At 50.2% G+C, this 121,896-nt stretch overlaps 1 protein-coding gene and 1 long non-coding RNA gene across 5 annotated transcripts; one reads left to right on the top strand and one right to left on the bottom strand.

The window, feature by feature from the left end:
- Positions 1-924: 924 nt before the first annotated feature.
- LOC118993072 (uncharacterized) lies at positions 925-5,374 on the bottom strand. The gene is made up of 2 exons (XR_005067769.1): positions 5,125-5,374; positions 925-4,299 (listed from the first exon to the last, which is right to left on the bottom strand). It is a non-coding gene; the product is annotated as an uncharacterized LOC118993072 (long non-coding RNA).
- Positions 5,375-5,397: 23 nt separating this feature from the next.
- Positions 5,398-78,642, top strand: IRF2 (interferon regulatory factor 2). Of its 4 annotated transcripts, XM_037055156.1 has the most exons (10): positions 5,398-5,554; positions 33,196-33,285; positions 43,645-43,740; positions 48,963-49,062; positions 50,285-50,461; positions 50,756-50,802; positions 59,240-59,357; positions 70,085-70,249; positions 76,282-76,328; positions 77,586-78,642. In XM_037055156.1, exons 3-10 carry the CDS (start codon positions 43,654-43,656, stop codon positions 77,895-77,897), a joined length of 1,053 nt encoding a protein of 350 aa, XP_036911051.1. In that variant the 5' UTR covers positions 5,398-5,554; positions 33,196-33,285; positions 43,645-43,653; the 3' UTR covers positions 77,898-78,642. The 4 variants fall into 4 exon arrangements, with proteins under 4 accessions (XP_036911051.1, XP_036911047.1, XP_036911048.1 ...); XM_037055152.1 differs by lacking the exon at positions 33,196-33,285 and having other exon boundaries at positions 5,399-5,554; XM_037055153.1 differs by lacking the exons at positions 5,398-5,554; positions 33,196-33,285 and adding an exon at positions 5,869-5,949.
- The last annotated feature ends 43,254 nt before the right edge of the window (positions 78,643-121,896 follow it).

The following is a 121,896-nucleotide window of genomic DNA, read 5'->3' as shown; positions in this document are numbered from 1 at the left end:
TGTGACCCCAGGTCTTTGCAGATGTACTTAGGATGCGATCACTCTGGAGTGTGGTGGGCCCCTAACCCAACGTGACGAGTGTCCTAGGAAAAGGGCAAGTTGGGACGCAGACCCACACCCAAGCTGAACACCACGTGAAGATGAAGGCAGCGTTTGGGGGGATGCTTCTGCAGGCCAGCGATGGCCGGCACACACCCAGCAGCTTGGAGGCGTGGAACAGAGCCCTCCCTCCTGGCCGTCAGGATGAACCGACCCCGTGGACACCGTGAGTTTGCGTTTCCAGCCTCTGCAACCATCAGACAGTAAATTGTGGGACTTTGTCATGGCCGCCCTGGGAAACTAATCCAGTGTTCTGTCATTCGTCAAATCTTAGCTTACAAGTCATTTGGTCAGTGGTTCCTTGACCATCTAGATCTGCAGGTGTTTTCTACCAAAGTTCAACCCAAATGGAAATCTGTGGCTCTTTCATTGGTTGGCTTGCTTGTCCGTCTGCGGAGGTCACCTCCCTCCGGGAGCACTGGGCCTGTCCTGGCCTGATTGCCTTCAGGGCCGCTCTAGGTGTGTGCTCAGTGAACAAGGGTGGGAATGCCCCGGAGTTGGAGCCAGACCCTGCAGGCGGCGCCAATAGTGCACATCGACTGTTGGGCACATTTGGGATTTAGAGGAGATAGAGTTTTTTCCAGGAAGTGAGGGAATTTAAAAATACTCTCAGTTTTTTGTTTTTTGTTTTATGACACTCTTCTGTCTTTCTGGTTGGCAAACTTCCAAACATCAGGCTGTCTAGGGAAGAGGACACGCTGAATGTCAGCGACGACCTTCACATGCTGAGTGAGGAGCTTGCAGAAAAATTGTGAAAACTGTAACAAAACAATTCCTCAAATACGCAGATGCAGCGAATCACGTGGTTTGCTGAATTGATGCTGCACATTTGAAATTTATTCCTTGTTTAAAATATTTTGATACTTGAAATTATTACAGTAATTCTTTTTAAAGAAAGAATTTCAAGGCAAAACTATAGGTGATTTTTCCTTCTGACTATAAAGGAATAAAAGCACTACTTTATATTTTATCACCTTAGAGAACTAATGAATATTTCAAAGCCATTAGGGATGCAACAAAGAAATCACAGCAAAACACATTTCAAAGAGTATTTTTCCCTTACTTCATCAGAAGACTAGGACAAAACTTGTATTTCTTACTGAGGATTGGGCAATCTCTTATATCATTCAATTTAAATTCATGATTTTCAGGGAATAATTGTAACAAAATGAACTTCATTTCAGAGTTTCAATGAAATGGGAGCAACTCTCATATGAAGTAATTGTCCGGAAATTCTCCAACTCGATGCCTGTCACCTTTAACCTTTGACAGCTTCTTCAACGTCTTCACAGTTCTGTGGTCACAACTGAGGTCTTGCTTGGCTGTGTGGTTACTCAACGTGCACTTCACAAGAACAGTCCTCGCAATGCGGTGCTGTAACCTATGGCTTTTCACCGGCCAGCTGCTCTGGCCAGTGCGGCACACTGGTTCCCTGGCTGTATGGCCCTGAATCCCAGCACAAGGGAGGAGAACCTCCGTGGCTGGGGGAGAGGTGGCATCAGCTGGCCGAGGGGTTTAATCATAGCTGTAGGTCCTGGACACTTCAGCAGTGCACCATCGCAGTCCACATCCTTAAGGTACAGCTGTGATTACAGGAGGAGGTGACCTTGGTGCCATGGCTTAGATGATCTGACAACAGCCAGGGGGTGAGTTTACTAGACTGCCAGAAAGCTTCTGGAAGGCCAAGGGCTTCATTTGCTTTGTTCGCTGCTATATTCCCACAGCTGGGAAAAGTTCCTTGGCAGGAATCAAGTTTGGTACCTGAATGATTATTTGATGAAGCTATTCTCATTTATTAGAAAAAAATGAATTAAAAACCCACTTGAAAGGGGTTCACCTTGAATGCATCTCTCAATTTTGTGCTTGAGGTGCATTCATGGAGACAGCCATCACTGCGGCCAAGTGACCCCGGCCCTGACTCTGCTCCCTTGAAACCCATCCAGGCAGGTCTCCTTTTAGGATGTTCCGTTTCACGGCTGGTGCGCACTCAGAAAGTGACTCTGGTTTCGTCAGACGGCTCGAACAATGGTTTTCGTGAGACCACGGTGTCTGGCCAGATTTCCTCCGTACAGCACAGGTTACTTTTCCCAGAGACTTCCAAATGGTTATATTTTGCTCTATCGATCCACTTTCCCTACAGAGATTTATGACCATATGCATCTCATCAAAGGGCTGAGAAATACTTCTCGACGGTGTACATCAATACCACGTGGATTTGGGGGTCGAATTTACATTTTCTGTCTGCAGTGACATGTCATCAAGGGCCTGAGGCCAGAGTGAAGTTCATTCTCTGCTTTCTGAGCCCAGGGGCCTGGAAAATTAGAAACAACAGCCTTACCTCAGGGGGCTCCCAGGCCTCTGGAAAGGCCGAAGCTGGCGATGCCTCCCAGCTCCCTGGTTGGTCAATGAAGTGACAAAGACAGGGTCGTAGGGGAAGGTGTTTCGAGTTTAGTTGTAGATGTGTTTACTCTGAAGAACATCTAGGAGGGAATGCACCCAGGGCTCAGAAGTCACCCATTTTGGAGCTAACTAACTAAAACTCTGGGCATAGGGGAGGGCATGCAAGGGGAAAGAACGCTGAATGAGAAAATAGGAGGGTTGAGGACAGGGAGTCTGGGAACACCATAATTTAGGGGCTGGCACAGAAGAGGAGCCGGCCAAGACGCAGGACAGGACGGAGGGATCTGACACTGCGGAAAATGGGCGGCGTGACGAGCACTTTCAAATGTCACACAGAAGATGGAGAGGATGAGGAGTGGAAACAGCATTTCGAAAAATCACTAGAAGGAAAACCTGAAAATAGCAACGGGTCTATTCCTGATTGGGGAAATTGCAGGTGGTGGACTGTCTTCATTCAACTTTTCAGGATTTTCTGCGTTCTGTTCAATACACATGGGTTGCATTTATATATAAAAAAATTAAGCCCTGACCGGTGTGGCTCACTTGGTTGAGGTGTCATCGTCCTATACACCCAAAGGGCTTGGGTTCAATTCCTGGTCAGAGCACATCCCTGGGTGCTGGTCTCCAGTTGGGCATAAGGGAAGCAACTGACTGATGTTTCTCTCCCTCCCCCTCTCCCTCCCCCGCCCCCTTACTCTAAAAATCAACAAGCATGTCCTTGGGTGAGGATTAAGAATAATGAAGTCTAAAATAATGGATGGGAACCAAGTAATTATTAATTCACAAATAATCTGAGTGCCTATGCGCTGGGCTCCACGTGAAGACTCAAACGATGAACACGAGGATGGCTCTGTTCTTCAGGAAAAAGCATGACAGCTGCTTTGACAAGGGAAGGGGTTCAGACTCGTGGGGCACAGGAGCAGAGGTGCCACTCGAAGAGTAGTTTGGTGGCAGATTATGACAGACTTTATACGTCTTGTCAAACGATGTGGACTTCACTGAGAAGTGAGGGTTGGCAGTGCGCCTTACCTGAAGTTAATTTTCTCCTTAACTTGGACAGCAGCGTGACTGCTTGCCTGGAGGTGTCCCAGTCAGGAGACAGGGAGCAAGCCCACTGCGATAAGTGAATGAAGCCATGCGGTGGGGAAGGAGCGAGGCCCAGGCCCAGGGAGACCTGGGAGCGGCATCGACTGGTCTGCAGGACACTGTGGGTGGGAAGGGCAGCAGGTCCTTGAACAACACTGTTCGGTTCCATGTTCTTCCATTGTAATGTTGATGAGATGCCGAACTTACCATTTGTTTCCATCAATTAGCTCACGGTAAAACTGGTTTCTTTGTGCACAGTTCCACTTAAACTCTCAGAGCCTGTCCACGACCATGTTAGTTGAGGGAAAGAAAGCATCACTAATAGGTTGTATGGGCCCACGAGGTGGGTGGAGTACTGTCCTACAGAGTTTGTACAGTGTGGCTCTGATGGCCGGCAGTGGCCTTGCTGTGCGAGATGAACGAGGGAGTGGCTGTGTCAGACAGGATTCTGGGAGAGGGGTGGGACATGTCTGCCTGTGAGGTCTGTCTCTCAGATGCCACCAGACAGAGTCCTGAACCGTCCTCTGTCTCATCCCCACCTCTGCACACTTGGGCACTTTTCTTTGTCCAGTCTGTAGAATTCAATACTTCTGCGACAAAGAGGGGTGCTAGACTTACGCTTCTATCATAGAAAAGTGTTTCCCTCTAGATGGCTGTGGCCTCTCGGGAAAGGACCTTCTCTGGGGAGAGAAGTTTGGGAGAAGCCTGATGAGACTTCACCGTGGGGAAAGAAACAGGTATTCGCGGTTGAGGATCAGTGCTTTCAAAGCAAGGACCCAAACCCAGCAGGTCCCAAGTGAATGGTATACCTTAAGGTGACAGGTATTCCTTACAGCTGCACCTATATTCCTGCATTCTCTCTTTCTCCCCCATTTTACAGCCTTGCAAACTGAGCCCTTATCCTGACCAAAGATGCCCCGCTAGTAGTAAGTTAAGGAGGCCAAAACGGTATCTGCTCCAGCCAGCCTCGACCGACATTTTTAGGAAACATTAACTCTCATCCTTGCTCATGTCCTTGGGCTGTTAACTCGCATCCTTGACCATGTCCTTGGGTTGTAAAGGCAACTGCAGTGGCACAGGCCGAGGACACCGTGCGGGGCGCTACTCCCGACTTCCCAGGGGAAGGCCGTCCTTATCGCCGAGCGAGCGGCAGGTGGTGCCCGAGATAGCGGCAGCCCCTCAAGTGGTTACGCCCTCAGCCCCTGATAAGGGCTCAAAGGGTTCAGGACGCCAGCCCTAAGTACTGTTGTTTTGCCAGTTAATTGTTCCTTTGAGTGGACTGGGTTACAAAGTCTCTAAACACCACTTACACCTGCCCCTCCGACCGAGTGGACGCCCCGGTGCTTCCCGGGACGCCCCCCTCCTTCCCACCCTCCAGTAAGTATCCCTTAGGGTGCAGGGCCAGGTACCCGCCCTCCCTCCGACAGCCACCGCCCCCGGGCGGCCCCCGCGGCCCCCGCGGCCCCCGACCCCGACCCCACCGCGCTCGCGTGTTCGCGCGGCGCGTGGGAGCGCCCCACGTGCCTCCCACAGACTCACGAGCCGCCGCTTGTTGCTCCCGCTGCCGCGACGTGGGGAAGTGAAAATGAAATAGACTTTTCGAGAAATGATGAAAGCCGCCGGGCCTGCCAATGAGCGGCGGCGGCGAACTTCCGCACCTCGCGGCCGCGGCGCGCCCGCCCTCCGCCCCCCCGCCCGGTTGCACAAGCCCGAAACAAACACTGGGGAGGAAGGGCGGAGGGAGGCGGGCGCAGCGGGGCGGGGGGCGGGGGGATTTCCAGCCTCGGCTCCTCGGTTTCCTCTCCTTGTTTTGCTTTCGATCTGGACTGTTCTCAGGCAAGCCGGGGAGTAACTTTTAGTTTTGCTCCTGCGATTATTCAACTGACGGGCTTTCATTTCCATTTCACACACCCTAGCAACTTAAATCTTGCGGAATTGCATTGGTAGCGTGAAAAAGCACACTCGAGAGGTAACATTTTTTTCCAATAATAGTTGTGACTGTGCGAGTGTGTTTTTCGCGAGGGCATGTTTATGAGGACCGGAGGGGCTGTGTGTGTGTGTGTGTGTGTCCAGATGGTCTGACATGATGTTTTGCAGACGGAGAATGCTGGGGCTCATAAATATTAATACCGATTTTTGGAGGAACAGCCCGCGCGGTTCAGGATCATCTGATTTTAGGGGAAGCAGGTTCTGCTGGTGTAGCTGCTGCTGCTGGGGCTGCTGAGGCTGCAAGGAGGAGGAGGAGGTAAAGAGGGAGGAGGAGGAGGAGGAGGTCGGTGGAGGTTTAATTTCACTTTTGGATTTGCAGACACGGAGAGGTGGCTCCGTGGACACTGACCTGCTCAGTGTGACTGCGCGCCCCAGGTGTGGTGTGTGGGGGTGCAGGTCCGCTGGAGTCGGGCCTCCTTTTACAACGGATTGATCGTGTGCGAGTGTGTGCGTGTGCACAGACGCCGGCGCCCCCAGATCCGAAAGCGGGGAGCGGGTCCTGCTCCGTGCCCGGCGGTTGCGCCTGTGCAGGCAGCCTCCGGCGTAAATAAGCAGGCACCCACCGTCCGCCCGGCTGCCCGCGCTGGGCTGGGAGAGGCGCCGCCCGCCGGGGCGGGAGGAAACTTGATGGGGCGCCCGCCCGCCGGGATCGGGGAAGGATCCCGGGCGCGCGAGCTCGGAGCCGGGCAGGGCGCCGGGCCTGGCCGGCGCGCCCGGCTTCCGCGGGGCTGGGCCGCTGCCGCCGCCGCCGCCGCTCGGGAGGTACGACGCGTCCTCCTTCCCGTCGGCCAGCGCCCGGCCTGGCTGGGGGCTTTGTCACTGCACTTGTCCGGGCGCGCGGGGGGCTCTGGAGGCGCGTCCCGGGGGTGCGCCGCGCCTAAGGGTCATCTGCCCTGGCCGCGGCCTAGCGCCAGGCGCCTCTGGGTCCCCACGGGCGCCCGGAGCCGGCCTCGCGCGCTGGGCCTGACCCGCCTCGACTACGGAGCGGGCGAGGTGGGGGCGGGGAGCCTCCGGGGACCGAGCGGTGCCCTGCTGGCACGCTTGGGGGCCCGCGTCTCCTGGGGGACCTGGGGCCGCGGCGGGCTGGGGACCTGACTGCCCGCCCCACGCCCCCTGACCCCGCTCTGGGCGCCGTGGGGCACTCGCCCGCCGGCCGAACGGGGTTGGTGCAGAGCCGCGGCCGCCACTTCCTTTCCGCCTGGTCCGCCGGGCTCGTCCCCGAGCGCTGCCCGCCGCGGCCAGTCGTGGCGCTCGGCCGCTCCCGGTGCCACGGCCTGGGGGGGTCGGTTCCGGAAGCCTTTGCAAGTTTCCAGGGCTGCAGGATGTAACTCGGTCTCCTTCCCGGGACTCGCCGGCATCCCTCTTTGGCCCTTGGTCTTGGGGCATTGCACGCCCTCACCCCCTTGCCCCTTTACAGGAGAAAAGGGAAGGAGGCTGGCAGCCTGAGCCAGGCGCAAAGGCGCTATTCCGTTCTCCAGTTAGGGGCCCGGGTGGGGCGGCCTAGGCACGACCCTTGCTCGTCACCTGTAAGTGCGACTTTTGAGACAGGCAGTGGAGGTCGCCCCCTATTAGCGGCTTGGCTCCGGTTTCACTCGTTTTTTGACCTCCCAGGATAGAGTTTCGAACTTGGGGACATTTTACGCGCTGCCCGCCTCCTCAGTCTCCTCCCTCCAGCGTGGGCTGCGCTCCTGGTCCTCGGTTCCTTGGTTCGGGAATGAGAAAATGCAGAATCTTCCTATATCTGAGTGGCCTTCTGCCACTGGCCGCCCTGTCGCTGTGACTCGGCCTGCTTTTGATGAATGGCTCGGGAGGGTAGAGGAGAGTGACATTTCCTCTGGTGGATTTTTCAGGAATCACCAAGGTCGCTGTCAAGCCTGCAGTCATTTATTAGTTTTCAGACCGATGGCGAATAAAGGCTGGAACTTCGCGGCGGGCAGTTTCTGATGCTCCAGGGCAGGTGCAGACGGGTCTGGAGACTGGGGAGGCCCGGCGCAGAGCGCCTTGATGTTAGGCAGATGCTTGCTCCAGCCTCGAGGGCAGGCCGTCCCTGTTTAATGTCATCAGGCCCGCACACTCTGGCTTCTCTAGTTTTCTCAACCCCCTATCATCCCCCTCCCCCCTTTTTTAATGGAGTAAGGGGCGGGGGGAGAAACCTAAAACATCCATTTTTAAGGAAACTTCAGGAGGAGGAATATTTAGAATGTAAAATGACGTTTCTAAGGGGCAGCCTTGGACCATCTATTGATTGACGTGGCCAAGTCTGTCATTCGACTGTAATTAGTGAATGATTATAATTTATAACTTAGCCTGTTGTGTAAGAAGGTAGATTTTGGCCTCTGAGATCAAAGAGTCCTTATCTGTCATGATTTGTAACTGCTTCTTAATATTAAACATTTATATAGTTCATTCTCAGAGAGTTGTCCTTTTTTTCCTGCTAACCTCGAAAAAGTAGAGACAATTCCACGTGTCTCCGATGGAATTACCTGTGAAATGTCATCCTAATCAAAAATAAGGATTTATACTTAAATTGGAAGCAAATTCAGGCAAACAAATGGTTGTGTGAAAGTTCTGACAGATCTGTGAACTATGGCCTCACTTTTAGCTTTTTGAAACACTACCTTGGGCAAATACTCAATGTACCAGAGCTAGTTAAAGATGTTTAAACTTCACAGGGGACAGTTTGGAATTTTGGGTGTTGGCATTTGACGTGCGTTGAAATTCTCACGTTTCCAAGGATATGGGACTTCTGAGTACCATCGAGTGTAAGCTCTGTTATAGTTTTGAGAGAATTTCCATACAGTTCCCTTTTGATAGGGCACAGACCCCTGAGCGCTAAGCAGGGCATGCGGGACACAGTTCCATTATGTGCTGCGTACCAGAAAGGGCTTCAAGCAGACAAAGGCCTTTATTCATTTAATGCATTTCCCTAGAACGTCCAGTCTGCGGAGGACACAGGGTTAGGCACTGTGGGTTCAACCGGAACCTCTCCCCCCTACCCCCACCCCCGCCCCAGGGATACTGCGTTCTAGTTGGGGAGCTGTCAGTACACAACTAAAAAACAGAGACAGTCATCACCTGGGGTTAGTTCTGCGGAAGGTAATAATAATACGAAACCGTCTATCTGATCGGGTTGCTCTGGGAGACAGATAAGATACTGTGTATGAAAGGAAGATTCCGGAAGTTACAGCAGTCTACCAATGTGTAAGGCATGAGTTTACGGAATTCTATCAGATTATTGTTTTTTTTTAAGTATGCTTTTTAAATTTTTAAAAAGATTTTATTTATGTATTTTTAGAGAGAGAGGAAGGGAGGGAGAAAGAGAGGGAGAGAAACATCAAGCCGTGGTTGCCTCTTACGTGCCCCGACCCCACCCGCCTCCACTGGAGACCTGGCCCGCAACCCAGGCATGTGCCCTGACTGGGAATTGAACCAGCGACCCTTTGGTTCACAGGCCGGCGCTCAATCCCCTGAGCCACACCATCCAGGATATTATTATTAATTTTAAAAAGCCAGGAAATCCTGACTATGGATGAAACAAACACTCGATTTATCTTACAGAATTTTCAGCCAGAAGGGGCTACTTATTCTGAGACTATATAAATAATGGTGAGGAATTTAACGGGAATAATGTTCCTGTAAAGCAGCAAAGTGTTTAACAATGAATTACGATGTTGTCGGTGAATTTTTTTTTTTGGCGAAAAGAAAAGTTACATGGTGCTCATGGAGACCAAGTGAAGTAACGATGGTTGGACTAGCGTATTTTCCTGCCTTAGATCAGAAAAAGACCTTCCCAAACTCCCTGTGCTTTAGTCTGAATCTTCTGCATCAAAGTTTCAGTCCCAACTCATTATCTGTTATTACAGGTATGCCCTTAGCTGATTCTAGGATTTTGCTCTTACATCTTTAAAGGGACTCAGCGAGCTTGTATTTATTGAATGCTTACTATGTGTCCACTGCTATAGATGTGGAAATAATGTGACAACATATGTAAAAATAAATAGAATACATAGTGTATGTTTACAGTGTCTAACATAAGAATACATAAAGTAGTATATGAAAATAATATGAATTGCTATGAAATGTCAGTCATCATTAGTAAAGTTGGTTCTTTCATCTGAGTGGGATGGGAGGTCAGGGCTTTCTGACCCAGTGGTACCTTACGTCGGGCCTGAGTGTGTGTGGCCAGTATTCGCCCTGGGCAGGGTTGTGAGTGGTCCTCATGGTGGGAATGGGAGCGAGGAGGTTTGATTAAATCTTGATTTTTCAGCAAAGAACAGTAAGTTATCCGTAGAGTCTAGATTTAAGCCCAAAGCCAATGTTTTTTGTAAAATATCAAGATGAACACATAGGCAGGACATGAAGCCCACAGATCACAGCTCCTGTGGCTGAGTTGTGAGGTCAGCCCCAGGACCCCGCCCAGCCTTGAGGGCACGAGCCTGTAGGAGGCCCTACCAGCAAGCCTTTTACCTTCAGCAGTCCCTTTGAAATGATTCCCGATCACCAGCTCCACCTTCCAACAAACTGTCTCTGAGATGAGCTGCGTTTCGGTAGGAAGCCGGCTCGCACCCCTAGTTGTCAACTCAGAAACACGCATGCCTTCCCATCGGAGCTCCTGGTACACTGGGAGAACTAGAGATATCCAATCTGGTTGATCTAATTCCAGCCCGAAAGTGGGGTTTTGGACATCCCAGGTAGTTGTTTTCTACGTGAAGGCATGGTCCTTTTAGGCTTTCTGAGGTTTTGGAACTAGCCCAGGGCCCTCCCCGGCCCTCAGTAACTTTTGAGTTCTGCCTTGGATCCAGTGACCCCTGGATTAGAACTACTGTGGTGACCCAGGAATTATATTATTAAGTGAACGCAAACAGGGAGCCTTTATTTTATTTAATTACATATTTGTGATAGCCAGCCACGTCCAAAGCTCTGTGTCGTGGGAGGTGCCTGAAGTCAAGAGCCCAGAGGCCTGGAGTTGATTTTCAGCTCTTTTATTAACTGGCCAACCATGTCCCCTTTCTGGACCTCAGTTTTCACATCTGTAAAATGGGTCTGCACAGTTCTGTGGTCTTTGGGTGGGACTCGTGTGTGCATCAAAATCACCTAGGGGGAGGGGGAGGGGCTTTTAGAAACCACAGAGGGACCTTCCGATTTGAGGCTTACCGACAGCCCTTCCTCTCCTTGCCTCTCCGGCCCTAAGGAATACCCCCTCCCCTCCAGTGAGCCTCTGATCCTCACTGGTGTGTCCTGGGCCCCTGTCCCTCCCGGGATCCCTGTCCCTCAGGTGTGTGGGCCAGAGCAAAGGTGGAGAAGCGCTGAATCCAGGTTCCCCTCCCAGAGCCAAATCTTTCTGTTTTTCCATTGGCTCAGAGGCTGTGTCCGGTTGGAAGTTAAGCAGATGGAGCCTAACACCCACATTTTCGGCAGAGCTTTGAACAGGGAGTCTGTGGTCGTCCCTGTGGGCCCTCCCCGTGTTGACCCCACTTGTCATAGGAAAGTGGCAGAATGGTTAGGACTGAGAAACTTTGAGTTGTCCATTGTGAAGAGGCCAGAAGTTCTTCGCGTTACCGGTCTGTCTCTTTGTCCGGGAAGGACGTACAGAGTTGGGGATTGGTTCTGTGTGTCTCGGTTTTGGCTTGTGGTCCCCTTTTCCGTGTAGTATTTAGCTTTGATAAGCAAGAAAGAGTTAGAGTTGGACAAAAATGTCTCTGCGTGCCTCAGGCCTGATGGGCCTGTCTGATGCCCCACCTGTATGAGAGACAAGATGATGTGGTTTTTTCTGAGGGTGGATCCGAGGCATTGTTATCTCAAGGGCAAGGCCCACTTAGTTCAATACAGTATCTTACTTTAGGACTTTGTGCGGTAAAGGCCTGTCCAGGTTTCATTCAACAAACACTTCTGAGAGTTAATTACTTGCTGTGTAATTCTCACCAATAATTTCAGGTGTGTGTGGAAGTCTGTTGCTGTGTAACAGCATGTACTGCTTACACACCTACTGTGATCAAGGGCAGGATGAGCTTCCAGTTTAACTTGTTCTTTACTGAGCTTATGACTGTCAGGTTTTTGGAGGATCCAAAGAAAACCCTTTGAGATGGAGTACGCCGTCCCAGCCCCATCAGCTTGGGATCTGAATGACTTTCCTGCGTCGGGAGGTTGGCATTTAGAGTGAGAAGGAACTGTGTGCAAACTGCTTTATTTCAACTAGTGTCTCACGTGTTAGTTTTGAAGATAGCTGGTTTCTTTGTTGTTGTTGTTGTTGTTCTCCTCACCCCAGAATGATCGAAGCGACGAGAAAAATGACTGTGGTAGGAAGAGTGTCCCCGACCCAGGAAGGGCGCTAGTGGGTGTGTGCAGTGGCGGGCAACAGTGCGGGGGGGGGGGGCGGGGGTGTCATCGAACGGTGGCCGTTGGTGGATGAGTTGAGGAAAACAGAGAACCAGGTGGAGAGTAGACTGGTGCCTCCTGAACTCTCGGGGGGAAAGGAGGAGCTCAGGGGGGCGGACGTTGTCTTGCCAGGAGAGTGTGGACAGCATTTGGGAGGCGGGGGAGGGCTGCTTGGTGGTCAACTGACAGGAACTCACGGGCCAGTTGAAATGCTAGAGGACCCTCCACTTCTGACTTTGGAAGTTGGCTTTTTTGTGGGTGGGATGCTCATATCTGGTGGGGAAACTGCTAGGCCTCGGCCAACTTCTCACAAGTGAACAGCCGGCTCTGAGTGGCTTGTCACCCAGGCATGGCCCAAACTACCTGAGAGGTAGCATGGAAGCCGAGAGGATGGAGGAATGGTTCTCCCAACCCGAGGCCTCAGACTGAATCCAAAATTGCCCGGGAGGCAAGCCTGGCCCCGGAGAGGAAGGCACGTGTTGCTAACATAGGTCAGAGTGCTGCGCGCGCTCTCCTGCGCCCCCCTCTCTTCCCCTGTCCGTCTTCCTGCTGCTGTTTTATTTTTGTCAGGTTGTGGGCGGGGGCTAGGGAATCAGGTGTCCCCCCCGAGGAGCAGGTAGCACAGGCCAACAGTGAGCTGCTGATGCCGTGACTGGATCCTGCGGGCCCCTGACTTTAACATAAGTGCTCCGGGTCACAGTTGGACTTGCGCGTTGACATTAACTTTCTGGAATTTTTAGTGCTATGAACTTAAGGTCTAAAAAGGTTCAACTCTGTTCCAGTAATTCCTCTTCTAGGAACTTACTCACGTGGGGTAACCAGAGATGGGACGAAGATTTGTGTACAAGGATGTTTCTTGAACTAGCTTTTGTTATAGTGAAAACTTGGAAACAACCTAGATGCCCAGCGGTAGGAACCCATTCAAGTGAAATACGGCACACCCAGACCGTGAGTGTACGTGGCTTACGAAAGTCAGGGGCTGGCCTTTAATGACGGGAGAAGGCCTGTGTCACAGGTTGAGGGGAGAAAAAGAGGCTACTGGATTGTGACCTGAATTTTATTTTTAAAATGTGTGTGTGTTTGTGTGTACATCATTTAAAAAAAAAGCCCGGAAGAAAACATTTGGATGGTGGGATTGTGGGTTTTTCAAAACCTTGAAACACTTGTACTTTTTACAGTTCATAAAACAGCACAGTTACTTTTATAAGCAGAAGAACATTCTGGAGTCGACTCTGCTGTGTCTCACACAACCTCACCCCCGGCAAGTGCAAGGCCAGGCTGAGCACCCTGGCCGTGGCCCACGAGGATGTTGTGTGTGGACCAGGCCCCTCCGGCGTTCTCTCTGCTTTGATGCATGAAGCCAGGCTGGAGGGTCCGGGCTGGCCCAGCCCGTGACAAGAGAAGGCCCCACCCCAGGTCTTGCTAGTTTCCGATCCTTGGATGGCTCCTTGATTGGGTTGGGACCCACTGTTTGGTCAAGGCCTGGGAAAGGCCTAGGCGTTGTTAGCCCACTTCACGTACGCCCAGGACCCTGGGGTAGGAGAAAAGAGCTCTCCACCCAGGTTGGCAGCCAGGGTGCTGCGGCCGCGCTGGTCCCCAGACCCAGGTGGCGTGTGAAAACCGATGGACCTGTGTGTGGGCCGCACTCTGTACAACCAGGGGTGTCCCTAAGGTCTGAGCTGCATTTCTTTTCAAGTAGTCGCACTTAGAGACACGGGGCTTCCTGGCACCTTGGGAACCGATAGGTAGGACCTATCTGTAACCACGCAGCCCTCCTGAGGAGGTAGAGACGTTCAAGGGTGTCTTTGGACAAGGGTGTCTTTGGACAACGGCAGTCAGTTTAGGCAAATGGCTACAGATCCAATTGCTGGAGCGTGGGAGGGGAAAATAACGGTTTCTAACGGCAGTGAAGGTAGGCCTTCCCTGTCTCACACCTGCGCATTCCTGGGTCTCAGGTGCTGAAATGCAGCGGAAGAGCTGGGAGGACCCGGGAGTCGGGGTCCCGCCCCCTCCCAACCTTTACCGGGGTCCTGTTGGAGGATGAATCACGTGACTCGTGTGGCTCAGAGTCTGACTTCTGACTTTTCATAACCGAGGAAGCCTCTACATTCATAATGTGTGTCTGAAAAAAACTGTAGAATAGTTTTGATCCTTTTATAGATATTGGAGCCATTTTTGGATTGTTTTGAGAAGAGGGTTGGGTGGAGCCGCTGGGAGTACAGAGGCGGACGCCAGAGCACAGCCAAAAAGAAACAAAAAGTATCGACTGGCCGGGTGCTATCCAACACAAATAAAATGTGAGCCTCACCTATGGCTTTTAGTTTTCTAGTAGCAATGTTAGAAAAGCAAAGTGGGTGAAATGAATTTAATAATATTTTGTGCTACCTAGTGTATCCAAAATAGTAGTATCCTTTCAACATGTAATTAATATAAAAACATGTTGTTTTTTCATTCTGAGTCTTCAAAATCAAATGTGTTTTATGCCCACNGTCGCGCTTAGAGACACGGGGCTTCCTGGCACCTTGGGAACCGATAGGTAGGACCTATCTATAACCACGCAGCCCTCCTGAGGAGGTAGAGACGTTCAAGGGTGTCTTTGGACAAGGGTGTCTTTGGACAACGGCAGTCAGTTTAGGCAAATGGCTACAGATCCAATTGCTGGAGCGTGGGAGGGGAAAATAACGGTTTCTAACGGCAGTGAAGGCAGGCCTTCCCTGTCTCACACCTGCGCATTCCTGGGTCTCAGGTGCTGAAATGCAGCGGAAGAGCTGGGAGGACCCGGGAGTCGGGGTCCCGCCCCCTCCCAACCTTTACCGGGGTCCTGTTGGAGGATGAATCACGTGACTCGTGTGGCTCAGAGTCTGACTTCTGACTTTTCATAACCGAGGAAGCCTCTACATTCATAATGTGTGTCTGAAAAAAACTGTAGAATAGTTTTGATCCTTTTATAGATATTGGAGCCATTTTTGGATTGTTTTGAGAAGAGGGTTGGGTGGAGCCGCTGGGAGTACAGAGGCGGACGCCAGAGCACAGCCAAAAAGAAACAAAAAGTATCGACTGGCCGGGTGCTATCCAACACAAATAAAATGTGAGCCTCACGTATGGCTTTTAGTTTTCTAGTAGCAATGTTAGAAAAGCAAAGTGGGTGAAATGAATTTAATAATATTTTGTGCTACCTAGTGTATCCAAAATAGTAGTATCCTTTCAACATGTAATTAATATAAAAACATGTTGTTTTTTCATTCTGAGTCTTCAAAATCAAATGTGTTTTATGCCCACCGCACATCCCCGAGTTCAGCCCGGTCACATTCCAAGGGCACAGTGGCCTCGTGGCTGCCGTGGGAGGTGGGGCGGGACTGGGAGACCATGCAAGGTGCAGTGAAGAGCTCCGTGGGGAGAAGCTGTCCCGCGGGGACTAAACCTGGAAGCCCTGAAGGGAAGCTGAGTCCAAGCGGTTGGTTTGGTTACAACTGCCCGCGTGTCCCTGGGCCTCCCCATGAACTTCACCTAGTCTCGTCAGCCTACAGCGGGAAAACGCTTCGAATGGCCTTAGAAGCAACCCGAAAGTGCCGCATGGGCAGTGTGCCACGAACATCCAGCTCTTTCCTGGCCTCTTGAGCTGTCGGAGAAATTGTCAGTCCCTCGGATTTTTCTGTTTAGAACACCTACGTGGCAAGTGATTTGAGAACTAGGATTGTGTTGGGTTTCTTTGCATTCCCACCAGTGCTTGATACGCAGTGAGCCCTAGATAAATATTTGTTGATTTGATTTTTTTTGCTGTAAAGCAAAGTTTAGCTGGGGAGGCTGAATTCCAGCTTGGAATGGATGGCACAGATCTACTTCGGGGTAGAAACCAGATAGGATATGTGTTGAGCACATAAATACCAGAATGTGTCACTTTGCCTTAGAGGTTCAACATGCACAGGATGAAAAATTGTTTGGTTTTTCTCTTTTGCACCTAGGCCTTTAAAAAATCTTTTATCATTCCATTCCTTTGACATTCATGTTTCAGTGATACTAATAACCTCCTTGTGCATGTAAATAAGCTGTGTTTGTTGATAAACTGGAGATAAACATTTAGGAGCCGCTGCTTTCTTGGTGGGTTAGTTATTAACAATAACTGTTATTAACAAACTCTCAGCCCATAGCATATGCTCGGTAAAATTCTTTCGAAATCAAATGTGGTGTTTTACAGTTGCCTTCATTCGTTCTCTTTGGCTGTAATTATTGGGCTGAAGCAACAAACTTATCCACTGCACCAAGGCAATTTATTTTTACTGAAGCCTACCTAAGAATGCTTAGGTAGCATTTCTCTGCAAGATTAAATACGACCTTCACTGAGTCGTGTTAGCAAGGTCAGAAAGCAGCTAGAAAAATAAAGACTAAACCGAACCTTCAGCAAAAAAAAAAAAAAAAAAAAAAAGTCCCCAGCTGCTCAGTGGCTCGCATCTCGCCCGATTGCTTCTTCCAGCGAAAACACTCGAGTTTGGTTTTAAGTGAATCCTGGTAGGTTTGGGGATTTGAAACTGACAGAAGAGCAGGCGAGGATAATCTCCCTTTGAATTAACAATCTGGAAGGTGAGATTCTGTTTGTGTGGAAGAACCTCGCTCTTGCGCACTGTTTTCCTGACCTTCAAGGTCGACGTCCTCAGGGCGGCAGGGTGGGCGAACTAGACCGGAGACAGAACGCCTGGGCCCGAGGGGTGTTCCGGGTCCTCTGAAGGACCCACACTCGTGGGCCTGCTCCCCTCTCTTCTCTCCCGGCACTAAAATCACGGTGGAAGCTTGGGGAACTTGGAAGGGAGGCCCCTGTCGGGAATGTAGGTGAACTGCTATTTCCACTTTGGGAGGCCATCATGCTGGTGATTCGAGAAGTCGGGATGAAGTTAAAATATTATAGGAGGGGATTTGCATCTCTTACAGGTGCTTTTAATGCGTTAGGCTTTTTTCTTTCTTTATTTCTTTCTTCAAAGGCCAGTTGCAATTTGGCACATGGGATAGAGGCGGTCCTTCAACTGGACTTTGGATCATTCATTCAGTCAATTATTTAACAGGTATTTACTCAGGGCCAACTGTGTGTAGAGGGAGACATTAAAAGGTAAAAAAAAACAACCAGCTTGGATTTGAGTAGGCGCCCTGCATTGCTTATAGTTAGGTAAGGGCCGGATTGAGAAGCAAGATGAAACGGAGCCAAGCAGTTGGTAACTGGCTGTGGTTCAGTTACCAGGGTGATTTTAGGTGTTCTGGAGTTCTTCTAGGTCCTCTCGAAGGCCACATGGGGTGTCTCAGGTTGTAGGGGAAACAACAGCACTAATATAACAAAGTTTTGGCCAGCTGCATACATTTCATTTTCTAAAAGTCAGATTCTTAATACATCACATCCTAGGCATAAAACAGCATATTGCGGTGTCGTTGCTGTTGCCGTGTTCCTACAATTCTCCCACGTGTGGTTGGGCAGGTCGAGTTCAGCTGCGGCCCGGTGCCCTTCGACCCGCAGGGGAACCGTGGGGGTGAGTCCTGATAGTCGGCTCCTCCCCTTCCCCCCAGGGCCGACACTGGGAGTAGCAGTGCGACATTGAACCCCGTCCTGCTGCTCCAGATCCCTCCCTGGAGGTCGGAGGTTGGCCTTGGGAGGCTGTCTCCTCCTGTGCTCTGAGACGACCTCACCGTGAAGGGGAAGCTGGCCCTTACTTAATTTTGAAAACCCGTCAAGTATTCACAGCCTCTGTGTGTGTGTGTGCGCCTGTGTGCGTGCGTGTGGCCAGTGAATGCTTCAGGTTGCCTAGAATTAAATAGTGATTATTATCCATAACAGGATTGGAGGAAACAGTGGTGGCAAGTGGAGAATTCACACAGGCCTGCCTGGTGCCTTGTTTCTTGTTGTGGTAAAGTCACCGAGCACACGGTTCACCATTGTGATCAGCTTTGTCCGGTCCATCCCGTGGCGTGCAGTGCACGGGCAGCGTCGTGCGACCGTTGTCCCCACCCACCTCCAGAGCTTTGCCACCACCTCAGACAGAAACTCTGGGTGCATGGACAGTGGCCCCACTTCCCTCCCAGGACCATCTTCCTGGGTTCTGTCTCTGTGAGAAGTGCAGTCACCCGGTATCTGTCCTTTTGTGACTGGCTCATGTCACTTACCAGAATGTTTTCCAGGTTAATCCATGTTGTAGCATGAGTCAGAACCTCACTCCTTTTTAAGACTGAATGACATCCCACCGCTTTCTTTACCCGAGCATCTGTTGATGGGCGCTCGGGTTGTCGTTACCGTTTGTGAATCCTGCTGTAACGAACATTCGAGTGAACGTGCCTGAAAGTTCTGATTAATCACACATTAATCCAGTGAATCATACTGCAATTGTGAGTTTAACATTTTTAGGAACCGCCAAACTGGTTTCCACAGTGGCTGTACTGTTTACATTCCCATCAGTAACACACAAGAGTTCCAATTTCTCCATATCCTCGCCAAAATGTGGTGTTACTTTCTGCTTTTTTTTTTTTGGATAGCCATCTTAATTGGTTGAAGTTAGGATCTCATTGTGGTTTTGATTTGCATTTACCTAATAGCTGGCGACATTGAACATCTTTTCATGTGCTTCTTGGCGATGTATATGTCTTCTTTGGAGAAGTGTTTATTCCAGTTCTTTGCCCCTTTTTGAGCTGATTATTTGGGGTTTTTTTGTTGTTGTTGTCATCGGCCCGAGTCATTCTTCTTGTGGGTTTCCAAAAATGGCATACGAGTATGGTCTGAAAAACGAGTGAAAATTCTCCCTCATCCCAGTGTACGTAGCACATGGCACAGAAACATTTAAAAAATGTTAAGATGTCGTAAAGCTGTTTCGCAGCTGCAGAGGAAGTAACTTACGCTGAATGACGTGCGTCCCCGTGGGTTGGGAAGTGGGGAATCAGATCAGCTACTTAGCCCTTTTGCAGAAGTTACGACCAGAGGTTTCCTGGGAGATTCTAGTCGGCCCCTTCGCTTCCTCGGCTGGAGAAATCAGGGGACCTGGCCAGGGTCCTGTGTCCAGAGTAAGTACTCAGTATGTGTGGTTGGACTCTGTAGTAAAGAGGGGATTTTTATCCGTTGTATTTTGACTCCTAAAATTTCTAGCAGCGTTCGAGCATGGTGGTGAATTGATCCTAGTGGCTGCCGACACGGTGCCTTCAGTACTTGGGCTCGTGAAAAAGATCCCAGGGTTTATCAGTGCCATGGTGTTAGGATAGAAGGAAGTAGAAATGGTCGCAGAGCCACAGTTGTGTCGGGAGAGTTCACACACGATAGGTTCAATGACAGTTCAGTGCTGGAGTGGACGAAAAACACTTATTGCTGTAATAAGAGCTGTTGAGTAAAATGAATAAAAGCATTTGTGTGTTTATTGTGAATTGTTGATAGAATGAGAAACCGTTTATTCGTTCTGATCAGAGCTATGGTAGATGAAGAAGTTCAGTGAAATGTTCCTGGTTTACCTCCATAGTCTGCCCAACTTTTTCATGTCACAGTCCTTTTGAAAAGTTGATCTTTATTGAATAATACAGCCTGGCAAGATAACATATGGATCACAACTAAGAGTTATAAATAATTGGGAAGAAGATACTTAATGTCTGTGTTTGACATAGGCAGAAAGGGAGGAGGAATTGCAAAAATTTTAGTCCCTTCAGGCTTGGGGCCAAGGCTTCTAAAAAATGTCCTGAAAGTTGGCCTCAAGTACTATGAAAACAAATAAGATAGTGATGAAATTAAGTGGAAGACTTCTTTCTGTAAGCAGGTATGTTAAACTCTCAGGAGGGTCAGTTCCTTCGACAGACAGTTTTGAACCGCCGTGGCGTGCCCCGTGCTGTGGAGACACAGAGCTGATGACATCATGTCCTCGAGGAGCTTCTCGTTTCGTTTCCAGGCTGGGCAACAACCATCCATTGGAAGAGAAGGAAGAAGTGTGTGCTTATGGGAAGCACGGCCAGGAAAGGCCACGGCTGCCACCAGCCACGAGGAGGAGGTGTCCCTTGGTGGCCCGTGGGTGAGTGGGCCTCTTCCTTCGAAAGAACAGCGGGAGTGAAGACATGAAGGGTTGAAATTCCTTCCTCTCCGTGTTGGGGAGGTCTTCCCTGTGCTGGGGGTGGACCCAAGTGTCCAGACAGACCCTGGTGGCCCAGATACTGCCTTCAGAGTCTGCGTCCCTGCATTTACCAGTCAGGAAGGGCTTGGCTCTGAGGGTAGAGCCAAGCCCTCCAGGGAGGTGGTTACTGAGGGTTTGGAGCCTTTGCCCCCTTACCTTTGAAAAAAAGGTGGTGGATGACGCCGGTAGCAGGTGGGTGTGCACAGCAGAGCAGGTGCCTGCCACCTTTAAGCTGAGCTCCCAGAGGGCTGCCTTCGTCCTCCCCGATGGGAGGGGCTGTGCTTTCACCAAGAACAAGGCCCATCCTTGAAGTGCTGGCACACGTTTCTAGGAGGAAGTGACGCACAGGGACAAAAAGATTTTCAGTGCTCTCTTTGGTGTGTTTGGATTTGGTTCCTAGAGTGACGTGATTGTGAATAGGTTTGCAGTACTCAGGTGAGGGGGAGGTAGCGACCGCTCTCTTGATGTCATAGGAGAAACCCAAGTCAGGGAGCCGAGAGCAGGGCAGGGCGCCCTGGAGCCACGCCTTGGCATGGCCGGCATTTTCAGGATGGGGTGTCCTCGTGGCTCAGAGAGGGCTTGGGGCTTGCCGGTGGCTCAGCAGCGGGCCTGGGCTGCTGGGTGGGGAGGCTCCTTTCCCCGGGCAGGAGGCACGCTTGGTGAGGCTGTCTGAGTGACACCCTGGGAGTGCCGGTCCCTGGAACTGTAGGGTCAGGCCTAAACTACAGGGACTCAGGAAGCCCAGAGGGAGCCGCTGGCATCTGTACAGCACCACTGGGGTGGGAATGGTGTCACCACCAGGTGCTCGGAGCCTGGAACGGCTCAGCCGTCCAGCTGTGCAGGTAGCATTGGTTGGATATTTGCTGGGCACTTCACTTTGTTGTCGGGATAAGGTTTGAAGGTCTTATTCAAAGGCTCTGGATAGTTCATTGCCCTATTTCAGTATACCATGTTTTACATCTGTTATCAGTGACTGCCTTTTTGACTTGTTATACTATTTTGGAGGGCCTGCTATGTGAAGGCTCAGCAATGCCCAGGACTCGATAAATGTTGGTTGAGTTAAATCATAATGATTGACCCAGTTGTCCATGTGTTATGTCCTGTCCAGACATGGACCCCTCCGTAGTACCTTAGAGCTGACTGGACCCATGTGCTGTGTTTTCCAGTGAGGGACAGGACCAGGGAGCAGTCGGGAAGCTCAGTGACCTCTACTGCAGTGCCCTGGGTGTTGTCAGACAGCAGGGCCCTGTCAAGGTGCAGGTGTAGCCGTTTCTGTGCCCCATGCCCCCAAGTGCCAGGGGCACCGTGTCTGGTGTTCCTGCTGCTTCAGACGTGCCAGGCACACTCCCGTCCGGACGGCCAGCTGTGACTCTTTTGCATGGAATACCTTTCCTTCTCAACCACCTGAGACTGTCTTACCTTTCCGGGCCCGTTTCAGGTGCCCCCTCTCCAAACTTCGAAGTCTTCCAGAGTTCTCTCTCTCTCTCCGTTCTGGGTGTTTGTGTAATACAGTGAAACTCCCCCAAAATGCCTTCCAAAAACTTCGCTTGTGTGAAATGCACGGCCCCATCAGCTGTGAGGCTAGTGAAATGAGGGAGGGGTGAGTCTGATGCAGAGACTGAACCCAGACCTCCAAACCGTGTTCCGTTTGCACGGGGTACCTATACCACCATCAAGTGCGTCGTCTGAAGTTTCAGCATCCTTGGCTTGCGTCTCCCCTGTCCACTTCGGGACGGCACCCTGTGTTAGGGGGGCTGTTTGTCACCGTGCAGACCCTCAAGGACAGAGATCGCATCCTCGTCTTTGTATCCCTCCCCTACCCCCCAGAAATTTGCCTAGTGCTTGGCACAGTAAGTACTTGGCTCAATAAGATTTTTAAAAAATAAAATAGTGAATACGTATAATTCAAAAGTTTGTTATCATACTTAGCTTGATTCGCCTGAAAGATGTCTCGACTGTAGTAAAAAGTCATTCTTTGTCAGGTTGTGTGTCTTTGCCATCATTCCCCTCTGCTTGTTTATTGCTTGTTTATAATCAGTTTTATCCATCACAACATGCAATTCATATAATCCGCCTTTTGTCCCCCACCCCCTGTCCCCAGTGGGTTCTATAGGAGACATTCATCCACTTTCTTAGTAATTACCACACATTATGGGCGACGTACTGAGCCTGATGTTTCAGGAGGTTGAGAGGTGAACGAGGTGGGGCATGTTTGTGTTCCGGGACAGGAAGCTGTGAGCCAGGCTGTTTGGAAAGTGGGGGGACTCAGTGGGGACGAAGTGAGACAGGCGGGCGGGGCCGAATGGCGGTGGCCACGAGCCCAGGTTCTGTTCGGCGGGTGCTGTGGAGCCACTGAAGGATTCCGACGGGATGTGACGGGAGGATTCACCTGGCAGCACCGTGCAGAGTGGAGATGGAGCTCACGGTCCGGGACACGGACCAGGGCACCCTGCTCCCCCTTAGCAGGGAGTCTGCCCCGTCCACGCTGCTGTGCGAGATTTCTGGTCTCAGGGGAGGCCACAGCAGTTGCCCTGTACCTCTGCCCCTCATAGAGACAGACCCTCCTTTACGTCTTGCTCGCAGCAGCTCTGCCAGGTTGCTGGTAGGATGTCTTTACAGATGAGGAAACTAAGATTTGGAGAAGATGGAGGTTGTGAGTGGGGAGGTTCGAATCCAGGTGTGCTTGACACCAGACCGGAGCTCTCTGCAGCACCCTTGGCTCCCACAAGGACAGGGAAGGAGCCGGTGTGGTCCTGGGAAGGGCAGGCAGAGGGGGTGGAAACAGTGACAGTGCGGTGAACACCAAGTCCAATTTCTAGGTACAATTGGGAACTTGCTCAGTGGCAGTAACATCTGAAAATATCTGAAGGCAGTTCTGCAGTGGGCCGAGGAGAGATGGGTTTTTGCTTCACAGGTATTCCTGGATGTAGACTGCGTTAGCAATTTTACTGTCTTTCCTAGTTGGGATTTCTTGGTAATCAGGATGGGTCATCCAGGGATAGAACCAAATTCATGAGTGATGTAGTGCATAAGTTTACAGTTTGTGTCTCTGATCTGCATCTAAAAAGCTGAACTGGATGGCTTAGTAATAATAATATTAGGTAACTTTTTTTTTGGGAGAGGTTACTGGTAGAGAGGGCCACTCGAAGGAAATCCCCCAAGGGTGAGGGGCAGCAACGGCCAGAAGGAGGCTTCAGGCCCAGCCTGTGGCTGCGGCCTGTGCGAGGCAATCAATTGTTCTCACACAGGGGAAGAGGTCGGCCCTGCCCTTCGAGGTCGGCCCTGCCCTTCAAGGTCGGCCGTGCCCTTCCAGGTCAGCCTTTCCAGAGCAGCTTCTTCTTTGGGTGGCTGTCTTTTGAGAAGGCATAGTGTGCCTGTAGTGGACTTGAAAACAGGTGATGGCGAAGAGTTTTGTCATTTTGTGCAAATAGGTTTTCTTGGAGGGTTCCAGTATGCTGGCCCTTCTAAGAAGCCCTGCCACTTGACTTTTTAAGCTTAAGTACCTAAAAGCCTCACCATTTCCTCTTTCCCTGTCCCCTCATCTTTTCTGTGTTCCTGGTGGGACCAGACACACCCCCTGTAGGGCTGGGCGTGGAGAGGGAGCGGAAGAGACGACTTGGGTGACTGGAACAGCTCAGGTCCTGCCCATTGCCCGCCACGCCCCTGCGCCCCAGGCCAGTGTGCTCATGTCCTCTGTCCCGGTGATTGTCCACACTTGGCTCACACACGCTGTCTCCTCTCACTTTTCCCATACTTCCCCGGTGTCCATGAGGATTAAGATGCCTTTTCTGCACTTTCAAACTGCTGACTTGGATGGATGGGTCCAGGGACGCCAACCTAATTGTGGAAAGAGGGACAGTCTTCGTTTCGTTTTGTTTTTTTAAAGATTTTATTTATTTATTTTTAGAGAGGGGTGAAGGGAGGGAGAGGGAGAGAGGCATCCATGTGGGAGAGAGAAATCAATCAGTTGCCTATCCTATGCACCCTCTGTGGGGGACCAAACCTACAACCCAGGCCTGTGCCCTGACTGGGAATCGAACCAGCAACCCTTCACTTTGGGGGACAGTACCCAACCAACTGAGCCACACTGGTCAGGGCAAAAGGGGCCATCCACTTAAATAAACTCTCCACTTAACTCCCGAAAGGAGAAGCTTCGTCTTTCAGAGTTTGCTTTACCCTTGACCTGCAAAAGGGAGTCTCCTAGAACATGCTCATTCAAGGACAAACAGGGCCCATTCCTTTCCCATTTTTCCACGTGGAAAGAAGGTCTGAACATGTGGTCTGAGCGTGAGTCCATATGCTTTGAAATCTGTGCATGAGTCTTGCTTTGCTGAATTGCAGACTCGGGTGTCATCTAGGAACTGAGGCCCCGGCATGATTTCAGATTTATGGAATGTTCTTAAAAGTCAGTCTACCCTTTTAGGTCCTGATTACCTTTGATGAATTCTTCTAAAAAATGCTCTTAAGGCGGTGGATTTAAACATGCTGTTAGATTTTCACAACTGAGGTGTATCTGGAAAGTAATTTATCTGGGCAACTTTGTAAGTCGCTCCTCTTTTTTATAAGACAGGATATTATATTTGTATCTGCATCAGATTTAATGACCGTTGAAGTTTGTTTATTTATTTATTTATTTGCAAATAAATAGGGGAAAGGAGGGAGAAAGAGAGGGAGAGAGACATCCATCGGTTGCCTCTTGTGTGCCCCCAGTTGAGGACCTGGTCCACAACCCAGGTGTGTGCCCTGACTGGGAATCAAACCGGTGACCTTTTGATTTCCAGGCCAGTGCTCAAGCCACTGAGCCACACCAGCCAAGGCAAAGATTTTTTTTTTTTTAAAGAAAATATGCAGCCCTTCCTGGCTGGTGTAGCTCAGTGGATTGAGCACAGGCCTGCGAACCAAAGCATTGCAGGTTTGATTCCCAGTCAGGGCACATGCCTGGGTGGCAGGCCAGATCCCCAGTATGGGGTGTGCTACAGGCAACCATACACGGATGTTTCACTCCCTCTCTTTCTCCTTCCCTTCCCCATCTCTCTAAAATAAATAAGTAAAATCTTAAAGAAAAAAAAGACATGATTAAATTCCTGGGGAAACAGCCGAAAAGTGATATGGCTGGGTCAAAGGAGGTCATTTAAAATCTTTGATACCCATTACCAAGCTGCTGTCTGGAAATTGTGTACCTGCTTATATTCCAACCCATAGAACCGGGGAGAGAGGAAGCACTGTTGTAGATGTCTGACGTGTGTCTTCATCTGGTCCCGGCGCAGCCCCTGGGGACAGATAGGTCAGTAGCCTGCCTGAGGCCTCCCTGCTGGTAAGTGATAGGGCCGGGCTTGGTACCCTCAGTGTTCCACACCCCTCTGCTGCTGCCTTTCCTGCCCCCGTTGCTTCCTGCAGGCGGGTCTGAGGAATCAAAACAGGTCTGCCTTGATGAGACCCTCTCTTCCCACCTTGGGTCCCTGGCTGTGGATTTGGCTGCTTTTTGACTCTCCTTCTTGATTCATCAAATAGGGGCAGAAGAGTTTCCTGGGGCAAAACCCGTGGCCTCTGCATTCTTTAGGAGCAGCAGCCCTTAAGAGAGCGGCTCCTTTCCTCCATGCTTCCATACCCCCTCTGCTGCCTGCAGGCTGAGGATGCGGAGACAGGGTTGAACCTTGTACCTTTGTGACGATCTCCCTGCCTGATTCTCTGAGGTGTTGCAGGAACCCGTGCCTGCTGGGGGTCTCACGCGGTCACCAGCATCCCGGTTGGGGGTGGGGGGAGGTCAAGTAGAGATGGGAAGGTTTTACAAAGTTTTGCTTAGGGACTTCGGGTTTTCAACCCATGCTTATCTTTGCTGCTGGATTGGGTGAGATCAATCACTTAAAAAATAGAAGTGTTTTCTTTAGTGCAGCCCTGGGGTCATACAGCGTCAAAGACTTCCTCTTTTAGGAAAAGCCCCGCCGGCCACTTGTGTCCCAGTTCCATTCTCCTTTGTGGGGGATTTGTATTCTTAATAGCGCCTCTCCCTGCACAAAGACCGGACCGTACAGGAAGTGTTGGGAAACGCCACATCTCTGACCCGTAGGCCTGGGGGACTTTGACACTCCTATTCCCCAAATGTTCCAAACATGAGGAAGCAAATGTCAGAGCTAGCTTGCTGTCCAAGTGCACGTTGGGAAATCCACCAGTTTTCTGACATCACATTTGCAGCCCCAAAGGGCACATTGGCGGTGAGTACTGTCCCCTGGAGGTGAAAGCCTGTTTTTAGACACTTGTTTTCATGATAATGGAGCTGCTGCATGACGGGGAATCAGCTTGGGGACAGACTGAGCCCCAGCTTCCTGCTCTTCAGACTCCTCAAATAGTATTTATCTGGGGGTTATTGTGAGAGTTAAGTGAGCTAATGCATAGAAAGCACAGAGCTCAGGACTAGGCGCCTCTAGGCATTCTGCAGACCATGGTCACCATCATTATCCCCACTGCTACCCGTAGCTCCTGGGCAAGCAGGAGACTGCTCATTTGGGGGCAAGTTTTGCCTTTTTTATGCATCTCTTTATGAGCAGTTCAATTTAATGTGTGTGATGTAAGGGCTGGTTTAAGGGTCTTGGCCCTTATACAGGAAGGTAGGGTCTGCGGGCTCCTTCACCTGGACCGTCACTGGCCTTGGCACGCTTTCTGTCTTCACACTGCCAGGCACGTGACCGAGGATCTCTGAACTGAATTTCTACCCAAGTCCCCTAAGCAGTTTCAGTGTGTGTCCTCCTTCCCCCACTGTAGTGGCAGGGGTGCGTGGGCCCTCTCGATCAAAACTGTTTTAAGTAAAACATGGATACGTATTGCTAGGCAGACCTAATTTAAAGTCAAGAATAATTTTTAAACAGCAATTTATGGTTTCAAGTTTTATAAAAATATTCAGCGAAAGTACTTCCCCACTTTCCAATATGAAAATGCATATTCGCATTCAACCTCTCCATTACAGGACCAAAAATGCGCTGTTATTCACTAATTTAAGCATAGTGTGCGCCAGATTGACTTATAATGGAAGTACAATTTAAGGAAGAAGACGCTGATTTTCTTGTAGAACATGGGAACGATAATAGTTGCCAAGGATAGAAATAACTTGAAATCAATGACAGATCCCACATGTCTCGTTTGCAATCCAAATGGATCTGGAAACTGGAAGTGCTTGTCGTGACCCGGTGGGCAGCGTCACCTGCCCTGTATCGGCCCAGAGCTGCTCACTGATTTTGCTGATTCCACTTGGTACGAGTGTTCATGTTTTATGGCAGAAATGTTGCTGAACCGGATTACCAGGTTCTGCTCTAGATGTTGCTGGGGATGGTATGTTCTGTGGGACACACGCACCATGTTATCTCTCTAAAATCCAAGAATTTCTGAATTCCGAGACGTATGCGGTCCAAGCGTTTTCAGTAAAAGGTATTGAGCCTGTTCCCAGAGTAGCTGTTTTCTGTCACCAGAGGACTGTCCCATTCTGGGTTTTCCAGGTACAGCCCCTCTTTCCATGGACTTACAGGCAAGGTGTAATTACAGATAAGGCCCCATTCACACGAGAAGGAGGTCCATTTGGATACGGTCACCATAATGGCATCCACCGAATTCTGGGTAACACCATGTTGGTCAGCATCAATACTTTGAACCGATAAATTCTCATGTGTAAACCTTTGAAATAAGCAAGATCCAGACGATGTCTTGAAAACCTAAGATAATAGACTGTGTTGTTCATGGGAAATCATTTTTTAAACGTATGTCCCACTCACTGCTTTCTTAGACGGAATTCCCCACGACGTTTATATACACCTGTTCTTTCTCACGGTATGTCATCGTTCTCCCCATTGTAACTGCTTTTACTGGGCTGTGCTCCCCTTGGGCGGCCAGGTTGCCAGCATGCACAGAAATGCATTCTTTGTTAATTAAGCACCAGCCTTCGCCACGCTAGGCCCTGGGAGCAGGGGGGTAAACAGACAGGATTGGTCTTGGGCCTCACAGATCAGCATTAGTGTCTAGTTGGGGCTGGGCTGGCCGGGAGGGGGACTGAGGAGGCTTGCTGAGGGGGCGATTTTGAAGCTGAGACTGAAGAATGTCAGAGCTAACCAGTGAAAGGGGACATTCCTGAGGCTAAGGGACAATGGAAGCAGAGGCCTGGTGCAGACAACCAGCTGGTTGGAGGCTTGGGGAGCGAGGGCGGGGAGGGAGGTGAAGCTGGCCTGTGCCACCCGTGGGCTTTGAGCGGATCACTCGTGTGCTGTTTAGGTGGGCACTCTGGCTGCAGGGCAGGTGACAACCGGTGGGATGGCTGTTGGGGACAGCTGTGTTGAAGGAAGGAATTGTTTCTGACGCCCTGGTTTCACTTTCTGTTCTTACAGTGTGCTGGTCACTCTCCGGAGAGCAGTAAGTATGCGCTCCGCACGTTCTCCGAGGCCAGCGTCGCTACTAAAATCTTCAGCCAAGTTAGAGAAAATAGAACTGAAGGTTATTCAGGCCCTGGACTCCACCAGTGGAGGGACAGTGGTCAGTGAGACACAAAAAGCCGAAACCCTTACTCATGGTGGGCCTTTTCTCAGCCCGGCTCCTGAAAGGCTGTGGCAGTGGGAATGTTGTCATGAAGGGAAATGAAACTGCGCTGGGAATGCCAGCTTTGGGAGCTCTGGTGACGGCTCGGAGCTGGCCGGAAATGCCCCTCAGAGGGCAGCCCGGTGACTACGGGTGACTTGAGGTGACTCGGGCCTCTGAAGGCAGAGTGTCTAATGAACACGGGTTGGTGGAGGCCCAGGAATGGTTCTTGTTTTTCCCCCACGTTTTTTTATTGTAGTCAAGTACACATAACATAAAATTTGCCATCCTAATCATTTTTTGTACTTTTTAAAAATTAAATTTGTTGGGGTGACACTAGTTAATAAAATTCCGTAGGTTCCCGGGGAGCAGTTCTATGATACATCGTCTGTGTGTTGCATTGTGCGTCTACCACCCCAAAATCGAGTCTTCTTCCCTCATCGTATCTTTGACCCCCTCTGCCCTCCACCAGCCCCCTCCCCTTCCCTCTAGTGACCACCACACTGTTGTCTGTGTCCTTGAGTGTTTGTGTGTTTGTCTTGTTTGGGACGACACGGGTGCGTCTTGAGCACATCATGCTAACTCCTTTGCTTTGCTCGACCTGAGCCTGTGAGGGGAGCCCAGTTCCCTTGGTGACCCGCCTCGTGTTTTAAACTTTGAGTAACTGTGATTAGGGCAGAAGTCGGACGGGGCGGGGGGTGGGGGGATAGTCTCTGGTGCCTGCACCTGAGAGCCTGGCTCCAAACGTGCGGGGGAGCTTTCTGGTCGTCTCGTTTCCAGTTTCCTCCCTGACCTACAGTGGAAACGAGCCAGGGGCCATCGCTCCTCATCCTCCCCGGAATTGGGTCTTCGCAGCTCCTAGCTCAGGCGATCGTAGCTCCACTGCGCGGCCCCGGTGGGCGGAGGGCCAAGGTGATGGACGCATGCACTTAGTACAGTCATGGAGCCTCGTTTCGGAAGAAACTGCCAGCAGCCGGATTTGAACACCACGAGAAGGAATCTTCTGGAGGTTGTTGTATTTGCAGAAATGGGGCAGTGTTCCCCCCTCAGGACTGCAGGTATAGCGCTCATGTGTTTTGCTAACGTCTTCCTCTCCAGGGCTCTTTCTTTGCAAGTAATTTCAGTCTTACACTAAAGTTGCGAAAATAGTACAGGTAATCATTTTTCTGAACCTTCGGAGAGTAACTTGCCAATAGGAGGTCCCATCACCCCTTGAATATGTGAGTGTGCCCTTCCTGCAAACAAGGACACACTCCAGTGTGGCCACAATGTGACTGTCACAGTCAGGCCTTTAACACGGGTGCCGTCTCACCCCCCAGGCCCTGTCAGGTTGGCCCGTCATCCCTCTCATGTCCCTTGTAGCAAAAGAAATCGATGCGGGCTCAGGGGTCATGCCTCTTTCATCTCTCCTTAACGTCCATGGCTTTGACATTTTTGACAATGACAAGCCAGTTGTCTTCTAGAGGGTCCATCAGTTCGGGTTTGTTGGTGGCTTTCTCGTGGTTAGGTTCAGGTTCTGAGAATATCCCAGATGTGCTGCGTGGTTCTTACTGCATCCTCTCGGCCGGTGCGTGACTGACTTGTTCCTCATGACCGTTTCCTTAAGGAGCTGTCTGGCGGGCTTCTCCATTGTCAAGTCACACCTTTCCCCTTTGAAATAAAAAGTGACCTGTGGGAGGTACTTTGCAGCGTCGTAAGTGCCCCATTTCTCATCAGCCTTTCGCCCGATGGTTTTCGCGTCTGTGGAGGTTTCCTGGCTGAATCGTGAGAGCTCTAATAGCTGCCAAACGACGATCTCCTGGTTCAGGCGTCTCCCCACTTTCATTAACTGGCATTCGACTTTACAGAAAAGCTCTCTCCTCTCCCTGTTTCCTTTTCCGTGGGCCCCTGTTTTACTCCATGGGCTATGACACATTTTTATCATTATTTGGATGCCCAGATTAACTCAGAGCTGGCCAGGGGGCAGGCCCTTTACCTCGGCTGCTGTGTCTTCTTGTCTTCTTGCTGTGTCCCCAAGTTCTTTGTGCACTTCCTTGATTTCTGGCTCAGCCATTTCCCAAGAAGCCCTGATTCCTCTTAGCAGGGAACGTGACTTCGAAGCTGCGATGTGGGCACTACACACTCTCATCACCCTTGGTGTGTTGCTGCCCCAGCCCCTCTGAGTGGGCCGGGTTAGGGACTGTGTGTGCCGACTTCTGTGCATAGGCTTACGTGGACACGTGCTCTGTTGTATCTGGGTTTTTTTTCCTGTACTTACTGAGATGTATGAAAAACCATGAATTCAGTTCTATTCTAATTCAACACCGAGGATTAATCTAGTTGTTTTTTTTCTGTATTTGAGCTTCCTTCTCTATCCACGGCTCTCACTATCCTAGATGTATGATTAACTCAGTTGCCTGCACGTGCCCAATGTCAGGTCCCCACGGCTGCCCCACCTGAATGAGGATGCCTCCTCCCCCCACTGCTTGGGCTCCTACACTCCGGGTGGGGCTGTTGCTCCTGCACATGCCTGTTCACTCAGCGGGGGCCCTGACACCCCACTTCAGCCCGGTCTCCCGCCTGCATCTGTCCTTGCTGCCCCGCATGGGCATGAATATTCCACACACAGATGCTCCTGCCTCCTACCCGCAAAGTGGACACCCTCTTTTTGCCATTCCCCCACAGGAGATGTCCCTGTCCCCCTCCCCTAATGCCCATGATGTTACGTCTGTCATGGCTGCCATAACGGAGTACCCGGAGTCAGAAATCCCTGTGCAGGCATGGTTGGTCCCCTCAGGTGACTGAGCGGGGCTCCGCTCCATGCCGCTCCCCTGGCACCGGGAGGCAGCTGGTGATCCTTGGCCTCCATGCCTTGTAAATACGTCACTTCAGTCTGTGCCTCTGTCCCCACGTGGCTTCTCCTCTCTGTGTGTGTCCCTGTCCAGCTGTCCCTCTTGGTGTCAGGACACGGGTCATGCTGGAGTGAGGGCCCGTTCAAATCCAGCATGGCGTCATTTATACACAGTTACATCTGACCTATTTCCAAATAGGGTCACATTCCCAGGCTCCAGGTGGACATGGATTTGGGGGAAGATTATTCAATCTAGTATATCTGCTTTGCTCAGTTTCATTAATGGGCTTTTGGACTCAATTATTCATAAAGGGAGGGAAGGACGGAGGAATGAAAGGTAAAAGGAAGCTTGCTCAGTTATTTGGAGAAGAATGCTCCCTATTGCTGTGTTGTTCTTATTTTCTAACCTGAAATGAGGGTCCTCTGCTGACATCAGCACTCTCGAAAATCTTAGGGCTTGGAGTGAACGCGGGATGGCACTCATTGGGATGTGGTAGGACTTGATGACGCCCCATGGGGATTGTACCTCTCAAGACACCCCGTGCTGCAAGAGCATTGCAGCCCATGACTCTGACTGTTCGGGAACCTTCCTTACCCAATACACTGCTCCCATTCCCCGCCCCCCCCCAGACACCCATCCCCCGCAGCCGCCCGTTGTCAGTCCCATTCTAGGCAGTACTGGCTGCCTCTGCGAGCTGGCTGCGGCGGCTGCAGCGCTGTGTCATCAGTACTGTCCAAGGAGCAAGTACTGTGTCAGCGCCCAGACTCAACGGCCGTGGGGCAGCCGCCCCTGGCCCAGGAGGTCCTCGAAGGGTGTTGCCCTGATGGTTGACATTGACCCCTACTCCCTGCTTTTTCTCTACGTATGAACTCATATTATAATCTGGACTATGCTAACTTATATAGTACTAACACAGAACGCAAAAAACGTATACATAGAGTATGTAATTATATATATTCGTTCTGTATTAGCTTATCTATTCTGAGCATTTCCCCTCACAGATGAAATAGTCTTTTATAGTCTCAATATTCCATTATTTGAATCTACCACATTGTATTAATCATCTTCCTACTGGCTGGTAGTTGCATTGATTGAAATGTTTGGCTGTTATAAGTCATGCTCCATTGAACATCCATGACCATGACTTTGTGTCTGTGGGAAGCCTTGGCCCTGGCTGAGGCCCCTTCAAGGAGGACGCTGGGTCAGACTGGGAGGCATGGGGCCTCGATTCCTCATTAAATAGACCTCACTTTGGCCTCAAAGGCCACAGGCTAACGCTCCTGTTTAAATCTGAGCTCTGACACCCAGTACCTCTGTGGCCTTGGGCAAGTTACTTCACCTTATGTGCCTCAGTTTTTTCACCTGGAACTTGGGGATTTATTTCAGTAGCCCCTAACCTGTAGGACTGCTGTGAATGAACTAATGGTCGTAATGAGCTTAGAACTTGCTCGAGACTGTTACACATTTAATACTTGTTGCTGCTGTTCCTGTCGTTACGGGGTGTGTGCCCTGTGCCTGCCAGCTGCCGGTGTGCGTGGGTCTGGACCAGTGTGGGAGTTACTCGAGCAGAAGCTCACCAACAGAACACCTTCCAAAAGGGGGTTAAGCTGGAGGAGTGTGAGCCAGGCTTTTAGAAACCAGGCTATTCTCAAAATAGGACAGTTTCAGTGATGGGTGGGGAACCGGCCTCTGCAGGGACCCCGCAGGGACCCCACAGGGTGTTCGGTGAAGATACTTTGTTTTCACAGAAACCTGACCACTCACTGCGATTTGCAAGCACGAGAACCAGCCTTGAAACTGGGACAGCTGGTTCCTCATTCACATCGGCCACATTTCAGGTGCTCAGGAGCCATGCGTGGCTAGTGGCTACCTTGTAGGGCTGGGGAGATGGAGAACATGTCCAGTACTGCTGGATAGGGCTGGTCTGTGTTTCCTGGGGGCCTGCTGGGTGTGAAGTACAAGACGACATAGTTGACATACGTAGCATTATTGGGTTTCCAGTAGGTTTGCAGCTGGATGCGAGTGCTTGTCCCTGTGGATTAAGGCACGTGAGAATGTCAGGGAGACAGCATCAGATACATGTTAGAGGCAGTGTATGTTTTGAATTCAAGGAAGCTTTGCGCTGGCCATGACAGGTGGGGGAAGAGATGGCGTTTGAACAATAAGTGAAGGGGCGCTTGGCCATTTTCCCGAGCCTCACATACCTCACTGCCCACCCAACCTCCCTTTTCGGACACTGCAAACATATTTCAAGCTCAGTAGACCTGAAAGGAATCCGAGAATTCCTCCTCTGCATCCTGCCCCGTGCCCTGTTGCAGAGAGGCGTCACTGCCCACCTGGTGGGGAGGAGGGAAAGGGAGGGCACAGGAGGGTGTGGGTGTGAGGAGGGAGGGGTGTGAGAAGGTCGGGAAGAAGAGCCTGTGGCCTCTAGTTTTCTCTCCGAAGTTGGAGGCAAGACCATCTGCAGGGACTGAGTGCAGGAGGGAGGGAGGGAGGGGGTGTGAGGGTGGGGACTGAGGGCAGGAGCTGCCGAGGCAGAAGCAGGGAAGGCCCGCAGAGTCTGAAAGCACAGGAGAGGTGACGTGCCCTGAAGAGCCCTCGGTCTTGGTGTTATGACCGGGTCCTGCCTTGAATTGCTACACGTGAGCTTCAAGAACGGGGTGGGGGGGGTGGGCCTTCCGGGGAGCGGGGCAGGGTGGCTGTCGGGGTGGGGCTTCTGGGGAGAGGGCACCCCCAGATGGCACACGCTCCCTGGAGGGAGCACTGTTTCCTGGAGGGCCCGTTGGGTCACCACGGTGCCCAGTTCCGGTGATATTTTGGTGTCTTTGGAGCGCACATGTGGAGGCCAGATGTCGGTTTCAGGGTGTGATGCAGAGCAGTTGCCACCAGAGGCTGAATTGCACGGTTTCGGGTACCAGAGCAGTTTGTGGTCAGAGCCAGGGTCATTTTAGTAAAGTAGCTTCAGGGTAATGTCTTCTAAATGCGTATAGAAAACATGCCTAATGAGAACACGGGGGGTAGAATGGCAAATATGCAAAACTCTCATTTGGGTGATTCTCAGTATGAGAAACTTGGTCTGTGGTATTTAAAGGCATTTTAGAATTTAATTTAATTTATTTTATTTTTTTAACTTTTTAAAGGTTTTATTTATTTACTTTTCGAGAGAGGGGAAGGAAGGGAGAAAGAGAAGGAGAGAAACATCGGTCCATTGGCTCTCACAGGCCCCCAACTGGGGACCTGGCCCACAACCCAGGCATGTGCGCTGAATGGGAATTGAACCAGGGACCTTTCTGTTTGCAGGCTGGCGCTCAATCCACCAAGCCACACCAGCCAGGGCTAAAGGCATTTTAGAATTTTAATTTCATACACACTTGTATTCATTCATGACGAAATCTATTCGTCATTGGTCTCCCCATCTGTCATGACCCAAGAGGAGACGTTTGTTAGCCGTCGAATCCGGAAGACCACTGGGCGAGTGGGCACTGAATGGCCGTGCTGTCCCAGCGATAACTAGACGTTCCCTGGGACAGTGAGTCATTCCTGGTTCCTAAGCCCAGGAGGTGCTTATTCCGTCTGTCTAGGAAAGGGCCATGGGGTGTTTTTGTGATTCCCCAGGTAATAACATTGCACGCGCAGTTTCGGGATGCTAGTTTAGGTGAACAGAAGAATATAACTGTGGATTATGATATATTTAGGGTAACCATTTCCAGCAATCCTGCCATGTCATTCAAAGTCAGGTTTCTAAAAGATCCACATAGTAGGAGAATTCATGCCCAAGGTGCCTAGAACCTTGAGCAAAATTGGGTTAGAGACTGACATGCGTCTTTTTAAAGGTTCAGTGAAAGAAAACAATACATGTGTGAAACAAGTCTCACATCAGGGAGGCAACAGATATCATACAATTGGTTTCCATCGCTCACTAACTCTCCTGAGGTGTAGTAAGACCTTTAAACTGGCTTCTGCGTCAGTGGGGACAGTGTGCACACTGAGAGGTGTGCTTTCCTCCGTGTCAGGCATGCCCGCGAAACGTTCGATGTCTCTCCGACTTCGTGACTTTGGCTCAGTGTTGACTCCGTCCCCCAGGGTCCCACGGGAGTGTGTCGTGATCTGAACGCTGTAGGCAGAGAAGTGTTGAGTGGCGCTGACTGGGCACGTCCCAAAGCCCTCCCCTAATATGCAGAGTGATATTACTGTATCTCAGCTCTGAACATGCTATTAATCTGCTCGTACATTTCACTTCTGTCTGCCAGGAGTCAGTACAGTTCTGAGAGTTTGCTGTTTTTCCTCTGCTTTCCGCTTCCACTCGCCACCCACTTGCTCACACACATCTGTGCACGCATCTGGCAAGCAGTTCAGCCCCGCGCAATGCTCGTTATCCTTTTTTGACCACAGAGCCAGTATAATGTAAATTTGAAACACAACTCCAACAAAACCATGCACGCTTGTGTTTGGGGGCCTCTCATAGTTTCCAGTCTGTATTCTCACACATTACCGTGAAAGTGCCCGTCGTAATCCAATAAATGGATTGGGTTGCGACGTGAGGTTTGAACAACACTCCTCTACAGGGTGGGGCGTGTTCTCCAGGTCCCGGCGATCTGGGTTGGAATCCGACTTCACCAGTTCACAGCTTTGAAGCTCGGGGAGCAACTCCTTCGTGTCCTCACCTGCAGGCGGGAAATAAGCGACTGCACCTCATGTAGCCGGTTTGAGGGTTAGACGAAGTCGGGCGGGAAAAGCGCTTGGTGCCCGATGCCTAGGAAACACTGGAACGAATGTGATGGTGGCGACGACGATGACGTGGGGGATGATTTTTCAATTTTCAACTCCGGTTTCCTCTCCGTTCACATACTTTTTTGCTGAGACTCTTGCTTTTGCTAAAAAAAAAAAAAGGAACACTAAAAGCAGTGGGAGGGGTGTAGGGTGTCATGTGAGAGGAATGTCTGTTTGAAGGATTTTATATCCTGGAAAAATTACTGCTGAAAGTTGCTACTGCATCCCTCCAAGGGTATTGATTGCCGTTTGTGTTTTCCCCTGCGTGCGCCTGCCGCCTCAATCCCGGACCAGAGCGGCAGCTTCTAACTTACCTCCTTGCCTGCACTTGCGGGGTGCGAAGTGCTGCTTGGTCTGTGACAGTGAAACATGGTCACTCGGACACTTTTTGTCTTCTCTGGGAACGAGCTCAGTCTCTGGCTGGGCGTTTGAGACCTTCCAGAAGGGTCTGGGTTCAAACCTTGGTTCCTCCTCTGGGGGCTTGGACACATTTTTCTGGTTGTTTTTTTTTGGGCTGTTGTTGTTCTTACGTTTTCAAGCTATACGTTCCCTCATCTCCAAGCTGGGGGTGATAATATTGAACTGATTGGGGCCGTTGTGAAGCTGAGAGATGATTTACGTAAAATAGCCAGTGTGCACTTGTCTTGCGTGCCAGGTGCCTCTTTCGAAGCCCCACCGACATCGGTGCCTTTGTCACGTGCTCTGCTGACATCAGCACGCACATCCTCCTCTGCCCTGCTCTGGCTGTGTCCATCAACCTTCACCTGGCCTGGCCCACCTCCCCTACTTTGCCTGGGCAATTCCTCTCCACCCTGTAAGCTCTTTACCACATAGCTTCCCCTTACAGACCCATCTAATAATGTTTAGGTGTTCCTTATGAACTAGTTTTCTTAATTGGCAATTAATCCTGCACTGCCTTCTGATCTCCATTGCAGTCTTTTATTATTATAATTGTAGTATTAGGTACCTTTATATGATTTATGCCTCATATCTCCAGTTACCTTGTTAATTCCCTGAGGGTAGTGATCATGTCGTACACATTTTTGAATCCTTCCTCCATTGCACATAGCACAGTTAAAAAAATTGTTCTGTATTTATTGATTTTAGAGGGAGGAAGGGAGAGAGAGAATGGGGGGGGTAGGAGAGAAAGAGAGAGAGAAACATCAGTTTGTCGTTCCACTTACTTATGGATTCCCTGGTGGTTTCGTGTGTGTCCTCTGACTTGGGGGGTCACACTCACAGCCTTGGAGTATCAGGACAGTGCTCCTACCAACTAAGCACCGAACCTTTTTCTTTTTTCTTTTGTAACAATTACGTATTTAAGGAACGTTTATTGACACTCTGGATGACTGGGTCCTGCAGCTAATACCTGCTATAGGAGAAAAGGGCCTGGTGGCTATGGCTGTGAGAGAAGTTTTCATGGATGAAAATAGACTTGAACTAGCTTCTGTGGTGGTGGGGGGGCAGCCTTTCTGCAGGCAGGTAAGAGGGGCGGGCCCGTGGCCGTGTGGGGAGGGCCATTAGGCGGCAAGAAAGGGTTTATTTATAACAGACGGTGCAGTTGCGAGAGGTGGGGCCGAGCATTGCTGGGGTCAGCTTTTGAGGCGCAGACTCAGCCTTTAGCCCTTTGCTTAGTGTCCTGGTGCCCATATTTTCACCTTCTCTTGTGCCCAGTTTTGACCTATCTCCTATGACCCTGGGAGCGTGACCTTCACTAAGGAGCTATAGGGCGACTGGTGGGAAATTCTCTAAGGTTCTCTTTGATGCCTTTATTTCCTCTTCATTCGTGACAGAGATATTCACTGAATATAAAATTTTTGAGGAGTAGTTACTCTCTCGCAGTACTGTGAAGACATCTTTCCATTGTCATCCGCCTTCCATTGTTTCCGTTGAGTAGTCATTGTAAGGCTCCGGGGGTGGTACCAGAAGCAACCGTCTCTCACCCAAGGATTTTGTTACCTTGGATCCAGCAGGGACGTTTGGAAGTCCCTCGAACGGAACATTAACATGCTTTCAGAGGTATCGTAGGCGGATTCGCATGTCAGTGGTAAGCCTAGTAGAGAGGAAGTTAGGGAAGGCTCAGGGAGAGCAGTGACAAGGCCATGCCGACCACTTCCTGAAGTGAGGTGCACAGAGGGTTTCTGAGCTGGGCTCGGGCTCCCTAGACTCCTGCCTCCCGGGGCTGCAAGAATTAAATGAAAAGCTCATAGAAAACCCTGGTTTTAATGAAAACCCTAGCCTATACAAGCACCCAATAAATAGTAGCCATTGCTGTTACTATACCAAGATCCAAGCCTCAGCGTTTAAGGTTAAAATTCAAGATCACTGTTAGTGCCAGTATTCAACTTTGCGGGAGAAGTGGGTCACACCCTGGGAATCACAGTTGATCCACCTTTGTGTCTGTACACAGCAGCCCTGATGCCAGAATGTTCTGAGTAGCTGCCATGTGCTTGGTTGATTTACAGCCCATGCCGTGGTTTTGAGGATGACCCCAACCCCTGAACTCAAAGGTGTCACCATAGCTGATTTTAGAAAGCACCTTTTGTCAGGCTCCAGGGTAGATACTTCCTGTTTTAGATGTATAGAATCATAAAATGTTAGTACTTCACTTTTAAAAACAGCACAACGAGCAGGATTAATAGCTCCCCCAAAAGTGCAATTGGATAATGAGCCTTCATGTGACGAAAGGATCCCTAGAATCTCAGGCAACCCCCGAAGGTATCTTCATGAAGCTTTCCACTTTTCTAGATGGTCAAAGTGTGGACTAGAAAGATTTAGTGACCAGCCAAGGATACCCCATGGTAACGGCAAAGTCAGGACTAGCACAGATGTGCCCTGGTTTCTAGTGTATTTTGATTCTCTGTGTCTTTTCCACCCGGTTCCATGCCTCCTTCAACTTTCTTCAACTTTCATATGGCCGGGGCACGGGTGCCTCTGACAAACTTGCCTTCTAGAAAGAAGGCCAGTCTATCATTTTGAATGCCGTTGGTGGAGGCTGGAAGACACACGCCAAGTAATTATAATTAAGCCTCTTCTCAGCACTCTCAGTACTCAGTCCCTTGGCCCTCTGTGATCGTCATCCCAGCCTTCTAATCTCCGGAAACGTATTTTCGGTGCCAAACTAAATGATGAGTTTCTGGCACTAGGTTCCATGTAGAATTCTACCTTTGCTTTCTTTCACAGAATTACAAGCGCATACTCAAATTCTGATCCTCAGGAGCAAGCTGTGTCAAACTGCACCCTCTGTCCTCTGTGTCATGTGCCAAGACCACAGGGAGTTCATTCCCTGTTCAGTGAGGGGGGTGGGGCTCGCTAGAAAGTCAAGTGGAAAAGAGGAAGTGCCTTCACGTAAAGGTTGGCTTTTCCTTGTGTATCAGCGGGCGTGTCCTGGCTATTAAAAAATAAAAGAATCTGAAATAAGTAAAGCCTTTACACCAGTTTCCCTTTTCTGCTAACATACTTGCTGTAGTTGCTCTTCCTAAAAATCTGCTTATCATTAATGGCAGTCCTGACTAAAGGCTGAGAACACATTTTGCACGTGTGATTTCCGCAGTCTTTTGGTTCGAGAGTGACACTGTGTCAGGCCTGGCTGAGCCACATCCTGGTTAGAAAGCGCAGGATGTGCCCAGGGGTTGGGCCGACGTGTAGACGACGCAGCCAGATCTGGCGCTGACGCTAAGGAGGCCTGCCCGCCAGGGGGACGGGGCTTCGCCCAGGAGCGCCAGGTGACTCGTCAAAATACAAGTTAGTCTGCAGCCTTGCTCCTGGGTGGAAGACTAGGGACCTTGGAGCTTGTTAATCACAAGGCTGACCCAGACTTACTGAGTTGAGATCTGTCTGCACATTAAAGTTGGTGAATCACTGGTCTGGATTTTGTGATCTGTACTTACCTTTACTGTTAATAAAACCCACCCTCTCTCTCATTCACATACGTCTCCGGTTTCCTCTTTAGCCTTGGGATGACGGGCATCATCCTCGGCTGGTTCTCCGGGCCCTGCAGGGCCTGCCTGGCTCTGGCTCCCGGTTCCTGAGGCCTTCCAGCAGCAGGTGCTCCTGCCCCAGGGCCTCAGCCTTGTCTGCCCCTCCTCCTCACAACCTGGGGATGCCTTGACCTGTAGTCCCGGTTGGGGCCCTGTGACGAGATGCAGAGTGCCTTCTGCGGGCTGCCGTAAGGACAGATATTGGTTCATTTTGCAACGCTGGAAACCAGGAGCCCAAATCAAAGTATAGGCAGGGCTGCTCCTTCTCTGAAACCTGCAGGGGAGGGCCTGTCCTTGCCTCTCCAGTCTCTGCCTCTGAGCTCACGTGGCCATCGTCTCTCTCTGTCTGTGTGTGTCTCTGGCCAGATTTTCCTCTTCTTACAAAGACATTAGGTTCCCGGGAGCCTCCGTTCACAGCCTTGTCATCCTCCAATGGGTAATCTGGTTTTATTTGCTTTCCCTAAGAACCTGCTTATTTGATAATGGTCGATTCAGTAACGTTCAACTCACAGCCAGCAGCGCAGTGACTCATGCCTGCAGCACACGTTTTCTCCACGAGGCGCATGACGGACAGCCTTCTCGAGCTTGGGGACACTGGTCCGCACTTCAGACCGACCCTTCTTGCTGGTCATCTTTAAACAGAAAAGTCACAGCACAGAGCAGAAAAACGAGAAACATGTTGCACGAACTAGACAGTGAAGAGGACATTTGTTTATACTGTGAGCTGACATGAGAGAGAATGTCATCTTTTCGGACTACGGCTGGGAACCTGTGTGTTGGATGACCCAAAGTTTTTACCTCTCTGTGCACATCTGCCGAGGACACAAAAGCACCCCGAGTATTGATTGGGGTGTCACAAATAAATTTTAGTGAGTAGGAGGCTTTGGGAATATGGAATCCACAAATAATGAAGTTGACTGTAACTCCCCATGTAAGTTCTTGTTTTAAAGACAAATGTTTTTGAAATATTCCAGGTGACCATTTTTTCTAAATGGGTCATTCGTGAAAAAAAAAATACAGGAAGAAATACACGATTGTAACAGCGCATCGGAAGTGTGGCCATTTCTACATCCCTTCCTTGGTTCATGTTGCTAAGCATAGGGAGACCAGGACGGGGGGTCCCCACCAGCTCTGCTTGTCGTGTTAGCCCCCTCAGAAGAGCTTGTGACTCCTGTAGTCACTCCCCCTCCCCCCTCCACCTTCTTCACTGCTCCGGACCTCTCTGTCCCCTCTCTGGGTTTTGAGATGTGGAGATGGGGCTGGCGGTCATCACCCTGTTGGGCAAAGCCCTTCGAGTGGCCAGTCACCCAAGGGAATCTCCTGTGACCAGCTTTCCCAGTGCTCCCAGAGCTCAGCTGTCATTCCTTGTCATTCTGTGAACAGGGCTCTTTGTGCAGGACAGTAATTCTGTTTTTTTCCTATCTTCCATTAGGCTAGAACTTCCTTGATGGCAGGGAATGTCTTACCTTTTCCTGCTCCCGGAGTGTATTTCTTAGTAAACGACTTGAATAGGTGGATGAATGAATGAGTGGAATAACTTGGGGACCACCGAGAGCTGCTGTAAGGTGGGACTCCCTGTGGCCACTCCATGCCCTTTCAGACTGCCCTTGAGGTTCCTTCCGCTCGTTGGCAGAGGGGTGGAGGGAGCCCACCTGCAATGGCAACCCACCTTCGCTGATCTTCAGAACTGGTCTGGTTCTCGTCTGGAACGTCTCCTGGCTGGAAGGCAGTGTTGGGCTCCGTAGGACCATAAAAAGACGTGCGAGAGGTGGAGTTCCTGTTCTCAAGGAGCTGACCTTCGGTTAGGAAGGGAGAGTGGGCACAGCCGGAAGTTCGTCGTGAAGGCAGGAGATAGATGGGGATAAAGACATCTCAGTTAGATGAGAATAAAGCTTACCATAGCTTCCGGAAAGCCAGGTTTGGTTTTTCCAGTGAGCAAGTGTGTAAGCTCCATGAGTGTTGTGGGAGCTGGAGGAGGAGGGATTCCTTCAGGCTGGTGCGATCTGGCCAGTCCTTCGGAGAAAGAGGAGGGTAGCAGCTGGGCCCTGAAGGATGGGTAGGAATGGGCAAGGCCGGGAAGGAGGGGAAGAAGGCTTGGTGTGAGCAAGAAACGGAGGACATCTGCAAGAGTGAGTGCATCTGCACCGGGAGAGACGTGCAAGGGAAAGGCAGGCTCTGGGACTTAGTTCTGGTATTGACTTTGCCCCATAGGCGAGGGCCCCACGTGGTTCACACGGTGATACTTTTGATGTGAGCTGGGGGCAGAGGAGGGAGGAAGTCCTTTGGGAGCTGGAAGGGGGACTAGATGAGACTTGGATCCTCTTAGCCCAAATGGCATTCATCTGAATAGCATTTTCAGAGATCTCCCTGTCCTCCCCCCCCCCCGCCCCCCCGCAGAGGAAAGGAGTAAAAGAAAGAAGAGACAGCTAAGGGTAGAAAGAAGATTACGTCATGCTGTCCACAAAGTCCTGTAGGATGGAGGCTTGAATTGGCCTCATCCTGGCTTTTGAACGCGCATTAAGTGGAGATTTGTGTGTAAGTAGGATGAAGATGAACCGGTAGTTAGTACTTAGTGATTTGACCTAGGATGAACTTTGATGGGAAAGACTGTCCTAGAATCTATACGAAAGGAGGGACCAGCATTATGTGGGCTGGTAGAGGAAAGGGGTTTAGCCCACGAAACAGTTTTCGGAGGGAAAGTCGGTTAAAAGGAAAGGGAGGAGAGGAAGCTGTCAGGCTGGTGGCAGGCGAGGCGTCAGGAAGGAACGGCCCCTGAGGGAGGGAGGGAGAGCGCGCATTCACCTGCCGAAGCAGAGGGGGGATGCCCGTGAGCCCCAAGAGTAGAGGACCAGGGAGGGAATGCGATTTGGTGCGGGACCTTGCACCCAAGCAAAGCGATTTCTCTAGAGCTTTGAAGTGGCGATATTTGGGGTTCAATGCATTTCTGTAAGCCAGATACTCCCAGGGAATGAATGGGTTATATAGTACACCTCTCCCACAGTGGTTTGCACTATCCACCCTCGTCCCTGGGAACAGTGTGGCCGAAGACTGCTGGTGCTCTGAGCGCCTGGGGTGGTGGAGGTGTTTGCTGTAAACACAGGTTGGTTGGGAGGGGCAAGGCCTAGCTTTCGGCAAGGTCACCAGAAGGTGGCTGGGCCCTCGGGGTGGCTGAGTTCCTGCCAGTCCAGCCACCGTCCCTGGGACCCTGCTGAGAGCAGGCTCAGGCTGCAGTGACGGTGCTCTCCCCTGAGACCGACTGCTCAAACTGGGACAGAGGGCTGGGGGCAGAGCCCTTACTGTGCCCCCGCCCCAACCTCCCGCGGACACCACACCTAAGCCGTGCGGTGATGAGGGAGGGGTGGGGTCCGTAGAAGAGGGTATAGAACTCTGCTGTGTGGACAGGACAGTCAGCGACATAAATGCCTGACGTTGACTTTCTCTCCACAGAGGGGCACCATGCCGGTGGAAAGGATGCGCATGCGCCCGTGGCTGGAGGAACAGATAAACTCCAACACGATACCAGGGCTGAAGTGGCTGAACAAGGTAAGTGGGAGAGTGTGTGTGTGTGCGTGTGCGTGTGCGTGTGTGCGTGTGTGTGTGTGTGCGCCCGGGTGTATGAGAGAGAGAGAGATCCTTATAAAGCATGTGCGTGTGGATCTCTAAAAGTGAAATTGTTCAAAATCTTCCATTTGTTAATTGCAAAAAAAAAAAAAAAGAAAGATCAGCCAAGCAAAAGTGATGGTAAGATGACAGTTATTGTATAAAGGTTTTTGTCATCATCTCAGACCACAGCCTCCCGCTGACTTACAGTGTCAGCTTACTGTTGTTGTGCATGACGGTTTATGGGAAGCTTCTGGCTGTGTTTTTCTCACTCTCTTCCTTTTCTCTAAATTCCTCGCTTGCTCCTCCTGGCTTTGTGGGGTTGGAGGCCCTAGGGTGTGATGCTGGGAGTGGACCACACGGATGGTTTTGAAGAAAACTTTTGTTTTGTATTTTAAAGACGTTTTCTCTTAATTTTTTTCACTTTTTATTTGTGAATTACAGTTGAATTTCAATATTATTTTACTTTCAGGTGTACAGCGTAGTGATGTAAAAATGTCTTCTGTTTATCTTTACTGTGAAACCTTGTTTGGGTGCCCGCCTGTCCTAAAAAAGAAGCATCATGTCGTTCCTCCCCATCCCGTGAATGAACGTACACACTCCTTGCTTTGCCCACCTCAACCTCTCAGTTTAATTGACCCTTCCTGGGAGGGATGAATAAGGAAGACAGTATCCCTAAAAATAAAGAACGCCTGAAATTATGTAGCTATAATGTAGAAAAGCAGCTAAATATAACAGGCTGTGGCTTCCTTCAGAGGGCCAGAGAGAGTTTTCTCCCCGACCAGCAGGAATGTAGCAGTTCTGAGCAAATGCCTTTTCCTCTTCCAGCTCCCTCTCATTTTTAATCTGAAGGACACAGTGAATCGCATAGCGGGTCCGGCCTTATCACTGTGTCACCTGCCGAGAGCTCAAAGCCGGACTGTGGCTGCTTCTCACAAGCAGACAGGTTATTGCAACTTGGTTTTTAAAAAACGACTGTCGCTTCTGGCTTCAGGGGATCACTTCAGATATCTCTCCAATCTGGTTTCTTTTGGCTCCTTTCCCTTCAGTCACCTTATTTTCTTTCACTTATTTTTAATGTAAAAGTGATATTGGATTTGAATATATTTGTTTCCTTCTTCCTCCTATTTTGAATAAATTGGGAGCAAGGTGGTGAGGAAACAGGTCCTTTGGGTTCCTCGGAAGGACCAGCGGGGAAGTTCATCAAAGCAGCGCTCTAACCAGCTCATGAATGGGGGCCCTGGCCAGGGCTGCCTGCTTTTTATTGTGAGTGTTTGCAAGTATGCGTAGATCGTTTGACCAGCCTCAGGATCAGAAAATGTAATGCGGCAAATTCTCGTCTGGATGTAGCCATTATCGACATTTTGTTTTACCTTGTGGGTGTGTGCGTGCCTGTGCATGCGTGTGTGCGTGGTATTTTAGAGCAACTCCCTGACCATGCACACCTATAAGACCTGACGTTTTCTCAAGTATTCAGCGTATACTGTGTCAATTAGAAAACTCGGTCACTAGTTCTCCGTATGTCACTGCCCCTTTCATATTCAAAATGCCTCGAGTATTCATTCCCCGGATACCTTTTTACAATTCGTCTCTTCAATGAGAATTTGAAGACAGTCCAAGAAAGTTGTGTTTGGTGGTTGTGACTTGGAGTCTCCCCAGGTTGTGGACAGGACGCCTCTCCCCCCGCCCCGCACCCCCCCACCCCCCCGGCCTTTCTGGCCTTCTTGGCATTGACTTGTTGAAGGGACCAGGGCGGTTCTGGTTTGGCCCAGATGCTGGCTCGTGATTTTCCTGGGCCACTTCTAGGGGAGAGGGGAGAGAAGGAGGCAGCATGTCCGGGTTGTCATTTCTCTTAGGGCCCCGATCAGAGCCCATGCTGGTTTTCAGTGTCCCCCTCTCTCCGCCAAGGTCTGCCTGGACCTGGCCAGGCCACTGGCCAAGCACGGGAGGTCAGCGGCCAGGTCGAGGCCTTCCCCTCTCTTCCCTGAAAGCAGGCTCCTGCTTGGGTAAATATCAGGCCATCTTGGAACAGGGTAAGGAATTCAAACAAAAATAGCGAGTGAAATCGGAGCGTCCCGTAAGTATTGGGGAGAGAAGAGGCAGAGGGAGAAAGGAGAACCGATTTCCACTTGAGGCCAAGGTGTGTTTGTTCTGCGTTACTCAAGAGAATCTTCAGTGTTCCCCTCAACCCAGACAGTGCTTGCCTCTCCCGCCCTTGGGGGCCTGCATCAGTGGACTCTGGCACGTGAGTCCTTCCCTGCCTGCGGGCTGGGCACGCGGGTCTTCTGAGGGCACGCACTGATGTCACAGTCTACATAGGTACAGAACATGGCCATCACCAGCCCGTGGGACACAGTGACCTACGACCAGAACATTTACTGGTCAGAACCTCTTTTGGTTGTGAAGTGCATGTCACCTTTACCTTTCAACATGGTCTTTAAAAAAATATGCGTGGGCTATGTTCATGAGTGGTTTCTTTCCCTTTTTTCCCTATATGAAAAATTAGTTAACAGTTGCGTGCAGTTTTTTTCAGTTTACCATGGTGGAGTGTCCAACGCAGTGGCATTCGGGACACTCACCATGTGATGTAACCATCGCCACTGGCAAACGCCAAACTCCTTCATCACCGAAGAGGAAACGCTGTCCTCCTCGAGTGCTCACTGTCCATTTCCTTCCTCTTGTTTGTGGCTACCACGAGCCTGCTTTCTGGGTCTGTGGATTTGCCTAGACTGGGCACTTCACTTAAATGGAATCACATAACGAGGCGTTTTCTGTCTGGCTTCTTGCATAATATTTATAAAGGATATCCATGTTATATAGCATGTATGTATCAGCACTGAATACTGTTTTGTTTTACACATACATGACATTTTCTTTATCTTTTAGTGTTGCCCTGAACTTTCATGTACAGATATTCACGTGAACCCCTGGTCGTAATTCTTCGGGCACCTATCCGAGAGTAAAATTATTGGGTCATGTGGCAACTCTGTGTTTAACTTTTTGAGTAACAGCCAAATTGTGTCCCACAGCAGCTGCCCCCTTTTCCATTCCCACGAGCGCTGTGTGGGGGTTCCAGTTTTTCCACGTCATCGCCAACACTTACTATTATCACTTTTTGATCCTAGTGGGTATGAAATGGCATCTCGTGACCGTTGTGCTCCGCATGTCCCTGGCGATGCTGGTGCTAAGCCACCGTTTTACATGCCCACCGGCCCTGTAGTCGGTCTTCTCAGGCCCGTCACCCATTTCAGGAGGGTCCGTGGTGGAAATTTGCCAGGTTCAGTCAGCGCGTTCGTAGCTGTGTGACGTTGGCAAGGTCCCCGTGACACTAGATTAGCTGGGGTGTGTTCGCCAGCCTACCCGTGCACAAACGCTTGGAAGATCTGCGTATTGGGGGTCAGCTCTGTGTCTCACAGATTCAGACTGTGGCACCCCGGAGTTCCTTTGACCTGGAAAAACACACAGCAGCCAGCTCGTTCTGAACCTGGAAGCACAAACCTTTAGATCCGTGTTGTGCTGTCCAGGGGGAAGTCCTTTCACGGAAATAGGGGCGTGTTCACTGTTCTTCATTTTTCACGTGAATGCCGAAAACTGCAATAGGTGATTTCCTCTCCGATTTTCATCTGCATTTAAACTTAAGTCTCGCTCAGCCCTCTCCGGAGGGCGGCTCTTTTGAAAGTGGCCGACCCGCTGCTGCCTTGATGGTGGGTGATGCGGAGGGAATGGGGCGGGTCTGTGAGAAGCATCTTGCTTTCAGTTCTTCTTCACTTATGGAGTGTTAGACGCAGCAGAATTTTCCCTTTTAACACTTTTTGGGGAACTTTCAAAATGTCCCGAAATACTCTTAGTGTAGGCTGTGTAGTGGGTTCTGTGCAGAGGCCCCAAGCCCTTTTGGTTCGGCCTGGACGCACTCTGCCTTGCGCTGTGAGACCCACCTCGCAGAGGGTCCCAACGGACAGTGTCTTCCTCTCCCCAGTGGGTTGTGCAGGCATCCCCAGGCCCGGGGATGATCAGAACGAGCTGGAGAGCTTTAAAAATATACATTTGCCTGGGCTTTCGTCACTATAGAATCCAAGTCAACAGATCTGTCAAAAAACTGAAAACCTTGTCAATCTAAACCCTGGGAGACAAGATGCGCTGTGATGAACGAATGAAGATGGGCTTGCCTGACCTCGCTGTAGAATTCAGACACTTTCCTGCCCTGTGCGCCTGCACTGAGTAACTCAGTCCTGTGCCTCAGCTGCTCCAACTGCGACGTGGAACTAATAACACGGACGTAGCTCGTGCGGTTGTTACGAATAACAGACAGACCGTGTGAGCACGTGTAGGTGCATGGAAGGTGCCGGGACCTTGGCGACTGCCGGAGCTGCTGGTGGAACCAGGCTGCGCACGTGTGGTCTTACCATGAGTGAGACCTTGTTTCCGTAGCTTTAGTGTCTTAGTCACGTGCCTGCCGGGGTTGGCCGAAGAGATTTGGAGTTACCACTCGGGTTGTGAGAGGGACGGGAAGGCCCGATAGAAGACGGATTTTATGGAGGGGCTTTGCTCTAAAGACAGAGCGTCCCCACTTCGTAATCCATCGTCTTTGTACCACTTGCTGCTGCACACAGGGCAGTGGACACACAGATGCTAGAGCCCCAGGCAGGATCTCTGCTTCTGGGAGCCACCCACGCCCCAGGACATGCTGGTCGCTACAACTGTGGCTTCCTCGCCCCAACTTCCCTTTCGCAGCACAAATGGGTATTTTGGAGAGTTGCCTACTTTTTGATTTACTGAGGCAACTGGAGTTTCTCTTTACCAAACGATGGAAATAAAGGATAAGAATAAGCATGCAACGTTTCAGTCAGGTGACAGTTGTCTGCGGTTCTTTCAAGAAAAATGGCACAGCTAACAGAACACGATGGCGTGTCCCAAATCGTCCCCTGAGACCTTGGACTGCATTCCCGTTCTGCCGGACGCTGCAGGACTCTGAATCTCGGCCAGGTCGACGGTTAAGATTTGGGGTCCAGTGGGGAATGGGTTGGTTTACAGTAGATTTTACCATGGAAACTCAACAGGCCCAGTGATACTTAGTGGGAATCCTACTAGCTAGAACGTAAGAACCCTCTTACGTGGTGGCCTGAAAGCCATGGCTACGGTTCTTACTTACTTTTTTTTTTTTCCAGGAAAAGAAGATTTTTCAGATTCCCTGGATGCACGCAGCTAGACATGGGTGGGACGTGGAAAAGGACGCGCCGCTCTTTAGAAACTGGGCGATCCACACAGGTACTAACACCCCTGCATGGTTTATAGAGGTGGCACTCTTGCCTTTTTGTTGTGGTTTTCATGCCTTCTGGCTCAGCAGGTTGGGCGTCATTCCACAAAGTGAAAGGTCGCCGGTTCAATTCCCAGTCAGAGCACATGCCAGGGGTGCGGGCTTGGTCTCATCAAGGCGCGTACGAGAGGCAATCCATTAATTTTTCTCTCTCACATCGATGTGTCTCTGTCTCCCTCCCTCTCTTCTCTCTCAAAATAAATAAATAAACAAACATACAAATACAATCTTTTAAAAATTAAAAAATTAATTGTGGTAAATTGATAAATAAAATGGTAAGATATTGAAAGTCATGATTTGATCTAAGTGATCCTTGTGTAAAGACACGGCCCCTCCAGCTGACAAACCCTTTTACTGCCTCATATATTTCCTTTTCATTATGAGGTTTTTTACTGGGAACATTGAAGTTCCACTCCCTCAGCAAATTTCAGTTGCACACTACAGTGTTTATTTTTGCTTGTACTATATATATTGCCCTTCCTGGATCATGGTCTTATGAAGACAGCTCTGAAAAACCTGTAAGCTGTCCCCAGGCACAACCAGGACCCGGGGGGTCAGACTTCATTGCTCAGAAGTGATGTTCCACCCACCCCACAGAAACCTAGCCCTTGTGTTCCCTGTGATGTAGAATTCTGTTCCCCAGGCATGTACCAGGGTAACCAAAAACTTCTTTGTTCTGCAGCTGTGAACTTGGGTTGGATTTGCCTCCTCAAAAGGTAGTCAAGAATTTATTTACCAACAATAAAATGGAAGTAGGGAGCTATTTACAGAAGTGGACTTTCTACTTAATATTTGAGAGTCACATGGAAAAGAGACACCCATGACTTGTGCTCATTGGCTTCCCTGTCTGCCAGCCTTTTATGGTACTTAGACTAATTCCCCATTCTTCTCCCATTATTGATTTTTTTTCTCAAGCTATTTGGCAAAGTCAGGGTGACCAGCTTGCACCCCCTTGCCCGCAACTGTCCAGGTCTTAAAACCCAAATCCCCACATCCCAAGATCCTGCTCCATCCCGGGCGTGCAGGGCATAGGTCGCTGCGGGCACAGCCTGGGCTGAGAGGGCGCTCTCTGCTGCCTGGCCAGCAAGCAAGCCTGTGTTCCCAGAAGCCTTTACTCCATGTCTCCCTCCCCCCTTTCTCCCCTAACCGTAATTCTTTTGGCTGTTTTGTTAGGAAAGCATCAACCAGGAGTAGATAAACCTGATCCCAAAACATGGAAGGCGAACTTCCGGTGTGCCATGAATTCCTTGCCCGATATTGAAGAAGTCAAGGATAAAAGCATAAAGAAAGGAAATAATGCCTTCAGAGTCTACCGGATGTTGCCCTTGTCTGAGCGGCCTTCTAAAAAAGGTAGATTAAGAGATTTGCCAACTAACACAATTGACCACTTAATATATATTGTAATACCTTTGGGCTTTGTTTCTGTGTCTGTAGTTCACCCCGTGGATGATAATTCTGCCCTTACTGGCTGGGGACAATGACTCTCAGGTCACAAAGGCAGTAACACCTTCAAAATTTTGGCCACGGACAGATTCAAGCATGTCTGGGTTCGCGGAGAGTTTTAGAAAGCCTTCAGCTTAGGGAAGAATGTTTCTCTGTTACGTTCTTCATGGGTTAACTCCAAACTATTTTCTGTTGCCACAGGAAAGAAACCAAAGACAGAAAAGGAAGACAGAGTGAAGCACATCAAGGTAATCTTTGGTTGTTCGGGGTGAAGGCCAAACTTGGGACCATGTTAGTAATTCATATTCTGCTTCCTAAAAACGAGTAATGTGACGCCTGGGAAGTACTTAATCTCTCTTCTGCTGCTATTGTGTTTTGTGTGCTTTACACGTCTGTTTGCTGTCATGTCCCCACTTGCAGACGCATGTACACATACCCCTGCTTCATCCAGTTTCACTGAGAAATTTATGAATGAGTCCCGAATTCACACGGAGCTGGACAGTCCCAAGCTTCCCCCCAGTCCCCACATTATCGCCAGCTCATCCCTTACTACCATCTCAGCTCCAGCAGCCTGCTGCTACTTGATGATATGAAGTACATTTTCAGGCTATTTAGTGTATTTTAAAGTACTACATGAAATATCGTCTACTTGTATTAGAATGGGTTACCTGTGTGTTGTAGATGCAGTCCGTGACAGGCCGTTAGGTGGGGGACCTAGCTGAGATCCGGCACGGCATTAGCATGGGACTCTAAGGAGTTTTTTCCTGCTCCACCAGGAAAGCAGCCTTCCGCAAGGTTTTCCATCAGGGTGTGTGTGTGTGTGTGTGAGAGCTTTTCAGGAGGCTGCGAGCATCTTTGTGTGCAGGTTGGGTAGCTCCTGCTGACGAGCCAGAGGACAGTCAGACATCCTGTGCAAAACAGAAGGCGAGCTTCAGCTGCTAGGTGGGGGGCAGACGCTGCAGCCCCAGATCCCCAGAGTCGGTGTGCTCTGTTGGCAGACGGAGAAACTGAGGCTCCAGGGAGCTGAGTGATGTCTGTGGGTCAAGTGGCCAAGGTCACACCGTTATTTAGAACTGAACTTAAAGGAGATGCCAAGGATCCTGATTTCTAATCTGGAGTCAACTGTTGAATTAAAAAAACAAACAAACTGTTCAAGACAGTACAGTGTTTAAAAACTAAGCCAGTGTGTCAATCTAGGAGGAAAGACTGTTTAAAAACTTACTTCAGATACAAAGTTAGACTTGTGAAGGTAGAGTTTGAGAGAAAACTTAGAGAAACAGTTAATATTTCAGACATACTTTCTCTAGAACGGAAAAAATATTTTAGGCAGAGAATTTTAACAGCCACACCCCCAGTTTCATGTTCAGCATTTTTAGTTTTTGACTTATTTTAAATATAGCAAGGTCAGAAGGCCCACTTTTGTTGTAACTTTTTATTGTAGAAAAGTTTTATACACTCAGGAAGAGGAGAGACGGGTGAAATGTATTCCGTAGCTCTTCCCCCCCGACTTCAGTATTAATCATGTTTGACGTCAACAATGTCGCATGGTGTATTTAGCTCAACGTTTAGAGACAAATTCCAGACATCCTATCATTTCTTCCATAAATGTTTCAGTATTGATCTTTCAAAGATAGGCGGTCTGTAGTTCCCCAGGACCATCAAATAGCCGGTGGTCAGATCTGCAGTTGCCTCATCAGAGTTCGGGTGTCTGTGCCGTCTGTTCGTTGGAATCGAGGTGCGTGTCAGGCGCACTCTGGTGCCGGGTGGGCGTGTCTCTTCAGTGCTTTGTAATGCACAGGTCGCCCCCACCTCACTTGAAAAGATGTTTATCGTTCCTTGTGATTCAAAAAATGTAGTTATTTCTTGTATCAAGTCTTCCAAAGTTTGGAGTTTTGATCAGTGTTGTTCAGTCAGAAAAGTGTAACTTCCCCACCGATCTGCGGCGTTGAAGAATTTGCCGTCATCTCCAGTGTGACTGGGCGATCCTACTTCCTGCTGCTCTCACGGCAGCGGGCGCAGTGCCCAGTGCAAAATGGATGGTCACCGCGTGTGTGACCACTGAATACACGCCCGAGTGTTTGCTGACCGAGTAGATGCAGAAACAAACACGGCGTGTGGGGCAGGAGAGGGGTTTTACATTAGGAGGTAGTTAATGGAGAAATAATAATGGAGTAACATATGCTCGCCTTTCAACATTATTTTGTGTATCTCTTGAAACAAGAAAATCTGCTTGCAACGAAACCACGGCACAGAATTGATTATAAGGCACATCCTGTTTCAGGGATGTGGGCAGGTGCGTCTTAGACTAGATGACACATGGTGTTCTCCTAAGTAAAGGACACTTGGGTCACATCTGCAATGGCAGCGTCTTCCCCATGGCCACTCAGATGAACAAGTCATAGGAGGCACAGCCCTGGGGGAGCCCCAGCCACAGCAGCCCAGGAAAGCAAGGGACAGGCCCCTCTCAGGCACAGCCGTGCAGGTCAAATCCGTCTTGGCCCAATGCACACTGTGACATCTTCTGTGAAGATGAAGACATGGCTAACGCCAGAAACTGGCCTCTTAAAGGGACATTGTTCCCTCAGCAGGAGGCAGGTGATTTCATCTTTTGAATTGGAATCTGCAGGTACCTGTCCTACAGTGGAACGTGGACAAGGGTCCCCCAGGTTCTGTGGCCGGTAACCGCCGATGCCATAGTGTTCTCTTACTGCTTCTGTAGGATGTTTCCACTCTCCGGGGAGTCTGGAATTGTGTGATCACAGGGCCTTATCCGTCCTGAGCTAGTAGGGCATTACTTTGGTGGCGTGCGAAAACATCTAAGCTTGGAGTGTGTGTGTCCTGTGCGAATCTGCCGCCCGACGTGCTCCGTGGGTTTCTTCCGCTGAGGAAGTCTGGCATGCGTGTTGTAACCAGGTGTGAAATCGGCTGTGGAAGCAGGCTCTTCCCAGTCCTCGTTCGGTGTGAGTTGGACTGAGGTTTTAATAAGCAAAGTGTGTTCAGAGCATGCAGACCAATGGTCGGCATTGTTCTGGGGTCCCACGGGCAGCTTGTCTCCATGCCGTGTGCCCTCTCAGTAAACAGCCTCCCTGAGACAGGGAGGCCCACAGCCCATTGGCCAGGAGATGCTGCCGCCGTGTTCCCTGGCGCTCCCCCAGGGAGTGCCTCCTGTGTACTCAGTGAGCCATTCTCACTAGGCCCACCTGCATGGCGGTAACTAAGGAGGTTAAAGTAAAGGGAGTATAGGAAGGAAGTAAAAATCAGGAACACAGTAGTGAGTCAATACTAGATTGTACATCACCAATGCATATATGTGTTTCAAAAGTACCACAATGTCAAGATCAATGAGGCTAGAGATGAGTAAAACAGAGGCGTGGTCGCTGACATTTGGGGGCCTCTGCCAAGTGCCAGGCTCAAACGATCATCTCATTCGGTGCCCCCTGCGTGCCCCCTGCTATGGGTAGGTTGTCTCCCTTCTGCACATGAGGGGTGGAGGCACAGAGAGGCTGAGTGATTTTCCTGAGGTTGCACTGCTTTGCGGAGCTGAAGTTTTAACCCAAATGAGTCCAGCCCCAGAACCTGTGGTCTGTGACCAGGCTCAGGGCCTCCCAGCCGCTCCGAGGCCTCGGGGTCTGAGCCAGGCCCCAGGGGGTGGATCTAATGAAATGGAGCTCATTCCCTAGCACCCAGGGGTGTCCTGCACGAGGGCCTGGAACTTCGTGTTGCTGTGTGGTCTCCCGTGGGTGAGTCAGGAAACTAGCTTCATCACAACAGGAGGTGGGTGGGGGGGGCGGGGGAACAATGGGAAGCAAAGCCACATAGGTAGGGAGGATCCGAAATTAATACTTCCTGCCTCTGAGGATTGTTTGCAGATGAAAGATGCAGGCTTTGAAATTATAAAGAGTTTTCAGATCAAAGAGTTGTTGTTATGGTGCAAAATAGAATGGAGGAGGACCGCTCCAGTCACTGGGTCGGGAGTAGGCCTGGCCTGTGCGAGTTCTGAGTGCTGTCCTCCGGGGAGGAGGTACGGGAGGCAGGCAGTGGTTTAGCAGAACCTCCTGATAGAGCAGTTGGTTCTAACAGTGACCGCAGCTGGGTTAAAACACAACAGCTCCTGTCCCTGTCCCAAGATTGGCCAGACAACCACCTATCAGGGCAGATACCAGAGTGGTCCCTTCCCTGGTTGCAAGAGGTCTTCAGTTTTTAAGTCTTCATCAGAAGGCGACCGCTCAGAGCACAGTGTGCAAACTGGTTGGCTGAATAACCTCTGTGGGTGATCGTGTGAAACAAGCCATGGCCACGGTCCTGGGGAAGAGGTGGAGCATGATGGGATGGGTTTTTGAGGCCAGTGTTTCTCATGGAGCCAGGAAGGAGTGGGGCAGGAGAGGCTGCGTTAAGGGGCTTAGATGAGGAGGGTGGCAGGTGGGCTGGGAAGGAGGGGACGTTGCTGTGCGGGAGGGAAGGGGATACAGAGGACGAAGTCAGGAGTGGGTCAATGGGAGGCCCTGAGTTTTCAACCCTCCCAGAGGGGCTTGTCAGGAATGGTGCCTGTTTTGTGAAGGGTGAGTTTAACTTGGAACATACTGAGTTTGAAACACCAGAGAGCCTCTAAAGGGAATGTCTGACCAGTGGACAAGTGTGTGGTCATGTACCCAAGGATGCTGTCAGAGGCCGTGCAGACAGGTGCCCTCTCCAACAGAGAAGCTGTATGGGATGAGACGGAGACCAAGGAGGAGGCGGGGAGAAAAGTGAGCCAAGGGGAAAGGTCAAAGGGGAAGTTGAAGTGGGAGTGGGGAGGGCGAGAATGAAGAGGATCCAGTTCCTAGGAAAGAAGGGGAGGAGGGAGGGGATTCTAGGACCAGGCAGGAGGCTTCAGCGTGTTTTACTAGTGCTCCTGTTTCCAGTGGTCTCGTGGCCTCGGTGGGTGCAACGTGCCTCCCCCGACTCCTTTTATGAAGCCCAGCTGTCAGCTTGAAACTTTTGTCAGTGAGAGCCCTAGGGATGCTCTTCATTGTGGCCTCAAGGAGACTGGATTTGCAGAGATGAACTAGAGTACTCAGGGGGTGTGTTGGGGTGGGTCGGGGTGGGAAATGGGCTTATGGCCACTATGTCCCGCTTCAGGGAATGGGACATGTAGACAGGGGATGGTGGCACAGGGACGAGACAGAATGGGCTTGGAGCTTGCTGCCCTGTGACCCAAGCACGTGTGGCTTTGAGACCAACCAAAGCTGCGTTATTTTAAAGGGTAAGAAAGGCTGCCCTGTTCCTCGACTCTCTCTGATGCTGGTTTGCTGTCTTTGAAAATCCCTTAACCTGCAGACCAAAACTTGGATTTTATAATGAGAAAAAAATGTTGTCGGGCATAAGCGTTTGGCAGAGTTAATGCACCAGGGAAGACTCTGAACCCAAGTGCCGCCTTTTCCTTTTGGTTTTCTCTGGGGCGAGCTGAGAGGGTTGGAAACCAGGACAGCTTGATCCAGGGAAGGGCACGTATCCAAAGTAAGAAAGGGAACAGGAAGAAGGGGCCGGCTCAGGGGGAACCAGGCCCGGTTATGGTGCGTCAGGTGGGGGCAAGGCAGAGTGGGCACCTGGAGGACTGATAGGCACTGTGGACGAAGGCCGTTTGCGACCTGCGGGGTCTCTGAACACATGTTCCATTGGGAACTGTACAGCCTGGCTTTGTTTGGGGGTTCTCGCTTTAAATGCAGAAAAAGAGGGTTTGGGTTTAGGTATTCCTATGCCAGTCATGGCACAACTTCCGACTGAGTGTAGTGAAGGTCCCTGGTCCTCTGCACCCCGGATGGAGACCTTTCCAGGGGGGCCCCAGGTCCAGCTCACTGTACAGCTTATGACATTGTCCTTCCAGAGCGGTCGTACCAAGGAACTGGTAGCCCTGGAGACTTTGGAGTGGACAGGCTGTTTTTGAAGTGGGGGTGGGAGCAGGCTAGTCACGCCCAGTCTCCACCGGTGGACTCCGCTGTTCCGTTCCGGACGCAGGGCAGGGTTCAGGGCAGGGACGCTCCGGTGAACGGCGCTGGAAACAGTCCGTCCCAGTCTCTGCTGGAATTAGGGCTCGTTGAGACGGAAAGCTCCTGGAATCGGACCGTGTCTCAGGATCAAAGACGGAGTTTAGTTCCAGTGTCTCTGCAGGCTGAAAGAAAGGAGTGTGACCTTGGAAAAGGAATTTCGTCCCTGAGTCACAGTTTTCTCAAGTGAAAAGTGATAAAATATCACTTGCCTCTAATTAAACTATAGACCCCGTGAAACACTGAGAGGCCTGCCATTGAGCAATCAGGATAATTTAGGTTTTTAAGTCTGTGCACGTCTGAGTGGCTCATCACTTTTACGAGAAACCTAGCAGCTGAGTGAGTAAACAATAACAAAAGAAACCCATAAAAACGACCAGTTCTTTCTATAATTCCTTCACGTGTTCTCTAGTTGCTTTTGAGGGAATGGAGGAAATGGGAGTGAGTGAAACACAGGGTGTGATTGGGGAAGGGACGTGCAAAGGGCACAGCCATTGAGGAAATGAGTGAGAAGGAAGGTGCCCTCGGAAAGGTGGGGGCCCACGGCAGCGTCAGGTGTTTATCTCATTGGGAGGCAGCGCCCACTCTGCCTGGGGGGGCGTTGGAGTCTGGCATTATGGGAAAGGGCCTTGAGGACAGGGCAGTGCATGGGGCAGGCAGAGTTTTATTGGCGGCGGCACACAACAGCGAGCATTTTTTAAGAGAGTGCCAGGTGCATGTTTATCTCGTTTAGCCTCCATATCTCATCTTTATGACATCGGCCCTGGTGTGTTTTCCTCAGTCAACAGCTGCCCTGCAGGCCCTAAGAGAGGCTGAAAGAGGTTCAGTAAAGTCCTGAACTAGTGAGAAGTGGAGGAGCCAGGCTTTGAGCCCAGGCCTGCGTGACTGCAAAGCCAGGCCTGTCTTTCCCTGCACACCGCCGCNCCCCCCCCCCCCCCCCCCCCCCCGCATAAGCCTCAGGGAGCCAGACGCTTGAATCCTCAAGTGGAGAGGCAGCGGACTGCAGCCTCTGACCAGGGTGCCAGGGTGCAGGTGGAGAAGGCAGATACTTATTCAGAAGTTTGGCTCTGGAGGAATGCAGAAGATGGTGACTCAAGTCACCAGCCAGTGAGTTTTTTTTCCAGAAAGGACAGACTTCTTATTTGCAACTTGTTCAAGAGGGGAAAGCGTGAGAGGCTGCAGGAGAAAGGGGGACCAGTTCTGCCCAGCGAGGCTGCCCTGGGCCCTTCCTCGTGTTTGCCTTCTGGCGCATCGGGTCAGCCAAGCAGTGTGGGCTTCCTCTAGTCCGTGTTTAGAACCGAGCTGTTGCAGTGAAGTCATGTCTTTGACGTTGCAGCTGGGGTGGTAGGAACTTGCCAGGCGGGATCAGGAAGGAGGAGGACATTTTTCCTTCCTCCTTCCCTGTGTGACTTCCCTAGGTCACTTTGGGTGGGGAGGTTCGTTGTTGATTCCAAGTAGCGCATAAATAAATTGATAAAAATGCTCCGCATGCCTTAGAGGTGTTCGACCCTCCGGAGTTTTCAAAGCACAGTCATACCACATGATGCTACGCTCTTGTCTTGTGTTCTCTCCGCACCTCCACCCTCCTCTTCATTTTGGTTTCCCAAAGGAGTTGTCCTGTGTGGCTCTTTTTTTTTTGTCTGGCTTGATCGCTGTCACAGACTCAAGTGCAGTTTTGCAGAATGTTGGAAGTCACGGCGTACCTCCGGGCCGGGTCTCCCGGGGTTGGCCGGCCCTCTCGGAGACCGGAGGGTTATGGCGCGCATGAGTAAAGCAGAACGGAGAGGACTGTGTAAAGAAAAGGAAGTCTGTCTCATTGTTCCATCAGTATGAATGTGCGGCCTCTTGAGCTGCATGGGACGTTCGGGCCCTTTGGAGGCGTCTCTGTGAAGCCGTGGGTGTGGGTTGCTCGACTGGACTCCTTCAGGGGAGGGAGACTTTGGCTGTGAGTCTGGCCTGAGTTATCAGCCGCCTACCCAGGGCAGGATGCTCGGGTGGCCAGAGTCCGGGGCAAACCGTATCTGAGGGGAATTCATCCACAGTGTCCTCTGGGTTCCTGTCCTTGGGCCAGTGGTTGAGATAACTTTCCTTGGAAATGCAGGGAAGATCTCTTCCTCAGAAGTCATCGTAAAAGAGGTGGCGTGGCTGCCCCTTTGGGAGAAAGCCAGGAGTCCGCCCTTTGGAGCACTCCCTCCCTTCCAGAAGGACAACGTGAAATCTGGGTGCAAGGCACTTGATATCGTCCAGGGTGTCAAACTCATTTCCACCGGGGGCCACACCAGCCTCCTGGTTGCCTTTCAAAGGACCGAATGTAATTTCAACTCCTTAACGGTTAAGGGGTAGTCCCATTTAGACAGTCCTAAAATTATTTCGGCCTTTTGAAGGCAACTGCGAGGCTGATGTGGCCCCCAGTGGAAAGGACTTTGACACCCCTGACCTAGATACTCACCCAGCTCTGCGGAACCGTGACCACTGCGCGCAGGTATAACCATATCCGAAAGGCAGGCAGATGTGCTGGCGCCATGGCCTTGGAGGAGGAACACTGCGCAGAATAAGGGGGCGACCCTAGCCTTAAAGAACGTAGACAGAGGATAGAGTTGAAGCTGAGGAAAGGGAGGGAAAAGGAAGTGTTCTCAATTCTTTTTTCTTTTCTTCTTCCTAGCAAGAACCAGTTGACTCACCTTTGGGGCTTAGTAATGGAGTAAGTGATCTTTCTCCTGAGTACGCGGTCCTGACTTCAGCTATAAAAAATGAAGTGGATAGTACGGTGAACATCATAGGTAAACTGTTTTGACATCTCCTTTTCTATACACACGAGCGGCCCTCTGGGGGCCAAGATTTGTGAAACATGGTTCGCGGCGACGTACCCATTGGGAGGGGGTCTTGGAACCATCTCAGACTGCGCGTTCTGGCCCCCAGATTTCAAGGTTGACAAATACAGGTCTTCGAGGATCAGACCAAGGAACCCCGATAGTTCAGCCTCAAGAAAATAGGCCAAGGGTGACGGAGCGTCCAAGGAGACCGAATGGTTTTATTTCCCCAGTGGCTAATGATTAGCACCTCTCAACCTTTCAATAGAGGCTCACGTGGACAGTTATTTATTTAACTTGGGAGCAAGGAGACGGGAAACCCGAGTACCTGCTCCGGGCAGATCTGCCACCCCGGTGGCACTCACCTCCAGAGGAAGAAACTGAGGCACAGAGGCCTATTGCCAAGGGGCACACTTCGGTCGCACTAAGAGTCTTGAGCACCCCTCGCTGTGCCAGACTTGGGACTGTGAGCAGGAACTAGGTTGGGGAGCGGGCAGCCCATCCCCAGTTTCACAGGAGAGACAGTAAACAAAGCCACCCATAGCTACGGCTGCCCAGGAAAAGAATGGAGACAGGAGAGAACCAGGGGCTGGATTCAGGCGTCTCCAGGCAGTGGTGTTTCCCCTGAAGCCGGGTGGGTGAGGAGGGGCGGTGTGGGGCTGGCGTGGAGGCCCAGAAGGAAGGCAGTGTGACTCCCCACAGTGGCCTCATGCAGTTCCACTCAGGGAGGGGGCCAGGGTAGGGCAAGGGGGCCTTTGCAGGCTGGAGGGAGGAGGTGGGGTTTCATTTCCAAAATGCTGGAAGGTGATTTCCAAAAAGTTGTTCTTAATTCAAGCGTGACAATAAAGTGCACAAATGTTGGACGTACAAGCACAGTGTCAACACCCCTTGGGCAGGTTTAGGCAGGAGGGTGACAAGTGTGCACTCTTACCTCAGTCCAACTGAGATGCTGCCGTGAGTGGTGGCTGGGGACCCTGAGCAACAGCGGGGGCCCAGCTCCAGAATCCACCAGCAAGGCCTTGCCCTCAGCTACCTTTGGGCCCATCAAACTTGCTTCACCTTGTAAACAGTGTGATGCGTAGGAACCAGTGAGATTAACGGGGCTACAAGAGCCCGCCTCCCACCTAGGCGCCTTCATTTCTCCCTCTCAGTTGGGTGCAGACGGGAGGCCATGGCCCTGCAGACACCAGTCACCCTTGCTCCCCTTGGGTTGGAGTTTTGGAAGTAAAACCACGCATCCGGGGGTTCCTCAAGCTCAGAGGAGTCTGGCAGAATTCAGGGAGAAGGGAGAGAGCAGGCGGAACCTCAGGGCAGGCCTGGCCTGGCCTTCCCCTGGTGCTCACGTCACAGGGGGCATTTCTGCATGGGGCCCATTTGCTTCGAGCTGGGAGAGGTCATCAAGATCTGATGTTCTGGTCACTCCACTCTGGGGGTAGGCGCTGTGCCTGACCAGGGGCCCAGCTGTCTTCCCTCCTGAGCCCTTTGGGCAGAGAGCCCACGCTGCTTCCCCACCCTCCCGTGGAGGCAGCAGTGGGCTTTCATTTATTCTGGTTGAGTCTCAGTGTGTAATTCCTCAGGGCGATGGTCCTTTGTCTCCGCTGTGAGCGGAGTCACAGGGGCTGGGTACTCATGTGACAAGTCGTTCCTGCTGGGGCCAAGATGAACGTAGGTTGGGTTAGGAATCACCGGTTGGATTAAGTGACTCTCTCCTTTGGCTTAATAATAAAACAGTAATGGAGGGCAGGAAAATGAGTTTGAATACGTCTTGCTTTCTAGTTGGTGGCTGTTATGAAGGTTCATTATTACATACGGAGTGGTGCCATACAAGTGTTTAGAAGGATGGGTCGTTCATGGTCATTGCCGACAGCCACCCTGCCTCTGGTTATAAACCTCACAGAGCTGTTGTCCACACACCCCCTGTGACTCTTGGTCAGCCACCCCTGTCCTGGGCATTTGGGAATAGGGGTTCGAACTCCAAGACCATTGTGGCATCCGAGTCTCCTTAAAACATTATTTTAGATGCCACCGTTTCTCACTTTCAGTTTATTTGTTTCTAAACTCAAGAGCTCATTTCAGTTTTGTGCTTAGGCACCAAGGTGGGAGCCCCGAGGAGCTTCCGTTCTGCTCTTGTGAGCGGATGTTCAGAAGGTTAGAACAGGGAGCGGACACGGGGGCTCGTAAGGTAGCATTTCTTCACTGCGTCGGTGGGCTCCTAGCACAGGCCGTAGATGGAACATCATTAACTTGGTCCAGTGTAGACACCCAACGCCTTTCACTCTGGACAGCGAGGCTGTTTTGTAAACAAATCCAGTAAGTGTGCAAAACATGAAGGGTGCCCTACCCTGACAAGTGTATTCTTCCCACAGATCAGGGCAAGAAGACAGTGCGCGTGTGCACGCACCCCCCCCCCCCCCCCCCCCCCCCCCCCCCCCCANACGCACCCCCCCCCCCCCGCCCACCCACACGCAGGTGCCAGCAGGCGGCATCCCGGCCGTGCCTTCTGGCCCATAACAGCTGCCTGTTTTCTCACTGGGCACCGAAGACGGGCGTGCCCTCCCGGTGTGTCAGACACGCCCTTTAGTGTCCCAGCTTTCCTGTAGGGTTACACGCACAGGTTAGCTCCCCCAACGACCAGTCCCTGCGTTCCTTTGAAGGGGAGGGAGAAAACGCCTTATTTCTAGCTGTACTTCTCGTTAGCATTGTATTGCCTTGTGTGTATGGCAACTTCTGTTTTCAGAAGCAACGTGTCGAGTGGCTTTGACGCTGCCCCGCTGGCACCGTGCCTGGCCTGGCTGAGCTGTTGCTGAGCTCCGTGGGCGTGGTCTCCAGGCCGGGGTGCAGGTGGGCAGGTGTGGGTGGTCTGTCCGAGTCGCCCGGGCGGGGCTTCATAACCCACTGTGTGTCGTGATAAGGGTAGCCCCACCCTTCCATAAAGCAAAGGTCGCCGCGGAGCAAGGCAGGCCGTTCATCGTGCTCTGAGGTTAGTCCAGCCACCCGGAGTGACTAAGCACACAGAAGTTAGGAAATGGCGCAATTGGGAATTCGTCCTGATTCTGGCTGCCCAAAATATGCCTTGGAGGATGTACTATTTTATTTTTCTGTTGGTAATTGTTTCCAAATCTGACTGACTTTAAAGTGTACCCCACGTAGCTGTTTTAGGCCAGCTTAGACACTCAGGTGTCCGCGGGGAGGAGTGAAGTCTCGGGAGAACCAGATTGACACCACAGAGACCCCCGTGGGCCCCCCACCCGGGTCTCTGGCACCAGAATTCGTAGTGACTGGAGGGTGGCCAGAGGTGGCCTAGGTTGTGGAGCTGTGTCTTCGTCTCTTCCAGCCCCTTTGTTCCCTCTTCTTTTCGCCATTTTTCCTGGTGCTCGACATACAAAAACCTCCATATACAGGATCAGTTGGGCTTCAGGTGGATCATTTGACGGGAGGCACCAGCTCTTAAGAGGGGGCACAGAGGGTCTCCCATGCTGGTTCTCGGCAGGCTGTGCCCCATGCCTTCTCTTGGCAGGGTGGGAGTGCTAAGCTGCTCACCCCTCAGGACTGGGGGCCCCAGGCAAGGCACCCGAGTTTGCTGGGACCCCTAGAGAACTCAGAACAGCAGGAAACCCCATGTGGAGCGTGAACCAAGAGACCACAGTATACCCAGATCAGAACCAACGAGACCCTTACTTTTCTCCCGAGGACTGGACTCTCTCGGAAATCCTGCTCACAGCGCTGAGACTGTGATGGATGCGCTCCCAGCTGCTGTGTGCAACCAGCGTGCCGGGCAGTTGGACTCTGGCCTTCATGTTTCCACCCTTAAGAACTCTTTATTTACCCAAGAAACTGGCCATCCTTTTATGAGGCTGTGTATGTTTTCTCCTTCCCCCGCTCCCGTTCCACCCTCCTCACTGATAATTAACTCTGAAATCTTGTCTTCCCGCAACATATTTCTCAAATCCATCCCTTTCTATTTCTGATGCTGCTCCCAGGCACCTCTGCCTCCCTCGCCCGAGCTCTGCTTTCATTCTGTCCCTTCCCCACCCATTCTCCACACCGAGTGGTTTCAGAAAAAGAGCCCGCCTCACCCTGTCCCCGTCACCCCCAGGACAAAGACCCGGAATCTCCCTCCTGGCCCCAGTATCCTGTGACTGGACTCCTGCCCACCTCTCTCACGGGCGTTGTTGAACTGGAATGATTCTGAACCGTTCAGGGAGAGCACAGGGGTGGCCACTAGCGCTCTCGCTGCAGACACAGCATAGGACGCACAGTTCCTCCAGCAGGTTTGGCTGCCGGCCTGGGAAGTCCCACCTGCATTTCTGCTCCCAGACTGCCGACCCTCGAGACACAGTGGTGAACTCCACTGGGTTTGGCCGGGACACCTTATTTGCTCCCCAGTGTGAGACACTGTGTTTTTGGGTTGGGGGAGAGTGTACCTGGGCATCACCCCGCCTCCCAGCACCTGCACCAGCCCCCCGTGGCTGCGGGGGGCAGTCTGCCCGGCCAGCTCAGAGGCGAGTGGCCCACAGGTCCTGCCATTGCTTTTGGGCTGCTGGACCAAACTGTGGCCATGCTTTATGTTATTATTATTTTATTTAAAGTACACTAGATTGGAAGTTAAAAACACTTGGCTACTAGACCTATCTCTGCAGTCTGTATTTGCCCCCGTGACCTTGGGCGACCTCCCTCACCTCACCGAGACTCAGTTTCCTCATATTTAAAACAGAAATGACTGTACTGACCCTGCCGCTCTGTGGTTATAAGGTGGGAAGATAATATTATGATTAGGGCTATGATGTCATCACAAGATATTAACATACATTTCGTCAGAAAAGTAACTTCCTCTGTGCTATGTCATCAGGGCTGCTGGTAACAGTTCCAAATCTCAAACTTCCAGGTCGGGCCAACAAGAAACTCCTCTCCACGGTCCTGCAAGGTGGGCCTGGTTTTATATGCCCTCTAGTAAGCCTTATTTGTGACCCTGTAGCTGCCCGTGACTTTGACAGTTTTCCCAGCCTCTCTGGGTTTTAGCTGCTTTCAGCTGTAAAGGAGGACACACCCACCTTCACAGTCCTTTTTGCTTCTAAAACTCTCTCTTTTTTTAATATATATATTTATTTATCTTTAGAGGGGAAGGGAAGGAGAGAGGGAGAGAAATATCAATGTAGGTTGCCTCTCGTGCATCCCCTGCTGGGAACTGGCCTGCAACCCAGGCATGTGTCCTGACTGGGAATCGAACCGCTATCCTCTGGTTTGCAGGCCCACACTCAATCCACTGAGCCACACCAGCCAGGGCAAAAACTCTCTGTTTTTAATGAGCTTTCTGCCCTGGCTAGTGTGGCTTGGTGGGTTGAGTGTCAGCCTATGAACCAAAAGGTCGCCGTTTCGATCCCCAGTCAAGGCACGTGCCTAGGTAGTGGGCCAGGTCCCTGGTTGGGGTGCACAAGAGGCAACCTCACATTGATGTTTCTCTCACACATCTGATACATCGATATTTCTCTCCCTCTCTTCCTCCCTTCCCCTTTTCTCTAGAAATGAACAAATAAAATTTAAAAAAAAATAAGCATTCTCTGAGGCATGGGGGCGATAGCTTTCTCCAGCAGAGCCCTGTGTTAGGTCAACAATTATTAATAAAGTCAGAATGACCTTTTAAGGACTCAAACCAGTTCATCAGTAACCAGCCATGAATAATATTGCTGTAATTCTCAGCAACTAGGTCCAGATAAAATTGCATTCCTGCGTGTGGCTCTTTTCCTCATGTGCCAGCCTTAATAATCTGGAGACACTTAGTGGGCTTCTAACTCTCTAACCTTTGGGGGACTTTTCCCTGGCACCCCATAAAGGACTGTTGAAAAGCAATTTCATTATTGTTATCATCCCAGAGTCTCATTAAGGTGAGAATCGAGTGTCTTTACCCTACGAGGGGCTTAGGAAGCCGAGAGTCGCTCAGTTTGAACTTAGTAACTCCCTGTTAGGGCGACCGTGCTGTGAGGCCCTGGAGTTGGGCTTTGGGGTCAGGCGGAGCTGAACTTGAATCCTGGTTCTGCATTTAACTGACTGTCTGACCTTGAATTGGTCATTTCACTCTCGTGGATGTCTGCCCTCACGTCTAAAATGAAGATGAGGACGGAATCTTCATTGTCAGGTGTGGGGGCCTGTGAGTGAGTCATGGGGGAGGCAAAAATGTTAGGTTTGCTATTATTATTATTATTATTATTTATCAATTGGGACTCTCAAGCAGCCAGCTGGGTGCCACTTCTAACCTTATTTGCTGGAGTGGATTGCTAAAACGTTTGCCATTCTGGTGACTTTTCAGTTATCATGAGTCATTACCTAATGTGTGGCAGAGATTGGTGGTCCAAGGAAATGAGTTGCCATGGAGACAGAGATTGACTAGGGACCGTGGCAACAGCACGGTCAGAGAGCATCTCAGATTTTGTGATTTCCCTTTTTCTCTCTAGAGCTTGTAACTCTGAGTGGGGGAAGTTTCTAAAGTGCCCACAGTCATGTTCAGGTGGAGAGAAGTGGCCACCCCTGCCCAAGGCGTAAAGCAACGCACTCCCAAGGGGATAGCTGGCTGGACAGATGATGTAACAAAATTGACTGAGGATCCAGATTGTAGCCTGGGAAGCAAAGACTTAACTTGTGGATCCTGGCCACCAGCAGCCAGAAGAAGAGAGTAAAGGGGGTCAAATATATGGCGAAGGAAGGAGACTGGGCTTCCGGTGGGGAGCACACAGTAGAGTAGGCAGGTGCAGTCGTACGCCTGAAATTTACACAAAGTTTTTAGCCAATGTTACCCCAATAAATTTAATTTTGAAAGCTGAGTAGAGGGGCTTATCTACTTCTTGTGTGTTAAGGCACATGTATGAAGCAAAATGCAGTATAAAACGAACCCCTCTTAGGCATGCAGTACTGTGAATTTTGACAGAGGGATCCCATTGTGTAAGGACCACACAGTCGAGACATGGGATCTTCTCACCGCCTGGGGCATGTCCCCACCCTCTCCCCCCAGCCTCTGGAGCTGTGGCTGACCACGTCTTCTCCACCTCATCTCGGTCTGGAAAAGCTCATTGGCTAGGTGTCTTGAAATCTTGGTCTGGAAAAGCCCACTGGCTAGGTGTCTTGGAGTTTTCCACAAAATGTGCGTTGTCACATCCGGTGTTTGAGAGTGGCCGTGCCTCTGGCTGCTGTCAGCGAGCCCCCCCCTGCCCCGCTCCATTGCTTCTTCTCGCTATTTATCCAGCAGGGGTTCTTGGCGCTGCTGTCTGGGGTGAGGTGGGAAAAGCCTCTGCCCCGTCTGGGCACAAAATGTCCTCTTGCGGGTCCTCTGCTCTCTTGGGGGCCCTATTTGGGTCGTAGGGGACACCCAGATGAGAACATAAGTGAGGATGTGTGGAATTAACTTGTGGTGCGAGGCAGACAGTCAAGACCTGTCACAAGGTCCTGTCACATTGTAGTTTTGGCTGAACAGCGGGGACAGCGAGTGAGAGGCACGCAGAAAAGAGAGGGCGGGCTGTTCTGGGCTGGTCAGGAAAAGGCTCCAAAAAAACGGAGGCATTGTGAGGACTGCCTGTTGCTCGCCTCCCCGCCTTCCCCTCCCCAAGGCCTCATAGGAGCCTTTGATTCCTCGAACTGGAAAAAAAATTCCACTTCCTCAATTCACATCACGTGGCTTCACTCCTCCCCGCCCCCTTCTTCTTCTCCTCGCTGCTGTGCTCAGCTTCCTCTCGTTGCTGTGCTCCGGCCCAGAGTGCTCCTGGGCTGCTGGGGCACCAGAGTCTCGACCCCATCAGTCTTTCTCTGCCCCTCCCAGTACTCGACAGCAATGTCTTGTACAAAGTAGGTGCTCAATAAATCTCGGCTTGTTGCACCACAGAGTTGCGCATTGTGGGAAAAAAAAAACAGTGAGGGGGAGAATTCTTGGTCAGGATGAAGGGATAAAATTAGAAAGATGCTTGAACGGCTGCCATTGTTTATACTCCTGGTTAGCTTGCTGTTTCTGTTTGGAATGACAGTGCAAAAGAGAAATGCACTTTGCAGTGTTGGAAGTTAGCGTGGCTTTGGTCTAAATCAAATCTATGTAAGCCTCTAATTGTCTGAGACTGGGTATGGCTTATATGCACCCTCTCCTCACACCCGCACACACACACACACACACACATTCTCACGCCCTGTTGGGCTTCTGTCTCTACCCACTAACAGCTCCTTAGCACTTGGAAAATCTCATTTTCCTGCTGTTTCATTCTATTTGGGAGAAGAGGCAGAAGAAACTTGAGAGCGGGCCATGCCTGGTTCCGTCTGTGTCTACTGAACTGCGTAATTGATGTTTTCATGCTGAAATCCTCCAAAGGACGGTGTAGGAGTCTGGGGGCCGCCTGCCGGACTTAGCCTGCCTGCCTTCTCTTCCTTTCTCTCCCTCCCAGGGAGACCTGGGCACCTCCCACTTCCCCTTCCACTGCATGCACTGTGGCTCTGTGGGCTCTTCCATCCCCAGCTCTCCCCTCCCAGCCTCTGTGTGCCTTTCCTGCCTTCACCAGAGAACCAGGAGTTCTCACTCCTTCTCAAACCTTCCCTGAGTAGAAATCAGGTAGTGTTCTCCCTACCTCAGGCTGGTCATTTCACCCCCCCTCCACCCCACGGCCCAAAGCGATCAAAACAGGAATCCATTTATAAACAGAACTACTTGAGCAGTTAAAACACTCAGAGCAGTGGAAACAGGAACTGGTCCCCGAGGGCTGGCTCTCTAGAAGGCTGACCTGTGGCCGCCGTCCTCCCTGACCTGCACATTTTGCAGATGGCCAAGAAAAGGTCAGGGACGGCGTGCACGGCACGTAACGCTAGCTGTGTGACTTTGGATGAGTAGTCCTACTTCTCTGTGCCTGAGTTTCTTTATTTGTAACAGGATAACCGTGGTGTCCCCTGTCAGTTTCATGGCAGAAAACACTCAAATCACTCACACACGAAGCATGAGTAAAACATTGATTAGCATGGCAAAGCACTGCGGCCCGCGGGAGAGCGCCGTCGCGCCTGCGCGGCTGTTGGTGCCAGTTCCCAGGTGCATTCCATCTAAGTCACCGCCGCCTGAAGCGTGAGGTCAGCTCCGTTTCACAGGAGGGCAGGGCACTAGGGGCGTGGACATCGAAGCCACACGAACGCTTACTCCACACCCGTCCGTCACTGTGGCTAAAGGGACAACCAGTGTGAGGACATGGATGCTGACGGGGGTGTGCGTCAGAAAGACTGTCCCCACCCGCTAGCGCGCGTGAGAAATGATACAACCACTCCACACGGCGGTTCGGCAGTTTTTTGTGAAACCAAACATGCAGTTGCCGTAGGATCCAGCAACTGCACTCGTGGGCATTTATCCCAGAGAAACAGAAACTCATGTTTGTGCAAATCCTGTGTGCAGATGTTCGCGGCAGTCCTGTTTGTAATCACCAAAGACTGGGAGCGACCCAGGAGTCCTTCGGAGGGGTGGTGGTTAGGCTGCGGGAACATCCTGCTGTGGAATATTACTCAGCCGTGGAAAGGGACCAGCTGTTGACCCCCGTGACTCGCATGGATGGATCTCTAGGGAATTACGCTGAGTGAGAAAAGCCAATCTCGGAGGGTTGCTGCGTGAGTCAGTGAATGACACATTCTTGAAATGACAAAAATTACAGAAGCCAGAAACAGATGAGTGGATGCCAGGGACTAGCAGCAAGGCGAGGGGGGTGGAGGAAGGTGGGTGTGGTGACAACAAAGTAACATGGGGGGTGCTTGTGACGATGAGCATGGTGGCAGGTATGTGATAAGATTGCGTTGAAGTAAGCGCACATACATAACTGCGCGTAAGAAGAAAGGCAAGTGAAATGGAGGACACCAAGCGAGAGGCAGGGATGGCTGTCTGTCTGCTCGTGTTGTCCCGTGGTTCTCCACGCTGTCACCATTGGAGGGACCTTGGGTCCAAGGCGCACGAGAACTCTTTGTGTTATTTCTTACAATCGCTCGTGACTCTACAGTCTCAACATATCAAAGTCTGATTTAAAACAAGGAGGCAGGATTCAGAGCCAGGAGGTCAGAATTCGTCTTGTCGGCGTTCTGGGGGGTCGCCCTGACTGCCGTGGGTTAGAACTGGTTTCGAAATCAGTGTGCTCCCTTGGTCTGATATTTCATCCAGTGGCCGCGTGGCCTGCAGAGCAGGAAGAGGGCCGGAGAGTGGAGCATTCCACAGCCAGGAGTGGCGCCGTGGGGCGGCACGGGTGGTTTCTCCTCCTTACCAGCCTACGGTGATGTCTCTCCGAAGCCCAGGACCCAGAACCTAGCACCTCGGCTTCACTCAGAATGAGATCAGAGACCAGAAGGGAGTCGGGGTCAAAGCACAGTCTGTCTGGCCCTGGGGCTAAGTCTGGATGCTGCCTGTGGTCCTACAGCCTTGATCATGACTGGGTTAAGTCTGGGACACTGTCACGTGTGAGCACCATTGGCAGGCCTGCCGGAAATAGTCCTGCGTGTGGAGCCAGGTCCTTGGCAAGCTGCTTCTCTGGAGTCATTAGCCCAAAGCTAAGGCTTGTTCTTTGGTTTCATGGCAGATGGCATGTGGTGACTGAGAATTGGACTCCTGGCTCTTTGGCCTTTCACGGGGGAAGGTTTTCTGTCTTGAGAGTGTGTTTTAGAATTGTGAAATCAGGAGACGTTGGTGTGTGATGGCTTCCTTTTCTTTGAAGTTGTAGGACCGTCACCTCTGGACAGCAACATCGAGGATCAAGAGATTGTCACTAATCCACCAGATATTTGCCAAGTGGTGGAGGTGACCACTGAGAGCGATGAGCAACCAGTCACCATGAGTGAGCTGTACCCTCTGCAGATTTCCCCCGTGTCTTCCTATGCAGGTAAGGGGGTTGGGGCAACTCTGGGGCTAAGCAAGGAGCGAGGGAGGGGGGACTGTCCTTTAGTCCAGGGCGGCTCGTGTCCCTGCACAGCAAAAGGCCTCTCCTCTCTCCCGGGAATTGTTCTTGCTTTAATTTCCCCCACCAGTGTAACTTGGACACCATTCTTCTCAGAGGACATAGTCCCAGCATTTTTTTTACTTGATCACCCATAACATTTTCATGCATCACTAACGAATAATATTCCTTTGGAGAAGTAGTTCACCTGAGTCTATTATATTTGCACAAATTCTCAAAAATTCAGAAGGGTGTTTGGCATGGAATCAGAGTTGGACCAAGCTGGATAGGACCTCAGGGAACACTTCTGCCAGTTCTTTGATTTTTTGGAAGTGAAGGGACTTGTTCCAGGTCACATGGCCGGGAAGTGTCTGGGTCGGGACTTGAACTAGCCCTTCAGACCCCACGGCTCATCCCATTCCACCCGGGGTTACTTGTCACTTCCACGTCTGTTCGCCTTCTTTTTCAATTTGGTACAGCTTCCCGTGGGGCCAGGCAGCTGAGCCCCCCTCTGAGCCTCCGGGGGCGGGGGTGGGGGGGCGGCTGCAGCAGTGCAGGGATTGGCCCAGACAGCCATAGGCCCGGACCCTGACCCAGGCGGCTTCCCCTCCTTCCAGACCACAGTGACGGCCCCTTTTCCCCACCAGCATCACACGCTCTCGTACTCGGCGCTCTCCCTTTGATCTGGGGACACTCGACTGTGACTAGGACAGACAGATTCCGGGTCAGTGTTGTTGCTTGCAGACGTCAGAAACACAGAGCCCAGGCCCCAGCGTGAGCAGCTGCAGTCAACTCGAACGCCCAGCTCGGGAGTTCTTCCCGGCGTCCCTTCTGCCGGCTGCCAACCCGAGTGCGCTTCGGTTAGGGTGCCACCCAAGGACAGGTGGTTTGTGACTGACCAGTCACTAAATCCCCCAAACCCCCGCTTTCTTTTTTAACTTTTACATAATGGTGGTAAAATACGCATAACACAAAATATACCGGCTTTGCTCCTTCACCGGCATTAAGTGCGTTCACACTGTACAGCCGTCCATCTCCAGAACTTTCTTCACGTTCTGGAGAGAAGCTCGCTCTCCCCACTCCCCCCAGCGTCTGGCAGCCCCCATTCTACGTTCCGTGAGTTTGGCTGCGTCAGATACATCATCTGCGTGGAAGCGGACAGTATGCGACCTCTGTGACTGGCCTGTTTCACTTAGCACAAGTGCTCAGGGCCTCGCTTTCTTTCCCGCTTGGACAAGGAAAGCCGTGTGAGAATGGCCTTGGCCATAGGAGGCTTACAATCTGTCGAGCAGGACAAGCTTGTCATCAGTTATTTAGGCATGGAGCCTGTTGGGACCGCTACATGGCAGTCCCTCACTCTGTGTTTCTTGTGCCCCGGGGACCACGCTGCTTGCAACTCATCGACATCATCATCATAAGAATAATCCTGCCAGCCTGGGTGCCATTATCATTCCCGCTTTGAAATCGGGAATCCAGGGCCCACGTGGCCAAAGCAGTGTGTCCAGGGGCGGATGACAGGGCAGCCCAGTTAGCACCCACGTGGAGCTTAGGCCAAAAGCCCCATCTTAGCCCTATTACCCCAATGCTGCCATGGCCAGCCGGCCATGTGGGCTCCGCCATCAGAACACAGCCACCCCCCACCCCACCCCGGTGATCTCGGAGACCCCCCGCAAAGGAGGCCGAGCAGACCGTTCCTGCCTCAGTGTTACAAGTAGCGATAATTGAAGGTTGGCCCCAAGGCTACTCTGTTTCTGCCGACAAAGCTGCGTGGCTGCCACGGGATGCAGCATTGTCACTCCCCACGTGGTCATCAGGACGGGCTGGAGCTTTAGGATGGGTTTTTCCGTGCGTGTGTTGAATGAGACTTTTCTGGAGGTTCCTCTGGAAGGACCTCCGCTGGCATGTCCGCCCGCAGTGGCGTTTTGCTGGAGCAGAAGAATCCCGAGAACAGCTGACTCACGCGGAGAGAGACACAAGTGTCGTTAGCCTTTCAGGCATGCACGTAGGTTTGGAAAGCAGGACTTCAGTGCCGGGACGCCAGGCAGCGGGATTTGGTGGGAGGCCAGCCTTGAGTTCTCTCTGTTGTTTTCACTGTCTGAATTCTCCAGAGCCCTTTGGAGGGAGGCCTGTTGGTTGGAGCCAAAACGTTTCATCACTGCTATTTTTCTCATAAGTTCGTTACTGGCGATGGCGAGTTCAAGTTTATTTAGTCAGGAATTCCAGGGCATGCTGCTAGGAAAGGCAGTTTTTTTGATTCTTGGTCACCTTTCTACTTCTGTGTTCCCCAGTGGGGTTGACTCTTTGCCCGTTTCCCGTGATGGTTTTTTGTTTTTTGTTTATTCCACTGAATTTCAGCCTTCTCTAACCACTTCCATTCATGTGTTCAGGAGACTGGTATTTGGAGGCCGCCGTTAGCTATTTTTTTCCTCTGCTGGTCACTGAAATAAAATCCCAACAGGATTACAAAACCACATTCAGTTTTGCAAATCTGTCTTCTCTCTGGTCTAAGTAGGTGGTGAGCAAGCAACGATGGCGGAAGTCCTTGCATGGGGTGTTTTTAAGGCAGCATCAGATTCTAGTTGGATTCGTAAAACTTTCCTCCCTGGGAGGGTTGACCAGAGCCCAGCCTTGGGAAACGAGGGGAGAGTTGTTTTGTTTTTGCAGGTCGCCCGTAACGGGGCTTCTTGCCTGATGTGTGACACCAGGGTTTCATTAGGTTGTTGATAGTTTCATAAAAGTTTCACAGACACCCCTTGGAGAAGGCTGGGCGAGGGGGTGGGGTCACACTGGGGAAGGAGGCACGGTACAGAGGACTCACCACTCACAGCCGAGAGAACGGAGACGGCCTCCTGACTGACAACCAGCCCCGAAGATGCTGAGTCCCCAGGGACCCCAGTGCCTTCTGTTGGCTGAGGCAGGGGTAAAGCTTCTCCGAGATGAAGATGACTCTGATTTGAGCCTTTTCTCAACCCTTCTAGTGAAAGTAACTGAGCAAACGGTGGAGGGAAAGAAATCCTGTCAAGCTTGATACAACTTGTTGAACAAGGGCCTTCCAGAGAAGGTACCAGGGTGTCAGAAGGCAGAGAGGTTTTGCTGGGAAATGTACTGTCCCCCCAGCCCCTGAAGTTCCTGAGATGGTTCGACAGTGAAGACTGGGCTGCATCAGAGTGTGAGCAGAAGGCGAGTGTCTCCCCAGCGCTACAGACCTGGAAGAAGGATCTTAGAGAGCATCTAATCCGAACCTCCGCCTTCCCAGTTGCTTTTAGGGAAACTGAGGCCAGAAAGATAAAACGAATGACTCATATACCTGTTATTACTCTCAGAAATTATTCAGACCATGCTGGGAAGCACCTCCCAATTATTTTTTATTCTACTGTGTTCAAAGTAAATAAAAAACCAGATCCGAAGTAATCAAAAGGAAAAATGAAATAACTCATGTTGCTATTGAAAGTGGCAATCATGGTGAAGTAAAACCAGGAGAATGGGCCTGAGTACCCTCCCTGCCCACAGAACGCTGTGCGCCAGAGCTCCTAGGGTGGCCGCGGGGACCAGTCATTCTGGAGAGAAGGTCTTGGGTCCTGAGGCTGGAGCTTCAAGCATGAAGCTCTTAGGCTGAAGGCAGCCAAGGTCATCCTCTTCAAGGGCAGCATTAGAAAGCTCCGTTTTCCGGTATGGAGAGCCTTCCTGACTGCTCCAGAAGTATCGGCCCTCATTTAGAGACGATGCTCTCAGCCAACGTTTGTGTCAGCTGGATCCTGAGTTCAGAACACCTGTGTCTTTGCGTGTCTCGGGCTGTGTCCCTGAAGTTGAGAACTGGCTGCTCTGAGGCCCTTAGCTCTCTGACCGTGTGCACGGTCTGTGCGAGGTGTGACCAGGGAGCCTCACCCAGGCTCTGCCCTCCAGCCCCTCCCGAAACGCTGCCTCGGCCTGTGGTGGAATTCCAGAGCCTAGGTGTCAACTGCGAATTTTTGTGCATTTCCAGCCCCCAAAGCATACCTGTTGGCATCTGTTTTGTTTTTATTTGACGGGGACAGTTATTTACGGAGAATAGCTAGGAGGGGAGGGGCCTAGACATAAGGAAAGGAAGAGAAACCTCGGTTTCTCAGAGCACGGACAAAGCCAAGCATCGAAATGGGAAGGGGACCTCAAAATTTTGTCGGACGCCGGAGCAGCAGGTGTGATACTGAGGGCTGTTAGCAGCCGACGGCCTGTGGCTTGCAGTCAGGGAAGCTTCGGGGACACCTGCTCAGTCTGAGGAAAGGACATGTCATCCTCTCGTCGTTCACAGTCCCCCTCAGCCATCACTCATGCCCGGAGGTCACTGGAGAACAGTGGCTGAGAAATCTGCAGATAGGTTCCAGGGTGGGGCCTGTGTGGCCCGCACGCTCGCTGTCCTCTCTGTTCGGGAACAGAGGGTGGCTCAGTCTGTCCCCGCGCCCTCCCGCCTTCAGCTCCCAGAGGGTCTGGGCTGGGGCTGTGCCCGCTGCGCCACCAGCAAGCTGTGAGCCTGGAGGCCAGTTCCTCAGTGGGAGGATCACAGCACTGCCTCCCGATGCCCACGCCCAGTGAGGCCAAGGAGGCCTGCGTCCCCAGTGTGGCCCAGCCCCGTGCACGTGCCGTCTGTGACTGTGTGCTGGGACGGTTGCTCTTCGGGGCCCAGCCTCGGGGGTCTCTAAGGGTCCCTGTGTTTCAGAAGTTCTATCCTTGGTGCTTTGATTTCTCAAAGCTGTGAACTTCGAACAACTTAAAAAAAGTCTTGGGTTCTATGTAGATTTGTAATCAAAAAAGTCAATTTGGCATTGACTTTGACGCTGTTAATCTAGCATGTGCAAATCTGGTGTTGACCGAGGCAGAGTTCAAAGGCATGGCAACCTTCACTGAATGTTGTTCAGTGAGGCCCCTGCCAGGGCCTGTCCAGGCCTGCCCTGCGCCTCTCACTTGGTCAGCATGTAGCCCTCTTGGGGAGGTGTGACCCTGCCATTCGGCAGATTGGGGAACCGCAGCTCTGGGAAGGGAGACGACTTGCCCGTGGCTCCTGGGCTGAATCCGGATGCCAACAGAATCCAATGCTGCAGCTTCAGACAACGTGAATTTCTTATCCTTCTATTTCTGAGGCTCGGGAGGGCCGGCCTGGCTGAGCTCAGACCATCAGGGGCAGGGGTCGACGTCCAGGCTCAGAGCGTGTGGGTTCCTTGCAGTCGTCCCTCCGAGGGCCTCCATCTCTTGCTGTCTGTGGGCTGGAAGCAGCCCTTAATTCTTCGTGTTACAAACCTCCCCCTGAAAAAACCTCCCCGAGACTCAGGGTTCAGCCTCCTGTTACGTAATCACACACACCCCTATCCCCTTCATGGCCGTGTCCTGTTGGATGAAAGCAAATCACAGGTCCCAGTCACCCTCCCGAGGAGGGAACCCCACAGGAAAGTGATCACTGGGGTCAGGATCGTGGTGGCCGCCCCAGGATATGCCCACCCACAGTACCTGGGCGGAAGATGCAGCTTATAAGTCCAGGACATACGCACTGGAGGGGCGTGAGGTGAAGAAGGGGTCTGGTCAGGTCTGGGTGGTGGAGGAAGACTCTGAGACGTGGTGAGTTCGTGGACTTGCACCAGAAGAGTGGACCCATGGGGGCGTTGAAAGAAGGGTGGTGAGGACCAGGCCTGGCGAGGAGGCAGGTGTGAGCAGAGGGCGTGGGGAGCAGGAAGCAGATGGCACCCCATCACCCCATCCTGGCCGGTGGCGAGTGAGCCACCCCTCCACCCTGAACCCTTTCTCTTTAGGGCCAGTTAGAGTCCCCCCATTCACCCTAGCATCTCCCAAGCACATGAGTTTGACCTTACAAGGGGGACGGGAATTACGAGTTTAGTTACCCATGTCTCTTGGGGAAAATAGAAGTGCAGATACCTTTTTTAACACTGCCCGAGCCTCAAGAGCATTTGCGTGGCAGGAATGATGCCCCGTGTCTTTCTCTCTCTACACAGAAAGCGAAACTACCGATAGTGTGCCCAGCGATGAAGAGAGCGCCGAGGTAAGCGTGCTGGCCACCACGCCTCCCGCCGGGCGCGGGGTCCTCGCTGCTAGTGAAGGTTCTTTTCTGTTGGTCAGGAGGGTTACGCTTGGATTTTTGTGTGTGTGGTGAAGTACACGGAACATAACTTGTACCGTATTGTGGAGTTTGAAGTGTAAGATTAAGCCTTGGGAACCGAGTGGGAGGGAAGGGAGCCCGACGTCACCCCTGGGAAGAGAGGCCGTGGTGGCAGGAGAGGAGACGGGACCAGGCCAGGCGTGCTGTGCTTCTTACCGTGGCAAACGGCCGCGTTCCTGCGCAGAGGCAGAAGGTCTGGGTGGCCAAAAGCAGTGGCCAGCAGGAGTCATCAGAAAGTGCTGACTGAGCAAAGGTGGCCCCTGTGCACCAGGGCCCTGGCCCGCTGCGCTGGCTGCCCAGAGGCCAGGTGTGTGTTCAGTCTTCATTGGGAGTCACCTGCCTCCGGTTTCCCTCTGGGCTCACCCAAGGGCAGGAAATGGCTGTGAAGGTGATGGAAAGCGTTCCTGCGAAAGCCTGCTTTGTGTCTGTGTCAGAGGGCAGGGAGAGAGAGACAGAGAGAGACACACACACACGCTAATGGTGGTTTGAATGAGCGGTTTCCCGGTGTACCAAATACTTCCAAGTACAGTCCAAGAATCCCGAAAAGACAGAACTAGTTGTAGAAACTCATGTATATTCCGACCCTGTTTCTTCAAGGTCAGGAAACCAGCTCCTTCTCTGAACGACGCCACCCTTGAGGCTGGCTGTCAGCTTGGCACCCATTTGAAAGCAGCCAAGGGGCACTCACTGTTTGGTACCGAGTTTCTCACTTCCCTCCCTCTGAAAATGCAAGTTGGCTCAAAGATCCGATGGGGCCACCCAGGAGGAACCAAGTCGCCACGACAGGCCGACCATCGAGGCCTAAGACCTGCCCAATGATCAGCCCGGGCAGCCCGGGCAGAGGGGAGCCAGAGCCAAGGGGCTGCCTGTTCTCCTGCCTTCACAGACCAGGCCGGGCTGCCTTCCTGGGTGGTGGCAAATGGGAGATGGTGAGAGGGAGGAGAAACCACTGCTTGGGGTGTGACTAGCTGGACAGGGGCTTCTGCTGAGGGATGTCAACTCGCTAAGCTCCTGTTCCTTCCGCAACCCTTAAGAAATCCAGTTAAACACGAACGCGTGGGAACGGTGGTCCTTTTTTTTTTTTTAAGCTATTCCCTAGAAAGCCAAGGAAATACATGTTTTCATTATTTCCTTCGAAAGGGACGGCCTCCCTGGCGGAAGAGGAACATTGAAGGCAAACAGTACCTCAGCAACATGGGGACGCGGAGCACCTACCTGTTGCCCAGCATGGCGACCTTTGTGACCTCCAACAAGCCGGACCTCCAGGTCACCATCAAAGAAGAGAACTACCCTATGCCCTTCAGCAGCTCCTGGCCCCCTTACCCAGACCACCCGCTTGCGTCCTCCGCTGCCCCCGCCGCCCCCGGCAGCAGCCGGCAGGACCGGGAGACTCGGGCCAGCGTCATCAAGAAGACGTCCGATATCGCCCCGGCCCGAGTCAAGAGCTGTTAAGCCCTTGACTTCCCCTGGTGGCCGTTGGGGTTTTCTTGGCTTTGTGTTGTTGTTCGTTTGTAGTTTGTTTTTCTCTCTGACACCCGTTTTAGACAAATCTACAGGAAAAGCCCTGGCAGTAGAACACGGACCGCTGTGTCCGACTCCAGGACTGGAGCGTCGCTTTAACTCAGGACTCCAGCCCAGTGGCAGACATGTGTCTCTAAGAGCCTGCTGGATCTCCCAGGGCTGCTCCCCCAAGTTCAAGGACGTCATAGGACCAACACCCACACGGGCAGCGAGGTGCTGCATTGCCTGCGGTCAAGGCCAGCATGGTGGAGTGGATGCCTCCGAGTGGAAGAGAAAATGTGAACTAGCTGGAATTTTTTATTCTTGTGAATATGTACATAGGGCAGTACTAGGGACGTTTGTGGTCGGCTTCTGCACCTTATCGTAAAGCACTTACAGATAGACCTTCTCGTGACCTTGCCCTCCTTCCCAGCACATTCAGCACCCCTTCCCCAGGCCTCCCCTCCATCTCTCCCAGTTCCTTTCCTCCTTTTCCTCTCTCAGTGGCTGCGTTCCACATCCCTGGGGGGGAGGAGAAGAAAATGAACTTCTCCACAGATGTCCCGTGTTAAGACTGCTTTAAAAAAAGACAGAAAAAAATCTTTCTAATCTGCTATGCTTGAATGCCACGCGGTACAAAGGAAAACTATCATGGAGACCTTATGCAAATTCTCAGATTTGAAGACAAAAAAAAAAAGTACTCTAATTCTAACCAGAGCAAGCTTTTTTATTTTTTATACAGGGAAATATTTTATTCAAGGTGAAAATTCTAAAGAAAAATATAATTGTTTTTTATCTTTTCTACAGCAAATTTATAATTTTAAGATTTCTTTTCTTGTTTATCAGCAGTTGTTATTACATCCTTGTGGCACATTTTTTTTTAATTTTGTAAAGGTGAAAAAGCTTTTATGAGCTCATGTAGCAATCAAATTATCCTGTGGATTGATAATAAATGAATATGATATATAGTTAAATTTTTAATGGGCGTCCTGCCTGCTCTGTCTGGGTCTGCTTTGGAGCACAGCCGAGGGGCGAGGCCAGCAAAGCGCCCTTTCTTCTCGGGGACCAAACAATTTTCCCTTCTCCAGCAGGAGACCCGCTGGAGGGCCCTACCCTGAGGACACGAATGGCTTCGTCCCCGGAGGGCTCGCCCTGAGCGGGGTGCTGTGCTAAAGGTTCTGTAGGAGTTAGCTTCTGCAGTGGTCTGGGTTGCGCACAGGGTGGGATTTACCTCACTTCCCATGGAGGGAACGGAGGCTGAAAATGGGAGCGCCCTTACTCAAGGTCACACGGGTAGTGAGAGGCAAGGCTGTGAGTGAAGGCCGAGTCTGGTGTGACGATGGGGCACGTCTTCCCCGCCCCGCCGTTCTGCTCTGCTCTGAGCGCCTGCTACTTGCCTCTGTGCTGCCCCTGTTCTCATCGGAGGCTGACATCCGTGACTAAAATTCTGTATTGAGTCACACACTGGGCCCATGGACAAGACGTCTTCCAGAGCTAGCAGTGTTTGCTGGGGTCCAACTCTAAGCCCATCTTCTTTCTAGAGGCTGGGGTCTTAGACATAGGTCCCAGACTTAAGGGCATGTCTTTTCGGGTGAAAAGCGTGGATTTGACGACCCCAGATGCCCCCACCCATGTGGTACTTTAGGGTATATTCCTGACCTTGGGGGAGCCCCACTGTGTCACCTCTCACACTCCCATGACATCTGTGAAATCGGGGAACTGAGACTTAGCTGCCCGCCGCCGACCTTGGGGGTTGTGGGGGCGAGTGAGGTTAACGTTTGAAAAGCCTCCTTCGGGTCTAAGACAAAGGGCCGGTTTTAGGCGTCTCGATATGTGGCTGCAGAGCTAATCGGTGGTCATGAAATGAGCCAGCCCTGCCCAAAAATTAACAAGCATTCAACTGCTGGCTGTGTTGGCGTCGAAGCGCCACAGGTTGCTGACAGACCGGCCCCGCGAGGAGCACTTTGCTGGCCACGTGTTTCTCTCCATTTCACAGGAAGACCTCCCTGTCTTAGTCAAAGGAGCACCACCGGGAGGAAAGAGGCACCCCAGCCTCCTGGGCACCTCGCTCATAGTTAAGCCCCCTTCTCCCAGTTCCTCGTGACTGGCATCTGCGTCATTTTCTTTTGTCACCCTGTTTTAAAATAAATTTAGAGAAACAGTAACAGAGGCCCTGAGTCCCAAGGCCAGGCCATTGAAGGGTTGGGGGTGGCCCTGGGTCCCTGCCCCAAGCACAGAGAGAGCACCCCACTCCCTGCCCAGTTCAGCAGTCCTGCGGGTCCCCAGTGCCGTCCACCTGCGCCCTCCACCCCTCTGGTTGGAACCAGGTTCCCAGAACCTTGCCCAGTGAAGGAAAATTCAGGATTTGGAAACGCAGGATCAAGGTGCCTGTGATTCTCCACAGCTAATCAGGCCGTGAGAGCGAGAATCACGATTAAGTCATTCTTGAGAAAGGCGGCTTCGTTTCTAAGGGTTGCTCGGCAGTAATGTAGGAAAACCAGCTCTTCGGTGGACAGTGCAGCACTGAGGGTCGGCAGGAGGCGGCGGAACCAGCGGGGCCTGTCACGGACCCACGCCTCTGACCTTGTCATCAGTTAGTTACAGGAAGTCCCAGGGACACGGGCTTCCTCGGGCTGGCATCTGGGCGAGCTGATAATGCTTTTACGATGGGCTTGGCTGTGTGCTTGTGTGTGCGTGTTGAGTAGCCAGCGCGGTGTGACAACCGTGGGGACAATAGTCTCCATTCTCAGCAGCCGGCACCGAGGCCCCTCCCTGGTAATGAGGAACCTGGCACAGCTGTGAACTCTGACCCCAGTGACAGGAATTTCCGCCTGGGTGCAAGGTTGAGAGAACCAGCACAGGCTTCCAGAACACCATTTGCAAGTCTCTAAACAAATCCATGTTCAGCTGTAACATATTTTCCATGTTTGGGTGAAGTCGATGCCAAAAGAGGTGTTTAGTCTATTTAAATGTATTTATGGAGAAGAAGAAATAGGCATGGATCAGAAATACACACAACACAAATCCAGTGGAAATTAAAACCTCCAAATAGAATCCCCCCCCCCCCCGCCTCCTGCCAAAGCTCGAGTGTACTAAATGATCAAGTAACTGCTACTGAGATGAAAATGTTAGGAACGAGTAAGATTGGTGATTTGGCGTGTGCTTTTGTAAGTATTTTGCAAGTGAATGAAAAAGATATTAAGCCCCAAATGGCCTCCCACTCTAAGCCAGAGAGATGGAACATTAGACATTGCATTTGCTTGAGGCCATTCTTTGAACTTCGCATTCACTCGGGTTTAAAAGCCCTGTTATTCTAGCTATGGACAAACAGACCCAGATAAAAGGTGAAAATAAGAACCCCACCACTCTGCCAACTGTCTGCTGGAGAAAGACAAAGGCATGCTGGGAAGAGGCTGGCAGACAGGCAGCCGAGATGCGTCCCTGGCGTACCGGGAAAGCTATCCAGTGTCTCAGTACCAGTTTGGGTTTGGAAGGAGAGTGGAGGCAGAAATTGGATTATACCTGGAGGTGTCCAGCTACCTCTTCCTGAAATTCCATCCAGTGCCACACCCAGGGCCAGGTGACCAGAGCCAGTGGGACCATCAGCCGAGGGCTGGGAGCCAGCACTCTCCGTCGGTTCCGAGGCTGTGGTAGACCCCGCCCCCAGGGTGTCACAGCTTCTCAGGGCTGTGTCTCAGCCACCTTTCCTTCCCAACCGGTGGACCGAGGTTGGCTCGGTAGTAGGCAGTCATCCCAGGGTCTCCCCCCTTTCCCCTGGGGTCATCACATCAATGTCAAGAGCAGGGCGGAGACCCTTGGCTGTGCCCCTTAGGAACACAACCAGCCATGGAGAGGGGAGCCCTGGGTTGTGCCTACACAAAAAGACGGTGGGTAGGACAGTGCCCTACCTGGCCTCTGGGCCCCAAGGGCACCTCAGCCTTGGTCATTGCTGGCCCCTCTGTGCAGGCAAACAAGGGTTTGGTGGACGTTTCCTTCCGTGGCCATGGCGACAGCAGGTGCAAGAGCTCCTGTCTCTCTCTGCTACTGAAAATAATGCCTGGGAGGAAGGAAGTGGCCAGGGCTAAGAGCCGGTTTTAGCAAAAATGTTAAGTCTGTCCAAGAACTTGAGTCATGCTGCGGAAGGATCAAGATGCAAGGCGTTTCAGAGTTTGCAGGGTCTGAAAAGAGCGTTTAATGGAGTCCTGCGACCAGTTCCTTAAGGAGGGAAGCCTGGTGTGCTCCCGTTCCTCCGAGCAAGCTGCCGGGTGGAGGGTCATCAGTCTCTCTGTTCCTGCTTCATGAACGTGTTCAGAGAGGAAGACCGCCGGCTCTGTGGAATGCCTGCTGCTGGACTGTGCAGTGCCGGCCCGTTAACCCCTCGCATGCAGCTGGAGAAGCACCACCGTCACACGCAACAGCCTGTGTGGTGAAAACAGTTGATTTTAGTAACACGACTGTTTTTTGCAGGTGCAAAAAAATTTTCCAGGTGACAGCATCTCTAAGTTTCAGTTTTGACTGAGAAGAGCGTTTTGAAATCTAAGTACCCAAACACCCATCCACGGGAATCATCAAGAAAGAGAAGGCCATGATGTCCCTTCCATCTTCCAGAAGCTTGGGTCGAGGATCTGAGAATCCTCAGATTCTACAAATTCTCTCTAATGCACCAGCTCAAAGGCCTGGACATTTCAAATTCACAAATTATACCCAAACACACTGCCTGAAATGTCAGGATAATGTTAGCAGCTACAGGGGGTGAGTTCCTCATGGTTACTGGTGGCTGAGGCTTTATTTATTCCTAGAATTAACATTGATGAGAGTGAACTCTACAAAAGTTTCCTCTCCTGTCTTCCAACAAGAGTACACACTTAAACGGCAGCATTCCCTGTGGGAAGCTCATGTATCGTGTTTTTAATGTAATTTAATGTATTTAAATTTAATGAAATACAGAAGAGATTTCTCAGGCTGAGCCCTAACATATTCAGGGTCTAGGCAAATAGAAATTTTAGGAACAACGTAAAATGCAGCCCAGTGTTGTTGCTCAAATTTCACCTGATGGCTTCAGGGGTTATTTGCAGCTTGGCTGTGGTACGGGAAGGAAATCACAGGCTAGCTGAGTGATTCATGTTTGCAAACCTTTATTTGCTAGATGGATTTAAAGTGATGCAATTCCAAATGCCTTGTTTGAGCACCTCGTGGATTTAATCAGGGGAACGATCATCTTGCTTAGCCCAGGACTGAAGGGGGTGTTCCTGGGACCTGCGACTTCAGCCCTAAAACTGAAAAAGTCTCCGGCAAACTAGGAGGAGCTGGTCACCCTAAATCCAGGGCTGAGTTTCAGAGAACGAATGTTGTTCTGTGTTCTTTGAGGATTTTCTAAACCTAGGTGAAAATTTTACAAGGAGGCGTTATTAAGGGTGTACTATTATTGATGAGCCTATTACCGGAACGTTAATTTAATAGCAGGATTCTGTTTAGAAAAGCAGATCTGTTGGTTCAACTCTACTTACCGAGTTCCTTCCATTTGCCGGAAATGTCCTAAGTATTAGAGAGCTTTGCAGAAGTGTGCAGAGTACGGTCCTGGTTCTCACAGAGCTTAAATTCTAGCGGAGATGGACATTCAACCGATGAATGTTCTTTCCGTGACACTAAGGAGGATGGAGAACAACAAAGCTGGAGGAGGCAGATCGGGAGTGACGGGGACATGCAAAGCCTTCATTTTGGAACTTGAAGGATCACTTAAAGGGTTGTCGGTTGCAAAGACCAGCAGTTAGTGGGAAAGAGGAAAACCGCGTGTATCCGCAGGGTTCAGTTGCAGGAAATAGAAACCACTCTTGCTATTTTAGGCAAAAGGCACCAAACACAGAGAAACTGGTGTTTACAGCACTGAGCTGGCGCGAGGCCCTTGCCACCGCACCCCCTCCATGAAGGTGGGACATCAGGAGGCTGTCACTGAAGGACAGACTGTGGGAACACACCGCGTTAGCGGGAGTCTGAGAATCAGGAACCCCCTGTCATCCCCACCCTAACTGATCTCTCAACACCCGTTAAATTCCAGACTGAGCATTGAGACACAGATTTAGAAAGTCCCAGTTTCTCCACAGTCATGGCTGCCCAAGGTCACAGCCAAACCAGCAGGAAGGTGGCTTTGGCTCCAATTCTCACGTCGCATCTCAGCAAGGGCAAGCAACTAGTTGAACCTAATTCATGGTGGGGAGCCTCACTGCAAGAAAGTCTAGGAAACATGGTTCTGGATTTGTTAAAACATCCAGAGAACGAAATCTTCTTCCTGTACCCTTCAGGGGAGTGGAGAGAGGTTAGGCTTTTAAAGTCAAGTAAACCGGGGCTCAGCTCTCCAGAAATGAGGGGAAATGTAAACATTGAAAAGGCCCCCTAGGAAACTGGATCTATAGAAACAACTTTGAGACATCATTCATGTAAACTATCGGGTTTAAAGACAGACATACACGATCTTCAGGGCCCATATTCATCTCCTAGGCGTGCTGTTACAGTTTACTGTGAACTTGGTGGCTTGAAACAACATAAATTAATTTTTTTTACAGTTCCTGGGGCCAGAAGTTCAAAACCAAGGTGTGAACAGGGGCATGTTTCCTCTGGAACACCCCTGCTTGTCTCTTCCAGTCTCTGGGGCCCCTGGTGCTCTGGAGGTGTGGCGACATCCCTCTACCGTCTGCCTCTGTCTTCACACAGCTCCTCCTCCACATCACCATCCCGCTGTCCGTCTCAAATCTACCCCTGGGTCTATCTCTCGAATGAACACTTATTGTTGAATTTACGGACTACCTGGATCATCCAGGATGATCTAATGTGATATTCTTAACTTAATTCCATCTGCAAAGAAGCTTTTTCCAAATAAGGTAACGTTCACATGTTCCAGGGACTTGGACATGGACATGCCTTTTGGGGGACTGCTACTTACTGCACCACAGGGTCTCCAACTGCAAGGTCAAATTACTAACAAGGGCAAGAATGTTAAATAAACAAGCATCAGGTTTCCCATGAGCCAAGTTATAAAGCCAGTTAGTAATGGGGCAGCATTCTGAAGAGGCTTAAGAGCAAGAACGTGAGCCAAAGATATTCTATCTAGCCAAGCTGTCCTTCAAGTACCAAGGTTAAAGAAAATGATTTCCACATGCAATAACTCGGGGATACCATACACATGTCCAGTAGGGCTCTTCCACGGAGTAAACTCTGTCTGACCAACCATATGATAATTGGAAGAACTTTAGCAAAAGGACTGGTGGTGGAAATGTATCTTATGAGGCAATTTTTTGAAATGTATTATCATATGATAGTTTATATTATATTGTGTATCTATTATGTATTATATAATTATGCCATTATGTTCTATACTTTTATATAAATATAATTATATATTAATTAGATAGCTAAAGCCTAAAACAAGGGTGAGGACATGAATCGTAGTACCTACATGGTACACATTCTGGAAAAGTAAAGACCATACAACCGAAGAGAGGGGGAAGGGAGAGAAATGGAAGCCAGCACAGTAATACTGACAGTTGCGCAAACAATAGGTGAAGGAGAAGAATATAAATGAATACACCAGAGAGTAAAGCCTCTGTGAGAAATGAGGAAGATTAAGGGCCCTATAACTGGAATGAATACAAAGGCAACCACTGGAACAAACATACAAACATTCTGAAATGCCGAAAGAGGTGAAATAATGAATAGCAAAGAAACTATGCCAAATAAAGAAATATACTCAATATAGTGCAGCCCTGGCCGGGTGGTTCAGTTGGTTGGAGCATCGTCCCCATAGGCCAGGGGTCACGAGTTCGATTGCTGGTTGGGGCATGTACCAAGGTTGCTGGTTTGACCCCTGGTTTGGGTGCTCGCAGCAGGGAACCTATTGAAGCTCCTCTCTCTCAAAAGGAAAAAATAATACAACACAGGCAGTAACTGCAGCAGAAAATAACGTGACAGTCTTGAGACTAAACATATGAGTCATCTCAATAAATGAAGTGGATTTTGCTGTTTCTTCTCTTTCCTGGTGATAGTGACAAATGAGCCAATTCTCAAATTGGCTTACAAGGCTAAACTTGACCCTCGTGCTATGTTTAATGGATGCACCTCCAACACAGTGATTCAAAAGACGAAAAATAAAGCAGCAGGCAAAGATACACTAGAAAAAATAACAACAGTAGAGGTGAGGTGGGGATTGCTGGATCACAAACAAAGTGAATTCAGGCCAAAAAGCTGTGAATGAGACAAAATATGTCAGGCTGAAAACCCCAATTCACAATCAAGGTAAGTTATGAACATTTAGGTACCAGCTAACGCAGCAACCACCAACGTAATGCAGAAGCAACGGGAGATGAGAACAGAAGCAGATGGAAACACAGTAATAATAGGGGACTTTTCGCCACACTCAGCTTGGCAGGTCCAATGGAGAGGAAATAAAGATACGTGTTCTAAACAATTTAATAGATGAGGTAGAAGTTATGTGTATATATATTCAATACTTTGCCCTGGTATCTTCTTTTCAATTATAATGAACATGCATCATTTTTAAAAGTTGGCCATATATTCTTGTTTGTGGTCACACTAACTTATCCGAAATAAGTTCGGTCCATCTCTGCTTTCTTTGTGGTATCATCCCCTTGGTCTGATTCAAAGTGTGAGGCGCATGTTCAGTGGAAACAGTTCTCCCTTTAACGCACGTCCCTGGCCCTTTCCAGACACAGCATAACAATGATCTCCTTTTTAAGGACAGTGAGTGGGTTGCTTAGAGTACAGTGAGCTTTCAGACACCAGTGTCTAGAGACAGCAGGAGTCTCCCGGCCTCTGGGAGGGGATTTGCAGCAGCTACTGCCTGCTATGGGGCGTGCCCTCCGGTGGTGCTGGGTGGGCTGTGGCGTGAACCACACCATCACCAGCCCCGTGGTCAGGTCCGCAGGCAACATGGGAAATCAGAGGTTAGCCGCACTTGAAATATGTGCAGAGGACAAATGCTGAGCACCCGTGCCTTCCGCAGAGCGTCTACAAAGCATCACGATGCTCCTGCTGCAGCGATCGCCACTTATCAGCCATTTATTTTGGCAACGTGGTTTTTTGAAAAGCTCTTGCTTAATGTAAAATGCATTACTGTCTTTTTGCGTCTCAAGGAAGTAGATGATGAAGATGTAAGTTGCACAAAATGTCTGTTGACATTTATTATCCAGCAAGGGACAGTGGTAGTATCACGGACCACAGGAAAACTTGTGGACAAAATCCGCAAAAGAAGTGCCAACATCTATCTCGAAGCTGGTAGTTATGTTAAGATTACATTAAGATTAACCCAAGCAGCGACCAAAGAGGCATTTACATCCACATATCACGGAAGCGGTGATGATTTTGTATTTAGATCAAAGGTCATTCTTTTAAGTGAATTCTTTTCATTTTCAACGGTGGTGGCCGTTCCAGGGGCTGGAGAGTCCGGTCCTCCAAGAGTACCATGCAGAGACAGTTGGGAATGGGAAATGAGGCTTTTCCCCAAAAATCAACTTGAAAAAGTGAGATGTACCATCTGTGAAAGTTTGGGGATGAGGGAGGGGGTGCAAGCAGAGGATCTGATGGCCAGAAATGAGAGGGAAGGGTTTCTAGTCGCCCCAACAGAGATGTTGCCCTTTCCTGTCTGGCACAGGAGTGAGGGGTAAGGGGGGGAGCAGAGGGCAGGAACCCTGTTTGCCGGTCCTCCAGCTCCTGGGTGGGCAGCGCTGCGTGTTCCGGTGGGGGTGGGGGCTGCAGACACACAGGCGGGCTTCCCTCACCCCCACCCTGGGCTGGCCCCACTGAAGCAGACACGGAGTGCCCACGAGGCGACTTTTTTTCCCCAGAGCTTAGGGGAAACTCTGTGTGGACCTGTGCATCTTGGCCTGGTTTGGCTCCGCCCTCCTGGGTACGTTCTGGTCACCTGTTTACAGGCTGGGGACATGCTCTTTGTTACAAAGCTGGGAATCTTGTCAGAGGCAGCCAGACAAAACAGGAAGGGAGGGTCTTTGCTGTGGGAGAATGTGTAACTGTGATTAAAAGGTGGCTTGCTTTATAACTTTATTAGAAAGAAAGAAACAAAACAAACACCCAGAGCAAGAATGAACACACATGAGAGCATACAAAACTGCAAAACACTTTTATAGGATTAATTTTTAATTCCAGTATCAGATGTGAAGGGGTGTTTCACAACAGCTGCGTGTCCATACACAGTCAAATGGGGTTAAGAGCCCTAGAGTAAGGAACCTTTAGTTCCTGCTGGGAAGACGCACATTTGCCCACGAGCCTTCAGGAAATGAAGTCTGATCTGCAAGAGATTAGCCTCGGGGTACTTCAGGCAGGAAATTGAAGCAAAACTATTGTCTTCTTCTTCCTTTTTAGGCTGGTTTTCTCTCCAGGCTGGGACTTGAACTCTGTGCTCTCCAGGGTTGTTTGGTTGGGGTGGGGGGGTGGTGGAGCTGGGGCGGCAGGAAGGGCAGAGGTCGGCTCGACTGGTTGGCTGGTAGACCCGCTCCAGCTCTGTGCCTGAAGTAGAGTTCTCCAGGCCTTGTGATTTTTGGAAAGTGCCGGATTTCCTCTAGCTGAAGATTCACTCCGTTTCTTCACGTGTTAACATTTCGGAAATTAGGACCTGCAATGCGGGCAGCTGGGCAGAGGAGCAAGGTGCCATCTTGGCTGGCCCTGTTTGCGGTCACACAAACGTAGCCAGCCTAGGAGCATCTCGTCACCTTCTTAGCCACCTCTGTGTCATTATCTGCATCGGTGGCACCACACACTATTAACCTCCGACCCTGGTGGCCACTGAAAATGTCTTCGCAAAGATGGCACTGCTGGACGGGGTTGAAACCGAAGTCACTACGTGCACATAAGCCGCCGGGCCGATGCCAAGCCTTGCGAATCGCCTCATCGCACAGAATAAACTATAAAGTTCTCAAAGCCAGGGAAAATGGGTGTGACCATTTGTAACAGGGTGCAGCCAGGAGGGGGCCCCCCAAAAAGGATTTGGAATGGTGTCCAGAACTCAAGGTGTGTAGGAACATTGGAGAGACGTATAAGATGTCCTCACCGTACCCCACCCAGGGGGAAGGGACAGATGGAGCAGGGCCACTGAGAGCTGTTTTGCATAGCAACAGTTTTGCAGCTAACCTCTGGAATGGTCATTCAACATATCTATAACCTTTAACTGGTTTCATAGATATGTTAAATAGCTGTGGCCATGCTTTGAGCCAGGGGGATGGAAGTGGCTTCTACCCAGCATGTAACTGGGGGATGGTCCCCTGCCCCGTGCGCGCCCCCCCCTCCCCACCTCCCGCCCGCTGAGTTACAGCGCCTGCGTGAGAGCTTGGAGAAGATTGGCTCTAGGACATGGGGCCATACATGCAGCCCAGTAAACTTGTAATAATACAGAAATACTGGCAGGTGTAACTGATGATGGAAGGAGTCGTAAATAGGGGTACAGAGAAAGATTGGTGTGGGGATTTAAACCCAGACACAGCAGCCATTGGGGAGAGAACCATGTGGTTTGGGGCAGAGTTAGGACCCCTTCTTGCCCAGGTGAAAGAGAGAGCCATGCAGCTTTGCCAGAATGGAGATCCCTGCAGCCAGGTGAAGAAGAAAGACACGTGCTTTTGGTGGAGTGTGGACCCCTGCAGCTTTGGTAGAAAGAGGCCCACGCAGCCTTGGGGTGCTCCCTTTGGCTGAGTGGCCTGGGAAGCAGGAGAGACTTTGCCTGGAAAAATGGGTACAAAGAGCTCTTGCCAGTGGACTGTGAGAAGGTGCCACATGGCTTTAGAGTAATTAGAGATCCTGCCTGGATGGCGACACAGCTGACGGGGCCAGCGGCCTGAAACTCGGACATGTGCTTCTTTTCCTGATTTACAGTACCCAGAGTTAGGGCAGGGGGAGAAGGGAGTGCTGCGGGCATCTGTGGTCATCCTAAAGGACTTTGATATTTTTATGGGGACATTGGGTCACTGCTTTAAAGGTATACAGACTTTAAAGTCTGTATACCTTTAAATAAACCTTTCCTTTCCTTTTCACAAATTTCTGGCATTGAGAGATGTCTTTCCTCTGGCGGCAGACAGACGCGCCCAGTAGGTATTAGTATACCATCCTTGGGAGGGGCCCCTGTTTTCTGTAACAGTTTTTGGCATCCCTGGGTGGGCCAAATATTGCCCCCCTTGGACCTCTGTTCGGTAACAACTTCATGCACCGTAAAAAATTAGGCAGGCTCCCAAACTGATCAAATATTTCTAGTGATTTTTCAATAGAAGCTGCTTAATACTTCGACACAAAGGAAAAGCCAAATTGTAAGTCTAAACAAAGAGGATTCTGCAAGATGCCTTCAAGTGACCTTGTCAACATGAAGAGTATGTGGCAAGTGGCCATGCTCCTAAACATGACCGGAAAGCAGTGTGCCCCTACAAAGCTGTGGCTAATGCACGTGTCCAAAATTATTTGGAAGACTCTTCAGTCTCTGATTATGAAATAAGCCAGGGGTTTGCAGTCTGAGTCAGGTGACCGGGAAATAGAGCATTCTCTTCTTCCATTCTCTTCTTCCTCTGCTTCCATTTCAAAGAGGGGCAGGCAAAAGGCTTATGGCCATTGAAAAGATTTACCCACATCTGAAGAGGACAGAGAAAGAAATTCAGAAAGAACAAGGAGAAGGGGACAGTCTGTTCCCTTCTTTTCAACAGGAAGAACTCGGTCTCTTATTTTGCATTTGCCTTTACACGCCCAAGCACCCAGAACAGCACCAACAGTAGGTGTTTGCTAAGAGTTGTGAGACGCGGAAGTAAACAAAGCATCGGTGTGACTGTCTGAAGGCTTAATCCCTGACTGCAAACCCCGTTTGCAAACTGTGTTCCGTGGGATGGGACCGTAGTTCTGGCAGATGGGAATGGGCTTTTTCCATTTTAAAAAATTGTCTGGCATTTGTTCTGGGTCATTTTCTTCTTCTATCCTCATGTAAAACAATGATTGAGATATCGCTTACATGCAGCCAGATTAATCTTTTAAATGCACTCAATTCAATTTTGACAAATGCATAGCCATGAAGCCTGCAGCGCAACCATGATGTAAAATATTTCCTGCACTCTGGAGACTTCCTTCCTGCCTCCGTGGAGTCATGCCCTCTTTGCCTCTCGACTTTGGCAGCTGCTTACCAGCTTCCTGGTCCCACAAGTTTTGCCTGCTCCAGGGTGTCACAGGACTGGTATTACACGATGCACAGCCTTTCGTATCTGGCCTTTTTCTCTCCACGTGACGGATTTGATATTCAACCACGTCATTCAATCATGCATCAGTAAGTTCATCCTTTTCTGTGTTGTGAGCAGTATTCCATGCTACGGATGGATCCCAGTTTGTTCACTCATTCAGCCACTGACGGGGTTGGGGAGGAAAGAATCCCTTTTCCTTCACCTTCCTTGATTCAAGTCACCGAAGCCCTGGAAACTGAACTGATAAAAGACAGACGAACAGCAAAACAGGGCTTACTCCATATGCATAAGAGAGAGACCCTCCCAGAAATCAAAACCCTACCAAAGGCTGTCAGACTAGGGGGCTCATCTACCATCTTAGGAAAAGGGCCATAAAATTGTGCAGAAGTGGTAAGACAAAAGAGAAGGTTTCGAGCTTTCAGGGGCGGTAAAGGATGGGAAGGCTTGTGTACAGGCGCATGCATGGAAGGTAAGTGTCCCTGAGTGAGGTGTGTCTGTGCAGGCCCGTGTTGGCACCAACCTGCCATCTTCTTCGTGGTCACAAAACTTTCCAGAAGAGAGAATTTGTGGCCGTCCTGCCTTCTCAGAAGTTTCTGCTCTTAGTCAGATAAGGGGGCTCTGAGAAGATGTCTTTCTTCATCTGCAGATTCTCAGTTGACTTCAGCTCAAAATAATCCTTATACCAAAGCGGCATATTTGGGGGTGACAGAGTCTGGTCCTCTTCACAGGACATTTAGGCTGTTTCCAGTTTGGGGCGATGATGTGTAAAATACTTTAAGCATCTGTGTGCTAGTTTTGTGTGAAGTTCACTCAGGTAGGTATTTAGTGGTGAAATTACTGGGTTTCGGGTAAGTGTATGTCATAGGCTGGACTGAGGACAGAGAGGAGGTGGCCGTCTGCAAGCAGGAATAGAGCCCTCACCAGAAACCAGACCTGCTGGCATCTTGACCTTGGACTTCCAGCCTCCAGAACTGTGAGAAAAATACACATCTGTTGTTTAAGCATAATGATATTTTGTTATGGTAGTCCAAGCTGACTAAGACAGTGCGTATTTGACCTTATTGTGAAAAAACACGGCCACACCATTTGTGAAAGTTGTGCTGCCATTTTGCACTCTGACCAGCAGTGAACAAGAACTTGGCCCCTTGCTGGACTGTCATGGGCTACTGACCGTCGACACAGCGGTTCCCTGGCTATTGGTGGCTTTCGTCGGAATTGAATTCAGAGATACGTCTCTCAGGCCCTTCCACCTTGACCTTCTGGCCAGGTTGCCGGCAACCCTCCTGCGGATCATGTCTCCACAGGGCCTCTGCCAGAGACCACTCCCACCACCGGCCTGAGGGAGGGGCTTCCATGCTCTGACTGCTGCGGCCCGGAATTTCATCAGTTCCCCACGGCAGGGCTGAGACCATATTGTGATGTTTAACTAACAGGTGTTGTGGCAGGTCTTCAAGAAGGTGTGACCCCTGCTCTGACCTCTGACCTGGAGCCGGGTGATCGGAGAGTCCCTACTTGTCCCCCTGTGTTCGGAACGTGTGCTCTGCTTGCCTTCCCCACAATAGAAGCTGCCCAAGGACACAACCTTGAGATCGTCGTGTGCTGATGAAACCACTGGGCCTGGGTAACCCCAGTCCAGGCCTCCACTGGATGTGACTGACCTCAGGTAAAGCCTCTGTATAAACTTTTAAGATTCAGGTGGGTGAGTGTGGGAAGCTGCTCACCCAGGGCAAGCCTCGTAGGTAAGTTTCCTTGTTTATGAGACCTGCCACCTACCAAGCTGGAAGGCCTGGCTATTTGCTTTGGTGTCTCCCTGCCCTCTGCTCCTAGGGGCCAGGTTTCACCCTGGAAGCTCCCAAGGAGATTGCAAAACAACAGGGTTTATTTGAGGTTCAAGGGTAAAGGAAGAAACATAAAACCATATATATACATAGATATAGGCAGAGATGTAGATATAAACCTAGATATAGCTATTCCTGGGAAATCATTTATAAATATTGCACTGACTAAGATCTGCCCTGGGTTTTCACACCACACCACCTTGTCATCAGGGCTTGCTCGCGTGTGACCAGGGACAGCCCACACCCACTACCAGAAACACTTGGGTACTTCAGACTCAGACTCCTCAGACTCAGCACCAAACTAGGCCATGGCTCCAGAGAGGAAGACATTGTACCTTTGCCCCAGTTCAGGGTCCTTATTTCCTGTCCCAGAAACGATCTCTTGCCAGGATGATGGATAGTTGGAACATTAGGACCTTCAGGAGAACCCCATCCCCTCCTGCAAGAGGCCACACGATCGTCACACAGAGAGGAGATACCAACCTGTTTGCCAAAGCCTGGTTTTGAGAAGCAGGTCCACCATGGGCTTTTTGTGACAAATGCTTCACAGAGATTTCAGTGACACGGAGCTCTCAATTATTAATGTGCCGTCGCCACAGTCTGTCTCGACAGGGCCTCTCGGCCTGAGCGAGAGGAGGGGTGTTCAGCAGCTCTTCACACGGAGCCCAAGTCGTCCCCCTGGGTCCTGCGTGGGTTTAGGGAATGGGTGCGAGAACGACCCTTCGCTGCAGGTGGACCCTGCAGCCAAGAGTTCTCTGACACTCTCCCATCACGGGGCTGGCTCTGTGTCCTCTGCCCTGCACTTCGGCTGTTTTGACCATTAGAGAACGACAGAAGTGATGCCCTGGGACTTCTGAAACCAGGTCACAAAAGGCCATTCCCACAGTCCCACCGTGTCGTCTAGGAATCCCTGGAGTGTGTAAGTCGCCCAGCGAGCCTGCAGCTGGCGTGTGGCGGACACTCCCAGAGCCAAGGTCAACAGGCCCAGCTGGAGGTGGAGAGTCCACGATCCAGGTGTCACCAGGACCGTGCTTCCTTCTGAAGGCTCAGGGAGGAATCCTTCCCTGCCTCTTCCAGTGCATGGTGGCCGCAGGGTTCCTGGGTGTGTGACTGCTTCACCTCGGTCTCTGCCTCAGTCCTCCTCTGGCCGCCTCTGTGTGTGTCTCCCTGGGGTCTTCCTACCAGGGCACCTGCCACTGGATTTAGGGCACCTCTTAAAATCAGGATGATTTTATCTCAAAATCCTTACCTATCATTACATCTGCAAAGTCTCTATTTTCAAAGTTGCATTCTGGGGTTCTCAGACATGAATTTGGGGGGTACATTCGGCAAGAAGCAGCTTTCATTTTTATCTGCAACTCAACGTGATCACTCTGTCAAGCCCTCTGTTCACTTGATGGCAGAATGAAGGTTTCGACTCAGCCTCTTTTGGGTCCACTGAATTTTAGGGTGCTCCCCTCCGTCTGTTCTTCCTCAGGTGATCTGTAAATCCCAGAGTCGTGGGGGCGAGGCAGTGCCCAGCAGTGCGGAGGAGGGAAGACCGCAGGTCCCACAGAACCTTCTTAGTGCTCTGAAGTATTCCCTGAAATGTAACTGCCTGGGGTGATTCACCAGGAAGTTCTAGAAGCTTAAGTCCCATGGCCCTTGACTAGCTTGGGCCTCTTCTAAGTCCCCACGGGGAAGCTCAGAATCCGTTCAAAGGTCCTATGTTTATAAAATTTGCAAAAGTAAGACATTTAAGCCACGCATTAAGACGGCTGGTTTTTCCCAGTCCGACTTCTCTCTGTTTCTGTTTTTCTTGCGTCAGTGTTGGGAGTGGTCCTGGGTGTTGTTTGCGTTTGCTTTACTGGAGTTGGAGTTGGAGATATATTTGGTTTGGGTTAAATGGGGTATATTTGTGTGGCTTTCAGACCGAATCCCATGTGGTTATTAATAACTTTCCCGATGAGGAATGACTTCCAAGAACACTCCTCCGGCCCACTGGGCAGGTTCACCCCAGCGTGAGGACACGAACGTGTGGCGTTAGAGCACGGGTAACGCCAGCACGCGAGTGCAAGGGGAGCCGGGGAGAAACAACATCTGAAATGTGCAGAGTCAGAAGCTGCTCTGCGGGAAATCCTTCTCGTCCTCCACGAGCAACACTGTTAGGTAGAGGATGATGTTCTCACGGATACTTACTCAAAGGCTAGTTCTGCCCGCTGCGAATGGCCTCGGAAATGAGGAGTATTTCACTGTAAGTTCACCATATATATATATATATATATATATGGTGAGAGTTTATATATTTATATATATATATATTTACATATAATATATACATACAAACTTTTTGACATAGAATTTGCATGGAATAGAGCTTGTCAGACTCCCCACATTCCTGGGGCACCATCCCCTGTGGTATATTACACACAGTGACTATGCCCGACACAGTCCTCTGTGAATGGGAGACCACAATCCTGAGTATTGATAAGATGTTATCAATAACAACTTGTAAAGTGGGAAGGAACTTTCCAACCATCTAGAGAAAAGGCTGTAATATATGCATATTCTTTCTATAAAATAAATAAAAATAGGTAGCTAATAAAAGTCTTTTCAAAGTATGGTAGGGGCATTTTAAGCAGTGAAAAACCTTAATGTTCTGGACTCATTGATGTTTGTGTTACTTGTCAGTTTTACATTTATATCTCATTTTTTAGTCTTTTCTCACTTTGTTGACATTCATCCCTATTTTTATATTTATAATGTTGCATTTTTTTCTTCAAGGGGGCACCCCCAATTATGTCAACTTCAGGATCTCACAAAACCTGAATCCACTTCTGTCTTTCTCCTCTTTAACCTGCCACACCTGTCCGGATTTGCTATGGCTTCCTCCTCTACTTCTCCCTACTGAACACCTGACCCGAGAAGAGGAAGCTGCACCCCTTACCTCTTCTTCTTTCCAGCTGTAGCCCCGGGCAAAACTTGATGGGGGCTTTCTTGGGGTTTGGCTCTTTGAAGCTCAGAGCCGCAGTGAGTTGTCATCTGGAGGTAGGCCACACTCCTCGGAAAGAAGTCTGTGCCTGTTTCAGTCTTTAGTTGGGAGAAGGGGACAGTACGTAGGTGTAGAGGTAATAAAGGGGGGGAAGATGGCTCTGAGTTCTTGGACTTGACAGAAGCCTGTTGAAAGCACAGTTATCGTGGGTGTTGGGTGAAGGCAGGGGACCCCTCTATCCCATCTCTAAACCATCTGTGTGTCCATGACAAAGGAGTACGGACAATGGGGTCTCTTGGGAGTTGCAAACACCAGAAGTCGGTTTTCCTGAGCATTTTCAGGAATAACCAGAGATTAGGATTTTACAGGGACATTTCCAAGTCCATGGTCTCTGGTATGATCAAAATCTGTCGAGAACTGAAGGTCAAGACTGCAGAAAGGCCCGCTAGGATCCTGAGAGTGGCCAAGAGGATGCTGGCTCCCCTTCGCCCGAGCTGGGATGAGGGCTGGTGAATGAGGCAGGCAGGCTCCAAGGGGCCGAGAGGCTCAGTCCTGAAGTCATAAGCCCAGATAACACACGGGTCAAGGGACTGTAATAAAAGCTCAAAATCCCCCAGTGTATAGGAAATCATGGGCAAATTCTTGGGGCTCCACATAAGTGACTTTCAGATTGATGAAACTGTGTGTTACTTCACATAATAGACAGTGGACTTTGGGGCGTGTGGTGTGTGAGTAAGAAAGGACCACACGCGTAAAAAAAAAAAACAAAACAATCTACAGGTACATATAAGAATCACCTAGCTGCTATTCTCCAAGATTCTGACCACACTTCAGAGGAGTAGGAAGAATGGAGAGATGCCAACATCCTATAACGACTCAGACGAGGAGCTGTGTAATTTCTCTAGAACGCCTCAGCCTGTTACCCAGAGACACGACGAGCCTGTCTTTGGAAGCAGTGAGACCTGGGTTTGCATCTGGGCTCACTGCCCCGGGTTCTTGAGAAAAACCTCGAACCTCTCCGACTTTCAGTTTCCTTGTGGGCACCGTGGACGTGAGAGCCCTGTCCCCAGAAACCCACAGGTGCTGTCGGGATGAAGTCATAAACGTACGACTCAACTCGTCTGTACCCCTAATGTCCTGAAGCCTCGGTTATGGGTAAAACGTGATAAAGTGTATGTGAGTTTTTTACATGAGCATTTTCATTTGAAGCAGTTGAAACAATTCTGGGGGGACGGGACCTTGATCTATTTACTCATTATGTGTGAAGGGACATGCTGGTAGGGGCCCTGCACTGGATCCCACCCTATTCCTTCCCCCATGAGGGCTCACACATCTTGAATAGATGGCATTGCAATTCACTGTGGATGACCAAGGCCAGGCTAGCAAACCTGGTGAAAATACTTTCATCAACAAAAGTAAGCTTTAGAGCTTTACAGAGGCTAATCCTAGTCTTCCTCAAAAATTTTAAATAGCTCAACAAGCATTTGAGCCTTGAAAAAAGAAAAGGAACTGTTGGCTCAGGAAGAAATAAACTACTTTACATGTACAGACACTTGCAAAACTCAGTCGTTGCTCTCCACACTTTTTGAGCATTTAGGAGCCAAGCTACCTTGTCAAAAGTAACACAAACACTTTTTCTGGAATCCAACTTCAGCAAGGGATTAGCACTGGTTTTGAGAGGTTTCGTTTGTCTTGTTTACATTCCTTGTGCAACCTCAGAACACTGTGTTCCGTCCCTTAAAATTGCACAACCACAGTGCCATGCAGCGCTGCATGGCCTTCCTCTCGGGCCGGAATTGCTTCTGGCTGCTGTTCCTCGCAAGCAGCTCGGAGTCCTAGGTGCGCTGGTCGGCAGTGAAGCCCGGCGGCTCTAGGGATAACCAGACACACCCAGGCTCAGGCTCTCGCGCTGTCATTTGCGATGCACTGAATCGGACTCCCACCATGTCTGTGTTTTCTTCTGGGAAAGAGAAGTGAGACTGTTACGGTCTTGGTAGGAACATCAGAAAGGCTGAGTAAGGCGGCGCGTGTACCGCGTCCGGCGCTGTGGCGCAGTGCCCGGCCATCTTCAGCACGCCAGTGAGTGAAGTGTTGTGTTAATAGCGGCACTGAGGGAGCACACAGCGTTCTTTCCTTTGTCACAATCTCCAACACCAGATTGCTGTGCCTTTGCTCAAAGTCTCCACAGATGCACACAAAAAATGTTTTATTCAAGAAAGTGATCCTAAGTCATATGGATTCTTGGCTTTAGTAACTCCCGTTTAAAATGTTCTGTGGTGCCCTGCCTGGTGTGGATTAGTTGGTTGTCTCGTACACCAAAAGGTTGTGGGTTTGGTACCCAGTCGGGGTGGGTGTGGGAGGTGGAAACCTGCCAAGTTTCTCTCTCATATTGATGTCTCTCCCTCTCTCCCTCTCTGTCTCTCTCTCTCTGTCTCCCTTTCCTCTCTCTCTAAAAACAGTGAAAATAAATAAACAAAATGTTCTGTGGCTTGGCTAACAGGCTGTCTTGGTGATGGGTTGGCCACTCTCTGAGCCAATGCTGACTTTGTGACGTCTCGGGAGGTAGAGAAGGGATTCCTCCCTGTTGACTGTGGAGAGCACTATGTAAAGGAAGTCAGCCTTGGACGACGATGAATCTAAAACATGTGCATCTCTGCGACGCCCCCTTGACCTGGGTATGGCCACAGACCCTACGCTATTGTCACGCACAGTTACGTACATGAAGTCTCACTTTCCAATGCATACACTTTCTTCGAACTTTCTGCACATCTGGGGCGACTCTCTCAAGGTGAAGGCATCAGGCGGGCCCTGAGCAGGTTGGGAAAGCACATTTGGGTGAGTCTGGCCAGGGAGAAGTGAATGGGCTAGGGTTTTCTTCTGAGTGCTAAGCGTTTGGTCCTGGAAGCTGGTGGAAAGCACCCCGTGGTGCATCGCTAGGGGAGGTGGGGACACTCGTCAGATGACACGGAGAGCCGATGTTAGAGTCACCTTGGGCCAAACTTGAATCTCAGCTCAGCTGCTCATCATTTACTTTGTGGTTCGCAGGCTCGCGCTCTATCCACTGAGCTACACCAGCCAGGGTTCATCATTTACTTTCAATGAGCTGCTTAAAGAAAAAACTTCTATTTCTGCCCAACTTAAAAAAAATGAACAGGCTACTTAACCTGGTTGAGGAACCTCAGTTTAAACTGCAAACCTGATTCCTATCTAGCAGAACCGTTATTACTAGTATAGATAGAAAGTTGGACTGTACCTCACACAATGCCTAGTCTGATGGGATAGCAGCAAATGATAATTTGCATTCCCAGCCTTAGAAACCGTCTAGGTCTCCTCACAAGGAAAGCGATGGAGCTGCAGAGGAGGCCAACTTGTTACGTAAGTGACCGTCTCTACACAGGCACATCTGCCCTGGGCGTGACGTCAGCAGTAGGTGCTGGCAGAAAAACTGGGCAGTTAGGATCTGTTACCAAGTGAGATCCAAGCCCTGTAGCAAATCATCTTATGCCTGGTCCTGGCTTCCTAAAGTTGGATGGGGGGGGCGGTGGTGGTGCCCACCTACCACTGAGGACCAGAGGAACACTCTCCTCTTTCCTGAGGTCCTCCCCATTTGGTAGCATTCCTGGGGTGCAGGAAATCTGGGAACATAGAAGGCCACAGTGCTGCTGTGCACGACCGTGAGCTGGGTTGGCAGAGCCGCATCCGTTTGTGTTCATGGAAAGGACCGCCTCTCAGCTCCGTAGCACTGTCCCAAGCTAAATGTAATAGAGACTAAGACAGCAGAGTGTGAGTCTTTTGGATCTTGGTAGGACTGGGCTTGACCTGTGGCACTGGCCACAGGTGGGAGGATGGGTGGAATCCACAGTGCGTACGAGCTGTGTGGTAGAAGGGTTGGTTGTTCACTGAAGAACTGTGCTTGTTTCTGTTGCTGGGAAGTCGATGCTCAGCGGGGATGGCATTTCCCAGAAATACGTGTATCTAATTCGGGCCCGGTCTGAGTTCTGGCCATGGGAATGCGGGCGAATCGATGGAGACACTTCCAGGCCTGGCCAACAGGATCCTTTGCTCCCTCTCTGTAGGTTGGCCGGACCGCCACCATCACCCGTTGAGGATGGCGCTGACCCTGACAGCTGGGGTCTGCACGGGATTATAGAGACTGGGGCTCTGCCTTCCCTTGCCTGTGTCACTTGGACACTACATGAGTGGGAAATACATTTCATAAGCAACATTTTGTACTTCTTAGAAATAAATAATGGTATTTTGCCACTGAGCTTTGGGGGTTTATGTTTGATAGCAGCTAGCACCATGTTAACTAATACAAAATGGTGGGACGGACTTTTCTCCGAACGTCAGCCCAGGAATGCTGGAGATTTCGCCACGTAGTGACCCGATCATCAAGGCTGCCTAATGGGTGATTACACTAAATAAGACCGCCAAACCTTAAAGCAACCATCAGAACGTGTTTACACCCCTCAGGACCAGAAGAAAAAACCCTGATATGTAAAATTCAAGTCTGCCCTGGCTGGTGTAGCTCAGTGGGTTGAGTACAGGCCTGCAAACCAGACCATTGCGGTTCGATTCCCAGTCAGGGCACGTGCGTGGGTTGCAGGCCAGTTCCCAGCAGGGGACCCACGAGAGGCAACCATACACTGACGTTTCTCTACCTCTCTCCTTCCCTTCCCCTTTAAAGATAAACAAATAAAATCTTTAAAAAATAAATAAAAAATAAAATTTAAGTCTGGAGCCTTGAATGTTGAGCAAATTTATAACACACAATAAGCCCCCGCTAATACAGAAGAAAACAACTATTTACAGATTATTAAAAGTTCCTTCTTGGAATTTCTTTCTCTGAAGGAATATATTTGCAGTTACCTTCTCAGTGATTATGTATTGATGAACTAATTTAATTGGGGAAGAAAATATAAAAATTTTATATTTCTATCCTGCTTTGTACAAAATTCTTCAGATGTCTTGAAGAAAGCAATAGTCCAAATAATAATCGCTTGGACTCCTAAAGGTCTCAACAACAGCTATGCATGACTGTTAACTGCCGAGATAACATCACAGAATCGGCTGTGTTTTGTTTTTTATTGTAAACCTTCCCCGTAGAAGGAAGCGTCTTGTGAAGAGACGGCTCACTGTAACTTCAGTCACTTTGGCAGGGATCATTGTGCTTTCCTTATCAGCCTGTTGCATGGACTTCAGACTGGGACGTTTGCCAAGTTCCTCGCATGTCAGCCACATAAAGCAAAACTCACCGGAAGCAGGCACTTCCCTTCTCTTCTGAGCAACAGCCACTGTATCCAGCCACCGGAAGTCCTGCCGCTGTCAGCTGAGCAGAGTGTGTGTGTGTGTGCGTGCACACGTGCCTCTGTGTGCGGCCCACCATGTGGCGTGAAAAATCATGTCTGCGTGTGAGGCAGCAGAAAGCACTTTTCCCAGACTGCCTGGAACCCCCTCACCTGCCTGAGCAGCCTCCTGGGTTGCCTTCTCCCCGCGGGGCTTCTCCCACCAGGGCTGGGTGCCCGTCTGTTCCACGCCCGCCCAGCAGTTCACCCTGGAGGATACCGGGCAAAGGGTGCTGCGCCTACCCTCAGGGGTCTCTGGGCAACTACATTCTGCCCATTTTCTCTTCTAGAAAAGTGATCTAACCCCCAAAATATTTTTCTTGCTCCCAGTGAAGTAACTCTGAGCACTGGTTTTTGTCATGGTTTTCTCTCGACCGGCACCGTGTCTGAGAGGCTGGTGAAGCCGATAATTGTCCTCTAATTTTTCAAGGTGTCAGTTCACCTGCTACCATAAAGGCTATAACACTACCTCTGATTCAGGACACTCCCAAGCAGTAAATTCAGTGGAAACAATGCTGGCTATTCATCTCTGGTGCCTCAGCTTCTATTGCAGCATAAGAGGTTACCCTCAAAATTTAGTGGCTTAAAACAATCGCCTTATTATGCTCATGGGCTCTGTGGATTTGGAATTTGGGCAGCAGAAAGGCCCTGCCTCTGTTCCGTGATATTGGGGGTCCTGACAACTGGGGTGGTGCAGCAGATGGGGGACAAAGTCAACTGAAGAGTCCTTTGCACACACGTGTGGTGTTGGGCCTGGGAGCGTTTGAAGATGGGTGCTGTCGGCTGGGGCACCCTTCCCAGGCCTCTCCGTGGCGTGTACCTCCCTCTCAGCACGGCAACCTCAGATGATGGACTTCTAACACAGAAGCTCAGGGCTCCGGGTGTAAGTACACCCACAGCCAAGACCAAAGCCCAACAGCCTCTATGTCCAAGACGTTCTGTAGTATCATTTCCATTGCATTTTCAATAGAAATTAAGTAATGCACTTATTTTTGTATTCCACAAGTATAATTTTGGAAGGGCTATTAAATAAATTTCAGCAATAAGTGCTAACTCAATAGACGTAGTCAACCAAAAAAGCATTTATTTTTTAAAATTTTTTATTAAATTTAATTGGGTGACATTGGTTAATAAAATTATGAGGTTTCAAGTATAAACCCGTGACCCTTTGACACAGAGGAAGTGTCCTATTGCATCACCGACAATAGGGAGGCAGGAACAGAGTAGAGGGCATATTAAAGAAATTAGATGCTCTCTTCCAAATGCTAGTTAGTTGACAAATACTATAGTATAAACATGGATTAATGGTTATTATGGCCGCTAGTGGTTTGCAGAATAAAACACGTGAGTCACAGATTTGCCCAGATCAAAGGAAGGACATTCAACTCTGTGTCTTCACAGAGTGGTGACAAAGTTCTAGAAGAGCCTGGGTAGGGGATGTTGTGGTCTTTTCACTTTTGGAAAATACAATCAGCCACCCTGGATTCTGCTTAGAGGGCTTATAAGAGGATTTATGTTGCCGAAGGTGAAGCTACACGTGGTTGTGAAACCAGAAAAGCCGGCATTGGTGCCACCTGTAACTACCAGAACCAATAAGTAGAGACAAGGATCGAATCTTTGTGGGCACTTTATACAGATGCCGGCCATTTGAGAAGATGGCAGGTTATGTACCCTAGAAATCATCTTAACATCTTATCTCGAGCTGACCTTTTTAGAAGGGGAAGAAAAGGGTACTAAGGGGTTTGGGGTTCAGGAAAAAAGTTGATTAGATGAAAATTGCTGTCTGGTGATCATCCTAGCCTAGCTTCCCTTCATCTGCTGGCCAGTGACTATCTGCCTCCTGGTTGGAGGGTGGCCCCCCTGAAGCAAAAGTGATCAGATAACCTCTTGATCACTTGCAGTCCTCCTAGGGCACAAAAATCGAATTGCTTCCAGGCCTCCCAGAGTCAGAGTAGGTCTAGTCATGCATTCCAGTTCCTGGAACAATAGATTTTTACAAACATCAATCACCAAGCCTACTAACTATAACTAAAGCTAAACATGACTGACTCTTGCACTCTGCACTTTGCAAACAAAGAGCTCTGGAGTTCAGGAGGGGGAAAATCTTTTCTCACCGGGAAAAAATCTGATTGTATTTTAGCTAAACCTGGCAATGTGAGGCAGACAGTAGGGGACACTAGGCAGAGGAGACTGTACTTTTACATACAGCAAGGTAGGGGAGTATGAAGCAATGTGACCACATCATTGTACCTACAATATTGGAGAGGGCTAGGGTGGAGGGAGATAAGTTTGAAATGCCAACGGAGTCCAAATTTGTTTCAGCATTTGACTGACAAAGCCCAGGACCCCAAGTCTGCTTATATCAGTCCCTCTCACTCTCCTTCAAACCCCAATAGTCTCTCTGCATTTTTCAATTTTGTTTCTGTCACTTTCAATAAGGTGAGAACTCCTGTGCTCCTCTGATATATGAGGTCTGTCTAGAAAAAGTCCAGCCATTGCTAATATAACGAGGATGGTGTGCATGACATGGGTATAACCTGGCAGCCAAGGAGAGTGGACTGGAATGCGCATGTATGAACAATGACAACTTCACTATATTAATCAGTGGGGGGCTGATTAATATAGTTGAGTGAGCAAGTGTGCTGCGGGGCCGTCACATTCTAAATAGCTGAGTGAATAGAGCAACAAATCTCCGTCAAATGTTCATTAAGCTTGAACATTCCTCCATGGAAACTATTTGGATGATTCAGAAGGCCATAGCTACGGGCAACTGGTGATTGGCAGCTGCATCACGACAACACACCCACTCATGCATCACGTCTCATACAGAGTTTTTTGGAAAAACGTCAAATCAACCAGGTGACTCAGCACCCCTACAGCCCAGATTTGACACTCTGTGACTTCTGGTTTTTCCCCAAACTCAAATCACCTTTGAAAGGGAAGCGGTTTCAGACTGTTGATGAGATTCAGGAAAATATGATGAGGCAGCTGATGGTAATCGGGAGAACTGTATGAGGTCCCAAGGTGCCCATTTTGAAGGCGAGTAAGGTCATTATCCTACGGGCAGTGTTTCTGGTATCTTCTTCAAGAAATGTCTCTATTTTTCATATTTATGTGGCTGGATACTTTCTGGACAGTCCTTCATATTTAAGTATAAACACACTTTACTGTTTGGGGGCGGTTCTCATTTTTATGCTATTGCATCCTCTCACACTTTTTCTTTTATTTATTTGACACTTCCTATTACCTTACTCCAAATGGAGAGAGAAGGGGCCCGCCCCGACTCTCCCTGTTCTCCCCGGTTGATTTCCCCACTCCGCCCAGCTCTCTCCTTGCTCTGGAAATCTGCACGGGCTACAGCAGCGCACTTATTTCTATATCCAGTTGTGTGTGCTATTCAAATTTTAATGAGCCTACACCCTGGATGCTAACCACTTATCTCAAAAGTTTTGCCAGGCAAGTTTATGAAAAAGGGGGGTGATATTTCATCATTTTTGTCTAGCAAGATGGGAAGATACCGTGGCTGTCGGCTCAATACAACGTGTGCCTGGAAGTACAGCTGGGTGGAGTTTAAATCAAAAATTGGGAAGGAGCCCTGACTGGTGTAGCTCAGTGGATTGAGCGCGGGCCTGCGAGCCAGACGATGGCGGTTCGATTCCCAGTTAGGGCACATGCCTGGGTTGCAGGCCAGTTCCCAGCAGGGGACACATGAGAGGCAACCATACATTGATATTAAAAAGAAAAAAAAGAATTTGGAAGGAAAGTTAGTTATCATACCCTTTGATTATCTGAATTGGGCAATTGCTGTGGGGAGTAAGAAAACAAAGGAGTGGTCCTTCCTCTCAGTGTGGTGGGGGGGGGGGAGGGGGTGCTTCTCATCAATCGGGCGTGGCCCAGCATGGACACAGGGAAGGGGAAATAATCACAGGCTGGTAGCAGAACAACGTGCCCCCCTTCCCTAAAGGTCCACACCTTAATCCATAGAAACGCTGAATATGTTACTTTACATGATAAAAGGGACTTTGTGAATAGATGCAATCCAAGATCTGAGGAGATGAGGGATTAGGCTGGATGATCCAGTGAAGCCCAGGGCATTCACGGGACCCCTTATAAACGAGAAGGAGGCACGAGAATCAGGCTTACGAAAGGTGAGGAAGACCTGTCGGGACACGGATGCCTTTGAAAGCTGTTGGCCGTGAGCCGAGGAGCGACAGCAGTGCCTGGAAGCTGGGGAACACAGGAAGGGCACAGCCCTCTCCACACCTTGATGTCAGTCCAGTGAGACCCATTTCGGGCTTCTGATGTTTAGACCGTAAGACAGCAAATTCGAGTTGTCTTAAATTCGAGGCAAGTTCTCCTGGCGGCAATAGGAAACTAATACAGCAAAGTGAAATGGGACAAGAATCCAGAAAATAGGTCAATAAGCCAGAAATTGCCCAATACTGATGTTTCTATTGGAATGCCATGAATGCATTTCCCCACCACCTCCCCTCCCCCGCCCCAGAAATTAAAATCTTACTTCTGCAAAGCGAAACATAACAAATAACTGGGCTTATGAGAAAAAGGAGGGCTGGGGCAGATCATTAAAAAATTGTGGCGTTTACAACCAGAGCTCTAGTAAAATTCATAACAATGTTCATGAAAATAGTAATACAGGGATCTCCACCAGCACTGTGTCTCCATCAGTCAGTGCATTCTTGGCAGCTCTGTGCCCTGGCTCTTGCCTTCTTCTGGAGAATGGAGTGTGCATAAGGGCACGTGTCTCTGATAGTGACCCTTTCATCAACATTAAAAATACAATCCTAAAACAGCCGTCTTGGTCAATCATCGCTCTCCAAACATTGGGGGGAGTGTCTCTACGAATCCTTCATCTTCACTACTTCCGCAGACATACTGGAAAGTCCAATTTCTCAAAGTCAGGAAACCAGCTTCAACCAGCACTCATGGAAGACACTTCTGCAAAATTTTCAGATTTTTTTTCTTAAAGTTGCCAGAGCGCTGACATTCTCTACTTCATCCTGAAAAGCCCTGCTTCTCATTGCTTCAAAGTGCTTCTCTGAAGCGTGGAGGGACTGCGTGAGAGCAGACTGTCTACCTGGTGGCAGCAGTGGCAGACCGTACCCGGTGGCAGGGGGGACAGGGGTGCAGTCAGAGTGCCCAGAGGTAGCAGTCAACCTGTGCATGGGGATACTGCTCATGACCTTGGCCAGTGGGCATTTAGAAGCTTCTCTCAAGGAGACAGTGCTGCCCCTCTGCTCACACCTACACACACTGCAGCTTTCTCTCGCCTCCTTCAAGCCTCCGGACCCTGTAATTTCCCCCTGAAAGCAGCCTCCTGTGATTCTGTGGCACTGGCACACTTGGAGGAAATGAAAACACAGAAGAGCAGGTTCCAGAGATGTGTCCTTCCCCAATATTTCCAGCCAAGGCCCTTCCAATGACTTGAGTGCCTCTGCCTATCACAGAGCACGGAGAGAAAAGCCTCATCTACCTAGCAACTGGAGGACAGGGAGGCCTTCCTGGGCGCACCCACTTGGAGCTGTGAGTTCAGGGCCTCTGGCACACGTACCAGTGAGTTCAATGCGTTTGTAACTGTTTCTCAGCCCTGGAGCCGCTCCCAAGCCAGGACCATTCCTCCTGCTCCACTCACTCCTGGGCAGTCGGTTCCTTCTCTCCCCTCCCCTCATTACTCCTGTCCCCCTCTCCTTTCTCCTCTTCACCCTTCAAATCCACCCTCCACATTGGGAGGTGACACTCAGTGGGAAGGGTGCATCTCCCACTGCAGCTGCAAAGCCCTGCGTGTGCCCTCCCCAGGCTGCTCCTCCCTGTGCCCTTGAAGACCTCTGTGTCCTGCTCCTGTCTTTGACATTGGCCGCTCTTGTCCCGTTTCTGCTCTGCCTCCTGGACTCAGGATTGGCCTTGACCTTTGTTCTCAAAGGGCTGCACATTCCTCACGCTATGCCTGCCTGCTGTTCACTCAGGAGTCAACCTGGGCTGCTAGGGTGGGGTGTTGGCTAAGGAACAAATCCTTAAGACAGTTCAAAGGACAGACGCAGAGATTGGGGAAACTGAGGCCACGTAGCTTGGAGCCAGGCAGGTGCTGGGGGCTTGTGACTGGGGGTCTTCTGCAGAGGAAGGGAGGCCCTTTCTTTCTGCACGCAACAAGACACAGTCAGACTCAGGGGGCTGCTCCTGAGAGCCAGCCATGAGGAGCTCCAAAGCCAAGGGAATGAAAGCTGCAGAGGCTCTCACTTGCTGGAGAAATCACAATGAGAAATGACTTAGACTGAGCATGTAAGTGAGTTAGATTTAAATTGCGAATTAAGGAGCACTCCCAAGGTCAGTGATGAACCCTCCTCCAGAAGGCTTTACAAAGAGATTCCATGCACTTTAGTGTCAATGGGGCAGAGGAGGGAGATACTTCCAGACCTTCCCGTGGGCCAGGCCCCTCAGCCCCACCTGCTGGGCAGCAGCCCCACAGGGGTAAATGTTTACTTGCCAGTCGGTCCAGCCACACCTACCTGCTTCCAAGGTATCCGGTTTTAAGCTGGTTTGGTGAGAACGGTATTGTCCTTTGTGTTCTAAAGGTGGGGTTTGAAGTACAATGGACCTTGACCTTCAATTAGCACCACAGAGAAATGAGCTCCATAATCCGTTGAACTCCAGTCATCTGTTGAACTCCAGTGATCCCACTGAATCGGCAAAACCAGCAGGAAGTATTTTCCCAGGTGCTGATTCCAGGACCAGGCTCTACAGAAAAGCAGGGGAAGTTGGTGCTAATACAGCCCAGGGCAGGCTGGGGAAGCGAAAAGAAAGGACTTATGTATTTAAAAAATGCTGCCAAAAGATAAGGTTGTTTATGCCACTTCTGACACTGATGGGGGGCGGGGAGGAATCTGAAACCTGGAGAGAGAGAACTCGAGTCAGCAAATAAATACACAACTCATGTTAGCCAGGGGTGGTGGGGAGGAGGGTCAGGAAGGGGTTGAGTCTATGAATAAAGATAGTTTTGAAGGCATATTTAGTGTTAAATGTCTGATTTAATTTTGTTTGTATGGAGGGATGATTTGGATGTTACGTTCAGGAAAAGAATTCATCTAAGGAAGCGCCAGAGTGCAAATAGAGGTCTCTTAATAGACCCAGATGATCCGTGGATTCAAATGATGACTTCCACATCCTGGGTACCAGATGGCTCTGCCATTGGCCTCCCAGTGACCTCCTCCGGGTAGCAGAGCCTTGTGTATCGAGGCATCAGGAAAGGCACTAAGGCTCACTGGGGAGTTATAAAAAGGAGCCAGTCATCCACAGAGTCCTGGCTACCACCAGGAAGTGATTGGAAAAAATGCAAATGAATATGCATACCAGAAGTAGGAACACCTTTTACTGAAGGGCAGTTTGGAAAAGTGCATTCACTTCAAAGTATTAAAACCCACTTTCTCTCTGGGGGGGAGGGGAGACTGGAACTTCCTCCTGGCTGCTTTGGGCTCTGAGTGTGACCACACCCAGCGACCTCTGTCAGGTAGGACAGAACCCAGGAGAGGAAGCCTTTATTTGAGTAATTTTGCGGAAGAGCAGGAATTCAATGAAAATTCCTTTGACTCAGTGACAAGCTACTTCATCTACCATTAGTGTTCAGAAGGCAAGTTCCAAGGAACTTGGGGTTTATTGACACTGTCATCCAGCCTAGGAAATTTATCCCCATGCAGATGGACAGGGGAGTGGGGTGTGGGACTCCAAGCCAGCTGAGGGCACAGTGTCCTCAGCAGAGAACAACAGCGCAGGCTCTGCTGGGGCAGCTCTGGCGGGAAGACGCAGCTCAGAGGAGACAGGGCCAAGTGTCGGAACATCCATGTGATTGTTGATGGCACTGGGGAACACTGTGAGACTTCGGATTAAGGTTTATGGGTGAATTTTATTTTTGAGTTGTGACTTCCTTCCTGTGTATTACAGCCAATCCATAAGCTGGAAGAGGGAGCATTGCTTATCACCCTACAAGAGAGGTTTCCCTAGATTTCCAGGTGGACTCTTGAGTCAATAGAAGTCTGACACTGCTGAGAGGTAACTAGCTCCTTCAAGCACAGGCTCTTGGGGCCAGAGACAGAGGATCATGTGTATCTATCCACATTTGCAAGCATCCATCCACCCATCCACCCACTCACCCACTCACCCATTCACCCATCCACCCATCCACCCACTCACCCATCCACCCACCCATCCACCCACCCACTCATCCACTCATCCATCCATCCATCCATCCACTCATCCATCCATCCATCCATCCACTCACCCACTCACCCATCCACCCACCCATCCACCCACCCACTCATCCACTCATCCATCCATCCATCCATCCATCCCAACTTGGAGCTGAAGACCCCAGAACAGTGGGAGAAGGTAACTTCTGACACAGCATTTGCTGGTTCACAGCTGAAAGAGGAACTAAAACTCCAGTCAGGAAAGTGACCTTCGGAAATGCCTCTGGAGTTCACTGAGAGTGACAAAGCAATCTGTCTCTAACTCCTCCTAAGAGCCATCTCTCAGGATGTCGTTTTTCAGACCCTTGGGGGCTCTGTCTGGTAGCCGTTGTAAATGGAGGACGTGCCCAGCANCCACCCACCCACCCACCCACCCATCCACCCACTCACCCATCCACCCACCCATCCGCCCACCCACTCATCCACTCATCCATCCATCCATCCCAACTTGGAGCTGAAGACCCCAGAACAGTGGGAGAAGGTAACTTCTGACACAGCATTTGCTGGTTCACAGCTGAAAGAGGAACTAAAACTCCAGTCAGGAAAGTGACCTTCGGAAATGCCTCTGGAGTTCACTGAGAGTGACAAAGCAATCTGTCTCTAACTCCTCCTAAGAGCCATCTCTCAGGATGTCGTTTTTCAGACCCTTGGGGGCTCTGTCTGGTAGCCGTTGTAAATGGAGGACGTGCCCAGCACCACGCTTGTGTTTCCGATTACCTGCGGAAAATGCGGTTCCGATTATCTGCGGAAAATGTGGTGGATGTGAAATACCAAAAGCAGACCCAAACTCCTTGCCAAGAGGAAATCCCTTGTTCATTGCTTCCCAGACTTGTTTGTTCACAAAACGGTGTTTAAAAACATTTTTCTGTAGATGACATTAACCTAGAATGGAAAACTAGGCTAAACGAGTTTATTTTATGACCTCAGATTGTCTAAGTTTCTTTCTCGCACTCCACTCTGTTTCTGAGCTCTGTTTGGCTCTGATGTGTAAAGTCTGACCACTGAGACCTTTCTCAGAACTAGGTTAGGAGGACAAAGTGCTGAGATAGAAGGAATTTTTAGGCAGCAATTTCCCAATAGCATGACTCCCCGGCCCCCGCCCCCTCCTCCTTCTTCTTTTCCTCTTCTTCAGAGGAGGAGGAAGAGGAGGAAGAGGAGGAGGAGGAGCAGGGGGAGAGCAGGGTGTGTGGGATGAAGACAGGACTACAAGCTGCTGAGGCAGGAAAATTCTGCCTTGTAACACCAAACTGTAGAAGGAAGAGAGTTGACAAATGATAATATGTTTATAGTTTACTTCTTTCCTCTTGTTTGATGCCACTGACATTGTCGTGCTGTGTAGTTGCTCAAAGTGTTGCTGGCAAATCCCAACGTGAACCCAGGAAATTGACTTGAGTGGCCTCACTTTTCATAAAATGCTGGGAATTGTTTTCAAGTTTAATATGTGTTTTCCGTTGGTCAGGAGATATTTATAGGCCACCCCTTGGGTGCACCGTGATGTAATGGGTCCTTTGGGGTGCCAATTAGAGAGCAGGCACGGGCCCTTCCCAGTTCTATTTACGACCTTTTGAAGAAGGGAGCCTCTCAGTGACGAGAGGAGCTTACCCGGTGGAGCCGAGCAGACTGGAGAGTAGGCAGAGGGAGTGACGGGCGGCAGAGAGGCCCGCCGCGGGGGAGATCAGCAGAAACACCTGGCTGGGACCCAAAATTCAAACTCACACTGGGTTCTGGAAAAAAATAAAGGAACGTGGCCTAGGCCTTTCTTGACCTTTAAGAGATGCTGGCAGGGAAGAGGGGCCCGAGGGGTAAGACAGCTGTGACCAGGGCATGGCCATCCCAGCCCCCAGGGCTCTTTCTCTCCTCTGTTTCTACACATTCCTGTCCAAACCAGTCACCTAGCCCCTTGTCCTCTGCCCAGTATGCTTCCTGATCTCTAGATGCTTTTATCTCCACTCCCAAAGTAGATTGGGAGGCTGCTTGTTCATGGAAACAATGTGGCTTTAGAGCAAGTCGAGCCTAGGTTCAAATCCTCTTCGTGTACGCATTTATAATGTTAGACTTTATTTCCCACCCTGTAGACTGGGTGCGCCACACCAGCTGTGGCTAGCTCGAAGTCACATCTCTGCAGTACTTTACTCTCCAGGGTACTTAGGAAGAGTAAAGTACTGTAGATCCTAAGTGTCAAACACACAGCACAGGGCCTGGCACGTGACAGGGTCTCTGTGAAGGTTACCTGTGCCGCAGTTCCCTTAGGGGAAGTCAGTCCCCGGTTGTACTGAAGTGTGAGTGGAATAGACAGGGCATCGAATCTGGTTACGTTGCTTACATGTGAGGTCCCCCTAGTTTCCCTGTTTGTCAAGAGGAGATGACGTCCTAGGGTCGTTTGCAGGGTTAAAGTGACAGAGTGATAGAGCGTGTCTGTCACACAGCAGGGCCTCAACAAATGCTGGTTTCCATCTTCAGCCTTCTTTGTAACGTGCCGTCCTCTCACCCCATGAGGACCCCACTTACCGCGGCATTCCCTGTTATCACCTTAGGTGGAGGCCCTGGGGTGGCTCAGCCAGGCACAGAGTCCGACTCGAGGCTCCACGGGGCTGCCATTTTCCCAAACCAGCCTGGCTTCGCTGTCCATCTTTGCCACTGCCCTTGCTGGTTTCTCCTGTGAAGCTACATGTGGGACAGAGTTTTTCCTGATCCCTGGCCATGTCTCATTGGTCACCAGTGGCTGTGACCGACCACACCTCCCCTCTCGACAGCTTGCCTTCTAGACAACAGCAGGGTTTGTGCCCAGGAAGAAAAAACCAGGCTCGATTACCCTGAGGAATAGATAAGGAGAGTCTCATGAATTCAGTGCCTGGGTCTCCAGAGGAAGGGACCTTGTTTCATAGGAGATAGTCCCTGCGAGTTCAGCAGAATAACCCTTTGCATTACTGTGGACCTAGCAGCGTTCATGTGTATAGGGGACAAAAAATACTTTTTCCTCTATCCTTTTGAGCTGTTACCTGAAACCTCTGTGCTAAATTTCAGATTAACTAGAGAAAAACAAACAGAATTTTATGAACGCACACGCCTCTTGTGTGCATGGGAGAGACCTGGGGGAAAATGAGTAACTCAAAGAAGTGGCTTAGAATTCAGGCTTAAATGCCATTTTAATGGAGGAAGGGGAGGGGGAACATAGGCCCCTTAGGGGAGAGGAAATGGTTTTTAGGAAAGGTGAATGGGCTCCCAAAAGAAAAGACGAGAGCTATGACAGTTTGTGACAGAGCGTGTCTGAGTGTGGTGTCGACATCTAGCCTCCTCTCCTGTGACAAGTGTCCGGGCTCCCTGGTTGATGAAATGTCCAAGAGGGCATTTGTGACCACTGAGTTCCTTCTGAAGGTTCTGTTTTTAGACAGATAAGGGGAGTTTAGAGAAAGCCTTGCCCTGCATATGCTGGTTTTCAAGTGCCTATGGTTTAAAATAATTAATATACCAAAACAGCGTATTTTTGGAGTGGCACATTCTGAACTCCTGCAGTCATGTTTTGGAGGGGCATATTTTGCTACTCTGCACGTGCGGTCATTGACAAGGGATGATGAATGCTTTTGAAGAGAAAACCAGCCCTGGCTGGCATAGCTCAGTGGATGGAGCACGGGCCTGCAAACCACACGATCAAGGTTCGATTCCCAGTCAGGTCACATACCTGGGTTGCAGGCCAGTTCCCAGCGGGGGGCTCAAGAGAGGCAACCATACATTGATATTTCTCTCCCTCTCTCCTTCCCTTCCCCTGTAAAGATAAATAAATAAAATCTTTAAAATTTTTTGGAAAAAAAAAGAGAAAACCAGAAGCATCTCGTGGGCCCATTGAAAGGAAAACAAGAAATCTACCATCCCTCTGCAGAAAAGGCCCCACCCAATGTACACAACGCATCAGTTATTTGATGAAACATTTTTGAGTGGATAAGAGACAGGAAACTAGGAAGATTCCACTGGTATTTTGCGAAGTGGAGTGTGAAACGCAAGTTTCTGCCAGCATTTACGTATCCCCTGCCAAACCCGAGGAGGAAAAGGAGTGAACGGCCAGGAGGAAGAGGGGTGTGATCACCGGATGGTTAAAATGTGTTCTGATGGTGTTCTATTAGAAGTTTCAAAACATCCAACATATGTTCTCTCCGCTTCAGACAGACCCGAATAGAAAACATCTGGAGATACCCGCACACGGCCGTGCCGTGTGTGAGACATCTGTGCATGGTTTGGATGCACGGGCCTGCGCAGACTGTGCAGGCTCTCTGTCTGTTGGCTCTCCGCTCCATGCCCGCTCTCCCTGACCTGCTCTGTAGGGGTTAGACGCCTGCAAACTACACTGCCCAGACCCAGCCCACTGGCTCCCCATTAGCTTCTGCTAATGGGAGACATTGGTGGGAGACTGGAAGGCGGTTGGAAGGGAGAAGCCCGCAGTGATGACGCAGCAGCCGCAGTGCTGGGTGAATGCAGGTCTGTGCTCCTGCAGGATTCCTGGGATCTGGCGCTGGCCCTGGAAGCAGCCCCAGCACCAGGGACAGGCACTGTGGGTGGGAGTTCAACCTCCTCGTTTCCCGAAAGATGTTCTAACAACAGCAGGGAAGCATGGGTTTTCCTTTTCTCGGCTCCAGCCCTGCAGTACGTTCATAGCCAGTCTCCTCGGCACAGGCCCTGCTACTTGAGATTCCTATAGTAGTTCTGTTTTGCTGACTGGACAGCGACCAATACACACATAATAAACTAAAGACAAAAATTGCAGGCGAACCAAATGAAAATTGTAGTGTGTTTAATCCCTTACTCCACTTGCATTTGGAAGCTTACAGAAAGGAAGTGATGAGCAAGACGTTGTCCCAAAATTTGACCACAAAACTCAGTTCCTTGTCCTGTGAACTGAAGCCTTCACCAACCAGAGAGGTTCACACAATTATTTTAAACAAGGGACTTTTGTTTAAGGGTTACTTACCTACAACGTTAGTCCATAAGGACATTTATAATAGATGTTCTTTCACCAAGTGCTTTTTGGTAAAAAATATCTTTCAAGTGTGTTATTTTATTTAATTACCATAATAACCCTAGAAGTTGGGTTTTATTGCTCTTTTTTTGTGTATAAGGAAAATAAAATATTTGTAACAGCACTGGTTGGTTGTTCGGTGGCGACATACCCCCTTTTTGGCACGCACACTTTCTGCAGTGTGACGGAGCCATTCCTCCCACCCAGGAGTGCCATTTATCTGTTCCTTTCCTAGAGTTTCCAATGACCTTTGGACTGCCCAAAGAATGTTCCAGAAGAGGTGTGTGAGGTCCAGAACCAGGCTTGACCTGCCAGCAGGTTCTGCCTTCATTCACTTGGAACATTGTCCTGTGATGTCTCTAAAGGCAGCAGGTCTAGGCCATTGGAGGATAAGAGAGGCCAGGCAGAGAAGAAACAAGATACCTCAGCCGAGAGCCAGCACCTTCCAGGTGCAAGCGTGGCCGTCTCGGATCTCCAATCCATCGCCTTGCACTGAATGCAGCTGCACACACAAGCCAAGCAAAACCAGAAAAGGAGCTGCCCAGGTAACCCCCAGGCTTGTGAGAGAGAATGAGTCATCGGAAGCCACTAACTCTATTGTGTGCCATATATAATTGGTAAAGCGACCGCTTGTTTCTGCATGAGGCGTCTACTCATCTTCATTTGCTGGCAGCATCCCAGATCCCTTCAGCTGTACTTGCTAATGAGATGCTCGTCTCTCCCCTAGTCGAGGGGCAGGCATGGGACTCAAAACGATCCAACCCGATGCTCTGTCTCTGGACTTTAATTCAGGACCAGAGGGAGGAAAACTGTGGGTGAAACCATTGAGTCCTGCAGTTCAGATGCTCGGGAGCTGCTGGTTCTAATCTGTCCCACGTCTCAGCCCAAGTCAGTTTCCGGTGACCAGTGCGCCTCTAAGTAACATCCTATGGCAGATTGAGAAGCGAGCTCAAAGTCACACCTCTCTTAAGCACCAGTTCTACCACTCGAACCCACATCCGGCCTATCCACTTTCCACCAACCCATGTTGCCTCCCTAATTCCTTCCAATCTCATTTCCTCATTCATTTTAGCATCTTGAAGATGCTGGCCTTTCCTGACAAGCACTTAGGCCAATAATCAAGCTGTGAGCTGTAACTGGACCTCAGCATTGAATCTCTCGCCCAGCAACCAGGTTGGCAGCAACCACAGAAGGGACTTTACAAACTGGAGGAATAGTGTGTTGGGCACAAAGTGGTGAGCTTTTCTGAGATTTGTGGAAGTATAATTGGCACATGATAATGTGGAGGATAAGAAAATTTCCCCTTGTTTTCCTGTTAGTTCTTCTGGCTGCTCTATTAATCAAATTGACATGAAACAGATTAACAGGAGAAAGCAACCAAATTCAATGGTGTGTGTACATATGGGGGTTCCATAAGAGTGTGGACCCTACGACAAATCAGTCAGTTAAGGCTCATGTGCCATTTTTGAGCTGAGGAGCAAGAGGGGGTGGGTGGTGGTTTGGAGCTTCCAAGGGGAGGAAGGCAATTCGCGTGGAGATTGAAAAGCAAATGTTTAGCAAATAAATGCTTGCTGGGCCATTTTTAACAGGGGACACAGAGGACTTCGGTTAAAGGGGCCTTGGCCTTGGCTGGCTAGCGTGGCCGGTTAGAATACAGGCCAGAATACCAAGGTTGTGGGTTTGATCCTTGGTCAGGGCACATGTGAGAAACAACAAAGGAATACATAAATAAGTGGAACAACAAAGCAATCTCTCTCTTTCTCTCTCTCATCAATTAAAGAAAGGGGCCTTGCTAGGCTTCCCCTGTCTACCACACCGACTTCATACTAAACCGTAGTTGTTTAGGACGATAGCTCCTGTCCTGTCAAAAACCATTCAGGCAGTTGAGGGAAAGTCAAAGGTTTTTTCTTGAGTCTTTGTTTCTTAGAAATGACCAGCTTGAAAGAATCAATATCCCAAAGAGGCAAACTCTGACCCCTTTCAATAAAATGTGCGATATTTAAGTGCACGTATTTCAGATAAACGATTTGGGGAGGGGCGTTATACGTACACACCCATGAAACCTTCCCTACAGTCGGAGGCCTGTGGCCGCAGCTTTCGGGAGGGTTCTCCCACCTGCCTCTACCTGGTGGTTAGCTAAATCTCTATTGCCGAATGCCCCCAAGTGAGTCTGTTATGCAAGGCCTTTGTCAGAGCGCCAGCAGAGAACTGGTACTTCACCAAGACCCAGAACCGGTTGGACAACTTCTTTGTGCTTGCCGGCTCCCGCCTGTTTATTTTATGGCTGACTTCAGCCTGAGACTTGCTTCCATTGTCACATGTCACTCGGTAAGGAAGTTGAGAAGAGGTCACAGGGTAGCCTTGATCCACCTCTGCTGCAGGCACCTGGGCCCACCTCTGCCCGGCATTTGAGTGTTTGTGTTTCCAGTTTAAGGAAGTGCTCAGAGGCTGGACGGCTTGAATAAAGCAGGGATCTGCTGTCGGGGACTTTTATTGTAGCAGGTGCTCTTTACTTCTATGACCCTTCTATTCCTGCAAGTTGCTTCTTCGCTGTTAAACTCTTTCATATAAGCTGCCTATGTTCTTTTATTGGAAGGACTGAAAAAAACTAACTAAATAGTTCTGAGCTACAGGTGAATTAAAGAAAGAACCCTGCCGCTCCAGGTACCATTTTTCAAAAGTGTGTGGATGAATCAGTTGGGTTTTGAAGGACCCTTAAGGCTGACATTCCTGTGCCTGCAATGCCCCCTCCCCTGCCCACCCCGCACAGCTTCAGTTTCTCCTTCCTGTCTCAGCCTGGTGCTCTTTTTCCTTGGAAAAGACACAGAAAAGCTGCCCCCGCTCCAAGCTGCTCTTTCACGGAGTCAGTTATTTCATTTGTTTGTTCCTTTAATATCTTTAAGTACCACCCCCAGTGGGATGTGCTTTTGTTCTGCTCCCAATCTCACATCTTTGGGGGTTTTTTTTATTGTATTTCATTGATTATGCCATTATAGGTGTCCTGATTTTTCCTCATTTGCCCCCCTCCACCCAGGACCTCCCACTCCCTCAGGCGATCCCCACGCCATTGTTCATGCCCCCAGGTCACATATAGGTTATTTGGCCACTCCATTTCCTATACTGTACTTTACATCCCTGTGGCTGTTCCGTAACTTCCTGTTTGTACTTCTTTTTTTTTTTAAATTGTTTTTATTTTATTTTATTTATTTATTTATTTATCTTTAGAGGGGAAGGAGAGAAGGAGAGAAACATCAATGTATGGTTGCCTTTTGTGCGTCCCCTGCTGGGAGTTGGCCTGCAAGGAACCGGCCTGCAACCCAGGCATGTGCCCTGACTGGGAATCGAACCGCGATCGTCTGGTTCGCAGGCCGGCGCTCAATCCACTGAGCTAGCCTGTTTGTACTTCTTAATCTCCTCACCTCTTCCCCCCTTCCCCCATACTCTCTCCCATCTGGCAACCATCCAAATACTCTCTGTATCCATGATCCTGTCTGTGTTCTTGTTTGCTTAGTTTGTCTTTTAGGTTCAATTGTTGATAGATATGTATGTATTGCCACTTTATTGTTCATTGTTTTGATGCATTTTTTTTCTTAAAAATGTCCCTTAAGCATTTTATATAATAATTTAGTGAGGATGAACTCCTTTAGTTTTTTGTACCTGGGGAACTCTCTATCTGCCCTTCAATTTTAAATGACAGCTTTGCTGGGTATAGCAATCTTGGCTGTAGGTCCCTGCTTTTCCTGACTTTGAATATTTCTTGCCAATCCCTTCCAGCCTGTAAAGTTTCTTTTGAGAAATCAGCTGATGGTCTTATGAGAATTCCCCTGTAGGTAACTGACTTCTTTTCTCTTGCTGCCTTTAAGATTCTCCCTGTAGCATTTGGCATTTTAATTATGATGTATCTCGGAATGGGCCTTTTTGCATCCATCTTGTTTGGGAATCTCTGGGCTTCCCGGACTTGCATGTCTATTTCCTTCACCAAATTAGGGAAGTTTTCTTTCATTATTTTTTCAAGTAGATTTCCAATTTCTCGCTCTTTCTCTTCTCCTATGGCCCCCTGTGATGCAAACAGTAGCCCTCTGGATATTGTCCCAGAGACTGTTTATACTATCCTTCTTTCTTTATTCTTTTTTTATTTTTGTGTTCTGAAGGGTTGTTTTTTTCCTTCCTTCTGTTCCACACCATTGATTTGAGTTTCAGCTTCATCCACTCTACTGTTATTTCCCTGTAAATTGTTCTTTATTTCAATTAATGTATCCTTCATTTCTGACCAGATATTTATAAGGCTGCTATGGTCCTCATTAGGTTTCTTGAGAATCCTTATAAACAGTGTTTTGAACTCTGCATCTCATAGATTGCTTATCTCCATTTCATTGAGCTCTTTTTCTGGAGTTTGGGTCTGTTCTTTCATTTGGGCTATTTTTCTTTGTCTCCTCGTTTTGGCAGCCTCCCTGTGTTTGTTTCTGTGCATTAGGTAGAGCTGCCCTGACTCCATGTCTTGGTCACGTGCCCTAATGTAGTAGGTGTCCTATAAGGTCCAGTGGCCCACCCTCCCCTATCACCCAAGCTGGGTGCTCAAGGTGCACCCTTTGTGTGGGCTGAGTACACCCTCCTCTTTTAGTTGAACTTTGGTTGCTGTTGGCAGGTCAATGGGAGGGATTTATCCAGGCCAGTCAGCTGCAAGGATTGGCTGTGACCACTTACCGCCAACCTCCACCTTCCATGGAGGATCAGCTGTGCAGGGGCAGGGTGGTGGTGCTCCCAAGTGGTCTGTTGCTGTCCACTGGGTGTGCTAGCCCAGGGGTCTCCTGGATGGTGTAGGCCAAGGTCAGCCCCCACCTGCATTTTGCCCAGGGCCACCCTTCCTGAGCTATCAAGCAATCTGAGAAGGTTGCCACTTGTGCTGGGCTTGGAGATTCCCAGGCAAAACCAAGCTGTGAATCTAAGCTGGCTACTGGTAGTACCCAGCCTGGAGCTCACTGAGGCCAGCTGTTGCTTATTTGATAGGATTTAGGAAGTTGTGCAGTGTGAGCCAAGACCAGCCATTCATATGGAAAAGCAGCTTGGGTGGGCCTGTAAGTTGGGTGGGGTGAAGTCTCTGGGGGTCTCTAAGGTGAGCCTAACAGTGTTATCGAGGTTGATGGAGTCCCAGATATGGCACTGGCTTGCCAACTCTGTGACTCTCTGGGTAGAGGATTCAGAAAAGGGACAATGGCCTCTGCTCTCCCTGATGCCAGACACTTCAGTTCCCTGATGTATGCCTTTCGGGCTGCTACCCCAGTGCTGGAGCTCAGAGGGAGTGTCCTGAGTATATGAGTTTGTGTGTGGATTCTTTAAGAAGAACTGCTTAGGGCCCCCATCATTTATTTCTTCCACTGACTCAGTCCCCTATGGTTTTTGCAGCAAGAAGTTGTGGGGACTTACCTTCCTGACACTGGATCCCTGGACTAATAGCCTGGTGTGGGGCTGGGATTCCTCGCTCCTGAGATATCCCTCCCAAATTTTTATACACCCCATGTGGGTATGGGACCAGCCCATTCTGTGTCTGCCAACCCCTCCTACCAGTCTGGATGGATGCGGTTTCTTTAATTCCATAGTTGTCAGACTTCCATTCAACTCGATTTCTGACAGTTCTGAGAGATGGTTGTTCTATATTTTAGTTGTAATTTTGATGTGGTTGTGTGCAGAGCTGAGCCATGTCTGCCTACGCTGCCCTCTTGACCGGAAGTCCCCCAGTCTCACATCTTTGTACTACACACATATCCCACCGAATGACCCTCTAACTCTGTGCTGGTTGGCTTTGGTGAAGTAAGAGGATGGTTACTACTGCTGTTAGCTACCCTGTGCAATCCCTCTTAGGAAGCCCACGAATGAAGAAGTAATACCACTGGGGCTTGGTAGGCTTGCTCACCCTCCAGACTTTCTTGTCTAATCTTCATGTGAACAAAAGGATCAGCGGAGAGCCACCGCCTTACTGCAGTGTGAGCTGTTTGGGGTGTTATCTGCATGACAGGCAGAGTGACCTAGTCCCTGTCTGCATGGACTCCCCAGTGAGAAACTTCTGTTTTTCTTATCTGCACTTGGCAATGCCACATGAATGTGTCCACGTGAGACACGTGTGTGCCTGCATACCACAGAACGAGAGAGAAAGCCGACAGTTCCGTGCCACGACAATGAACAGTCATATAGAGGAAGCTACTGTCAATTTAACTGTTTTTCCCTCTTGGCCTTCAACTAAGCTTTGGGGTCACTTTGTGAAAACAAAGCCAACAAAACCACAAAATTATCCTGGGTCAAACGATTCCATAGAGGAGTTACTGGGCAGCAAACCGAGTTTGCAAAGAGGGCTTTTGCTCTTTGTTAGTGGGGAAAGAAGACTTTCCGTAGGAAGGCAGTTACCTCTTCCCGAAAGGCCAGAGGACGGGGACGGGAGAGGGAGATGTCTGCCTGGGACACCTGCCAACAGAATGCAGAGGACTGTACTTATAAGGCCTGATGTTACCCAGCTGGGAGCGGCGCTAATCCGGAAAGCCAGGGAGAGCTTCTGGGTGCAGCAAGCTACCGTGGTGATTCCTTCATAAAATCTTGGGACATCTATGGTTAGGATTGGGGTAGTAGAAAGATTCGTGGATTTTGAGCGAGAAACTCTGGGTGGGAAACCACGTATCTAGCTCCTTAACCATTCTGAGCTCAGCGTGTTCCTTGGCAAGGTGCAGACAGTGTCTCTCACCTTCCAGAGAAATGAAATCCTGAGGTAAGTGAAGGTGCCCATGTTGGTACCTGGAACGGTAAGTGCTCCTGGAACAGAGGCTCCGTGAGGGCAGTGCTCTCCAGCTTATCTTAACATCAAAAATATAGGTGTCCTCTGTGTATGGCTCTATTTAATTTATATGTTTGCCTCCCCAAGCAGGTCGTGAAATCCTTGAGGGTAGGTTCCTAATATTATGCTTTAAAAAATCAATAGCAATACGTATAGGGAGTTGGTATGTATCCAGTTTTTTTGTCAAATGAATGGCACTTCTTTTTTTTTTTAAGATTTTATTCATTCATCTTCAGAGGGGAAGGGAAAGAGAGAAGGAGAGAAACATCAATGTATGGTTGCCTCTCATGAGTCCCCTGCCAGGAACCAGCCTGCAACCCAGCCGTGTGCCCTGACTGGGAATCGAACCGCAATCGTGTGGTTTGCAGGCCCGTGCTCAATCCACTGGGCTAAGGCTTGAATGGCACTTCTTAAAAGTACTTTAAAACAACCCAGTGCTAATAGAAGGGATCTTCCTCTTAGTTCTGGAGACGACTTCCAGGTTACCC

Source organism: Sturnira hondurensis, unplaced genomic scaffold, assembly GCF_014824575.4.
Source record: "Sturnira hondurensis isolate 20B ecotype Veracruz unplaced genomic scaffold, ASM1482457v3 Scaffold0008640, whole genome shotgun sequence".
NCBI classification, from domain to species: domain Eukaryota; kingdom Metazoa; phylum Chordata; class Mammalia; order Chiroptera; family Phyllostomidae; genus Sturnira; species Sturnira hondurensis.
The sequence above is the reverse complement of the archived record's forward strand: the minus strand, read 5'-3'. Positions and strand labels throughout refer to the sequence as shown.

Bases quoted from the DNA above. Each gene is read 5' to 3' on its own strand.
- IRF2 (XM_037055156.1), top strand. From the start codon at position 43,654: ATGCCGGTGGAAAGGATGCGCATGCGCCCGTGGCTGGAGGAACAGATA. The intron at 43,741-48,962 runs GTAAGTGGGAGA...TTTTTTTTCCAG, and splicing joins GGCTGAAGTGGCTGAACAAG to GAAAAGAAGATTTTTCAGAT. The intron at 50,803-59,239 runs GTAATCTTTGGT...TCTTCTTCCTAG, and splicing joins ACAGAGTGAAGCACATCAAG to CAAGAACCAGTTGACTCACC.